We start from the raw sequence: 127,917 nt of genomic DNA, 5'->3' as shown, positions 1-127,917 counted from the left end.
GGTACCGTTCCTTCTAAGTTAGGGTTACTAGATGGTGAAACGCAGGAAAACAACTATTGTATGCAGGATTGGACTGGTTAATTTAAATAATTCTTATCCAATATCAAATAAGGGAGTTGAGTTCTACTATACAGAATGGATTTTTGTATTTTTCTATGTCTGCTAATTATGTAAGTGGCTTCCAGTGATTGATTTTAGGTATTGAGGTGATAAATAGACGTGCTAGTCCGACCGTCATCTCGCTGTAGTCACCGATAGACTAGTCAGTGGTACCGCCATCTTTCCGATAAGGTTAGCCTTGCATCATCCGCCATTGCCTGAATTGTAATCTCAGCGAGCGGTGGTACCGCGATCTTGCCGACAGGATTGGCCTTTCATCGTCCGCCATTGACGGAATCGTTTTGGAACCGCAGCAAGTCGTCATGCCAAAGGTATGTGCCAGAATATTGACTACACCACACAATCCACACCATAGTGCTATAGTGATAATTTGAAGAAATACAGTGTTTAAGTTGATCCGCTCTGTTTTAATTAATTTGAAAGCTTGAGTCCCTTTTAGTCCACGTAGCCCCTCCAGTTTGCCCAGTAGTGCTCTCTGAGACACAGTTCGAGAAGTCTCGTACTACTGAGTTGTTGTCAGGCAGAACACTAATTTCAAAGTCAACAAAATATTAGTTTGAATTAAACCCATGTAGGGTTAACTACCCCATTCCCGGCCTATTAAGCACAACCCGTACTCAGTCTTTCTTAATCTAGCGTAGTTTAGCACCAAACGGAATGTTATTATAACTGATGGCTTCCTTTCCGTACGTACCGTAAGATTTGATAAAGAGAAACAAATTGTTGAGATATTGTCAAAAGTCTATCACTGCTTCTTGACGCCAAACTTGGCCTACGGATTCTAAACTCGACCTAACGCATTGAAACGCAAATTAATTCATTTCGGCCTATCGAATGAAGATAAAAATTGATTCAGTCGGAGCGCTTCTTTTGTTTTTGAGAAAAATGGGTGTAAACATTCATATCACGCGCTCTCATTGATTTCGTTCGGTAGCTTTTGAACTGAAGTATCGTACCAAACGCATAATTGACTTGTTAACTCTGAAACAATGGATTTATGTAATATTTTCAGCTCGATAGGCCCAAAATGGGCGATTACGCCGAAGTAGCTCTCTACCATATCTCAATAGATATTTTAAAATATCTTTCGAAACTGATTTCAGGTTTCCGGATGAGGCCAGATCTACCTGTTGGTCCATGGCATGATGTCTATTTACTTGTGGATGTAAAATCATATATTTTGAGTCGTCGAACGGTACCAGTACGTGAAGTTTTTGAAGTGTCTCTTTTGGGGCTCTACACGAATCGGTTGTGGCTATCCGGAAGTGGTCAGATCCACCTGTTGGTTCTTATTTATTTACCTGTGAATGACGAATCACTAGTCTTGAGCCATCGGACGGTGCCAGTTAAAATGGCTGATTTGGAGATATCCTGGTCAGGGTGCCACTCTAAAGCACCTTCATCTTACATTTGTGGCAAATAATCAACAATCGGTTCAAAAATGGATATTTAGGAGCGAGTTGCAGTCTGGGTCTTTGATGAGAGTTAGGAAATTTCAGGTTAGGATAAGTCAGGAAATTTCAGGTCTCTTCATATTTCGTTACAAAGTTACAGCTTTTTTAAAGTGACGCCGGGTCAAAAAAGACCCCAATGCACTAGGAAGGTTGAACTATATCAAGCACGGTATTACCAACAATCAATACGAAACTAACGATTTTAAATTGGCTCACCACTTTAGTAGCCTATTGGTCCCAAGCAAACGATTAACGTACCCTATACTAGTTGAAATTCTATTACTACACTATGTTTGTTTTGATTCGCTATGAAAGTTTGACAGATAACATCAGGGGTGTGTGGATTCATGCAGAACATGCAGGGGTGAGTGAAATAGCTTGGGACTGCTTGGCACCGTTGTTCTGGTACTGAGTGAGCCAAAAATAATAATGATTTTCTTCGGGACCCAGTGGTCTTAGAGTTACCTCTATGGTATTACCAAGAATCAATACGAAACTATCCCCAAGTAACAATTTTGGTTTTATGAGGGTTCTGTAGACCATGATTTGGACTTGTAGAATGCTATAAAACCTCTATAAAGCTTGAAATGTTACTTGGGTCGATTTTAAATTGGCTCACTACTTGACTAGCCTATTGGTCCCAAGCAAACGATTAACGTACCCCATTATTTTCGAAATTCTAGTACTACACTTCGTTTATTTTGATTCGCTATGAAAGTTTGACAAATGAAATGAGGGGTTCGTGGATTTTCCTATGTTTTGAGGGGTGCATCGATTAGCTTGGGACCGAAAAGAGTACCAGAGCTGAGCCAAAAAGTTGAGCACATTTCTTCGGGACCTTCTGGTCTTAGAGTTACCTCTATGGTATGACCAACAATTAATTCGAAACTAACGATTTTAAATTGGCTCACTACTTGACTAGCCTATTGGTCCCAAGCAAATCGATTAACGTTCCCCATTCTAGTATGAATTCCAGTACTACGCTATGTTTGTTTTGATTCGCTATGAAAGTTTGACAGATAAAATGTGGGTTTAGTGGATTTTCCTTTGTTTCGAGGGGTGAATCGATAAGCTAGTTCCCGAAGATAAGAAGTTCTCGAAGAAATGTGCTCAACTTTTTGGCTCAGCTCTGGTACACTCTTCGGTCCCAAGCTAATCGATGTACCCCTAGAAACATAGGAAAATCCATGAACCCCTCATTTTATCTGTAAAATTTCATAGCGAATCAAAACAAACAAAGTGTAGTACTAGAATTTCTGCTAGAATGGAGTACGTTAATCAATGTACTTGGGACCAATAGCCTAGTCAAGTAGTGAGCCAATTTAAAATTGTTAGTTTCCACCGATTGGTATCATTGTGCTGGCCACACAATATACAAATTAGTTTATGCATTGTTTGGCATAGAAAACTCTCAATTACTAACTGTAGAAATGCATCTAGAACACTTAGTTGAGAGTCGACAAAAGGCTTGCAAAAGAGACGTAACAAGCCTAGAAGTAGAAGGATGTCGAATAACTACAAAAAACAGGGGATGCGAGAGTCTACGGTCCTTTTAATTTTATTTTTGCATGAACTACTGAGGGAGGGGTTGAAAACTCTCCGCAACTGGCACCGAACTACTCACCGTAGCAAGATAACTGTCATTAGACTGTGGACTATCCTCTTTGTTCGACTTGATCAAGCTTAATAACCTCTAATTGTACTCAACCTGGCATTGTATGAAGGGTCAAAAACGGTTAGGGTGAATCCGTGGGCAACATTTCCCACGTGCATCCACGGGATAAATGAGAATATCCTTCCAACAACAGGATTATATAATCGGTAAAAAAACACAGGCCATCAAACAGGAGGATGCCCCAATGAGATATACAATAAGGTTTTGTTGTTTTTGACATCATCCACATCCAGAGGGCCAGTCACTTTCGAATGTATGGGAATGGTAGGAAACCATTTGGAAATGCATGAAAATTTTCAGTTTTTATTGATTATCGTCTTTATGGGCAGTTTTAGGTGCACAAAAATTGCACGAGTACATTACTATGGTGATAAGGTAAATACTCGTTTATTTGTTTCCTCCTGTGAAAGCATGTTTAGTCACAAATCGTGGATTTTCTGATATTCTCCATACTGCAAAATGATTTTCCTACCACTGAAGGGGCGACATCTCTTGGATCTTCAGTATAGCTACTACTCAAGTCATATAATTAATTTCCATCTCCAATCACTCGGCATATAACAGCTTCAGTTCACCAGTACACAGTGTGGAAAACGCAGCACCAGCCCCTCACCGGCCGAATCAACTCACGACTAACGCCAAAATCAGAACCAGCAACTCTAGCGACCGAAAACCAGAGCTGCTTAGGCTGAGTGTGAAAGCACTGCACTGTTCAATCCATTGCTTATAAGAGACAACAACAAAATTCAGTCACTCACGAACAGGCGACTCACACCACTTGCCTTCGCTCACACAGCCTGTAATTGATGAATTTACGTTACAGTCGACCAGCAGATGGAAATGATGTAAAAATGATAATGACGTTTTGCTACCTGTCAAATCGTATGGGATGTTTTTGAGTACATCATCACTTTTGTGGTTTTGAATTTCAAACTTAGGCGTCGCATGCACTGGTGCAGTTTCGCGTAAATTCATCAATTGAGGCATATTTCCATAGAAAATGTACGCTCAGTCATTCAATGGGTACCATCATGGAAGAATAAACGTGTTGACTGAGCTACTGACTGAGTGCTCGACTGTCAGTGACTCTTTTACCTCTCAATCATTCAGACTCTCACAAGACAGTGAATGTTGAGGCAGATGGCAGTTCATATTCATATGAAAATGACTCATTGAACCTGACTGTTTTGCGCACTGCCGAAAACAAACGTGTCTGGCCACACAACCTCAACGCAAAAACACGACGACGACAACATTGGACAAACGCCTTTCGTTCGGGAGGCAGTGGTGTCACATATACAGATTAATCTGTAAGCATACAGATTTTTCTCAATTTTTTAATACAGATATCTGTATTTCCAGATCACAGATTTTTAGAAAATATACAGATTTTTCAAATAAGTAGAATATAATTTTTATTCTGCATTATATTTATTAATTCCGGCAACTAATTATTTCTTCCTTCGAGTTTACCAAATCCAAATAATATTTTTAACTAACAAAATATTTTTGTATAATCTTCGATAATTTTGAACAGACTTTTGACGTTCTGATTTCTGATTTCTCATTCTAAGGATTATTAGTTCCTTTCTTATTGTTTAATTCATCATCCATAATAAAAAAATACCATACCCAAATGATAACTCAAATGATAGAACTATTCCACAAATAGTTTGGATGATATAATGAACACGTCGTTAAGCAAAATAACCATACAAATTTTATTAAGGATGTTACATGGTGAAAGGTACGATGGTTAATTCAATTTTTCGTTTTGTTGAATCCGTTAAACAATTCGTTAGAAGCCCACAAACTGATTGATTCAAGTTTGTGACTCGAATACACTGGATATTCTGACATTTGAATAGCGATATTTCTGAAAAAAAAAAACTGTATAAAATTGATTGAATTTCCGAATAATTGTTTTGTGTTGTGACAAAATGCAAGAAAATTTATTAAAATTGATAAATATGAACAAATGCCTCCATCTCAAAATGTTTTACAAGTATTTACACAGCAAAAAAATAATTTTGATATCACATCAAAGTGGATGCACTACAATCATGTCGAAAATTTCATGTAATTTTTATGACCACATAAATAAACAAATGCAGTAAAAGCAGCGTAATGTCAGTTCATGCATTGTATTAATGATAATTTTGTCCTTTTTAGCAAGTAATATTACACCATATTTTCGACATGATTGTAGTGCATCCACTTTGACGTGATATCAAAATTATTTTTTTGCTGTGTACTGACAAAAAATACTGAGTACTATTATTTAGGTACAAACAAAAGCAAACGAGTCTGATATCCTATAAATCTGCCAAATGTTGAAATATAGTTGAAATTGGATTTGATTAGAAGAATTTGAAAAAATTAAATTACAAACATAGAAATTTAAGAAGAATAACGAAGTTGATCAAAACAAATGGCCAATGATTTTCGTAGTTTCGAACATGAATATATTCAAATTATTGGACGATGCCGTTACTTTATTAAAGATATTTTTAGCCGGATGCAGATTTCAATACTTTTTCAGGATTCTAATCTTTGAACAAACTTTTTCTGAGTTTTGAATAATCTTATATTTGTACTTTTTTAATAACGTATAACAAATCCACGTAACAGGATTCCCAACTGTATGTTAATTTTCCAGCATCATTCTTACAAAAAATCTAAAAGAAAAAGCTAAGGAAAGTTATATCATCGTTAATTGCTGCTGCAGCTACTGTTGCTCGTGCTACTGATTTTATCCCATCCCCATCCAAAGGTACCAATGCTACCCAAACCCATACAACCAAACACCAAGGATACCTACCCATCTACCATCACTCGCATCGCCACCGTCTGTGTTTCACGATGAACGGATGGTGAGCACGTTTCGCCATTGGCTGTCAGCGCGTCAGAATGTGTTACTTGTGGGGCGGAGTCTATCGAAAATATGGAATCCGAGCTGATGTTGGAACGGATGCTGTAAAAGTGTGGAGACAAATGTTGATGGTGAAATTTTCTACGCAGCAGCTTGCTTTAAATGTTCTGATGAAGCCTGAATGGAGGGTGAAGTTACGGCTATTATTCGCGATCTATATGCTCTAATTGTGGGCCCATCGCTACACAGCAAAAAAATAATTTTGATATCACATCAAAGTGGATGCACTACAATCATGTCGAAAATTTCATGTAATTTTTATGACCACATAAATAAACAAATGCAGTAAAAGCAGCGTAATGTCAGTTCATGCATTGTATTAATGATATTTTTGTCCTTTTTAGCAAGTAATATTACACCATATTTTCGACATGATTGTAGTGCATCCACTTTGACGTGATATCAAAATTATTTTTTTGCTGTGTAGAAAGCAGTAGTTAAGAAAATGTTGCCTCGGCATCCCCCCCCCCCTCCTTTTACAGAATGTAAAGTAGAATATTTACCTCTGTTAAGTTCTTTAGGGGTATTGAGGTAAATGCATATTCGTAATCTGCATTAAAAGTGGAACTGAAATCCAAAATTTAATCGATTTTGGTGCACTGGAGCTATTTTAAATAAGTGCAATTACAATAACAAAACTCACCGTTGTAGCGCCCTGTTTTTATAATACGTTAGAGTGGGGCTACACAGAAAAAAATTATGAATGTTAACTATCGCGTAAATTCTCCCTTCGTTTAATTTTGAGCTATAGTTGTCATAAACAGCGAAATCGTTTACAAGCTTGCATACAATATTGCTAATTTATGCGATATTTCGCTTAAATTTACACGAAATATCGCGTAAATTTATGCCAAATCTAGCGTTAATTTTATGTGCGCTATATCTCGCAGAAAATTACATGAATTTTTCAAACGGTGTAGTTGGCTAGTTTTCAGAACAAAGTTCAATAACTTTTTTCTGGTCGGAAATAAATTCGTTCAAATATTGTGATAAGTTTATATTTCTTATAAAAAAAGTAAATGATCAAACATAATTTACCATTTAATGTATATTTTGTGTTTTCCGAGAGGTTGGCATATTACCTACACACTACCAAAAAGTCATGTAAATTTCCGTGCCCTGAGACCGACACATGCAAGCGGCCCAAATGATATAAGAATCGGTTTAGGAACACTTAATTTTACATGACATGTTTGTTTACGTTCCATAATTTACGTCAAAGATGGATTACGTGTCGTGTAAAATTAGTTATTTTTGAGTGTATAGCTAGCCGCACAGGCGGGTATGCTGATAAGTCGATGCCTTGATGTGAGTTATAAATATTGAATGTTAGCATTTTAAATCTATTGCAAAGAATTGCCAAGAAATTCACAATAATGACAATGTTTACCACATTTGGTTCGTAGGTACTATATTGTTTATAGTTGTTAACAAACAATTAGAAAAAAAATAGAGCATCTGTTTTCTCTTTTAGTTTCCAGTTTACCTCAAGAAATACAGTTTTTCTGAAAATTGTACAAGTCATTTGTTTATTTGAGTTGATTGTTAGAATGTTTGCTGATCAACCAACCCCGCTATTACATCAAAGATGAATACTAAGATGAAACTGTCGGAAGAAAAACTTTCAATTTTAGTGTCCTCTTTCACGGTCCCTTTCATCCAATGAATACCCCCAGTATACAAGGTAATTTAGTGGTTTAGCTGCCCCCTCGGCAGAGATTAAAATTTTGCGCGCTTTTTTATCAAAACAATCACACCAAAATCAGAGATGTCCCATTTTTTAATTACTTGATTAACAACTAATCGAATATTTTTTGTTCGCTGTCCTGTCATTTTTCCATCAATGAGAGTGCAAAACTTGTTTGAAACGATCGGTGATGATCCTCTGAAGAACTTAATGCTTATATCGGCATGATATAACCGATTACAAATATTATACTGTTCGGTTCGTTAATCGATTAATCGATTATTCGAATGAAAATCGGCCATCACTAGATGAATGTGAAACGTCATTTCAAATATAAGGACCGTACATAAATAATGAAACAATTTGAAAGGAACCGGGGCTAATCACAAATTAGCCCCGTAACGTGGGTAGATCACCTTTTCGTGGTACGTTACGGGATGTAAGATCTACCACCGATTCCTAGTCCTAACTTCTTCAAACTAGGGGAACAGGATTTTTCAGTAATCAAAGGAACACATCTTAGTCCTTGTTACTTTTCATGCCTTGTTGATAGTGATAAGTCCTCGGGTTGCCTGGACCGAGGATGATCTTGAAACAAGGTAAAAATGAGTTAGTTAGTCTTCACCTATGTGATTCCTAATCTTCTAATCGTTGTTCCCTAGTTTGAAGTGGTTAAGACTAGGGTTCTGATGCATGGTCATTATCGGTGTCATAGCTTGTTTTTGTTGTTAAGGAATCCAATTTTGACTGACAAAGGGGCGTGCCTTTGGAGGATGTTCCAACTCCGAAGGGTATAAATAGCGGAACCTTTCAGTTAGAATCGATTCCTTGCGATGAAGGCAAGAATGACAACTGTATCAAAACCGAATACTTCATCATTTCTCAATAGTGATGGAGTAATACGACATGCACTAAACTAAGGACACGGGATATACTACAGTAGATCAAATTATTGGTCGCAGTGGTGTTATGTCCCGAACAGAGGAAAAAAAAATCACAAATTACGTCCCCACGGTAACTGAAATAAACACGAGTGTTCACCGGTTGATTACATGGCCAAAAATTAACCAAGAAACATGACAAAGAGTTCCATTCATAAAACTTAATACTTATTAAATGGACCATCGCATTGAAACTGATTTCAGGGAAAACATGTCAGATGGGTTTAAGAAATTGACATTCAAAGTCATTGTTTACATTTCAAGTTAGACCCTTCTGGCATGTTTCCCCTGATTTATTTGATTGTTGTTAGCAATTATTAGAAGAAAAATCTCAATTTGCAAACTATGGATGATTTTTGGCGAAATCTGGACTATGCCTGTTGCAACCGTTCTGTTACAAAGTTTCAATACATTATTTTAAATTTGTACTATGTGATCGAGCATTCAAGTAAATCTGTATGACACATGGCCGTGGCAAAATGGTTACACGAAGTCACGGGAGATGAACTGAAGGGCTCTGCGATGCTTAAGGAACGGTCATCGTGCACTTTATCTCAGGCGAGCGTGTAGACCAGAAGTGTCGATGAAGTATAATTTTAACAGAATACCAAGTGCAAATAGTGAATCAAGGTGAAGTGTAAATCACAAATTCCACCTATTCAGGACCTTTTTCATTCAATCAAATCGATATCTGGTTGGCGAGTCAAAAACCGTCATTGCACGCTACGTTGGCGTGGCGTTTTAGTTGCCTTGACATAAACGTAAAGGACAAGTAACGGAAAATTTCTCTTCGCGGTTCGACAGAGGGCGGCCTTGCCGTCGTCCACCGGCTCCGTCAGAAGGAAGTGACTGTGCATCGGAACCATCTCCACAAACCGCTAAGCCAGCTAAAACCAACCCCCATCGAACTACAGTCGACGTACGGTAGACGCACTAGTCCAACCGCCATCTCATTGTAGTCACCGGTATACTAGCTATCTTCCCGATAAGGTCAGCCTTGTATAATCCGCCATTGCTGAAATTGTTCCGGATTCTCAGCGACAAAATCGTGCTTTCATCATCCGCCATCGACAGAATCTTTCGGAAGCCGCAGTGAGCGCAGGCGTAGTCGTCATCGTCGTCAAAGTTATGTGACAGAAATTCGACCACACCATACAATCCACGCATAGTTAATTTTGGAGAAACACAGTGTTTAAGTTGATCCGATCGATGTTTCAGTTAATTTGAGAGCTTGAGTGCCTGATAGTGCGCCGACTCTGACACACAGTTCGTGGAGTCTCGTGCTGCTAAGTTGTTGTCAGGCAGAACTTTAGTTTCACTGTATTTGTTGTTCTTCCAAATAAAAACTCATTCAGTTGCATTATCAACCCACTACATTTCACTGATTCCGATATATCGTCACAGACCAACTTACCCCTATGACCAACTTCCCTAATAAAAATACCATACCCGAACGATAACCCAAATGGTTGGGCTATTCCATGAACGGTTTGGATGGTTCCCTGAATTGTTAATTTATAACTCGATAATTTTTTAACTAGATGGTCCCTTCAACTGTAGTTCGAGACTTATTCACATAGATGGCGTCAAAATCTTAATTTTTACTCTCATCTTCTTCTACAGTTCCATGAATAATAGCGAAAAAAGTGAATTTTTGAATCGATTGATTCATATGAAACTTTGCGTAATTGTTTGTTATGGGCAATTACTCACATTTCTGCTAAAATTCGGCCATTTTAATTTTTTTTAAAATAGCGCCCTTGAAATTTGAGCGATGCGCATGCTTCTAGACTATCCCTGCTCAAGAACATAAGAATCATTCCAGCTCAAGTGCATACAAAGATGTGGTCAACGTAACCGATCGCAACCAAAATTTGCCAAAATGTTTATTTAGATTACTTCGCAACAAAATAAACTCCATTTTGATTTATTTTTTAAGTATAGAATCAAATAGATTGATCAAAATATGATTTGGTTCATTCAAACAACAGAAAAAATTATTGGAAGGTATTCAAAGTATCAAAATCATTTTTTTAATTATACAGCGATTGATTAGTTGTTTTTCAGTACATTGACCTTAAATTCCCTCCACATGTTAGAAAAGCTATCTACTTACTATATATGTTCCGAAAAAAAATGATTATATGGCTTATGAAATATGGCAAGATGAGTAACTAGGTAACTTTGCTGGAAAATCACTACATTATATATTTTAATAGAGATTACTCCGTAATCAAACAAATTATGTTTGTTATTGGTCCACCATTTTGAAGGGAAAGGATTGATCAAAGTTTAATTTTTTTTTATTAAAAAAATACTGCCCTTTGCAGCATAGTTGTCCCATTCGTGAAAACAGCAAGCTGAGAAAAGTGCTGTTGAAATTTGTATTCTCTACGGATTCTTATGGACGGGACAACGTACCAAAGTAGGAAACTTTTCGTGTTCATTGTGAAGTTATGGTACTTGACAATCGATTCCAATGTATGTATAACTAATTTTCGCCAAAAAAAAAGCTAATGGGGCTGTTATCCCGCACAGGGCAGTAGGTATAGTGAAAAGACTGATTGATGGAAGGTATTCCAGACGTTTCTCCTAACAAAGGATGTATTCTACCACTCTAAGTGTACACAGAAAAAAATCGGATTTTTTACTATCACGTAAAATCTCCCTTCGTTTAATTATGAGCTATACTTGGCATAAACAGCGAAATCGTTTACAAACTTGCATACAATATCGCTAATTTATGCGATATTGCGCTTAAATTTACACGAAATATCGCGTAAATTTATGCCAAATCTAGCGTTAATTTTATGTGCGCTATATCTCCCAGAAATTTACACGAATTTTTCGAACGGTGTACAATATTGAGGAAGTGATAAAATATTCAGCTTTCAACTTTTCCTCAACATTTTATAAGAATCAGCATTTATTCTGCTGCAGTGATCGGTGAAATTACTTAATTTACTTAAGTTTGGGTCGCTGAATCCGAATCTGAAATCAGATTTTGTTAATAGGAACGATTTCGTTTCATAATAATGATTTTATGTGAAAAAGTTATGTTAATTGCCTATTAAGGCGCAATTTTAACTATTTTAAATCAAAATATGCAGTTTTTTTTGTAGACCGCAACTTTTGTTCAAATATTAACGCGAACACAAACCAAGTATAAAGGCTAAGTTCTGAATATTGCATTGCATAAAACCTGCATGAGCAACTTCACTCCAGAATTATAATTTACATTTTTAATCCAATTTTCTTTTTCTTGAAAATAAAACAAGCATGCAATTTCAAATCTAAATTCGTACATTAGAAAACCATTTGCAAGTACAGGTTTAAGCAGTTCCATACCAAAAAACTCGACCATCTCCGATTTGCATGAAACTTTGCATAATAGTTCGCTATGGGCAATAATTCATTATTTTTTTTTTGCAAAAAATCCACTATTATGGATAGCGTAAAATTTTCAGAATGGTGTCTTTGTAATTTTTCAAAAAAAAGTAGCACGGAAACGGTACTTCTGATCAAAATGACGTCTCAAACTGAATTGTAGAGAAACATATTTATTCTGGAAAAAAATATACAAACAAATAAATCCTGATGAATGTGGGCGTCTTAGTACCTGTATAAAGAGAGAGATTAGTAATTTTCATTTAATTCCACTACCTTATTTGCTTATCCTTGACAGATACGCGAATTTCGTCTACAATTTTCAGACTTCTTCAGTGTCTTGTTCTAATACTCGACTTTCGACACCTTACCCTTGGCCGTGAATGCCGGCACGGTTCATCATTTTTTGGACAAACCAGATGGAAACTCGACGGACGCTTGGACAGGCTCAACACCTCGCTGGCATTGACCGGGTCAGCTTTCTTCGGTTATCTACGGCAGCCTGCCCGCCGCTGGGTCGTGTGGGTCTCATTGAATGACTTCACCACCCGGGAAATCGTCAAATGATGGAATTCCAGGTGTTTCCCGATCCATCTGAAGGACGCAGTCGGATTTTCCACGACAGCACACAAGATTTTTTGGTGGATCTGCTCTTGCTCCGATGCCATCTCGATAACCACTTGACAAATTGTGATGAAATTCTGCCAGCGTAAATATTAGACTCGTAGCAATATTCCATCAACTTTTACCCACACGCCAGAAAGTTACAAACTACTCAATGTGTCTCACTTTTTCGAGTACAGTCTTTAATAGTATGAGAAATAAAGAATTAAATAAAAATTAAGCAGTGTCTGCTTTCTAAATTTTTGTTTTTATCAGTTATGATTCCGTATGGAGTTAACATATTGTTTTAGTTTATGCAGAACCATTGTAAGGTCAATGGTTTCGCAATATTGATTGTAAGAGGCCATCATGCGATTTAATAGCCCATATTTAGCATAATTTGTGCGATGATGGTTTATGTCCAATAATTTTTGATTTCGGAGTTGCCGAGTTGGTACATAGAAATTTAATGTTGATACAAGTTCTGTGAAACCATTGCATATTCACGACGCTCTTTTAATGTTTGTATGTGATTTCGTCTTCCACCATATGAAGCACGCTGCATGCTTATAGCAGCGTGCTTCATATGGTGGAAGAGGAAATGATGTTCAACCTAATTTACGAAGGGCGTATAATAGAAATTGTTTTTGATTCTAATCTTTCTTCGTGCGTGATTGAAAATGGAGACCATACAATGCTGCAATCTTCCAAGTATTGACCTCACATAGGCAATATATAGTGTTTTAATTGAGAGGGTTAGAAGGAAAGGGTGTAAGTGACTTTGATCGATTTTCTTCATCGGTTTTCTGTTTCGTTAATAATTCAGCTGCAAACACATTCCTTGATTCGTGTGCCATTCTGGATACTAGATCAGGCATAACATTTGATAACGGCACAAAAGCATTTGTAAACAAACTTTCTAAGCCCCTTTACACGCAAACCAACAACATCATCGGGTAGGAGCAACTATCACCTTTCCGAAAGTTGTATTGGTTTGCGTGGGCGTACTTTGGTTCGCGTGTAAAGGGCCTTGGAAAGTTTGTTTACAAATGGTTTTGTGCCGTTATCAAATGTTATGCCTGAGATGAGAAACTCCTCTATCAAACTATGTGGCAGAAATAGCGCAAATCCTGATTATAAAGCTGTGGCTATCAAAAGAGAAAGTCTATGAAGAGAATCGATCAAAGTCACTTACATCCCTTTCCTACTAACCCCCTCAATTGGGTTCTTTAATTTTTTAAAATATGTAGGTTTTCATACATCATCTGAAAGGGCGTCGTTTTCTGAGCACAATGATATTTTTTTCTATCCCATTTACTTTCATCTCAATTTTTAAATCAAGATTAAAAGCAAAATAATCACTTCACTGTTTGACACTAAACTAACAAACTGACAGCTCGTTCCCATACGAAGTACCATCGAGGGGCGCTAAGATGTTGATTTTTGCTTATGTAATCACACTTATTTAAATTAGTTCCAGTGCTTCAAAATTGATGAAATTTTGGATTTCGATTCCATTTGTAATGCAGATTACGAATATGCAATTACCCCAATACCCCTAAAGAACCCAATTGTATATGGGTACTGAAAGTTATAGCAAAAGCGCTTGATAAAGCCTAGCGTGTTATTTGCCCTGTGAATAATTGTATTGTAATGGTCTATGAAAGCTAGTTTGGAGTCTAAGATAATTCCTAAATCCATAACACTTTCATATTTTGCTGTATTTTGATTTCCTGATGCAATTTAAATGTTTGATGTTGCTCTTTTCCTCCTTAATGATATTAGATGGCATTTTTGTACATTCAATTCTAGTAGGCTTGTCTTACACCACATGTAGAATACGTGTATTTAATTCCGGAATATATTGTGGTCTTCTTCATTTTTTATTTCCAAAAAGAGCTTCATGTCATCGGCATAGATTAGCAATTTTAGTTTTTTTTTAGAAAAAAAAAAAGAAATGTCGCTTACGTATAGAACTGCCGCAACGCGTGTTGTTCGCGTTTGTTGAATTTCAATAAAGCGTCGAGTGATGCGTGCTTTGACATACTCAATGCGTTTTTGAAAGCGCAGCTCGCATTGTTGTCAGTCAAAATAACTGGTAATTCTAAACTACCCATTTTTTAGTAGGATCTACTCAAATTCCTTCGAAACTAGGGCTACTCAAAATTGAGTGCTAAAAGTTGGTACTAACAAGATGACAAATGAACAACATCGGTCAGATTAGGGTCGATGTTGTCCATTTGCTAATCCATTTGTCATCATGTCAGCCCCAACTTTTATTACTCAATTTTGAGTAGCCCCACTTCTGACGAAATTGGAGTGGATTCTAAACACTTAACATTTATCATTTAACATTTAAAATTGAATATTTAAAATTTAAAATTTAAGATTTAAAATTTAACATTTAAAATTAAGCATTTAAAGTGTTATATGTTACAATTTACATTTAACATCCAACATATAACATTTGACTATATGTTTTTTAGTATTACTTCTACGTGAAGTCAACGATTTACATAGTTGAAGATGCTAATTTCAAATAACAGACTGTAGTGGTAATTTTTATACGATAGATGGAGTAGATGAAAGCATAGAGTTGATAGTTCCGTTAGAGTACGGCAGTGTGAAGATTGTATATAGATATTAGAATAGCGAGCTAGGACAACTTTTAAGGAAGGTACAAATCGGTTTTTTCATCTCTCTTTACCAAACTCCCCCTTTGGAGAGGGATGGTGAGCGGTGCCACCCCCCCCCCCCGCCACCACTGGCAAAAAGAGATGAAAACCGACCTACTCAAGTACCAACTGTGTGTTTTGAAACAGTTCTACCGATTTTTTACCGCACTTCAGTTGTTATTTGAAGGAAGGCATCCAGTCGTAGGTTTGGAATTTAGGAGACTGACATATACGAGCGTCAATTTTGACATAAAATTGAGTCATAATAGATGCAAAATTCAGCTCAATCAAACTTACCTTTCGTCGAGTACTGAACTTTTCAGTCTCGGAGCACTTAATTTTACATGACATGTTTGTTTACGTCTCATCCTTTATGTCAAAGATATATTCCGTCACGTGTAAAATTAGGTATTTCTAATAGCGAATTCGTTTATTATCGGGGTTGGAACCAGTTCCAACCCAGTGCGAAACCGAACTTTTTGTCAGTGTGAACCTCAACCAGAGTTAGGTTTTAAAAACAAACGAGCAAACTGACGTTTGTCAGAAAACAAGCGGACCCAATCTTGATACCCGATCCAGGTTGGAACTGAGTAATAAACAAATTCGCTATAAGTGTGCAGGATCCTGTAATGTTGAACATACCGTTTGATTCGCTTATGGTTAACTTAAAATTCGAACCCATCACATCCGAGTTGACGAATCTACAATCAAATAGCCTTATGACGGAAGGGAATTTAATTTATACTGATTCGAATTAGTTCCTATTAACCTCATGGGTGAAATTAAAAGGGATACATTTAATAAACCAAGTGTCATCATGTATCACTGCGAATCTCCTTCCCCTTATATTAGCAACATATTCTAGGTATATTACCACTTTAATCGTATTTCAACGATGTGAAACAATGCACCTGACTTCTGACAGTGACTGTAGGTTTTCAATCGGTACTGCCTCGTCACACACTTGTGTCGTTGTTAAATCCAAAATCACGTAACCTCTGTGAAAATTGAATAAATCAAAGCAGTTACGATTGCGAAAGAGAACCCAATTAGGGTGTGAAGAAATTATGACAGTTTTATTAAAAAAAAGTGGCACCTCTCTGACAAATTGGTTTATAATTTAAGAGGGGTGACATTTCGATGCGATGGAATACGCCTGGAAGAGGGTGAATTGTTTAGGTAGATGCACTCGAGCACATGTTCATAATGCGGATAATTCCTGCTGGGAGAGCTATGTTCGGACAGGAAATTAGCAGTTTACCGAGCATACGGTTTGTAAGGATAATCTACCCGGTAAGCTCGTTTAGTTGAAAGAGTTTTATTTTTGTTACGAATGAGAACTGCGTTTAATCTTGTTGAAATATCACCAGACGAGAAGTCAATTTGGAAAGGGATGCACTCTATACAAAGTACAAATTCGACCGGAAAATTGGCGTGTGAAACTTATCACTCGCTTACAAATACGATACGTGACAGCAGGGTGACTAACCAATGTGTCGAGAGCAATTTGCAAAGAAGTACTAAACCTCATATTTTGTTGTGATATAGGGGAAATGGCTCTAATGTTGGCCTATGGATCTAAGATTGGGCCCATCGCTAAAAATCTGCTATTTATCAATTGTATCTTTATGCACGCATCATTGGGACGGTACTAATGGATATTTTTGGTTGCTATTGAAAATTTAGTCGATTGCTGAATGTATGTATGGGCCCAAATTAGGGACACTTAAAGACATTACATACATTTCCTTTAGTTTGAAAATTACGACTAAAAGTAGGCCAATTTTAAAACTTCCACATAAAATCATAATTATGTTACGAATATAATGATTACAAGAATTTAGAACCGACGGCCCAAAATTAATCCTTCACTGCTCAAGGCCGTTTTTTGTCGATTATATCGACAACTGAAAAAAATTATTCCTCAAACATTATTTTAGATTCGAAAAGCATGATAAATTTTCTATCAACAGATACCAAGAATTTATTGTTTAAGTTGCTCAGAATGATTTGGTGAGCGACTATATTGTGTGACGTTACAATCGCTTTCCACCGGACAAGGTAACGGTTGCCGGCATCTTTCGCCTCGGGGATGCAGATTATGGCGTTGGAATTGGACGTAGCCATCGGCTGTTAAAAATAACATTAAGCACAATGCACAGATTTTCTTTAACGAGCACGTCTACGAGCACATTACCTGGTCTAGATTGATTTTTCACAATCACAAAATCTAGCCTATGACGCACACTACGTTCAGATTTATCATTAACTATAACTAAACAATCAAAGAGAATTTAGAAATTAGAAATTGGAATTTAAGTATAAAAGTAAAGCCATTTTGTTTTAACTCACTGTACAGAACTATAACGCGAAAAAAACGAAACGCTTCCACTGTAATCTGCGGTTCGTTGGGAAATTGATGCGAAACCGTGACACTCAGATTAGGGAAGGTGACCTCGGCCGAACTCAACGGAAGTTCCCGATTTTCCCTCGAACTTCTTTGAACTAGATCGGGAATGCGAGAGATTATTCTGATCACTCTTCGTTCAAAGTCGGGTGTAGCCACAACAAACTAGTTGTAGCCACAATTCTATCTTTTCTCAACTTTCGCGAAGATTTCACTGGATTTGGCAAAATTGCACAAGGTAGAGTGGCGTTACTCGTGAGGTATTATATTTTTATAGTAAATGGGCCATTGTTTCGCTACTACCATAGTTTTTGGCGTATGGATTAGATCTATTTCATCCTAATTTTATTTATTCCTAATTTAATATTTCGGAGAAATGTCTCTAATGTTGGCCTATGGATCTAAGATTGGGCCCATCGCTAAAAATCTGCTGTTTATCAATTTTATCTAGATGAACACGTTTTTGGGTCGTTACTAATGGATATTTTTGGTTGTTATTGTAAATTTAGTCGATTGCTGAATTTATGTATAGTCCCAAATTAGGGAAACTTAGGCCGACATTACCTGCATTTCCCCTACATCATGGAGTAATTGTTACAAATTGAAAAACAAATATCAAAATCAAAATAGAGGCATCGTTCTGCACGTAAAGGGTGTTCCGATAAAAATTTGGATGACTTAAACTTGACGCATTTCTTCTAATCGAGCATTTCAAAAACCTGAACCACAACATAGTCTTCTCAGAGAGAAGCGCAGAAGGGTGGTGTTGTTTGCTGTACCATCATCAGCATTGTTCACGGTTACTCCAGCGTTGAATTATTACATTCAATCAAAATGTGCTGTTACTTCTTACGTGAGGTTTACGATTTTCAGAGGTGGGGGGAAATGCTATACGTATATCAACATGAAGCTTATCGCCCTAAAATTTATTAGCTAGAGAAAGTTCTGAAGAGGACCGCCACCCTACTGCGCTTTTTTCTGAGATGACTACGTTCGTCATTATGAGAGAAGCAAAACAATAATTGAGTAATACCAACCGGTGGAAACTAACGATTTTAAATTGGCTCACTACTTGACTACCCAAGTAACATTACAAGCTTTATAGAGGTTTTTTAGCATTCTACAAGTCCAAATCATGGTCTACAGAACCCTCATAAAACCAAAATTGTTACTTGGGTAGCCTATTGGTCCCAAGCAAATCGATTAACGTACCCCATTCTAGTCAAAATTCTAGCACTACACAATGTTTGTTTTGATTCGCTATGAAAGTTTGACAGATAAAATGAGGGGTTAGTGGATTTTCCTATGTTTCAAGGGGTGAATCGATTAGCTTGGGACCGAAGATAGTACCAGAGCTGAGCCAAAAAGTTGAGCTCGTTTCTTCGCGACCTTCTGGTCTTAGAGTTACCTCTATGGTACCAGAACTGAACCAAAAAGTTGAACACGTTTCTTCGAGAGCTACAAGTTTTAGAGTTACCTCTATGGTAATACCAACAATCAATACGAAACTAACGATTTTAAATTGGCTCACCACTTTAGTAGCCTATTGGTCCCAAGCAAACGATTAACGTACCCTATTCTAGTTGAAATTCTATTACTACACTATGTTTGTTTTGATTTGCTATGAAAGTTTGACAGATAACATCAGGGGTGTGTGGATTCATGCAGAACATGCAGGGGTGAGTGAAATAGCTTGGGACTGCTTGGGACCGTTGTTCTGGTACTGAGTGAGCCAAAAATAATAATGATTTTCTTCGGGACCCAGTGGTCTTAGAGTTACCTCTATGGTAATACCAACAATCAATACGAAACTAACGATTTTAAATTGGCTCACCACTTTAGTAGCCTATTGGTCCCAAGCAAACGATTAACGTACCCTATTCTAGTTGAAATTCTATTACTACACTATGTTTGTTTTGATTCGCTATGAAAGTTTGACAGATAACATCAGGGGTGTGTGGATTCATGCAGAACATGCAGGGGTGAGTGAAATACCTTGGGACTGCTTGGGACCGTTGTTCTGGTACTGAGTGAGCCAAAAATAATAATGATTTTCTTCGGGACCTACTAGTCTTAGAGTTACCTCTATGGTAATACCATAGAGGTAACTCTAAGACCACTTAGTCCCGAAGAAAATCATTATTATTTTTGGCTCACTCAGTACCAGAACAACGGTCCCAAGCAGTCCCAAGCTATTTCACTCACCCCTGCATGTTCTGCATGAATCCACACACCCCTGATGTTATCTGTCAAACTTTCATAGCGAATCAAAACAAACATAGTGTAGTAATAGAATTTCAACTAGAATAGGGTACGTTAATCGTTTGCTTGGGACCAATAGGCTACTAAAGTGGTGAGCCAATTTAAAATCGTTAGTTTCGTATTGATTGTTGGTAATACCCCGTACAGACTATGGTTTATATCATGTAATATAGGCTGTCTTGCAATGAGCACTCATACATCTAGTTTTCACTGGAAATCCTATGTATGAGAGCTCATTGCAAGACAGCCTATATTACAATGATATAGACTAGATGAGTGCGTGGCGGTGGCCCATCAGTCTACTGCAACAGTGGACGATCCGCAGAAGAGGGCTGAAATAGTGAATGGAAAATCAGTTGAGAAAAATAGCGGCTCCAAGCAGGGTGGTAAGCAGGGCGGTAAGAAGGGCGCTCCCCCGAAACCCCCGGACAAAACTGCCCCCAAGAGCAGCTCTGCTCGGAACAGGAACAAGATGAAGGGCGAGGCTCTCATCTTTAAGACGGAAGCGTCGAAATACGCGGAAGTCTTGAAGAAGATGAGAACGGACGAGCGTCTTGCGGAGATGGGCAGCAACGTGCAGAGCATCAGGCGCACTCGTACTGGCGAGATGCTCCTGGTGCCCAAGCGTGGCGCTAAAGACCAGGGACCAACCTACCAGAAACTGGCAAAGGAGGTCGTTGGTAATGGGGTGCAGGTGAAGTCGCTAGGCTCGACGATCACTATCCAGGGCAAGGACCTCGACGAAGTGACGGAGGCAACCGAGATAGTCACGGCGCTCAGGGAGCAGTGTCAAGTCGAGGTATCGCAAACAGCGATTACCTTGAGGAAGGGACTGTTTCCACCTCGGGACTGCAAGAACACCGACAGAAGCAAACTGTGCAGATGGTGCGGCTCGGAGGGTCATTAGGCACAAGGTTGCCAAAAGCCGCCGAGGTGCACTATATGCGCGGAGAAAGGGAAATCCCCTACCAACCATATGGCAGGTGGCCCACGCTGCCCATGGGCCAAGAGCAATGCTGCCCCGGCAAAGAGCAATGCTCAGCCATGTTCGAGGTAGCGCAGTTAAACCTGAAGCACTGCTCGGCTACCCAGCAACTGCTATGGCAATTGGCAGCGGAATGGGGGAGTGGATGTCGCAATCATCTCCGAGCCGTACCGCGTCCCAACCGGCAACGGGAATTAGGTCACGGACGCGTTGGGGATGGCGGCGATATGCACGATGGGGAGCTTCCCCATTCAGGAGGTACTCGTGTCCAACTCGAGCGAGGGATTCGTGATCGCCAGGGTTAATGGAGTATATTTAAGTAGCTGTTATGCTCCGCCCAGGTGGTCTATCGAGTAGTTCTCGCAGATGGTGGACAGACTCACTGCGGTACTTGTCGGCCTAAGACCGGTGGTCATTGCGGCCGACTTCAACGCATGGGCGGTGAAGTGGGGCAGCCACCACATCAACCAGAGAGGATGCATCCTACTGGAGGCAATGGCCAAACTGGACGTTGTGCTAGCCAACACCGGCTCGGTCAGTACCTACAGAAGGAATGGTGCAGAATCCGTCATCGACGTGACGCACTGCAGCCCGTGTTTGAAGGGCAACCTACACTGGAGGGTCGATGAGGGTTACACTCATAGTGACCATCAGGCGATTCGGTACAGTGTGGGGCCAGGTGAGAGGCGAGTGGCAGGAGCACCGAGGCGGGAGCGAATAACCCCGGATCTGACGGGGGAAGAACTGGTAGCAGCGCTGACAAGGGCGTGCGATACAACCATGCCTAGGAGAGCCTATCCCAGGCATGGCCATAGACCGGTGTACTGGTGGAGCGAGTCGATTGCTATCCTTAGGGCGTCTTGCCTCCAGACGAGAAGGAGGATGCAACGAGCTCGTAGGACCGAATCTCGGGAGGAACGCCGCGTTGCTCTTCGAGCGGCTAAGGCGGCCCTCAATAAAGAGATCGTCAGATGCAAGCGTGCGTGCTTTGACAGCTTATGCCAAAGCGCCAACACGAACCCATGGGGGGATGCCTACAAAGTGGTCATGGCAAAGACCCGCGGCGTGGCGGCACCCCAGGAGAGATCACCGGCGGTACTGGTTCCGATCGTTGGGTTCGTGTTTCCACGTAGGGACGTAGACTACTGGCCGCGGATCCCAGGCGCGGATCAGGGAGAAGTGTCTAGAGTGACGAACAGAGAAATTAGCGATATTGCCAAGTCGCTGGCGGTCGAGGGGGGCGATACATCTAAATCTCAATTCTAGATGCTCAAAAAATCTCACACTAGCGAATAAATCTTCGAAAAATCTTCTTTCATTTCTCGCATCTACTTGCATCGCGCATCATCTTTTTGCAGGAAATCTTCAAAATCGTGATAAATCTTCTTTCTATCTACTCAGCGTACGCGCAGTTAGCCACAGCAAAACACAATATTTCCTGCATCGTAGATGGAGTCGTCCCCCTCGCTGGCGGTGGGCAAGGCCCCGGGCCCAGATGGGATCCCGGTTGTGGCTCTGAGGGCGGCCGTTGCGGAAAATCCAGACATGTTCCGTTCTGTTTTTCAGACCTGTCTGGACGTAGGCATCTTCCTAGATCCGTGGAAGCGGCAGAGGCTGGTGCTGCCCAAGAAGCCAGAAAAACCCCCCAGGGACCCGTCAGCATACAGGCCAATTTGTTTGCTGGACACCACTGGGATACTGCTTGAGAGGGCCATCCTCAACAGGCTGTCGGCTTACACTGAAGGTGTAGACGGCCTGTCAAGCAGCCAGTACGGGTTCCGTAAGGGCAGATCCACGGTGGATGCCATCCGCGACGTCATCCAGACGGCAGAGGTGGTCCACCGGAAACGAAGGGGCATTCGTTACTGCACGGTGGTAACCTTAGATGTGAAGAACGCGTTCAACATCGCGTGCTGGGGGGCGATAGCCCGCTCGCTACACCAGCTCCAAATTCCCGGAGGGCTGTACAAAATTCTGGAAAGCTACTTCCAGAATCGTGTGTTGACGTACGACACAGAAGATGGCGAAAAATGCGTAAGAGTCACCGCAGGAGTGTCACAAGGCTCCATCCTGGGCCCGGTGTTATGGAACGTGATGTACGAGGGATTGTTGAGGATAAGATTCCCGGTAGGCGTGAAAATTTGCCGACGTTTTGCCGACGATGTCACGCTGGTAGTCTACAGGGAATCCCTCGAGGAGGTAGAGCTGACAGCGGCTCACTGCGTCAAGCTTGTGGAGGAATGGATGAGATCCAGGAAACTGGAGCTTGCCCATCACAAGACGGAAGTGGTTGTAGTCAACAATTGCATGTCAGTACAGCATGCGACGTTGAAGTCGGCGGAAGCACAATTAGGTCTGTGCGCTCTCTGAAACTCTTGGGGGTTATGCTCGATGATAAGCTCAGCTTCGGCTGCCACGTCGAGTACGACTGCAAGAGAGCGTCTACGGCTGTGGGGGCATTATCCCGCATGATGTCAAACAGCTCGGCAGTGAATGCCAGTAAGCACAGGCTCCTCGCTGAGTTCGTAGTATCTATCCTCAGATACGGTGGCCCTGCGTGGGCTGCGGTACTGGATATTGACTGCCACTGGCGGAAATTAGAGAGCACACACAGGCTAATGTGCTTGAGGGTGGTTAGTTCATACCGCACTATCTCGAGAGAGGCTGTCTGTGTCATAGCAGGGATGATGCCAATCAGCCTTATCATTAAGGAGGGGGTGGTGTGCTATGACGCGAGGACCGTTCGAGGGGTGCGCAACAACGCGCGAGCTGTGTCGACCGCGAGATGGCAATCGGAGTGGGAAAACTCCACAAAGGGGAGGTGGACTTACCGCTTGATACCTTCCGTATCAAGCTGGGTCAACAGGCGCCACGGGGAAGTAAACTTCCACCTGACACAGTTCCTGTCAGGCCATGGCTGCTTTAGGAGCTACTTGCATTGGTTCGGAAATGCAAGTACTCCCTTCTGCCCCAGGTGTGCTGGCGTCGAGGAGACCGCCGAACACGTTGTGTTCGCCTGTCCACGCTTCGAGCCAGTATCGAGCGCTATGCTAGCGATATGCGGAGCGGATACCAGTCCGGATAACATCGTTCGGTCACCCACATAGTTTCGGAATTACAACGACAGTGGCGTGCCGAGCAGCAGTTGTCTACTGCCCGGCTGGATCGATAGAGTATTGCTAGAGAAGCGCCATAGCGCTACAGCGGCCCCTCCCACGAAGTAAAGCCTTCGGGCGGTTCCGGGGAGGTCAAGGGCCAAGCGCACAGGGTAAGGTTTAGTGCGTCGGGAGTGAAATTCTCCCATCCCCACACCCTGAGTTCCTTCTCAGGTGTCTGTGAGCAGATTCCCCTATGTATAAAAAAAAAACAAAAAAAAATTGATATAGCCTGTAATGTGAACGGGTATAAAGAAGAATTGCATTATAACACACCATCACCTGATAATGCTTCCGGCAACGTGGGGCTTTGGGTAGTGATAAATGTCGCTTTAACTATTCCACAGCCGCAGACAGTAGATGAGCAAGTCAAACACGCACTCTTTTGCCTGTGGATTTGCGTTTGATTAGGTTTGTCGCATTAATGGCCCTTCGCTCAATTTCAACTTCTGTTTAATGTTCACTCTGCCGTACTATAGAGGAACTACCAATCTATCCTCTTCAAAACTTTATCTAGGTAATAAATTATTGCACTAAAGCGTCATGTCAAATATAGCATTTCCTCCCAACTCTGAAAATCGTAAACTTTACGTACGAAGTAACAACACACTTTGATTGATTCAAATTTAGTTTTCAATTTGATCTCAGACTTTGCTCGTTAGGCCCCGCGTATTAAGCTAAGCTCAATACCCTAATATGATATTATATGCTCAATAACTTTGCAAAATACCAGAATATGATCCGAGTTGATCCTAAAAAGTTATTAGCATTTTGTTGAAGCAATGTCTGACTGATAAAAAAACAAGATAAATAAAGAATAAAAATACAAATCAGGCAGACATGGCTATAATAAATGCTAATAACTTTTAAGGATCAACTCGGATAGTCTTACGGTCCTCGACAAAATTGTTGAGTATATAATTGTTTATTATGGTATTGGATTGTATGAGGTTTGGGGTGTTTGCAACGCCTAGTGACAAACCTTTGAAAATGGTGTTTCTATATACATTTTAAACATCAACTTTTTGACTTTTTGTCTTCCAAAACCGTTGAAATCTAAACAAATGGTTGAGAAATTATTGAGTTGCTCTCAGGCTTGCTTCCACTCAGTTGCTATAAAAACATGATTTTCTGAATTTTGAAATCATTAGATGTTATAATCATATACACATGAAACCTGTCCAATTCGCTTTCAGATAGTCACAATCAGCGATTTTACGACTCGCGAGCGCTCACTCTGAGTGAACGCTCACGAATTATAAAATCGCTTATTGTAACACTCTGGTAGCAAAATTGACAAGTTTTATGAGTCAAACACTTGCCTTTCATCCGCTTCTTGTATCTAACAAGTACAAAATATCATTATAACATCGAACGATTTCAAAATTCAGAAAATCGTTTTTTTATAGCAAGTGAGTGGAAGCAACCCTGGTTGCTCTTGATAGTATGCGATAACTATCGAAAATGGTTTTTTTTTACAATACTTTAAATTTCACGGTGTATGTACTTGACTAGACAAACAACCTACAAAATAGGTCACTTGAAAAGTTAATTCAATTTTTTGACATCTTTCTTTACTATACTGGAGGTCACATTATGAAATCGGAAATGAGGCATGTATCGAAAATGGAGAAGTTTGCAAAAGTATGTTTCTCAAAACCATTAATGGAAAATACCTATGTCTATGTCATGCAATATGCCATTCGATGGAGAATCAATCCAGCATTTTTTGGTATATAGTACAAATAGTGAAAACAGTTTTAAAAATTAAGAAGTTTTACGAACAAAATAAGAACATTTTGCGGACTAATCAGAAGAGCTTTACGGATGGGAAAAATCTATATTTTTACACATCACTTTCCAGCTGATTCATAAATTTGCCACCCACAGCGCTTTCTGGCAAGACGGTTGATCTGATCACTGCTCGGTGATAACGTCAGAATAGAAGAAGAGGAAGAGCAGCTGAAATCATTTCTTTATTTAAAAACGGTCTTTGTTCCGCACTCTAGTGCCAATCACCGACGGACATCGATTGCCATCCATTGACGGCAATCGAATGTGCAAATAGGCAGCTTCCACACCTGCGTAGGATATCGCACCCTTTCAACACACATGGACCGGAACCAACCAGAGTTTTTAGGCATCAGAAAAAAAAACCCACCGACCTCGGCTGGGATTGAATTCAGACCCATTGGGGTGACAAAGCAGTCACGCTTACCAGTTAATTGTTCACATAGGACACTTCAGTGCAAAACATGTCTGGTACCTCTATATATGCATTTAGATTAATTCAAAGATATTCAAAGTCCCTCCTTTTTTACACATTCTGCACACAAAATAGCTCACCCCTCACAGAATTTCCCGCCGATTTTTATAAATGGGACGGGGCAGAAAGTATCTTTTGTGCAAAATATGTAAAAAAGGAGGGACTTCTATTGTTAATCTAAATGCATATATAGAGGTACCATACATGTTTTGTAGTGTCAGGCATGCTTGGCATGCACAGTTTTGGTCACGAACTGCTCATTTGCTAATAACTTTGCAAACCGTTGACGAAACATAGCTTGTTATAGATACGTATAAAAACAGTAAACTTTAATTCTAGTATTAAACTGTATTTGTTTTTGCGTTGTAAAAATGAAGTGAGAAATGCTCACTGCACATCTCGGACTTTAAGTGTAAAAAATCATTGGTGTTTATTCAAATGTTTAGATTTACATACTTTTTGCATATCTATAGTAAACTATGATCTGATGCGAGAGAAGTAAGTTGTTATTCACATAGTCGTGATTGTGCGCTGTTAAATTTGTCGATCTTTTATCACACGGGCTATCGTTATTCGTTTTTTTCCGTTCGGTATACCTGTAATATTGTACTGGTTGTTAGTGGAAAGTGCAGTTCGTTGCGATAATCGTCTAATTAGAGCATATTTTGTGTTGTGAAAACAGTGAAAAAGTTATCCAATCAGACATATTGTAGTGTATACTGTCTAGCATTGGGCGATCTTGAGAATCCAATTCGTCTTTGCGTATTAGAGCATCTCCACCGCTGTTTCTAAATCACTTTTGGAAACTGAGTCAGCATGACTTCCGCCTGTGACCAATGCGCTGTTTAGCGCAGTTAAAGGCGATGAAGAATCCGTCTCCTGCATGGCTTTTTTGCGACAGGATGATTCACCTAAAGTGCGGGTGCAGTTTCGAATGCCTTTGGATACGGTTGTGTTTTAAGTTTGTTCTCTGTTTTGTGCGTGCGTTCGCTCTCATAGTTTTCGGCTGCAATTACCGGATTATCGCTGGCGCTCTGCCTCCCGGACGTTTATACGTGTGTGATTGGTAGTTTTCTCGCTTTCCGGGAAGTTTTAGAATAGAGAAAGAAAACATGATTCAACATGTTTGCAAGCATCAGAAGAGATGTCGCGATCTGCGTTGTTTGATTTTCTCCCGGACCAGAAATTAGTGGCATCGCGAGTGATAATTTTTAATTTCAGTTTATTTACGCGCTGCAAGGTGCGTGAAAGAGCTCGGCACAATCGGTGTTGATGTTGGCTCGCTTGTAACTTTTTTTGTTGTGTTTTCGAAAGAAATTGATCGAAATTGTACCAAAAGTGCTTCTGAACGTGTTTTGCAGTTGGGTGTGGTGAAATTCGTGAATACGTGGTTTATGTTCAGTGAAAATTCCGTGTCACAAAATTGCTCACCGAGTTTCCTTTTTTTGCCGTTCGACGACGACGGGTTTGCGAGAGAAAAATAAGCATCGGGAATTTGCTCCCGGATGTATTGATTTGGTGAGTACGTTCCAGTTGAAGATTGTTCTTATACATATCTCGATTGCATTTTCGAGGGGACGTTCGGAGAGTTTTGAGATTTAGGCGTTGTTGTATTTACGGACAGATGAGTTGGTCGCCGGTAAGGGCCAGTAAGTGCTGCCAGCAGATGAATCAAGAGGTATTCGAAACAAAATTGATAAGAAATCTCCATTAAAATCGATTTAATACAGTATTTCATACATATTTACAAAACTATATACGTGCCAGATTTGGAAATAATATTTTTTGAATCTGGAAGTGTGTTTATGATACCATTATCCATTTGATAAAGGTAGAGTGAACATGCGGGGCTTATTGTAAGTAAAAGTGACCTCGGAGTGGTCGTGAATTACCAGGCATTCTGAAATGGGTCACTGGAGCTGCAATAGAGCTAACACCTTCTAACTCCCGGACTAAACCTGCTTTAATTTAAGGGTAATAAAAAGCAGTTTTCTTCCATAATAACACTGCCGGACAGTGGGGGTTAGATTGTACACACACACACACATCTATAGTAAACTATGATCCTAATCTATCAATTACTTTAAAGAAAAACAAATTAAAAAAATAAATAAATAACAAAATTTAATTTTCCTACTCAGCATGAAGCGTGCGTATTGATCGATTTCATACTGACCTAGTGCAGTATGTGTTGAATCAATACCGCGCACGTTTGAATATTTGTAAATTAATTGCGCGCATCACAGTTTCGCGGCGCATCGCTATTGTCAACCAAGCAAATTTTGGCCCAGACGTAGTGGCGCCTAGAACCTTTTTGTATAACTTTTACGGGTTCAACGGTGCCGGTGGTGTAGTGGTAAGCGTGATTACATCTCACCCCAGCAGGCCTGGGTTCAATCCCAGTCGGCGCCGTCGGGATGTTCTGAGGCATAACATCTCTGATCACGTCTTCCTTCGGAAGGGAAGTAAAGCCGTTGGTCCCCGGTTCATGAGTTGATGGGTCGATAGGTAGGGTCCAGGTGTGGGAGCTGCCTTCCTGGCGCGTCGGTAGCATTGGTGCTCAGCACGGAAAACAAGATCGACGGTAAACAAACCAAAGAAAAAAAAAAAATTATGGGTCTAAAAGCCCTCCGAAAAACTCAATAAAGTCAGTCTCTACTCGATACTTACCAAGTAGCATACTTGATCCAGAACCGAGTCTTATTTACTATATCGTAAGTTATTCACCGAGATATCACATCCGTGTGAGATGATCGTACCCAACTAAGTAAAACATAGTGCGTGTAATTCAGTAAGACATAGTGGCAGTGCTGAGATTTGTCATTGTCACTGACAGACTTTCGCGCCATATTGACTAAATTGTTCGTCACATAGTCACTGACAGACTTGATTCTCAAAAAAACCTTCGTCAAAATCTCATTCATTTTTTCGTCAATGACAAAGATTCACCTGGTAACAAAAAGTGTAATTTAGTACATTCTGTGTCACATTATTGTTATCCAAGTAGCTCAGGACGTAGATACTTGTTCACTAAAATGGATCCATGTAATTATTTTGCTCAAGTCATTTAATTTCGTTACAAATTTAGCTAATAAACAAATCTGCACATGTTCGTCACTGACACCATTGTCATTGACAATTGACATGGTTTGCCTTGACTATGACTGTTAGCTCCAATGAGTGACCAAAGCAGAATTGTCAATATCACCGTGTACTGTCGAGATTTTGCAGCACTGCATAGTGGATCCCAATGGTTGGGATAAATCGTAATGGATCCCAATGGTTGGGACAAAACACAACTGTGCATGCCAAGCATGGTGTCGGGTACTCTATTTTGTAATCTGGGAAAGGACATTATATTAGTTCATGGAACTGGTTCGTGAAGTTCTAGTACTAGTACTAGGCATCTGAATAAACCGTGTAGAAGGCTTACAATTAGAATCTTAGTAAAGTAAATATTGCAGCATAATCATTTTTTTTCAAACTCAATACATTCCTTTCCGGAACTCCTTATCTTATGGAACAATAACAAATATAGATTAGGGACTGTTCATAAACTACGTAGACAGTTTAGAAGGGGGGGGGGGGTTGACAATTATCCACGGTCCATACAAATTTTAAAAATTTTGTATGTGCGGTTGTCTACGCAGGGGGAGGGCCCCCCCCCCCCTGAATACCAAAAAACTGTCTACGTAGTTTATGAACAGGCCCTTATTTAAAATGGTATCATCACAGACAAATAGACATAACACACACCATCACATTCTTCGCAAATAAGGGAAATGTTGGGAATGTGCTTGCATTTGTCATGGTGGCGCTACTGACGCGTTAAGCAGGCCACTACATTGCGAACTTATCAGTGATGCCAATTAATCATGTTTTGTTGTTTTTGACATCATCCATATCCAGAGGGCCAGTCACTTCGAATGTATGGGAATGGTAGGAAACCATTTGGAAATGCATGAAAATTTTCAGTTTTTATTCATTATCGTCTTTATGGGCAGTTTTAGGTGCACAAAAATTGCACGAGTACATTACTATGGTGATAAGGTTTATTTGTTTCCTTCTGTGAAAGCATGTTTAGTCACAAATCGTGGATTTTCTGATATTCTCAATACTGCAAAAATGATTTTCCTACCACTAAAGGGGCGACATCTCTCGGATCTTCAGAATAGCTACTACTCAAATCATATAGGGTAAATGTTGGCTTCGGCACCCATTGACTGTTTTCGGCAACCAAAATTTAAACGTTAATTTCACTATGTTTTCCCATCAACGCACTTCCCTGAATGTGTCCAAACGATTGTTTAGCCTTTCAGCTTCAATCTGATTATATTTGAACGATCGAGCAATCCAGTGCTTTTTCTTCAAATAAAGCATACGCACTACAAAATGGGGTTGATTTCGAGTTGCCGATAATAGAACAGCTGGTTAACACGCAGTTCTAATGGGAAGGTTGCCGAAGAAAAAGAGGCTGCCGACAATAGTCACACTCACCTGAGAAGTTTGGAGCGTTGTAAAAACGCTTTCAAAACGTTTTGAAAAATTCTGTCGATTGGAATGGATAGAGAAGCAAGCAGCAGATGAATGTAAACAAACAGACACATCATATATGTGCGTGACGCTGAAAAAATGCTAGTAGAAGTGCAGACGCTGCTTAGATTGACGAGAATACGTAAATTCCCCTAATTAATTCTTTTTCAGGACAATTTAGTATATGTCAGCTCGTGATAATGATAAGGAGACCAAGGGATCCCACTGGAGACATATACAGTAATGCCAACCCCTGTTTTGAAAATCTTTTGTAATGTTTTCTTGTTGGACAAAATTATACCTTAAACACCCATCTTGAAGATGCATGAGAATGATTTGGAATTACGATTTTATGAAATTATTTAATGATAAAAGTCTAATGCGCGGAGGGGTTGACAAAACCGAATTATTACTGTACCACATACTAATCTGACAAATACAGAAAAAAATGTTGAATATTATACCCAAACAATCTGTTGCTAATTCCGCTTGTTGTGTAATGTTACCATAGAGGTAACTCTAAGACTAGTACGTCCCGAAGAAACGTGCTCAACTTTTTGGCTCAGCTCTGGTAATATCTTCGTTCCCAAGCTAATCGATTCACCCCTCGAAACATAGGAAAATCCAATAACCCCTCATTTTATCTGTCAAACTTTCATAGCGAATCAAAACAAGCATTGTGTAGTACTAGTATTTTGACTAGAATGGAGTACGTTAATCGTTTGCTTGGGACCAACAGGCTAGTCAAGTAGTGAGCCAATTTAAAATCGTTAGTGTCGTATTGATTGTTGATATTACCAACAATCAATACGAAACCAACGATTTTAAATTGGCTCACTACTTGACTAGCCTATTGGTCCCAAGCAAATCGATTAACGAACCCCATTCTAGTCAAAATTCTAGTACTACACAATGTTTGTTTTGATTCGCTATGAAATTTTGACAGATAAAATGAGGGGTTATTGGATTTTCCTATGTTTCGAGGGGTGCCAAAAAGTTGAGCACGTTATTTCGGGACCTTCTAGTCTTAGAGTTACCTCTATGATACTACACCGTTTGGAGTTCAGTATGATAGTGACGTTCCACATTTTATTTCGCTTTCTTTGCACCTATCGAACGGTGATAGATCACCCGATCGGACTGATCAGACTCGAGTTCGCTTCGTTGTTTTCCGTTAAACGTATTTCGCCAACACGGTAATCGCGAATACAACAATCTCAACTTCTTTCGATCGCACGGTTAATGCGGATACCATAGATAGTACCAGAGCTGAGCCAAAAAGTTGAGCAAGTTTCTTCGGGACCTTCTGGTCTTAGAGTTACCTATATGGTACTACCCACCACAGTGTACTCAACAGATGGTGGTAATGTTTTAGCGACGATTTGTCACAGTGAGAAATATTCAATGTGTTATGTATGTTTGTCTGTGGTTTGGCTGTGCTCTGCAATTAAAAACCTCAAAATCTATTTCATATTTTTCGGATATTTTTTAAGCTTTGAACGTTATCAGCTAATCAGGTTTACAATTATTATAACCTGTAGAAAGCTAAGAAGTCAAAATGCATGTGATTCCAAAATCGTTAGTCGAATAGAATTGGTTTCCACCCCTGTATTTCGTTCAAAACGAAATTCTCATACAAAGAAATATTTTTTTTGTATAGGTATTTCGTTTCGAACGAAATACAGAATATGGGTGTTCATCTTTTGATGAATAGTGTATGTTGGGGTATTTGTCGATTTTTGCAAAATTTCGTATCTCTCAAAACTTTTAATCATGCTGAAACAACTAAAACTTCTTTTTGTATTCATCAGAGAACGAGTGAGTTTTCGAAAATATTTTTATTCATGTTCGAAAACCACTGTGTTATCGATCGACTAGTTTTCGTGTACGGATGTTAAAATCTACATTTTAATCTGTCAGAAATAATCACGCTCGGATATCAATTAGGGGTAATCGATAACTTTCCATCACTTTTAACGATGTGTTAAATTTAACCCAGCAATTGGGACACAGCCTCAGGGTTTCAGCTGCCATTTAGCCTGTTTTGCCCTGATTACCATGTTCTTAATATTTTTAAATGACTTTTATTTTCAATGAAGCAATCTCTCCCAATAATGTTAGCCATGAAAAACCCTCATAGATTCATAGAAAGAACCATATCAGGTTTAGTTTCATAATATGGCAATACTGTGTGTACCAATAGAAAGTACTTACTTTTATTCAATTGCTACACACTTAATCTAGCTCGGTAAAATCTCCAACAGCCGATTGCCTCGGCATTTGCTTTTGCTGATATATCTGTTTGTTAGCTGATATCTCAGCAAAATGATATTTATTAGCTGAGTCTCGGCAATTGTTTTACTGAATCTCAGCAAAATAAATTGCAGAACTACTCGGCTGTTGGAATCTCGGCGAAACAATTTAAGTGTGTACTAGAAGTAAAACATTTCGTGACGTGACAAAGTGTTTTTAGAACTTAATTCTGTTTGATAGAAATTTTCCGTTAAATAAAAATGCTTCCGTTGCTCAGAAAATTTGAAACATTTTTGTCAAGCTTTGCCTAAAGTTCAAGGTAGGGAAAACATCAAAACTGCTCTCGAACTTTATTTTTTTGTTGATCAAACTGATAGAAATGTCACTTTAAGTTTACCATCAATCTAGATGACATATTATGGTAACTTGCTCGAAACAAAAGCTTTCTTGTTTTCTAGAGATCAATATAATAATATGTAACGGGTCGGGAGATGTTTTAAGGAGAAAGGAAAATCACGGCCTTCACTTAAGCGCCAGGTAACACCAGGTTACCATGAAAGGGCAAGTTCTCAGAATCCGAATCCCGTTCCGGTTAGAGACCTTAGGGCAGGTTTATCAAAACTCCAACAATTGGCGGCAATATTTGCCCTGAACTCAACAAACGAATGGAATGCCAACAGGGTTTAGGGGACTAAAATCACCGGCAAGTAGGGTTTCCTATGATGGTTTTCCCCACGTTGCCTACAGGGAGCTACTACCGACAAAAGAATGTGTTTCAAATGTGTCTCATACCCAACCTCATACTACACAGATTCCGCGGTTTCTCAGGGCATGCAGTTTCACCAAAGTCGTTTCAACATTATTCATTGATTCCTAGCTAGGGTTAGTGGGCTTCATTTACTGTTCAATGTTGCTGGGTGATGTTTCGTTGCACGCGTTGTTGTTTACTGGTTGGTGTATGCGGCGATGGTGACGGGTAGGTATAGCGGATACCTTGTCTACTCGCTTTTGTTGTGACACAAGATGGTGATACTGATGTTGGTCGACGGACTCGCAACGTTGAGCTTTTGGACTTTGGAAGCTTGGAATATATATTGAATATATTGAATTGGTTCCGCTTTTTTATAGATCAAAATTCTATCCGCCAGACTATGAATATAGCGACTATAATCCGGCGTAGGATTATAGTCGCTATATTCATAGTCTGGCGGATAGAATTTTGATCTATAAAAAAGCGGAACCAATTCAATATATTTTAGACCAACAATTGAAAAGGTACTATCAACTTCTATAAACAAAACGTTGATTATTCTTTCCTCGCCAATCGAACGCAAATTACCGGGATCATCGGATAGGAGAAACTTTCCCCAACCCAAAGATGGTGTTAGTTTGCGTAGGCGAGCCTTGAGTCACGAGAAAAGGGTTTCCGAAGTTTTGTTCGCAATAGCTGATGTGCTCTTTTCTGTTTTTGGTCGTGATTTGCTCGATTGGTTCCGCTATTTGACAGCTCAATTGGTTCCCAAGATTCTATAGCGACTAGACGACGGATTGGTGCGGAATACTGGTGATGGCTTAGGAAAATTTGCTACAGGCCCTTATTACGGGACCCGTACAGAAGGCCGGATCATAAAAGGCCAAAAGGCAGAAAGGCCGAGAACCAAAAAGGCCGAAAATTTATCAAAAACTTATTTTGTTGAAAACCGCATCCAAACAATGTTAGCCTTTCTGCTCGCACAACTTACTCGGCTCATTAAATGGTTTGCATTCACAAAAAAAATGAAGCCAAGATGAAATTAGATATGGAGGTGTTCTCACTTGCTGACTTCTTGGGGAAAACCAGTAAGTGGTAAGCTGCGGATAAGAGAAGGGTAAGGTTTATTTACGCATAAGCAACATTCTGATTGGATTGCGAGTTGCGCAAGCAGTTGAATGTGTGTAGCTAGAACGTTCAGCAAAACGGACCAAGAGTAATATCGCTGCCAAGGACGATATTCGATTTGAGAATAACTCCCATATTGAATTTCATCTTGAACGAAGACACCATATCGCCATCATCGTCATTGAATACTCAAATATCCGAAAAATAAAGCTAACTATCACTTTCTCTCTCATTCAGCATCTGAAGTCTTTCTACTCTTATAACTGAGTCGCCTCGTTGAATGGCACGTTTTCATTACGGAAATCGAATGACTATTAAGTAGTTTCCATTATATTTTATTTCGAAGATGCAGAATAATAATTTATGAAAATTATGTTGTTTAATAATGTTATTTAATTTATTAAACACAAATTAACAAAAGCTCGGGAAAGCGACAAAGTGGACCGGTGTGAGCGCGCTTTCCCGAGCTTTTCGGTCTTTTGTGATTCGGCTTTTCGTAGTGCTCTCCTTATTACGGGTGTCACTTCACGAAGCGATTCCCGAGCAAATCACCGTGAGTGAAAAATTGTCCCTTCACTTCGTAATCACCGTGAAGTGACACCCGTAATAAGGGCCACAAGAAATATCAACTTTTCAATCAGGGCAATATCAATTTCGCATGACATAATCAATGCATAGCCCCTATTTGGTAAGGCAGATAAGAGGTTAGACGCAGGAATTTCTTTTTTTTTTCAAAAGATCTAAATGGTGCAAAATGTCTTCGTGGTTTCAAAAAATGATCCCGACCGTGGGCATTCTGTCCTAACAAGAAGCCAAGCGCCGAGCATTTTATTATGACAAGTTTTCTGATGACAGATTTTATTTTTCTGCCCTACACTTATTTAATTCTGCAGTTATTCTACAGTTTGTATTTTTTTAATTTTTTCTTTTATGTCTGATTTCGATCAAGAAACCTTACGTACTACTGGGTTATGACGATTTTTTTTGTTGTATTTTATTTCTTAGCTTTCTGCCTAATGCAAAAACACTTGCTTCAATAACCCTTGCCAACGATAAAATTTTCAGAATAAAATAAACCAAATTGACAATGAAAATTATCGGAAAACTTACTTTTTCCCTATAAAAAAATACTAACAGAAGGTTCAAATAATCGTAAATATTTATTATCATTGAGTTTGTATTCACAATTGGTTATATTTTAAATCTACAAACTCATGTTCCTGAGGAAAGCAGAGGGAAATTAAACACAGCTGGAAATTTAGGTTATGTGACAGGTTGTGGCGTTACAGTGAAGTGGAATATTTACAAATTCACAGGAAAACAGGAATTTTCCGGGTGTGTTTCTCACGCGTTCGTTTTGACTTAACTATCTGCCTTTATTCACAGATGTCTACCGTTTTTGTTTGTGTGTAAAACGTTTCAACATATGCTAATTTTGTAGTTGATGTAAGGTTATTCTCTATGTGATTATTCTTTTGTTCTTCTTATTTTAAATCTTGAGAGTAGTGTAATGCCCGGCGATCTGTGGTGAGAGATTTTTGTCAGCTTAATCAAACATTCTATTATCCATATTGAATGCTAACAAAATACCTACATTTAGTAAAGTGTAGCTGAATCTACAACGAAATTCATTGGGGTTTGTTGCATATGTGAAATAATTGTTAGACATAAGTAAATAATGGTCATATTTTTCCTCTGTGCTTTTTGTTTCCTCAATGGTACTTGTCTTAAACACGAATCATTACTATCTGTACACACAGCTACTGGAGAATGCTATCGGTTAGAGCCTACTTTGTAAAAAAAAAATTAAAACGAAAGCTGTAGCCTAAGGAAAGAAATAACAAACCGAAATTATGAAACCAAACTCCTGCGGTGATCGAGATCAGAGCCTTTCCTGATGAAGGTAGGGAAAAAGGGCATCAATTTACGTTCGACCCCGTCCTGGCCGATCGTACCATTCAGGATCGTTTGGATCGTCTTCCTCTACAAAAAGCGATTCGCCAGTGTCGGTTTCCTCGTCATCCATAGGGTCGTCATCATCCAACACTTCACGCACCCCAACGAACATTCGATTCTCGTCGCAGCTATTCAGTAACTTTTCCATGATGATTTTGTTTTCAAGTTTCTTGGCCTGCAAAAGCTCATCGTAGTCGCAGTCCAAATCGTCCGGATCATTTTCGGTCGCCGAGAGGGTCGTCGAGGTTGTGGAAAGGTTTGAACTTAAAGGATTTTCAATATGGCCACTGCTAGAGGGAACCAGATTCAGATTGTTCCGGTTGATCAGCAGTACATTGTTGTTAGGTCGATTCGGGCGCGTCAGCTTACTTATGGCATCTTCCACCAGGGCCAGGTGGTCACTCGGCATCGTACGTACCATGTCTTCGTACATATCGTCCGGCAGGGGAAACTCAAGTGGCTCGTACGGTGGAATTATCTGCGAGGAGGGTGTGATTTTATACAAATTGGCAATTACTGTTACATGATAAAACTCTTACCTCTCGGATATCCGGAGAATTGCTGCGTGGAATTTCATCCTTAGTAGTTTTGGTGGAAACGGTTCGCCTTCGCTCTTTCTTGAAGAGACTCTGGTTCAGAGCTGAAGGATTATGAACAAAGATTTGATGTTTCAACGAATGTTTGTGATTTTGTCACCACTTACCATTGATGACGTTCGTCTCAGACAGTTCTAGAGAATCCAGCGGCGTAAGTGGCGTTGAAGGGCATGCAGGTGAAGTATTGGACTGTAAAAATCAAAATCATCAGTCAAAAAATCCAATCTCTAATCACCCAATCATGTTAAACTTACCTCTTGATCCACCAGAGGAGTAGGTGGTGCAGGCGACGTTGGATCCGGAGTATTACCACCACTGGATTCCGCTCGACTATCGATTCGTCGGTTTGCCCGGGGCCTACTCCAGGGGAACTTCATGTAAGTTCGGAATTTTTTCCGTTCGTCCTGCAGGGCTCGATCATGTTTAACCAATATCGTCTCATCGGAAATATCCTCCTCCTCGATCGCTGCCAGCACAATCAATTGTCCCTCTGACAGTGATTTGGTAACATCGGAAGCAATGTTTGTAGATACTGGTAAAACTGTTTCCGAGACCGACTGGGTTGGTTTGATGGTGCCGGCTGTTGCAGGTACTTTTGGAGTAGCCAGTTGCTTACTTTCTGTTGGCCTCAGATCACTGTTTTCTGTCTTTACAGGGTGACTAGTAATAGCGATGCCCGAATCCGTCGTGCTATCGAGGGGTTTGTTTGCAGTGCTATCCAATTCGGTGGTTTCCTCGTTATCGCCGACGACGCGCCATCTAGTGGGTGGTAAAACACGAATTATTTACAACGAACAAACCAGACAGTAGCATCAAACTTACTTTGGTGTTGCGATTTCCTTATACTGAAGAATTTCTACTCTATTTGCTGCGGCTACGCTATACGGAATAACAATATTATCAATGTCGTACGAGGTTCGACTTTTCCTAAAAATGCCAATAGAAAATATCAATCATATCTGAATCAGCTTTCAAATAAACTTACCGTTCATTTCGATGATGGTTCGGCGTCGGGGATGAATTCTTGCTCCTGCTGCTACCGCTGCCAGCACCGTCGTGATGCATCCCCGTAGGATCCAGGTAATCATAACCGCCACTGTTATAGCGACTGTGACTACCACCCGCGCCGCTGGGCATCGTCGTTGACGAATGCGACGATTTCCGGTACTTGCTGCTGGAACTTTTGTAGTACTTGTTGGAGCTTCCTCCCGGAGTGGCACCGTATCCGCTGGCAGCACCGTACTGACCACTGGCACCGGGAGGATAACCGACAGAAGAGGGCTTTCGACTACCGCCGGCAGACAGTAGATTTTGCCGAGATTTCGATTTTTTGAGTTCTGAAACGCAAAAGAAGGCAGTGGGTGAGAATGTGAATAGTTTCGATCTTGTAGATATTCTGTTACGGCCTGGGAAGCTGACAGATCGCTTTAGTCAACATCTTTTGTCACAGCACACTGAGATACACAAATGATCACCGAGGAGATCAAAACAATCAAAAATAAATAAAACATAATAAAACAGTTTGGTCATGATAGTTGAACATAAATAGTACTGTGCAGACTAATGTCGTTTTCGTTTTTGCGGTGTAGCTACACCGGTGCTACACCGCCGAACACCGAACATTTTTAGGGTGTAGCTATCGATTGAACATTTGTTTACAAACAAATGATGATGAGCTGTCAATGACTCGCGCTTATTGCTGCTTACACTACACCAGTGTAGTGTAATAAAAACGAAAACGGCATAATGTTGTTTTCGTTTTTGCGGTGTAGCTACACCGGTGTTACACCGCCGTACACCGAAAAAATTAGGGTGTAACTATCGGTTGCACCTTTGTTTACAAACAAATGATGATGAGCTGTCAATGCCTCGCGCTTATTGCTGCTTACACCGGTGTAGTGTAGTAAAAACGAAAACGACATAATTAACCACTTCATTCGAGCAGATAAAATGACGTTTACTACCACTCAAACTTTGAAATGAAACATTATTTTTAGATTTTTTCTTCTAGAACCTCGAAAAAAAATAGCCAACATTTGTGCGTTGCACAAAAAAATAGAAATTAGTTGGTCCAGTTTTGTGAAATCGCTGGTAGAAAGTCACGCCAAAACTGCTTAACAAAGTGGTCAATTTATGTTAAAAGTTTTAAAAATGTAGGAAAAATTTCCGGCTTAAAATAAAATTTCGTGAAACTTTATTGCAAGATTTTGTAATTTTAATGAATCTTGAAGAAAATAACATTACCATTAGGGACTTTACTGTAGTTCAAATGTTTGACAAAAAGGCTATTTATGCCTACGATCATGCTGGTGCTCTTTTTGCCCTGTAGAATCTTATCCTATGAGTAGACTAATGTGTCTGAAAAATTGAAATTTTCTTTTGAATTTTTATTGAATTTAAACAAGTTTATGATTAGCCTCTTGAAGCTTCTATAGGGGTTTAGAAATAATTATATTCTAGTTAAACATGTGTTTAGGCAGGCTAATGATTTTTTTACACTTTATCGAGCTTTTTAGCTCATTGGCTAGTTCATCTCGTGCTCCCAATGATGTTAACCTTATTAACTAGAGTAAAAAAAAAACATTCCAGCATTGTCATAACATAAAAAACAAAAACAAAACATTTATCTTATAGTCAGTTGCTCCTGCCGGCGAAAAACGGAAGAAAAGTTTTGACGAAACGCATCACGGGTGAGATGAAAGTCGAAGACATATTCAAATCTTTGAACTTTCTCTGCAGCCCACAAATCGCACGGTATGCTCCATAATTTGTGCGACGTAGAGGCAGCCTTAGCATGAGGTTGCTTGAATCATTCACGTTAATTTGTCTCAGGATAGCCTCGCAATCTGTCCTTCTCTGCAGGATATCGGCGACGGTTAGGGCTCTGCTTATGTCCCTTCTAGTCCGGAGAGGTTCTAGGTCGATAAGTTGAAAACGGCTTTCGTAACTACGTAATCGACACGGATCATTCCAACGCAACGTACGTACCGCAAAACTAAGAAAGTGACGTTGAAGAGATTCGATTCTCTCGGCACCGTTGTTGTAGTTTGGGTTCCAAACCGCTGAACAATACTCAAGCGTCGATCGAACAAGAGAACAATAGAGAGATTTTAGACAGTAGATGTCGGTGAAGTTTTTAGCTATTCGGAAAATGAACCCGTTCTAGACGATTTATTAACGGCGCCGGTGGTGTAGTGGTAAGCGTGATTACCTCTCACCCCAGCAGGCCTGGTTCAATCCCAGTCGGCGCCGCCGGGATGTTCTGAGGCATAACATCTCTGATCACGCCTTCCTTCGGATGAGAAGTAAAGCCGGTGGTCCCCGGTTCATGAGTTGATGGGTCGATAGGTAGGGTCCAGGTGTGGGAGCTGCCTTCCTGGCACGTCGGTAGCATTGGTTCTCAGCACGGAAAACAAGATCGACAAAAAAAAACAAACCAAAGGAAAAAAAAAAAAAAAAAAATAGACGATTTATCGACAACATAATATATTAAGCAATGTGTTGCTTGGATGATAGCAGCGAATCCAAGATTACACCCGAGTCTTTCACTTGCTTCACGCGTTCGATTTTTGAGCCAAGCAAGTCATAGCTAAATATTATCTTTGCATGCAAATAAAAAAATGTATGGATAAATTTGTTACAGGGGAAGGGGGGTAATAATCCCAAAAAACTGTCTACGTAGTTAATGAACAGCCCCCAAGATGAACCAGCCGTACATCACAACGCTCAAAACTGAAGAAACAAAGACTTTACTTAGTATCAAAAGAAGTCGGCCCCACCATTGCCCAAAACCTTGTGAGTAGTGTCAAGGACAAGGTGCGGGCATTCGGTTGTGAAGGGAAGATCCAATAACACAATGACTCAGAAAATCTGACTTAAAATGAATTTTTGGCGACCATTTTTTCAAGTAGAGTCTTTAATTGGTCAATAGACTTTGCAATGGTGATATCGAACCTACTACCAATTAGTTTGTTTCGAACAATTAGAGGTTTGGGACTCATTATGCCCCACCTGTTCACTATGTCCCTCTTACCCCTACACCGCGGATAATTGAAAACAATAGAGCTGAGATGGAACTTACTGTGATTTGGCTGCTCTTGTGAACCATGCTTGTGTTTGTTGTACTTCCGTTTTCCGTCCGGACCGTATTTCTTGTTGCCTCCGGATAGGGGTGTCGTTGCTTCGTCACCGGACGAAAGGAACGAAGGAGTGGCACTGGAGGGCAGCATTCCGACGATCGGTGGAGACGAACCGGTGGAAGCGAATTCACCGGCGGAACCCTTCTGAGCGATGCTTTTGTTCAGCGATTTTGCCGTACAACGAATCATCTTGTTCTGCCACTCCGGTATTCGCATGATCGCCTCGAAGTGTATACTGTGGGACACGTCTGAAAGGTGGATTGTTGGTTTAGTGGTCCTTGGGGGTATTTCAGTGGTGTGACATTTACCTTCGGGGAAGCTTAATATCGGATGGAAGCAGGGATCCAATAGTGCCACCCTGTCCGATGCCGGCATCGTGTCGGGTAGATCCCTTGGTGCTGTAGGGTCTTGTCGGCCGGTACACAATGCACAAGGGTGTAACGGCCACGCACAACCACATTTGACGGTGCTGAAATAACCAGCGAAAGTTAATGTTAGAAAAGTGAAACCTAAGCAGATGCCATCAGAACTTACCTAGGTCGGGCAGCCTTCTTGGAAATGGTATGCAGATTTGCAGTCTGCAGTAGTTTCCGCTTTCGAAATCCATTCCGTTGAAAGGCTCGTGTCCGACAGGAGCCACCGCTTTGGTCGTACGCTCCATTATGAGCTGTACTCGTGGTGGAGTCAGAACCGTCATCCAACGGCTTGCTGTTACCGGGCAGAGTTCCCCGGTATCCGTTGACGGACTGCTGCGAGGGAGGTTGTTGGGACAACGAAGGTGCTGGATCTTCCAGCGCAACGGCACCTTTGTTGATTTTAATCTTGTTGTGCAGTTCGTTGTGCTGTCGGATGCGGTATTCGAGGTCAGAGATCTGTGCCAATAGCCAGGTCCATCGAGCCGCTACCGAAGCACGATCTTTGGCCCATCGCCACGCTGCCCGTTTAGCACTAGATGGAAGGAAGAGAGAGAGAGAGAGAGAAGAGGGAATAGTTGTTTATTCAGTGCAAATAAGAGTCACAAGATACGAAGAACTGGAAATCTCATAGGGAGAAATGCAAACAACCGACAAAGATAATGACTGGGACTGGTTATCGTTGGTTCAATTAATAATCAGCAAGTATTTTAAAGTAGCATAGGGTGAAATTAAGTACATTATCTAGGTTCTTAAAATGCAATTATTTATTTTCAACTTTGCGATTAATTTCTTAAGGGTAACAACAATGCGTAGTTTTTGTTTATCATACTTAACCTGATGAACTAGCCTAGGGCAAAAACCACGATAATAAAGAAATAATGTTTATCATCCAGAATTACTGAATCAGACATAATATAATAATTGAAGAGCGCTCAATCAAATTAGCTGAATAAAAACAAAAACATAATGGATCTGCACCAATACTTGTCGGATCGAGATACAATACGATGCCACTACCCTACACAGCGGCAATAAACTATGATGATCATCATCATCAACATCAAATCAACAACAACAATCACAATTCAACCATATGATCCCCGCTAGCTACAATGCTTCTCCGCAATCCCTTCATGCTTCACACTACGGAAAAACGAGCATCTGGAAACAGAAACTGCTTGCTCATTACACTCCAGAAGTCGACAGTCTTTGTCCAGCGGGCCATGTGTTGCCATTAGCTGGGTGTGCTTAATAAACCATGCATCCCCCTTTTGCACACACTAGCCAACGAAGAGTACTAAAATCCGTAGCTAATTCACGTTCTAATTTGGATCAACGAAAGAGAAAGCTATAGGCGGCAGCCCGTACCCCGCTATCAAATGCCTGCCCATACTCCGTGTTAAGAAGTTTCATATCAAATTCATCGGACTCACCCACAAATACTGATCCATATGAAGTGCGCTTAATAAGTATTGCTTATGCATGGAATGAGAATCACAGACATTCTGAAAGGGTGTTCATTTAGTGTTTGGCACTACTACACTGGCGACCGACCGAATGAATGGTAGTAGTGGAAAAAAAATGAATAATTATTGCGATCCACTCTGTATTCATTATTTGGCACACCATACCATCTCGATTGTGTTTGGAAGTATGTACCTACTTACCGAGATGCTAGGTAGGTATGTTCACGTTTGTTTAGTTACCTTTAGTTTATAGGTTGTTCAATTAACACCTCGATTGACCCTTTTGAATTTGTGCAATCACGAGTGCTAGGGGAAATGGCTCTAATGTTGGCCTATGGATCTAAGATTGGGCCAATCTTTAAAAGTCTGCTATTTATCAATTTTATCTAGATGAACGCGTCATAAGGACGGTACTAATGGATATTTTTGGTCGCTATTGAAAATTTAGTCGATTGCTGAATTTATGTATGGGCCCAAATTAGGGACATTTAGGCCGACATTACATACATTTCCCCTATGTGTTTAGAAAAGGCAAACAGACATAACAGAATCACTTCATTAATCGATCAGCTCTATCCCAATGAAAGTTTTCAGAGCATTTCTAAATTTGATTTGTATTATTATCACATTTTAGTTCATTCGTGACTTGGGCCATCTACATTAGATCCGTACCTCACGTGTTGTGGCAAAGTTAGTTGTGTGAAAGATTTAGCTTGAACAAAATGGTTAGTTTTGACCTGATTATAAAAAAAAGCTTTGACATACATAAAATTTAAAAACTATTTAAATTATACAAACAAGATTATTTTCCAGGGTTTTTCCCGGTTTTTCCTGGTGAAAATAAATTCCCGACTTTTCCCCGGTTTTCCTGGTTCACTTGCCACCCTGAATAATGCTATTTCCGAGTAATCCAGATGTTCAAGGTTCTTGAAATCGTCAACCGAGATTGGGACAATGACTTTAGTATCGAAATATTTCCAGACAGATGCACAGTGTCTATGTGGATCATGCATGAATTATTGCCATCTGGTATATATTATAAGTTCTTCAAATCGTTCTGGAGTTCATTATTCTTCTAGATCAACCATGACTGCACAGCAAAAAATAAGGAATATTACATGACATGTAAACCAAAACCATTTTAAAATTACATCGCTTTAAACTATGTTTTGATTTAATTTTACATTAAAAATCATGCACATAATAAAAACATGATAAACCTCATAAAATTACACGCTTATTCGATCAATTTTCTCTTGCAGTGTAATATCACCACGTGATGTAAAAACTTATCGAAGAACATCGGATTTTCAACGATAAAACCTATAAATTTACATGCTCGTGTAAACTTAAATCAACAAACATTGAGAAAGCTAATATGGCGGACGGACCGATTATTCGATAAGTTTTTTCTCTACTCAGTTTGTTTTGTTTTGTGCGCTCAGTTTTGGTTATGTGGAACGATTTATCGTGCATACACGCGTCCACAAATAGAAAATGGATGACAGACAAAATATTGATTACAGCGGTTTTATACAGTTAGCACTTTTAGTTCGTGCAGAATAGCAAAAATGGATATGGAAAAATAGAAAAACATTCAAAAATGCGCACGTGGTTCCTTTTTTCTCTTGACTGATCGTTTTGATGCAGCGGTGGAAGTGTAGGGTATGTACTGTGCCGTGAAGGCGGATTATTCCACGTGGGTGATTATTCCGGGTACTTGACAATCAGTTCGATTTTATGCAACTTCGTTCAAAAAGCCAAATGCGTGTTATTCTAAATGTCCTGTAGAATTAAAGGGTGTCCACGATGAAATTGCCACACACAAAATTGATTCGCAAAATTCGAGTTTTCATCCGATTGCCATCAAATTTTCAGGGATTGAGAAATAACTATTAAACTTCATTTTACCATTTTACTCGTATTTTATTTACAGTCCATACGCAAATGCCCGCACCTTGGCCTTAACCCCGGCCATAAGATTCTGCGCAACCTGTGAATCAACCGTTTTTTGCATGTAAACCCATACTTTCTTCAGTTCCTCGACTGTCTTCACTACCTTAGGTCGTTTAAGAAGGTGCTGCTTCATAATCGCCCAGTACTTCTCGATGGGGCGGAGCTCCGGAGTGTTGGGAGGGTTGAACATTTTCGGCACGAAATTGACCTTATTGTCCGCATACCACTTCAGCACGTCCTTGGAGTAGTGGCATGAGGCCAAATCCGGCCAGAAGATTGTTGGGACGTTGTGGGCCTTCAGGAGAGGAAGCAGCCGCTTCTGGAGGCACGCTTTTATGTACACCTGTCCGTTCATCGTGTCCTGGGTCACGAAAGGTGCACTCCGCTTCCCGCACGTGCAGATGGCTTGCCAAACCAGGAATTTCTTGGCAAATTTGGACATCTTCTGAGTGCAGACATGCTCCGGAACGCTGAACTTATCCTTGGCCGTGAAAAACAGGTTGCCGGGGATCTGTTTGAAGTCAGCCTTCACATATGTTTCGTCGTCCATGATGCAGCATTTAACTTTCGTCAGCATGTTGAGGTACAACTTCCTGGCACGGGTTTTGGCGGACTTGTTCTGCTTCTCGTCGCGATTAGGGGCCTTTTGTACCTTTAACGTTTGAAGCCCAGCCTTAGTTTTGGCCTTCTGGACAAAACTTCGGCTTAGGTGCAGCTTCTTAGCCACATCCCTAACGGAGGCGTTGGATTTCGGTTGAAGGCCCCAACTACGCGGTTGTGATTTTTGGTGTTGTACGGAATACTTTTTCCTTCACTTCTGGGCTTCCGATCGGTGGTCAACCGTTCCTCGAACCGCTTAATCACTCACGACACCGTGGAATTCGCGATTCCCAACGTTTTAACGATGGAACGATGCGAGAGATCCTTGTTCTCGTGATGAATGCGCAAGATTTTATCACGCACGAGCTGCAGGATGTAAATAATGCACTATGAACTAAATCCACCCAAATTTTCATTAAATTCTACCCAACGGTTAAAAAGTTAGAGCAATTTCATAGTGTGGCAATTTCATCATGGACACCCTTTACAAAGTGAGCCCATCTAAAGCCATCCATGTAAAATTCAAGTGGGGTTTAATTTTACATGCATGTAAATTTCAAGTCGTGTAAATTTAAAAACCAATTTAATTTTACATGAATATTCATGCTCCTTTTATGTGCATGGATTCGTGTAAAAAAACAAAATAATTTTAACTGTGTGGGATAAAGTGTTGTATCGAAATATATCCAAACAGATTCATAGTGTCTATATGGATAATGTTTAATTATTTCCACGTATACCAGACGATCTAGGTTCTCCAAATCGTCCTGCAGTTCAGATGATTTGTTTTACTAGATCAACAAAGACTGGGATAATATTGGTAGTTTCGAAATATCGATTTGGAAATCTTAGAACATACCTAGAGCATAGCCGGAAATAGATTAGCATGATCCACATACACACTGCGAATTTGTTTGGGCATATTTCGATACTACAGGTATTGAATTAGTCTTGGGTGATCTAGTAGAAAAATAATCTGATCTCCAGAATGATTTCAACACCTATAACATCTTGTATACGTAGCAATAGGTCGGACACTATCCACATAGGCACTTTGAATCTGTTTGGACATATTTCGATACTACAGACATCATTGCAGCCCTGGTTGATATAGTAGAACAAATCAACTGAACTCCAGGACGATTTAGAAAACCTAGAATATTCGGTATTCATGGCAATTACTCGCATGTATACTATTCGTTTATGATTTGATAACGAAACATGTTATGTTCATATTTCATTTTCATTTTGCACCGTTTGGTGGGGCAATGGGAACGCAAGTCAATCCAAAGCCGAGGATGAAGGAAGGGTAATGGCTGAATAGTCTATGCGGACCACTTGAACGCCATGGGAAAAGGAAGGGATTGAAGAGGTCGGTTATTGGGGGGTTTTGAGAAAATGACACATAGTACTAGATTTGTGATGCAAAATGTAAAGAAACCGAAAATTCATCTCCTACTGATTTATCCTTTCACATATATACCAAATTGATATTTTAAAGCAACCATCAAAATAAACAAATAATATATGAAAAGGCTAGTTGCCAGTTGCTTTAAAGGCTAGTTGCCTCCCTAAGCGGACCCCCCGCATCCTAACTCTTTTGTTAATCTACTTAATGTTATTAGGCTGTCTAAATTTTAATACACTCAGGTCTTTTTTTACACGGGGGATACGTACCGTGTAAAAAAAACCTACGAGATTTTGATTTTTCGCATGCTTAAATGTTTTTAAAAAATCGGATTTTAATACCATTTGTTATTAAAGCATGATATGGTCCATATAGACATATTTTAAAAATTTCTGTATTTACACCAAAAATTGTGATTTTATTTTGAGTATGCCATATGATTACCTATAGCTTGAAACGGATAATGTGATTGGACGATAGGTTGTATCGTTGTCGAGAAATCCTTAAAAACGTACCGTGTAAATCGTGGAAAACCGTGTTAAAAAAAAACCGCGTAAAAAAACCCGTGTAAAAAAAGACTTCAGTGAAAGTTTTTTTTTATGATTATGATATCTCATTAGTCTAATTTAATAAATAATTGAAATCTCTAATTTACCTAATCAATCATAACTCATGCTTTATTAAGTACCTAAACTACTATGTAATCTAAAATTTAACGTGTTTCAAGTAATTTTGACTTTGATATATATTTATTATATCTTAAATCGACCCAGGTGACACCTTCAATTGACTAAAATGCTTCAAGTTAGTTTCCTAGCTAATTCTTAAAATATACAGGGTATATGCTCCAACTACACTCACACGTTTCCACTATGTCGTCCCACAAAATTACGTATGGATATGTCACAATAGGAGCACGCCACAGTGGAATCCCCGAACCATAGTTCAAACACTTATCCCAAATCAAAATGAAGCAGATTAGTTACAATACCATGTACAAAAATGATGTTTAACATTGTTCCCTAAGTAATGCCTCAATGAAAACAACAATGAAAGCTTGTCACGCAAATTGAAGTAGCACTGTTGGACACTTTCTGGAATATTTCAATAGTATAATTCCCTTGCAAGTCCAAACAAATCTACCTGCGTAAAAATAAATAAAATAAGAGTGATTTGCGGAAAAACCCGCCAGTATCGCACCCAACGCGCCAATGCAATTGTAGGGAATCAGGATACACATGTATGTCCGCTTTCTGTTCCGAATGCTGATCCCCATATTGGTCCATCGTTTTGTCATTCACGTCTCAACGCCGTTGAATGGTTGATCAAAAATGCAGCACAAAAATCCGTTCCAGACCACCCGGCATACACGAATCCTAGTTAAAAAGAAAGCCCGTGAAATAGCTGATGAACTAGAACGGGAGTTTGGCATGAACATCAACCGTCCTAAGATTGGTGGGTCCGGAAGCTGCAATAACGGCAATATGGCCCGCCGTTTATTGGCAGAACCCGGAAAATTTACAAAAATAGTCGGCGTACACAAGGACCTGTTGGAAAATCTGCGGCGAAGAAATTCTAGAGTATTGGATCCTACCAACGTTATGGAGTTGTATAACACTCTTGAAAAGCAGATTTTCAATGAATTCCCATACCTAATGAAATTGCCGGCATCCATACATAAGTACATGCATCTAGCAAATTTCATTGAAAAATTGGTAAGCTTAGATTTAATAGTACATCAAATCACAAACCATGGAAAAGCGAATGACTTCGGTGAACTCATCGAAGAGAGTGACGAATAACATACAGTAGCACAAACATATTCATTTCAAATGCTCACTAGCACCATCTAGCGAGAGAATTCCGGATTGTTCCTTGACCTCCTTATCAACTTTGCCGTAGAAATCATCCGTCTAAAAAGTCAGGATCTTGAGATACAGCAGTACAAACACATTAACTTCAAATGCTCACTAGCGTCATCTAGCGGGGGAATTCCGAATTGTTCTGTCCATCATCCAATAGTCCCTGACCTCCTGATCAACTTTGCCGAAGAAATCATCCGTCTAAATAGTCAGGATCTTAAGATACAGCAGCACAAATATATTCACTTTCAATGCTCACTGGCGCCACCTAGTGGAGGAATTCTGGATTGTTCTATCTATCATCCAACAGTCCTTGATCTCCTGATCAACTTTGCCGAAGAAATCATCCGTCTAAATAGTCAGGATCTTGAGATACAGCAGCACAAATATATTCACTTTCAATAATCACTAGCGCCACCTAGTGGAGGAATTCCGAATTGTTCTGTCCATCATCCAACAATCCTTGACCCCTTGATCAACTTTGCCCAAGAAATCATCCGTCTATATAATCGGTATCTTGAGATACAACATTCAAATCATGCAAAATAGGAGATTTTAGGGCAAAACTGAAAAACCCCAACTTACCTTACCGTGCCCAAGATGAAACCCACTCCAATCGATTCCTGAGACTTTTTTCTATAAGTATGACTATTTTTTAGTCTCTTGTTCCAGCGAGCACCGAAGTTATTGAATTTTAACACATTGTTTCGATTTTGTCTGACGTTGCAACGTCAGTGCCTATACGTAAGCGTACTACAACGCGGCTTTTAAACAAAGGAGTAACAAGTGTGATACTATCACTTCAGGCTAGAACTTTAGTTCTCTCATGCAATGGTTCATCAGAGAGGAGAAGCTCAGTAATTCTCATCGCATGCTCATGACGCTATTCTGTCACGGCATGAGCCAACGATGCCGGACCTAAACCAACCGTCTCCAACGCTCCACTATGAAGCATAAGATTAGGCCCGCCCACCAACGTCCAGGTTAAAAACTAGCCAAGGGGAGGGAACGAAACATGTTATGTTCATATTGGAAATAAACAACCATGAAAATGTCTCACATTGGACAGACCTCAGGGAATTTTCGAATTGAGATCATTTCTCGATTATTTGCAGGGTGTTTGGTTTAAACCGGTTAAAAATTGAGAGCCAAATGAACAACAAAATGAGAACAAAATAATCCGGGCGGAAAGGTGAATTCCACAATTTTTGTGACAGCACAACAGAAAATCACGAAATCCGCGCCTGTTGTAACAACCCTGAAAGTGACAGCAAAATCTATTGTCATTTCTGAAGTTTCCTTTTATGTCTCTAAAACCTCTCTGACCTTACACGACATTGTCAGGTGTTCCCTGAACTTCAGACCTTGTACAAGGTCTATGAATCAGTAAGAAGCTCCCTGAAACGCATTTGTAGGTGTTTACTCATTTTACTGAATACAATTCCCTGAGTTTTTCAGGATTTTCCAAAACTTTGACGGACAATTTAAAGGTTTTTAAGAATGCGTTAAAAAACCTGTTATTTTTGGTAAATCAATTTAAGTGCCACAAACGATTTTAACACATTACAATCAGTTTTAAGAGAACTTTAAGTCAGTCCCATCTGTAGTTTTATCAATTTTGATTTAGCATTATTATTTAGTTTATCTTTATATGTTTTTTGAGCTTGTTCAAAAACAAAACATTGTTGGATTATCAAAATCATCCCGGATATCTATTCTTGAAGTTCTGCAGACTCAACAAGGTATACGATGATTCGACTTATTGATATAATGGGCAATATCATATCATTGGTTTGGATTATTAGGTTTTCTAAAATGCCTGCAGATATTTTTTTATATTATAGTCACTTTGACACTCTTGGATCATTCGTGACCTATCCCGGTTAGATTTGAACTCAGGATAATGATGATTTCCCCTTGGTTTGAGCTGGACGATTTATCTCTAAGATGATTAAGTACTTCGACCTTGGCGTGAGAGGTATCGATTCAGATCTTTATGTTTTACAGACTAGTCAAGGTATGCTATAATGTCCTGACTAATCTTGTGTACCTGGTTAGCACAAATGCAGACATTAGTTTTAATTTATCTTTGCATGCCAAGCTTTTTTTTTTTGACGTAGGATTACGTCTTTCGGCAACATATTGGGGGTGCAATTTCAAAAAACCAAAATCGACCGCATTACGAAAAGAGGTCAGGAGGATCCACATATCACTCTGTCAATAGCAGATGAATTGTAATTCTAAACAAGCCAATCGATTGGAAATTAATCTACCAATCTGCTAAAATGAACACTTGGTTATTTTCATTAGGTCACTATTAAAAAATACCAGTGGCGTTTTCTTAACCTCAATCTACCTGTGCACAAACTCTCAAAACAAAAACAATAATCAAAATATTGCTATTGCTAAGATAGATATCGAGTAAACTAGAAGATAAAGTTTATTTTTCAACTGATTCGAGCAGTGGCGTCGCCCAACCTCAATCTACCTGTTCAACAACTCTCAAAACGTAAACAAACAAAACAATATTGGTTCCAATGGATAAACATCAGTGAAACTAGAAGACCCGATGCCTTTTGAAACTGATTTGAATGTAAACATGACCCTAAATAACGTTTTCAAAGTTGTTGAACATGTAAAAAGTGAGGTTACGCGACGCCACTGGATTCGAGTATGAATATGGCATTAAATCTGGTTTTGAAAGTTAGTGCACAGTTAAAAAGTGAGGTTACGGAACGCCACTGAAAAATACACAAATGTCCAACTGTTGCAATGGTGATCAAAATGATCACCCATTGCCTGCAAACAGCGCATTCCCTAACACAGATTTAAAAATCGATTTCGATCCTGTCTCACTGAACGGTGCTCATTCAATCACCGTTTGTGGTGGTGTCTGGTCGTGGATGTTTATAGAGATGAACTAACCTATGGCTAAAAATCTCTCTAATAAAGAATAAAAAAAAAATGGTCGTCGATGTCAGCAGCAGCAAGTGCTTTCAGTGTGTGGCGTTAATATTGTTCTACATTACACAACGAAAGGCAGCCTGCAAGCAGCGAGCTGCAGGTACACATGAGCATCCATAGAAGGAGGAAGAAGCCACACCGCTATGGATCGAAATCAGTTTCTCCATGAGTCGCTGGGGGTCATCTATGCCAAGCGCGTCACCCTTGCTCCAAGCAACATACAGCTCGCCAGCCTCATCCGCGTTGAACGCTCTAATAGCTCAGCATTACTCAACCATCACGATAAAACGGTCCTTTTCAGGATCACTATAAATTATTGTTTTTTTTAGAGTTAATTTTCATTGACCGGTTGTAAAGTTCTGCCTGATGGTTTGTTGCAGCAGCGTGAATCAGCTTCATTGAAGACCTTTGGAAGACAAAACGACCAGATGGCCATCTGTAATCACGTGACAAGGGACTGGCAAATCCACGAACCCTCGTCCAGTCAACAATTCCTTTTATTCCCTTAGGCTTACATACCATCTGATCTTGAACTTTTATTTATTCTATATATTCTTATGTATTCCCCCTATGACCTCCACATGCCAAATTTGGTTCCATTTGCTTGATTAGTTCTCGAGTTATACAGAAATTTCTGTTTCATTTGTATGGGAGCCCCCTTTACAGACGGGGGAGGGATCTCGAACCTTCATCACCTTTCCCTGCCCCAAAAACCCCTGCATACAAATTTTCACGCCGATCGGTTCAGTAGTTTCCGAGTGTATAAGGGTCAGACAGACAGACAGAAATTCATTTTATACAGGGCTGGTAGTGAGTATGTGATTTAATAGTAGTGACTTTAGTGACTAAAATAACGAAAATAGTGACCAAATAGTGACTTTTAACAATAAATATGTGACCAATAGTGACATTCACTGATCAGAAAGATATGGTCTACCGTTGATTACGATTGCCCCTTCGAGAAATTTTATAAACTCAGAAACCCATCATGCGTTTTTTTTTCATGTTACTAAAAAATAAAACAAACGGTTTGAGGAACCTATAAATTTGTTTTCAAAAAATAAGTATGAATTGAATAAGCAATTTTGTAGACAAAATATTTACTAAGTTGATATTAGATCCAAATCACACATTGGTGATTAGATCGCAAAATTGAGGCCTAGAGAAAAATGTTCAAATTCAAAGATTTAGACAAATTTTGACAATTTTAGGATAGTCAATTTTAAATATCTAGGATATAGATGAAGCAATGCGATTAGAGATTAGTATTTAAATAAAAAAATCGTTCTCCTCTTTGTAGCCGCTATAGCGCACTGGTCGTCTCCAACACAGAGAAGCAAATTCATAACTGTGGGACCTAGACAACTTTTCTAAATCGCAGTTAAAAAAAAACATCTCATAATTATGGAACGAAGAAAATCATCCCAGATGGAAAAACACGGACAATCTAACTAAAAATCTCAATCGTGAAAAATTAGGGATTTAGGGATGCATTTTAGAGTTTTGGGCCATTTTCGTAGCTCTGAACAAACCCAAGAATTTCAAGCATCCCTACTACAGTCTACGACAGAAGCACCATCCTATGTTTATGTATGTATTCAAATACTCAGTGGGCAAAGAGCCGTCGCATCTGCCCTCACCGCTCACCACTTGTACCCACGGTAGCTTGTACAACATTGATAGGAATAAGCGACGCGACGTTGCCAAGTTGTTTTTCTCTCTCTCTCTCTCTCTCTCTCTCTCTCACTGTATACAAACACAGTGTGGATCGCGTTCTTCGCTGCTGCGGCTCTAGCTTCTTCGCACGAGCCGCGTACATACATGATGATGGTGGATAGGGCGGCGATGGGCAGCGCATATGACTGTCGTCCCCATCGAGCGAAGTGGTGATGGTGTGACTAGGTAGATAGTTGATTTTAACATGAAACTTCAGACCAGCACAGAACAGTAAAATATGACGACAGCGGCAGTGTGGCAGGCATTGAAATGATTTGCGTACAACAACCTATCCTATCCGAACTAGACGGCATGCAGAAATCTGTCAAAGCTGAAAAACTCTTGCAGATTACTTTTGGAAACCACTGAAAGTCGGAATATAATGTGTTGGTAAATTTATGGCCTGTTTGAAGGGGACGACGAGTTAACCAAAACTATATAAATTTCCTCCATAATTTTATTGAATATTGATCTTTATAGATCATTGATTTTCGGGAAATTTCCTTTTCATTTGATGATGTTTTATCACGAACAGTGTTCGGAAAAACTCAAAAACTCAAATCATGCATGAGTTATTGCGCCTATGAGTAGGTATTGTCTTGCAAAATTCAACGTCGCAAAAATCACCGATAAGTTTCCAGGTTCAAAAATTAATTTCGTTTTATTTTGGCGTTATTCATTGTTATTACTATTGTTTGTGTATCACTCTGTGTGCCACGCGATCGTCTGTTTTCTCGGCAGCAACCATTGTGTGGTCCTCCTCATTGTTCTTCATCAGCAGTTCTTTCGGTCGATGCGTCGTCGACTTTGGAAAGCAACCGTTTAGTGATGAGTGTGTAAGTACTGACCACGCTTTGCGTCCATTGCTGCAATGGAGGCGCTCTGACCCCCGTTGGTGTAACTGCCATACAAAGAAACCACTGGAAGCGGCTCCATTTCTGATGGAGGAGGCTTATTGGATAGCGGAAGATAAAGTGTTTATTGTGTTGTACCTTTTGACTATAGTTTCAAGATGAATTGTATAGTGACCAAGAATCCTCGGCTCTGTAAAGTAAATTCGTTTGAGCCTTATCAAATAAATAAATTAATAAACAACAACACTTTTACGGATATTCTGGAATATCCATTAGACGTAGCTCCCGTATTCTGAATTCATTTTGATAACAGATCTACAAATGGTTTCAAAAACCCCTAATGTATTTCAGAAACGGGATATAGTTATTTACTGCAGTTATTTACTGGTTCTGGGTATCTGGATGTGGCCATATTCACCTTTTGGTCCATGATATCATTTCTATTTACTTTTGGATGAAAAATCATAAATTTTGAGCCGTCGGACGGTACCAGTACATGAGGTTTTGGAATTGTCCTTTTTGGGGTCCTGCCGGAACCGGTTCTGGGTATCCGAATGTTGCCAGAGTCACCTTTTGGTTAATGGTATGATGTCTATTTACTTCTGGATGAAAAATCGTACATTTTGAGCCGTCGGACGGTACCAGTACATGAGGTTTTTGAATTGTCCTTTTTGAGCCCTACCGGAACTGGTTCTGGGTATCCGGATGTAGCCATATTCACCTTTTGGTCCATGACATGATGTCTATTTACTTCTGGATGAAAAATCATAAATTTTGAGCCGTCGGACGATACCAGTACATGTGATTTAGGAATTGTCCTTTTTGGGGCCCTGCCGGAACCGGTTCTGGGTATCCGAATGTTGTTAGATTCACCTTTTGGTTGATGGTATGATGTCTAGTTGCTTCTGGATGAAAAATCATAAATTTTGAGCCGACGGACGGTACCAGTACATGAGGTTTTTGGAAATGTCCTTTTGTGCCCTATCGGAACCGGTGCCAGGTAGCCTAAATGGCCAAATTGGAGAAATCCTGGGAAGGATGCCATTCTATAACCCTTTATCTTTCATTCGAGGCCAATAAATCAAGAATCGGTTCAAAAATGGGTTTTTGGGAGTGAATTTCAGGCTGGGTCTTTTTTGACCCTAATGCACAATGTGTCACTTTTTTTGTAGCGTCACTCCCAGAGGTCGCTAACAGCATCTTTTGACATCAAAATGTTTGTTTCCGAAAATTAGGGAAAGTCAGGAAATTTCAGGTCTCTATCATATTTCGTTACAAAATTACAGCTTTTTTAAAGTGACGCCGGGTCAAAAAAGACCCTAATGCACTAGGAAGGTTAAGGAATAACCTCGCATCAGTAAAACCGTTTAGAGCTAAACATCTAGATCACGTAAGATACGAAAATCGCGCAAACTGCGAACGCCGCGCGAGACAACCGCAAAGAAAAAACAGTTTATTATCACTTGAAGAATCAGTTGAACGTGAATTTAGTGCACTGAAGCTTATGTTATCTGATCGCAGGATGAACCTAACAGCAGGATCCGTCGAGAATTCTCTCCTGCTAAAACTCAATCCAGACCTTCTCCCTAAGATTTCTCTATTGATGAGTGAGGAAGATGACCTGAATTGATGTGATTTAGCTGCTTTAATTATGGTTCTGTTGAATTTAAATGAATCATTCGAACTGGCTGGAACTATTATTATTTTTAAAAGGTTGCTTCCCTAGTAAAGTAAGAAGTTTTATCAAGGCTTGCAAGCATTCTACAAGTCTAGATCATGGTCTACAAAACCCTCATAATGTAGGAAAATAATTGATGATAATAGTGAGCTCTTATTCGTGAGAAATAAGCCATTGAAAACATCGTTTGCGAAAGCATTTTCGTTCCATTTAGGGTAGGTGTACGTATAGTTGCCGTATCAAGGTAGTGTCGGAATGGTGAGGAATACACGGATAAGATTATTTTTTATCGATAGCTCTCCTAAAATAAAACATAAGGGAAATGGATGTAATGTAGGCCTATATGTCCCTAATTTGGACCCATACATAAATTCAGCAATCGCCTAGATTTTCAATAGCGACCAAAAATATGCATTAGTACCGTCCCAATGACGCGTTCATCTAGATAAAATTGATAAATTGCAGATTTTTAGCGATGGGCCCAATCTTAGAGCCATAGGGCAACACTAGAGCCATTTCCGCTATTTGCATATTTTAAACTTGGAATTAACCAAAAAATGTCGGAAATTAATTAATTTTTCGTAAGATTTTCACTCTTTCGCACTAATAGTTGTGGAAGTGTTTTTATAATAGTTGAATCCATAAAAATCTAACCCATTCTACTATTATATGAACCAAACTTAGGAACTATCACAACTACTGGAACAGTATCGAAGACAAGTTTCCAAAAAATTTTTTTTTTTTTATATTACGTAACATTATTCCAGAAGAAATCTATTTAGGAGAATACGAATGAATAACAAATGTAATAGGAAAAGTTAGGCAGTTTTTGACGCTACAGGTCCTCGAATTAGTTAATTGCCAATATTTTCATTATTTTCTAAATTTATATCGATACATGTTTGGAACAAATATGTTACCATTACCTACGCAATTGAATTCATGAAAATTTATTTCAAATTTGATTTAACTATACAACTAAACACTGAAGCTTTAGTACCATAACTAGCACACTTACCCTGTTTTGTTATCAAAACAGATTCTCAAGCATCCCTCTTGTCTTGATATCGCGTTTGTTTATAGAGCATCACTGAAATTCTCAGCATTTCCTTTCATTCCTCAGAACTTCTCCAAAGTTCCTACAATTGCTGTAAAGTTAATTGGACTGCATTGAAGATCTCTAATCTTTTATAAAGTTAATAACGAACTTGAAATAAATCATTTATTTTTTTACTTAATTATGGCACTTTGAATATTTTCAATATCTTGAACTTGTACATGAAATACGAAACTTTAAGACATTGCATATTTTTAGATCTTGGACTTAGACTTACTTGGGAAACTCAGGTAATTTTATCCAGAAAAATGAGTAGACATCCTGTATTTAAAGAAAGACGATTGAACGTCACAACGCAAAGAATAATCAATCAAGAAAAAGTGACTTTAGTGACTTGGCCTTAAAAAAGAGACTTTTTAGTGACTAACTTGAAAAAAGTGACCAAGTCACTAAAAAGAGACTCACAACCAGCCCTGCAATGGAAACAACAATGAAAGCTTGTCACGCAAATAGAAGCACTTTCTGAAATATTTCAATAGTATAATTCCCGTACAAATCCAAATAAATCTATCCGCGTAAAAATAAAAAAAAGAGTGATTTGACACAAAACCCGCCACTATCGCACCCACCGTCAGTGACTACATACGTAAGCGTACTACAACGCCGCTCTCTAACAAAGTAGTAACAAGTGTGATACTATCAACGGCGCCGGTAGTGTAGTGGTAAGCGTGATTACCTCTCACCCCAGCAGGCCTGAGTTCAATCCCAGTCGGCGCCGCCGGGATGTTCTGAGGCATAACATCTCTGATCACGCCTTCCTTCGGATGGGAAGTAAAGCCGTTGGTCCCCGGTTCATGAGTTGATGGGTCGATAGGTAGGGTCTAGGTGTGGGAGCTGCCTTCCTGGCACGTCGGTAGCATTGGTGCTCAGCACGGAAAACAAGATCGACGGAAAAAAACAAACCAAAAGAAAAAAAAGTGTGATACTATCACTGCTAGGCTAGATCTTTGGTTCTCTCATGCAGTGGTTCATCAGAGAGGGGATGCTTAGTAATCCCCATCGCCTGCCCATGGCGCCATTCTATCGCGGCATGAGCCAGCAATGCCGGCCATAAACCTACCGCCTCCAACACTCCACTATAAAGCATGAAGTTAAGCACGCTCACTAGCAACAAAACTAGCCAAGGGGAGGGAGAAAAAAAAACTGTTGTAACTATTTTCATACTGAACGTATTTTAGTAAAATTGTAGCCAAATTTAAGATCTATGTTTTTATAATAAATGAACAAAATCTCAACTCATGTGTACTCCGTGTTCTTGAAAAAAACATAAAAGATTTACTCTATTGCTCAAACTTTCGACAAACCCAAAAATATACATATACCTATAGGGGAATACAGCTATACCAGGGTGGCCAGTGAATTTTCATTTTGAAAATCCCGGTTTTTTCCCGGTTTTCCCGGTTCAAATCTAAAAAATTCCCGGTTGTTAATATGCAACAAAAAAAAAAACAAAATTTACTGAAAGGATAAAAAAAAAATGTGATTTGAGAAGATTCCCAAGATTCTGGAGCTTTGAAATTTGTGTAGAGTCTGAAACTAGAACTTTTCTTCAAAATTTGTGATTAATAACATGCTTCGTGATGCAAGATTTGGAGAAACAATAATTAAAATGTGAAATTTTGAATTTTTTTTCAAGATAACAGATTTAAAAAAAACATACTTATGAGTCGTGGAGTCATAATTGTCACGCTCTGAGACTTGGAAGCATTTTAAGGGTTATAACAAATTACATAGCAATCTGTAGAATCTAGCGGACAAACCCTGGAATTTTTGGTCAAATTTAAAAGAATCCAAAGTGTTGATTAAAAACAAATATTGAGAAGGATTCCCACACAGTTTTCGAAGGAGAAGAGCAGATTTCCAGAATTATTCTTACATGAAATCTTTAGAAATGGTTTGATGAATTTGGAAGGATTTCTTTGGAGAAGAATGCAAGTTCTAAATTAAACTGTTAGGTAATTTTAGTAGATTTAAAAAGGAGTTGTGAAAATAAAAATAAAACATTGCAGAAAATTCCTTCGTGGTTCTGATGAGATTTGTATGGGCATCGTGAGGAGCATGACAGATGAATTTTAAGAAGAATTCCAAGAGAATTATTATCAGAATTCAACAAGAAACAGAGTTCTTAGAATGTTCTGGCAATAATTTCAACCCTAGTGCGAAAGATTCATAGCATAACACAAACAAAAATGATTCCAAAAAATTTGCTGATAATTAGAAAGAAATTCTTTAAAATACTCCAAGGGGTTTATAAATTAATTTTCGAAAGATTTCTTTTGTTTTGAATAGCGTTAAAAGAAATGTTTGAAAAGATTTCCAAAGGAATCAAAGTCTCCGGATAGGCGGGAACGGGAATTATATGAAGGATTCCAATAAATTCTTAGAAGGGGTTGGAAGAAAATTCCTAAAATTCAACGGTAATTATTACGCGGAGTGTTTTCTGGTTTATTTCAGAACAATTTCAAGATAATTCAGAGCAGAATTCCAAGTTAATTCTGGAATTCATCATGAGAATTTTGAACAACGAAAAATTAAAACCCCGGAAAAGAATAATTCAGTTTCGGTTTTTACAAATATTTGTTTCCAAACTCCAGCATCTTCAATATTTTCTTTCGAGGACCATGCACTTTACATCTGAAATTGAAACGACAAAAATCAATGTGCACTATTGCTGAGTGATTAAATTCTAAAAACAATAAGAAGGTAAACTGAAGCAAATTATGCAACAAATAGAGCAAGACATTCATTTGCTAAAGGATCACTCTGTTTTAATGGTTTATTCTGAAATTCTGATGTAAAAATTTGTTCCTATGATATGGTTAATTTATTTTCCCGGTTCTCTAGCAGAATTCACGGGTTTTTCCCGATTTTCCCGGTTACTTTCCAAATTCCCGGATATTTCCCGGTATTCCCGGATTTCCCGGTTTGCTGACTACCCTGCTATACAAATCAATCATCTCTCCTCATCTAGACTTTTGCCCTTCCATTTTATTTTTGGCCAATGCAACACAAATATTGAGATTACAGCGCTTGCATTTTTTACTTTATTTTTGAGATTTTTAGCCGTAGGCTACTTTATCTCGTCCATGAAAGGTGGGACCTCAGAAGGAGGAACCCCAACGGAGTAGTTTTTACAGTGTTTACTTCAACCGAAAATTGGTTCCTGGCTCGATCGTACATTTACACAACATATTAAATACACAACATTAAAATCTGAATAAGACAGAGCTCTACACCGGGGGAACCGGGAGGGCCCCCACCAGGCAGAGATGTCCCAACAGCCGGAAGGAATTAAAAAAGACTTAACTTTGAAATACAATGTAGCATCCTTTGAAAAACGCATTACTGCTGCCCAGTGGGAAGGGCTCATCACCCACCAGCATGTCGCGTATGCTATTTGGAAGCCCGTGGAATTCCCGCAGGTTCTGATACTGAGGGCATACGCATAGAATGTGCTCGATTGAGGCTGGAGTTCTACAACCGACGCAATTGTGCGAGATCTTGGTGTGACCGGTCCTCAAACGCGACGCTAAATAGGGTAGAGAACTACTTCGGCCTAAGCGCCCATTTTGGGCCTATCAGGCAGAAAACATCAAATAAATAAATTATTTCGGCGTTAACAGGTAAATTATGCATTTGGTACGATACTTTAGTTCAGATGCTACCGAACGAAGTCAATATGAACGCGTAATATGAATGTTTGCACCCAATATACTCACTGAGGACAAAAATTAAATAGCAGTATTTTGATTTTGTCGAGACTGAACAGCCATTCACAACACACATCAATTCCCAGTCGAACCGTTCCATATAAATATACTCAAATGCAAATGTAGTGCTACGACCGATTTTTTTTTATCTTCATCCGATAGGCCGAAGTGAATTCATTGGCGTTTCAATGACGATTCACTGCGTTAGGCCGAGTTTAGAATCCGTAGACCGAGTTTGGCGTCAAGAAGCAGTGTTAGACTTTTAAACAATATCTCAACAATTTGTTTCTCTTTATCAAATCTTACGGTACGTACGGAAAGGTTAATAAATTTGGAAGCCATCAGTAATAATAACATTTTATTTGGTGCTAAGCTGCGCTAGATGAAGAAAGACTAAGTGCGGGTTGTGCTTGATAGGCCGGAAATGGGGTAGTTAACCCTACAGCGCTTGCAGAATAAAATAATGCCTTTGATTTTGAGATGTAATAGACTCACTGACTCAACTTAATGCTAGACGCTTACAATGGTTGTCGGTGAAGCAAAGAATTGTGTATTTGACTATGGTGTTCATTTTTAAAGTATTTAACGGTTTGCTGCCTCGATATCGATCGTGTGATCGAATTGAAAGAGGAAGTGACTTTCATAGAAATAATATAGAAACGCGGTTAAATTAAGAACACCACATTTCTTGACTTGTGCTTCACACAATTCATTATATTATAAAGGAATAAATGTTTTCAATTCGATGCCTAGACATATCAAACTTTCAACAACACTTACAGAATTTAAAAGACACTGCATTTCACACGTTAAAACTGTCTTTTTAACAGTTATCCAGTGATTTTTTTTATGAATTGATAAATCAAGAGCAAATTTTCATTACGTCGAATGTAACAAAGGTAAACAAAGTCGAGCTATCAGTGTCAATCGATGCTCCTGCTATTACACTATATACTGTCCGAATATAGGATCACATCCCATTTTTAAAATTATTTACCAGTCAAATTGCTTTTTGACGTAATCACCTTCCGATCAAAATAGTTTTCGATGTTACTTAAGTCACCCGATTTCTATGGATATGCCGTTGTTTGTTGTAACAGTGCAGAGAAACCAGTGAAAAGTGTACGTTCGTCGTTTCGATTTCTCATTATTAAACTGAATAAATAGAACTGTTAGTTGCTAAGATGATTTCGGTGGTCCTAAATTGATAAATGGGCTGCACGTAAGGAGACGTAATTGATAATTCTAGACTAACATTTGAAAGGGGCGTAAGAGCCAAAATGTAAACAAACCATATATTGCCACATATAGAGAGAATAGTTCACAAACTACTCGATAAACACGAAAATGTAGAAGAAAATATCACTTCAAATCATCAAAAACGTTTCTTCTTACATGGCGTATTTCCAACTTTCAACTCTATGATGCATCTGGTTGTTACGCCTTGCACCAGAACTACGAATTATATCGTTTTAATATGCCAAACATATTGAGTCTGTAGTATCTAGTCACGCCCGATTCATTTGAAATGCATCCGATTGATAGTTCACGTGTAAACAACGAACAAAAAGAAGACCGAAAAATCTCCGGGCGTAATTCCACTCTCACAAAATTTGCGAACGAAGAACCAAGGCGGAACAACAAACAAAATATCCCGAGGGTGTACTTCCACGGCGTATCACCAGTGTTGGCAGTTCAAAGGGTGGATGATCCGGGGGGTAACAACATGTATGAAATTATCAGGGCGTATGATGTTTTCTTCTCGATTTCACGACAAAGAAAACTTTTTCTAAGTTTTTAGTGATGCATGATGATAGATTACACTATTAACTATATGTCAAGCTTATAAAATCATCCAGAAAATGGAAAGTCGTGAAATAGGATTAATTTTAGGTCATCAAAATTCAGAAGCGATTTTCTCGATATGGTAATTTTGGAATTACGCCCTTTTCAAATGTTAGTCTAGAATTCTTCCGAATATCCTGGTAAAAAAAACACTTTGACTTAAGTAACAATAGGGGCCACCAAACGACGTATAATAACTTTTGACTCAAAAACCAGTATTTTTTAGCATGAAAGCTAGCGATTTGCATTTGTATGATTAAAACCCGGCTAAATATGTTAAACATTGTTATCACTATGAGATTATATGTGTTTAATTGGAAATAGGAATAACTTTTCGGTCATCAAAAAAAAAAACTTTATTTTTCTCGGATCGGTGCGAATGTTACTTACGACATAATGAAAATTTGCTCTTGAAATTATGTATCTTGACGAAGTAATCTCTAACGGATTATTTTGTATGCTGTCATAACGACATTTTAATAATTATTGTAGCACTGCAAAAACTATTTTTGTTCGCCACGATGGTGATGATGGATTTTTAATATTTGATGTAATAGTAGTAGATTAAAAAAAAGAAAGTACAAAGGTTTGAGCCTCACGCGCGTATTACGGATTTAGAGGACTGAATTTAAAATTTGAAAAAAATTTCAATTTTGAAGCTTATTTGGAAGATACTTCGAGTTAGTAATAAGTTTTCTGGCAAATGTCGGGGTAAAGGGTGATACGGTCAAAATTTGGTCAATATCAACTTGACGTATTTCTTTCAATTTTGCATTTAAAAAACCTGAACACCCCTCATTTTGAAGGTGTGTGTGTGTAGAATGTTGCTCCTATTTTGATTTTGGAATTCACTCTTCAGTTGTCAAAATGCCGTCCAAGCAAGAAGAGCAGCGTATCAAAATTTTGCTCGCGCATCGCGAAAATCCGAGCTACTCGCACGCAAAGTTGGCAAAATCGCTAAAAGTTGCCAAATCAACCGTTACAAATGTAATTAAAGTGTTTGGGGAACGTTTGTCGACAGCCAGGAAGTCTGGATCGGGGGGAAATCGAAAACCGGAAGCCGCTGAGACGACAAAGAGAGTTGCCGGTAGTTTCAAGCGAAACCCTAACCTCTCTCTCCGAGATGCCGCAAATAAGCTGGGTGTATCGTCTACAACCGTGCATCGAGCCAAAATACGAGCCGGACTATCGACTTACAAGAAGGTAGTGACTCCAAATCGCGATGATAAACAAAATACGACGGCCAAAGCGCGATCCCGGAGGCTGTACACGACGATGCTGACGAAGTTTGACTGCGTGGTAATGGACGACGAAACCTACGTCAAAGCCGACTACAAGCAGCTTCCGGGACAGGAGTTTTATACGGCAAAAGGAAGGGGAAAGGTAGCAGATGTTTTCAAGCACATGAAACTGTCAAAGTTCGCAAAGAAATATCTGGTTTGGCAAGCCATCTGTACCTGTGGCTTGAAAAGCAGCATTTTCATAGCTTCCGGGACTGTCAACCAAGAAATTTACGTGAAAGAGTGTTTGAATAAACGTCTGCTGCCTTTCCTGAAGAAACACGGTTGTTCCGTACTGTTTTGGCCGGATTTGGCATCTTGCCATTACGGTAAAAAGGCCATGGAGTGGTACGCCGCCAACAACGTGCAGGTGGTTCCCAAGGACAAGAACCCTCCCAACACGCCAGAGCTCCGCCCAATAGAGAAATACTGGGCTATTGTCAAGCGGAACCTAAAGAAGACCAAAAAAACTGCTAAGGGCGAGCAGCAGTTCAAGGCAAACTGGCTTTCTGCGGCGAAGAAGGTGGACAAGGTGGCTGTACAAAATCTGATGGCAGGGGTCAAGCGTAAGGCCCGGCAATTCGGATTTGGAAAAGCGGAAGCCTAACTGAATATTTTTCCTGAATTTTATACTAATTGAACTTGAAAAAGAAATTTAATTTGATTTTTTAAATAAACGATTTCACCGATTTACACGCGTTTTCCCTTGACCAAATTTTGACCGTATCACCCTTTATGTGAGCATTCCTGACATTTCTGAAAATTATGATAGCATCAGATTGCGGGATTGCTAGTGTAATAGGATGCTTTTTTAATTGTTCATTAATTCTTGATCGCTTGTAATACTTATGAATATTTTAGGTGGACAAAAAGGCGAACTAAGAGGTGGACGCCTGAGCTTTTCCACATTTATATAGCTGTGAAGCAACTGTAAGCTCTAGAGGGAATTATATATGTAACTGGAACCAGTTCGATTTTGTTTGCTAACCTGGTTTAATTGTCATATTTCATTATCTTTTAGATAAATCGTCCAGCTCAAACCTTTATAAGGGTAAGAGGTGGGATCGTCATCATCATCGTTACATCATGTGAACTTTATATTTTATTTTAGTACGAATTGATTCCATGTTTGGTTTCATCGACCTTATAAAGCGTTAAATTTTCATACTAATTCCCGGTTACATGGTGACCACTGAATTTAAGAATTTAAATTCCCATTTTTCCATGATATTTCCAGTTTGATAAAAACAGCTAGTTTTGTCAAAAAATAGTATTAATTTAATTTTAAATTAAACTGAATTTAAAAAGATCTATATCGGAAGACTCTGAATTTTCATGATAAGAATAAAAATTGTAAAAAATTAGCTTATTTGACCTAAATCAAGATATAACGACACAACCAAATTGTCGGGTTATCAAGGATTGATCGTTATTAAAGACTATGGACTTGGAACATTTTAAATATGCTAGAACATGGAAATTTTTTCTCGATTTTTTTTTTTCAAAATTTTGGGACCATGGATTTTTTTCCCTAAAGATATCAGATATCATGGGATAAAACGAAGGTCCCCAATGTAGAGAAGGTAGGTATATGTTCCAGTTGGACGTGATAATCGAAAAATAAGTAATATATTTTAGTGGGGAAATCTAATATTTGTGAAATAGATCAGACCAATTTGGCGGTTTCGTTTCGTACGACAAAGTAGTCTGATCAGACTGGTTGTTGATTTTTCAACCATCGGAAAATCATGCTCCACCGCGTTTGAACAAGACAACGTACACCACGCCGAAGTAGTCGAATCGTATTTGCACGTTTTACCAAAATCGCCGGTTTTTCGCGAAGCATATGTTGTCTTCCTTTTGACTTGTTTGCTTTTGCCTAGTGCGATAGCAAGCTCAGTTCAAGGTCTGTTGTGTTTGGCAAAATTGAATGGAATAGAAGAAAGGAAAACTTGACAGTAACACCAATACTATCGAGCAGTCAGCACATGCACCCTCTTTCAAGCTGCACACAGACACAGGCAGACTAAAGTCGCTTTCGTTCGATTGATAAAGGGGAGAAAACGTACAGCAAACGATTTCCACCATGCGATGCTGCGATGTGTGATGATTTTGTTTGCGGTTTTACGTGAGAAAGTGAAGGAGGTAAGATTTTTCTATTATTTTTTTCTTCACACACACGTAAATGAGAAACATCGTTGGAGTAAAGATAGCCTCCCGGCTCAGGGACAGTCGACAACGCCAATTCGGAAGCTATTTCGCAACGTCAAGTGCGAGTTACGAGTCTGTTCCTGCTACCGTTTGGAGGCAGCTGTGAGCTCTAAGCAGCGCCAAAGCATGTCTTTCAGTATGATTGCATCATAATGGGAACATTTACGAGTTTGGACCGTGTGAGCCAGTGAGCAGAGTGTGAGATATGTATGCTGAAGAGGCTACGGTTTTCCTCGTGAGGATGATAGATGCCAACACCCATCGGAATAAGTGAGATATTGTTTGCCTGCCACCATGAAAACAAGGAACAATGTGACTTCTTAGCTTCAAGCGTGTAAAAGTTCTTCAAAACTAAAAACGGGAGCATACTATCTATGTATCTGATTGAAAGAAATTTAATCAGATGAGTTGAACGGACGAGTGCGTCTACAATGATTATGAATTGTTGGATCATCGCGGACACCATCGCCAGTCGATCCGAGCTCCAGACGAAATCGAACTTCAAACTTCATTACCGTTAACATGATGACGACATCTCTCTGATGAGTCTACGAAACCCCATTCCCAAACTCCTTCATCTCTACAAGACTGATTTAAGCAGTGGCGTTTCCTTAACCTCAATCTGCCTGTGCACCAACTCTCAAGACAAACAATTATCAAAATATTGCTTGCAATGGATAGATATCGAGTAAACTAGAAGATTAAGTGTATTTTCAACCGATTTGAGTATGAATATGACATTAAATCTGGTTTTCAAAGTTGGTGCACAGGTAAAAAAGTGAGGTTACGGGACGCTACTGGATTTGTAAAATCTGTAAAATTCCAGTAACTCCCAGAACTCTTCTAGTTTATGCATGTCCTTGTAGGTCTTGAAACTCAAGTATTAATTCTACAACTTTTTTACTAGGTACTAGCAACCACCAAAACATTCGAAGATCCAGAACTATAGGAATTTTGAGAGATCAGAAAATTATGGATTGCCATAGTGGTGTCGCCCTTAACCGCATTCTACATGTGCACCAACTCTCAAAACGTATGCAAACTCAAAATATTGATTAAAGTTTATAGATACCAGTAAAGCTAAACCATTATGTGCATTTTGCAATCTATTTGAGTATAACAATAGCAATCAGGTTTCCAAAGTTGGTGTACAGGTAAAAAAAAAAAAGATTCTGCAGCACACAAAAGAAATTGCTAGAACTGCTCCACAATCTATCAAAGCTCCGAAAACTTTCCTAACTTTGTTAAATGTCGGAGCATCATGATTCTCTAAAACTCTCCTTTTTGGAGCTTATGCGGCTTACGAAACAACATAAACCATAAACAACATAATAGGAGATCTGAGAGCTCCAGGAACTCAACTAACTCACCAAAAACTTCCGTAAGTTCGAAATCGAAAACTTTCGATGATCATACAACTCTTCAGGAACATGGAGAGCTTGTGGAACTTTAGAAACTCTCGTCATCATAATTCTTGTGATATTATGGTGCTCTGGCAAATATCAGAGCTCTCAAAACTAAACAAATTAGGGGCTGTTCATAAACTACGTAGACAGTTTTTTGGGATTCTTGACCCCCCCCCCCTCCCCCTGCGTAGACAATTGTCCATACAAAAATTTTAAAATTTGTATGGGCCGTGGAAAATTGTCAACCCCCCCCCCCCCTAAACTGTCTACGTAGTTTATGAACAGCCCCTTAGAGCTTCTGGCAATGCCATAAAATCCTTCAGCTCTTTGACTTGGAGGTTTTAGGTGTTGCAAAAGAGTGTAAAAAGTCCAAAGAGTTCCACCAAGACAGTAAAAATAATCTGGACATTTCTAGAGCTCCGAGAATATCAGGAAATACTTGCTACCAGACGAATTAGAGTACCTGGAATCAGTGGCATCCCGTAACCTCACTTTTTTACCTTTGCACCATACGTATTCTTGAGGATTCAACTGAGTAACTATTGAAAAACAATTAGCATACTATTGAATTTAATCATAAACATTGTTTGATTGATTCGATAAATTTAAGCTGCATGGAACATTTTTTGTTTAAGAGCTTTTTGCTAGAATACATTTTTGCATCTCAAAACAACCAAAAACCTCCTGGGAAGTTAAGGGTTAACATAGCATAACGGTAATTCACATTCCAGTCAAAATCATAAAGAAAAATTAACGAATACTCACATTCCCATCGGTTGCTGGATCATATTGTTGTACATGACCATCTCGTCGGCCGATTCGCCCCCGGAACTGCTGGCCGTTGCCTCGGAGTCGATCGTACACTGCACCTGTTTCAGTTCCGAGTGCAGCAGTCCGGCCGTCTGCTCCAGCTGATCGATCGTCAAATCTTCGAACTTGGGAATCGTCGTAGACAGCGTGGTGTAGGTGGTAGTCGCCATCGCATCCGGTGGACTGCTGGCCGTTCCTTGAAAGTACCGATTGCCATAAATCCGTTTGGTTTGCGTTGAGCACTGGGTTGTGGCGATTCCCTCCAACCGTTTGACAAACGTTTTCATCGCGTTCGTCGAAATGGGTTTCAATTTTTCGGCCGACGACGGCGGAGGCGGTTGGTAGGGAATGATGTCCGGGATCAAAGACGTTGGAGACGCGGAGCTGGATCCCGTGTTGAGGCCTTTGGTATGTTCCTTGTCTTTCTTCTTCCAATAGCGTTGGGAGTATTCAAAGAGGCCAGCTATTTCTTCGCTTACGTGTTGTCCCATGTAGCGCGCTTGAAGCTTATTGAGACGCCGAATCAGGAAGTCGTATTTTCGCTGCATTTGCGCTTGGCGCTTGACGATATCGGCGTGCAATTCCAGTCGCTCGTGGTCTTTATTAGGAGGCGTTTGTTGGGCGACTTCCTCGTATATGTTAACCACGTCTACGTCATTGAAGAGCGATAGGCCACCTGCAAGTTCGGCACACAGACCATCGCTACTCGGATTACCTTCCAAGCTTTTGAACACCTGCAGGAGTTCCATATCCGACGTGGATGCCAACTCGCCCAACATTTGCTCCATATCTGGATTATCTTTTAGGTAATCTTTCTGCAGACCCATCGCTGTACTGGAACTGGACACAATTGACGACTGGGAGTCCAGTTGCTGTAAATCAGATTGATGGTCACCGGATACAATTTGGTCACTGGTAACGATGTCAGCGTGCGCCATCTGTTCTATCACAGCCTGAGAAATAAATTCGGCAGCGTTTTCAGTACTACCCCCTGCAGTAGCACCATCGGCTGCTGTTGTTTCGCTATCATCTCGATGGAGCTGCTCTAGAGCCAGCTCAATGAGATCTTTTCCACTATCCGGATCAATCTTCAACAGTTGTCCTCCACTACTGTTGTTGTTCTGGATATCGTCTACTGTTTGCTCGATTCCGGATGATGATGTGTTGTCTCTCAGCGTAACGTCCGTTTCACTGGGATTTGTCGACACCGTGCCGGCACCGGAATCCGTAGTGGCGCTACTTGGCGCTTCCTGTTGAGTGGTGATTTCCACCTCCGTACGGGGGGATGCACCTGATGCTGCCGATGACGAGAGTTTGCTTTGACTCAGCGGCTCGGTGAGCGCTGGAGCCATCTCCTCATTGGGACTTTTAATCAACGCGTTCGTCGCAGCGCCAGCCAATCCCATTCACGCATACGTCCACCCCCCAAAATGAGAAAACTCGACTCACATAACACAGCACCAGCCGGCTTAATCTTCTTTTTTCTTTCCTTTCACCCCGCAATACACCTCTCATAAACAACAATGTGTGACAATGCTTGTACTTTACTATTTCACTTTTTTCTTTCGCTTTATGCCAACCGGCTCGAAACGACGATCATGTACTCGTATTTTCTACGGCTGTGAAATTTCCTCACTTATTCCTCAGTTGCACCTTAATCACACAAACACATATGCAGCGCGGTGGCGGTCTCCGCTGACTCTCACTCATATACAACTTTGGACTGCCCTGCCGGTTTCCAAATGAGAAAAAGCCGGCTCAGCTCGATGCACAGCTCCGAGCTCCGCGCGCGCACTTACCGACTGACTTCGTCTCGAATCTAATCTAGCACGAATTCACTTCACTTGTACCTGCATTGAGCAAATTGCTACCGTCGGCCAAGTATCATATTGCCCACTCTGATCGAGAGGTCGCCCCATGTGATTATGGGATCCGATGGGGTTGATCCGGTGATCTGAAAGTTGAAGAAAAAGAAGAATGAGGGGATTAGTTTCAAATCGAGAGCAGCGTAAATAGAAGGTATGAATAGATAATTGGACAGTTAACGTAAAGGGAGAACTGGTTTGCAGGTACCAAAAATACTTAGAAGGCCAACAGAGGAACGTTGATGATGCTGGTAAGTTTAAGATTTTTTACCTGTGTTATGCATTGTGAATATTCTAAAAAAAAAAGTAGACTCATATCTAATCTAATCTAGCACACGCAGCCAGTACGGGAAAGCATCCTGGAAAATTATAAGGTTATGTCATTTTCGTTTTTGCTACACTACACCGGTGTAGTGTAAGCAGCAATAAGCGCGAGTCATTGACAGTTCTTCATCATTCCTAGACTAGCATTTGAAAAGGGCGTAACTCCAAAATGACCGTAACAAGAAAATCGCTTCCGAATTCAAGACCAACAATTGAAATGGCCTTAACTCCATTTTGCAAACAAACCTTGTAAGGCCATTTTCTCGTGAACCGAAACCTTCATTCGCAAACCTCACACTAAGATTATTTTACCGAAATCTGTGAAATTTTACCGAAATCAAAACAGCTGAACGTTCGGTAAACAGTTCGGTGATTTTTCACAGATTTCCTGTAATTTTTCACAGATATTCGGTGAAAAATTACAGGAAATCTGTGAAAAATCACCGAACTTTTTTACCGAACGTTCAGCTGTTGAGATTTCGGTAAAATTTCACAGATTTCGGTAAAATAATCTAAGTGTGTTAACCACAATCAGACACACACTAAGATTTTGTTTTCGTGTTCGGTAAATTTTACCGAAATCAGAACAGCTGAACGTTCGGTAAAATTTTGACCTTCATTTTAAAGGCTATTGAACTTGAAAATAATTTCAAAACATGTTCAACCTTGCTTAAATGATCAAATCTTGTCATTTTAGTGGAGATTTAGTTTCAAAGTAGCTAAAAAGCAATTTAATTGAATTGCATAAATTTTACCGAACAGTTCAGCTGTTCAGATTTCGGTAAAAATTACCGAAGTCGGCGATAATTTCTAAGTGTGCAGAGGAGAATTTCCCTACCTGTGCATTATGTTGGTTTGCCTCAATTAATAACTGTGGAAGTGCATCAAGAACACTAAGTTGAGAGCACGCAATAAGCTAATAGCGATATGCAATAAGCTTGAAATGCGAAGAAGAAGAAGAATGTAAAATTGACAGGTTTTATGTGTCCTACACAAACTTTACCTCCTCTTCTTGCATCTTGCATAAAAAATATTATTATAATATCTCATAGTAGTATAATTTTGAAAGTAGCGGTTTAGCTGTAATAAGATTTTTCAGGCATGCTCACAATTCCATTTTGTTTCTTTTTTAAATCAACAACTGGGCTGAAAACTCAAAATTGAGATCCACCTTTATTTATTTATTTAAATATTGTTGCGTCAATGTTACTTATATTCAAAAATCCCAACTACTCATGCTTTGACGTTAAAAAAGAGGTTATGAAAATGAATACGTCTGACTCATGTTTGAGTAACCTCTAACAAGCCTGTATGAGGCAGCGATTTAGCGTCATTTAGTTTTTTGACGTTTGTTCGCATTTCCTCTATCTAGCACACAGGGATGAATCCAAGGGGTAAGTCTCGGATATGAGGAAAACTGAATATGGTTTTAGTCTTTCCACTAGTGAACTTCTAATCTGTGTACAATTTTCTTAAATTTTCCCCATATTCAAGAAGTTTTCCGCGGGAAAGTGTCGCAAAATTTATTCACACTATGAGTGACCTACGTTTTAACGATTTTGAGATATCTGAAATTTTTTTGTTCATATGCGATTGGCTTGAAAAGTTTTTTTTTTTCTAAATCATTAAAAATAAACTCACGCCGACCCACGCCGCCACGCCGCCGCCGCCGAAAGCAAACGGCGTGACGCCGCCACGCCACCGCCGCCGACAGAAAATAACATATCACGCCGCCGCCGATTTTTTTTTGATCGGCGCACAGGTCTAGTTTATAGTACATTTAAAAAAAACTTTCTGTAACTTGGAAATCTATCTATCTATCTATATATATAAAAATGAATTTCTGTCTGTCTGTCTGACCCTTATAGACTCGGAAACTACTGAACCGATTGGCGTGAAAATTTGTATACAGGGGTTTTTGGGGCCGTGGAAGGTTCTTATGATGGTTCGAGACCCCTCCCCCTTCTGTAAGGGGGGGGGGCTCCCATACAAATGAAACAGAAATTTCTGCATAACTCGAGAACTAATCAAGCAAATGGAACCAAATTAGGCATGTGGGGGCGAGTGTGGGGGTATAAGGAGATAATCATAGGGGGTAGCCCCTTAGATAATAGGGGGGGGGGGGGCTACGTGCAATATAGCATGCTTTTTTTTAAATCGGCGCATAAACTCAAGCTAATATTGAATCCCGAGCAAGACCGGGCACACTCAGCTAGTTATCATATAAAGATCTGAAAAAACCTGGAAACTTAGGGAATTATATTTAGCCAAATGAGTAGACACTCTGTAGAAAGAGAAGGACGGTTAATCGTCAAAAAGCTGTATAAAAGCACAACACGTTTAAATTGTTCGATAATTAGGGAATTATGTCACGCAAATTTGGCCCATTTTCAACCCCCCCTCCCCCCTTTGTCACATTTTTTGTGTGGACCTTATTTTTTTTTGTATGACTCGTCACAGTTTTCAAACCCAAAAATGTGTGACATAATTAATAGACGACCCCTTACATCAAAATGTAGGCATCGATTGGACTATCCGATTCTACACACTGCAATAATAATAATCAATCTTGAAATAAATTCAAGCTAAAAAAGTTGGAAATAGTGATTGATTACAAGAAAACTGACTTTAGTGACCTGGGCCTCAAAAAAGGAGACTTTTTAGTGACTGGCTTGAAAAAAATAACCAAGTCACTAAAAAGTGACTCGCTACCACTGCTCTGTTCCTGCGATTTTTAACAATTTTAATTCCATTCTGTTATGAATTTCAGGAAATCACGCAATTTGAAAGCATTTGTTGTTTTGGCCTTACATCATCTGTATTCAATATTGGTGGGTCGCGAGCTAACGGAGTTCTTTCAAATTTGGTCGCAAACGTCAAAAGTTTGAGAACCGATGATATACGACATAGTCATCTTTTCCATTATCTAGTTCATAATCAGGACAGGTTGATGCTCTGTAAATTTAACTTAACCTGTGCTTAGTAGAATAGCAATTAGATCAAAAACCAAATCCCCGCACAACTATACCACGACTTGGAAGTGTACAGTACCATCAAAACCCTAAAAATGCATGCATAACCTCACGGTTGGTAAAAAGCCCATCGCATGCACCACCAAACAACCGACATAAGCCGGGCCTCTCAATGAGATATTAGCTGCTGTCAATCTCAGCAGCAGCGTTGCGGTACGGTAACAGAGAACCAGTCGCATCGGAGCAACAACTTCGCAATCCAATTGGATTCCATCAAAAAAGTTTACCTCAAAAACCCGGCAGTCATGAACGCATGTAGGTTCCGTTCCAGTCTCAGTTCGCAGTTCAGACAAACAGCAGCAGATATCTACCGAGCAGCACAAGCTTATTGGACAAACACAATCACGTTGCGCTTGGCTGTGTGTGTGTGTATACAAACATTGACTGCGTGACAAGAGGATGGGATGGTAAAATTCACTCCCAGCGCCTGCCTGCAGTCAACTCGAGGGGTTCTCGCGTGTTATTTCGTTTTTATCTGTCCACACTCCCAATATCGGGTTAGTATGGTGTGCTGATTGACGAGGTGGTAGTGAACCCATGGCATGGTATTTCGAGCGGAGGTAGAGTGAGAAACAACACTAGCAAAAACAAGAAGCGAAAAGTGAAGCCTCACCGTCACCGTCATTCTTCTTCCTGAAGCGCGACGGACGACGAAGAGAAATTTAATTCATCACATCGATAAGGGAGTTATCACTTGTCTGTCCAGCCCTAGTTTTTTTTTTAAATAAAAAAATGTTATTTTGTAGTACACAAACTGCCATCGATGAGCAACGCGAGCATAACGCAACTGTAATTTAGCGAGAATCTCATGTAACTGTAGGATAATTATATAATGAAACCGCTCATTTGCCGTTGGGACTACAGCCGTCGTTACTCTGCGAAATTACTGTCGGTCACTACTTGCCATGGCAGAGCAGAGTTTTCTAGGGTTCATAGGAAATAGAATGCGATTGTCGTTGTTTCAAGTCGTCGCTCGACGACGGGAATCAGAAACCCATCAAGGCACAGTGGTTCAAAGGTGGTAATTCATGAGCTTACTGTGATATCTGATGACCGTTTTGCGTCGAGGTATGTACACTGGAGTCGCTTTTTACGCGGGTGATACGTCCCGCGTAAAAAAAACCCCGTAAATTCCGAAATCCGCGTAAAAAGCGACTCTAGTGTGTAACGATAAACCTCTTAGATTCTGAAATCCACGTAAAAACAAACAAACCAAAATCCGCGTAAAAAAAAAACCGTGTGAATTCCGAAATCCGCGTAAAAAAACCGCGTAAAAAGCGACTCCAGTGTATTCTGAAGAGTTTCATAGTCTTTCATTCTGCATCTTTTGGAACTTACATCGGGGTGGCAACTGAATTTTCATTTTGAAATTCCAGGTTTTTTCCCGGTTTTCCTGATTAATGATTCGAGATTTTCCGGTTTTATAAATCATATTTTTAGCTAATAGGGTACATAACTACTTCGGCCTAAGCGCTCATTTTGAGCCTATCAAGCAGAAAACATCAAATAAATCCATGATTTCGGCGTTAACAGGTAAATTATGCGCTTGGTACGATACTTTAGTTCAAATGCTATCGAACGAAGTCAATAAGAACGCGTGATATGAATGATTGCACCCAATATTCTCAAATACAAATGAAGCGCTCCGACCTCTCGCTCTATCTTCATCCGATAGGCCGAAGTGAATTATTTGGCGTTACAATGTGTTAGGCCGAGTTTGGCGTTAAGAAGCAGTGTTAGACTTTTAACAATATCTCAACAATTTGTTTCTTTTTATCAAATCTTAAGTGCGGGTTAAGCTACATATGCCGGATATGGGGTAGTTAACCCTAATTGGAATTGTTAAAAGATTAATTAAATGCTTCTATCACTTTGATTGGAAATTTGTTTAAATTTTCCCAATAAAATATCCTGTTATTCTGAGAATAATTCCAAGGTAGTTGTTACGAGAACTTCAAGGAAAATCTGTTGAGATATTTATAGGGATCCTGTGGCGAACAGAATAAGATTCCACGACTTCAAATACTAATCTGAAAAAATTGTTTTCATTACTTAAAAACACCATTTGTATTACTACTACATGGCATTTCAAGCTTATTGCGTATAGCATATCCGGAGTAAATTGTGATTAGGGTGAAACTAGCTAATTGTAAACAAACGAAGATTTTACATCAATCATACGGAGCAGGCAAAGATCTACAAACAAATACGCACAAACATTTTTTTTAAATATTCCACTATCGAAAAATCCGTGCGAAACGAAACAAAATTTATTTCTAAACAAGCTTTAAAATGGACTACGCCCTTTTCTTTGTTTACGATAGTACAGTACATTTTACAGCATAATACATTTCAATGAACGGATGAAATCAATGTTGTTTACCAACAAAAGCGAAAATAGTAAAAGGCTCATCTTTAGCTGGAACATAAACACGGCGAAAAGTGAAGGGAGACACTTTTAAGGAAATCAAAACAAGGCGCATAGTTATGGGCAAATTGTTGTTGTCATACATGTTCGGGGCGATTTAATGAGGGCGTATTGTTGACATTCCGCATTTACGGGCGAAATTATAAAAGTGTCGAGTTTTCAAGAGAAAATTAATAAAAAAGGGGATTTTAAACATACACAAATACGAATGGATTAATTTTATATTCATACATTTAATTCAATTGGAAAAAAAAATTGAAGGTTAAATTAAAAATTAAATAAATAAGTGCAAACTTGCTAGGTTTTTCTCAATTTGTTTACATTTTGCTAGTTTCCCCTTATCACAATTTGCTCCAGATATTAGCTGTTTGCTTGCTCTCAACTTAGTGTTTATGAAGCGCTTCCACATTTTAATTATTGAGAGCTTCCTATGCCTATACAACCCTATAACCCAAGGAGGTCGAGAAATTTTCCATCCCGAAAAGTCAATAGACCGGACGGGAATCGAACCCAGCTTCCAGCGTAGACTTGCTTCGTAGCAGCACCTTTACCGACTGAGCAACGGGAGTATCGTTTGTACCCTTTGAAAAAAGAATAAAAATAATAATGTATAATCTTCTGTTATTTATTTTCTTGGTAGAATAAATTCTGACTATTTAGTTAACATTATAAAACACATTATGAAATTCTGAAACATTATTTTAAAACATTTATGCATTTTCGAAATCAACTTGAAATCGATTAACATCCAACGAACGAATTACCATGCAATACATTTAATTTTTTTTCATTTTTAAGAAAAAAATACTGAAAATAATTAATCTTAGGTGTATTTTAAAAGAGTTTTTTTATGGTAATTCCAACGAAAATTCCAAGAAAATTTAATTCTGAATCCAAAGAATAGTTCTAACAAAATTTAGATGCAAATTTTGTAAGGAATTCTGAAGAGTATTACAAGGATATTCCGGTGATAATTTTTAGAAAAATTTAAAGAGATTTCCAAGGAAATTAAGAGGAACATTTATATGGGAATTCTGAGCAGAACGAATGATACATTCTTATGGTAATTCCGTGGGGATTTCAGGTGAATACTAACTGCATTGCTGAGGAGAACTTCAAGTGATTTTTTCAGGAGTATTTTTCAGGGAGTTGCTAGAATTATTAATAATATAAGGAAAACTGCAGAGTGAATCCAGAGTGTTCTGCAGAAAATTTTCAAGCATGTTATGGAGGAAATTATAAAAGAATTCTATTTTTCCGCAATTGAACACAAAAAAAAAATCAAGTTTTGGGAAAAAATGGAAATCCTAAGGCTTAGATTTTTAAAGGTTTCATGCTTAGAAAATTATATGATCCTGGATTTAGAAAAAAAAATATTCATGGTTTGAAATAAAATATTCCAAACGTAGGGGGATTATGAAGAAGATTTCAAGTTCCAAAACTATCAACAATATTGGAAACGCCGAACTTTGAAATTTAAGGTTGCGAACTTGAAATTAATGGGGGCGACCCCGGCGTTGAGGTTAACATCCATACCTCTCACGCCTTCGAAATCTCAACCCCGAACAAGTCTCAAATGACCCAACTTGAAATTAATCAAATGGCTGAGACTTCATTCTTCTAATTCTGGGATTATGGTACTGTCAAAAGTTTCTTGATCTTATGGTGAACAATTATTAATTCGGATTCGGATATTAATCGGATTAATTATTTCCGATTAGCAATTTTCCCTTTTTCACGATGTTTGCCCGTAATGTTGAAAAAAATTCCGTTTGTGCGATACACATTAAAATTAAGCATAAAACTGAAAGCCAAAAGAATCACTAGGGTAAAAGGGTCATTACTAAGCCAGCAGCATTTTTCCTGGGATGAACTTCCCGGAAAATTTAATTGATAATCTTTACAGAATTTTATTAGAATATTCTCAAACATTTCCTTTTCCATGTTTTCCCAGTGTTTATTCAGAAGTCTTCTAAAATAAAATTCTCTCTGAGATTCCATAAACAAATTATTTATAACAATCTAGAAATTTTCTGCAGATCCATAAAAAAACATGAAATTTATCTTCAGATTTTCTTCGAATTTTTAAGATTTTTCTGGGAATTCGCTGAAAATTGCTGCTATATAGTAATTCTATTAAAATTCGTTGTAATTCTCTCTTGAATTGTATGATGCATGCATGATGATGATAGTGTTTTACGACCTATTGTAGCCGGAAACTAAGTCCGAGAGCAGTGGGCTCTCTTCTCTGTTTGTCTTGATCAAGCTTAATAACCTCTGATTGTCCTCAACATGTCGCTGTATGAAAGGCCAAAAACGGATTGGGTGGATCGATAGGCATATACGCATCTACGGGACAATACAGAATCTCCTTCCAGCAACAGGATCGCACAATTGGTCAAAAAGACGAGCCCCCAAACAGGAAGATGGCCAATGAGTGGGTAGAAGATCCCGCCCTTTATCCACGAAATATTTTCAACAGAGAGTTGGCATTCCCACTCTCCCCGTCCAAATTGCTTCAATTGGGTGCCCTGATGGTCCCTCCCAATCCCAGCATTGTTTGTTAAGTGGTGCATAATGAAATATGAATGTTGTATGAGAAATAATGGTTTTAAATGTCTTTTGAATTCCCGAAAAAAAAAATCACCTCAGAATTGTCTTGGACTTCTCCTCTACATTCTTATGTAATTTTGAGTAGAAGTTTCCTTAAAATTTTCTAGAAATTCATTTCGTGATGCCTTTGGAATTGTCCTCGGAATTTTCGTTAAATAATCATTAGAATTTCTTTGGAATTGTATTCTAAAAATTCGATTTACTTGGTATTTAAAACGGATCCTGGGATCATCTTCACAATTGATTTCAGGATGGCCAGTAAATTTTCATTTTGAAATTCCCGGTTTTCCCGGTTCAAATCGTTAAAAAATCCCGGTTGTTAATATTAAACAACAACAAAACGAAATTGAACGCAATTTTAGGAACTTGTAATTTACTGAAAGGATAAAAAATGTGATTTCATTTTCATTTTCATTTTGCAGCGCAGGGTGGGGCAGTAAGAGCGCAAGTCAATCCAAGGCCGATAGTAAAGGAGGGATAATGGCTGACTCGCCACATGCAGGCTACATGATCGCCATGGGAAGGGATAATGATTAGATTGAGGTAGGTAGTTTGAAATTTGAATGAGTTATTTAGAATTCGTTACTGAGAGTTCTAGACTAACATTTGAAAAGGGCGTAATTCCAAAATGACCATATCGAGAAAATCGCTTCTGAATTTTGATGACCTAAAAATTAATCCTATTTCACGACTTTCCATTTTCTGGATGATTTTATAAGCTTAACATATAAATAGTTAATAGTGTAACATTTGGCATATTAAAACCATATAATTCGTAGTTCTGGGGCAAGGCGTAACAACCAGATTTATCATAGATTTGAAAGTTGGAAATACGCCATGTAAGAAGAAACGTTTTTGATAATTTGAATGATATTTTCTTCTACTTTTTCGTATTTATCGAGTAGTTTGTGAACTATTCTCTCTATATGTGGCAAAATATGGTTTGTTTACATTTTGGCTCTTCCGCCCCTTTCAAATGTTAGTCTAGACACCTTCAAGTGACTAAAATGCTTCATTTTGAAGTTAGTTTCCTAGCTGATTTTAAATTATATAGGGTATATGCTCCAGTTACGCTCAAACGTTTCCACTATGTCGTCCCACAAAATTACGTATGGATATATCACAATAGAAGCACGCCACAGTGGAAATCCCGAGCCATAGTTCAAACATTTATCCCAAATCAAAATGAAGCACATATAAGATTAGTTACAATACCATGTACAAAAATGATGTTTAACATTGTTCCCTGAGTAATACTTCAATGAAAACAACAATGAAAGCTTGTCACGCAAGTAGAAGGAGCACCGTTGTGCACTTTCTGATATATTTCAATAGTATAATTCCCTTGCAAACCCAAATAAATCTATCTGCGTAAAAATAAATAAAATAAGAGTGATTTGCGGAAAAACCCGCCAGTATCACACCCAACGTCAGTACCTATACGTAAGCGTACTACGGCTCTCAATCAAAGGAGTAACAAGTGTGATACTTAATGTGGCTCGAACGCATCTGATTGGACATTTTTCGATACTACAGACATTATTGCAGTCCTGGTTGATATAGTAGAACAAATCAACTGAACTCCAGGACGATCTAGAGAACCTAGAATATCCGGTATACATGGTAATTACTCGCATATATACGATTCATTTATGATTTGATAACAAAAAATGTTTTGTTCATATTCGAAATAAAAAAAAATGATGTCTCACATTGTACAGATCCCAGGGAATTTCCGTGTAAATCCGGTGTGACTTATGGAATTGAGATCATTATTCACGATTATTTGCAGGGTGTTTTGTTTGAACCGGGAAAAAATTGAGAACCAAATGAACAACAAAATTGATGACAGCATAATAATCCGGGACGGAAAGGTTACAATGAATTCTACAATTTCCTGACCGAAAGTTCAAATCCGCGAAGATCGCGAAATCCGCACCGCACCTGTTGTAACAGTCCTGGACTTGGTTCCATATTGTAGCCCCTGGACTTAATAATTTACTTTGACAGCATCGAAGCGCCCCTCGTGCGCAAACCGAAGCGCGAAAGAGAAAAACACGAAGAACAAGACAAGAGACGCAAATAAAATCTACATCATGATGGTGGCCTACTAAAAAATATGTGATGAACTTCATTGCTGAAAGTTAATGCAAAATCAATATCAAGCAACTAGCTTACTAAAGAAATCAAATTTAAATTTCATTTTGTGTAAATTATTCAGCAACAGGAGTGTAGGAAACATGAAAAATCCTTCCAGTAATTGTCTGCTGTCCTCCGTGATGAGAATCGAAAAAAGAAAAAAACACCCAGTCACTTCTCACTTGCACCAATACCACCGCAACAAGAATGGTGAGCTTTGACACCCGGAGAAAAAAGTTTTGGCGTTTTTTTTTTGTACTTACCACACACGCACACCCAACGAAAACAGCCGAATGAACCGCTGCTGCTCACACCAATACAACTTCAACAACGGCTGTGATCTGATGGTCTTTTTTTCCTTCAATGCCTGCTGCTAACACGTCTCCTTTCACACACGGCGAAAATCGTTTTCCCGTCGCTTCTTTACGGTTGAAAATTTCGATTTTTCTACTCCGTCAACTCAAGCACCTTCCCAAGAAAACCGCATCAAACCACTCACACTGGGATTTCACGGCAAATTATGCAAGGAAATGCGTTTTTCACTGTACTCCACGAAAAGGGCTTTTCACTTCCGTAGCTTCAAAACTTCCAAACGAAGAGGTTCTTCTGGTGGCTGCTTTCGTCAGAAATTTCCTTCCCTCCGCACAACACCTCCTTGAAGGCTCCGAAAAGCGATAGATTACAACTTCTTTCCCTTTTTTCACTACATCGAGCGACGGACGGACCGAAAAAAAAAATCAACCGTGAGCTGACGACGTTCACTGCTCATCGGTCATGAGAAACTCACTCCTCCGCTGCCGTCGCTCACTACTCACACATGTATCAAGAGAGGCAGTGAAAAAAGACCGAGCCAAGCAGGAAGCGCATTTCGCATTCGAAATAGATTTTTCACCAGCGCACACTTTGATTTTACGCAGTACCACTTCCGATCGACGGGTTTTCCACTCCGAAATTAACACCTTCGCGGTCTAATCCGCGGATTTATCCACGTGAAACGGTCGAAATCCTGTCGCAGAACAGGAAAATTTTCCGAACTCGAGACCAAACGAAAAAATGCGCTGCTTCTGCCTCCTATCCAATAGACTGATCTCACACGAGTATGACGATTTTGCTTCTTGGCTCACCGTGTGGGTCAGTCAGCCAACCAGCAGCCAGGCAGGAGTTGAGTTTCGATTTCGTCAGCCGCACTCGGATTGCTGCCTTCTCCCTCGCGCGACGCCGTTCGAAAACCGTTTACGCGACCGAGACAACACGAGCGCGTCCGTTCGAGAGATCGAGCTTTCTGTATGAGAGAGCTTTTTTTATCGGCTACACCAAGCGGCGCTGCGAAGTGACGTGTGTGACGAAGCGCTGCGTCGCCAAAACGGAAGCGTCGCTGGTGCGCGTTACAATTGGCCGTTTTGGCGTTACGGAATGCAATGATTGATTACATCATTACCGTTCTAGGAGGAGAATCTGGAAATAAGTAGAAAGAAAACAATCAGAATCAAAATAACGTTTTTAATTAACCAGTAACCAACTATTCCATTATACAGAATCAGTGATTATTAGAGCATTGAGCAGCAACAAAGGCAAAGCGATCAACATTAACATCATCCAGGGAAACAGGGAATATAATTAATAATAGGTTTGATACATATGATACTTACTAAAAAAAACTGTTTTATCTTAATTGGATTTTTTATGGGTATTGAAGTAAATACATATTCGTTATCGCATTAAAAATGGAACCGGAATCCTAAATTTTATCAATTTTGGTACACTGGAACTATTTTAAATAAGTACGATAACATCACCAAAAATCACCATCTTTGCGTCCCTTGGTGGGACTTTGTATGGGAGTGAGCTGTCAACGAACAGATTAAGTGCCAATGATCAAAAATTTAAATCTTGACATTAAAATCGAGATGAATGTCTAAAGGGTGTCCACGATGAAATTGCCACACTATGAAATTGCTCTAACTTTTTAACCGTTGGGTAGAATTTAATGAAAATTTGGGTGGATTTAGTTCATAGTGCATTATTTACATCCTGCAAGTTTTAAAGTCCTGTGATCAAAACTCGCGGAAATGGAGTCGAAAGAGCAGCTCGTGCGTGATAAAATCTTGCGCATTCATCACGAGAACAAGGATCTCTCGCATCGTTCCATCGCTAAAACGTTGGGAATCGCGAATTCCACGGTGTCGCGAGTGATTAAGCGGTTCGAGGAACGGTTGACCACCGATCGGAAGCCCAGAAGTGAAGGAAAAAGTATTCCAAAAATCACAACCGCGTAGTTGGGGCCTTCAACCGAAATCCGAACGCCTCCGTTAGGGATGTGGCTAAGAAGCTGCACCTAAGCCGAAGTTTTGTCCAGAAGGCCAAAACTAAGGCTGGGTTTCGAACGTTCAAGGTACAAAAGACCCCTAATCGCGACGAGAAGCAGAACAAGTCCGCCAAAACCCGTGCCAGGAAGTTGTACCTCAACATGCTGACGAAAGTTGAATGCTGCATCATGGACGACGAAACATATGTGAAGGCCGACTTCAAACAGATCCCCGGCAACCTGTTTTTCACGGCCAAGGATAAGTTCAGCGTTCCGGACCATGTTCGCACTCAGAAGATGTCCAAATTTGCGAAGAAATTCCTGGTTTGGCAAGCCATCTGCACGTGCGGGAAGCGGAGTGCACCTTTCGTGACCCAGGACACGATGAACGGACAGGTATACATAAAAGAGTGCCTCCAGAAGCGGCTGCTTCCTTTCCTGAAGGCCCACAACGTCCCAACAATCTTCTGGCCGGATTCGGCCTCATGCCACTACTCCAAGGACGTGCTGAAGTGGTATGCGGACAATAAGGTCAATTTCGTGCCGAAAATGTTCAACCCTCCCAACACTCCGGAGCTCCGCCCCATCGAGAAGTACTGGGCGATTATGAAGCAGCACCTTCTTAAACGACCTAAGGTAGTGAAGACAGTCGAGGAACTGAAGAAAGTATGGGTTTACATGCAAAAAACGGTTGATTCACAGGTTGTGCAGAATCTTATGGCCGGGGTTAAGGCCAAGGTGCGGGCATTTGCGTATGGACTGTAAATAAAATACGAGTAAAATGGTAAAATGAATTTTAATAGTTATTTCTCAATCCCTGAAAATTTGATGGCAATCGGATGAAAACTCGAATTTTGCGAATCAATTTTGTGTGTGGCAATTTCATCGTGGACACCCTTTAGGATCGATAAAAATATCGTTGTGCTCAGAAAATGAAGATCTATTAGATAGATGATGTTTAAAAATCTACATATTTTTCGAAGTTTAACAACCCAATTATAATAAAATAAAAATTCAACAAATTAAGTTAAATCGTATTTAAAAGAATCCGGACGAAAAAATGCATTGTAATAAAACACATGAAACCTACCAAAAATTAACTTAAAGATCACTACAAAATCCAGTGACCATTACTCAATAATTCGCGTAATTTTTAAGAGAAGGCAAGTTGGCGAGCATGCGTGAAAATCCCTAGATTTTATCATTCATATGCCAAATAAAGGATAATATTTATTTTAAAATTGTCTCTAAAACATACAGCGCTCAGAGGCAAATACAATTCAAGAATAAGATGACTAGCAAATGCTTTAAATTAGCCTGTTTACATTTCCATATTGAATAGCCATGAACAGTCACTCCCGAGGACATTCCATCATGGATACAAAAATCGTTTCTTGGTAGAGAAAACTTCCTACAGCAGGCATCCATCGTCTATATCAGGCCTGTCCAACGTACGGCCCGTGGCTACGCTGCCCCCTTTTTGACGTAGAACTACGTCTTTGTTGACTATACTGGGGTGCAAATCAAAAAATATGTGTGGTGAAGGAGTGTTAGGTTTTGAACGCTTGTAACTTTGTCATTTATAGATGAAATTAAAATCCAAATACGCCAATCGATAGGATATTACATTACAAACCTGTTGAAATAAATATTTTTCCAATTTTTCTGTAATTAAACTTTTGAAAATGTACAAATGATAATTTTATCACTGATTTCATGAAATAAGCCTTTTTCCCAAACCCAGTCATCATAAACGAATACCACTTGGTTGCACATCATTCTGCTTGAACCTGAAAAGATATAAATCAGCGCTGCTCTCATACCACTGCTCATTACCGCTTCGGACGGCGTGGCGCTAGGTCCTGCATCAAGCAGGACTAGGTTAGCGGTTAAAGGTGGATCACGGCGTGTCCACCACAATGATGAATGATACTTGTAAAAACGTGCATGAAGAACTCCCTCCCGCTTAACAACCCCCTCCCCTCCCCCTTAACAATAACCCGAAAAAGACATGGACTATGTATGACGATCATTTTTTTCGAGAAATAAATTTTAAGCAAAACCCCAATAATGTATAAACAATTAATTTTTTACATGCAGAGCCAACATTTTCAAAAAAAAAATATTGCTTAATAGGAGACATACACTCGATGAATTACCAACAACTGACTGTAAAACATATCTGGTACCTCTATATATGCAATTATATTAACATACAAAGTCCATCCTTTATTACATATTCTGCACAAAAAAATTTTTTGCTCCGCCCCATTCATAAAAAACTGCGGGAAATCCTATCAGGTTCTGAACCTGAAAAGATATAAAACAGCGCTGCTGTCATGCTTTTGCTCATTGTCGCTTCGGACGGCGTGGCACTTGGTCCTAGTAGCAGTAAGCTGGTCTAAATCAGCGGCTTAAGGTGGATCACGACGTGACCACAATAAGGAAAAGCAATACATGTACCCCCTCCTCCCTTCATAACAATCCCTCGCCCCCCCCCCCCTCAAAAACCTCTCGCCCCTCCCTCAACAATCTCTCACCCCCCCCCACCATCAACCTCTCCTACCACCCCACCACTCATATACCACTCCTACCCCTCCCCCCCACCCCTCAAATACCTCTCCTAACCCCCACCCCTCAAATACCTCTCCTAACCCCCCCCCCCCCTCAACAATAACCCGAAAACGAGACAGACTTTGACGATCCCTATTTTCCGGGAAATAAATTTTAAACAAACCACTATCATTAGTAAAACCAAGTTTTTCCCTTAATTTCTTCCCTCACCGAAACTTTCAAATTTGAACATTGCTTGAAAGACATGTTTGATGAATTCAGTTGGTGAATTACACACAACTGACGGTAAAACATATCTGGTGCCTCTATATATGCAATTATAATAACATCCAAAGTCCATCCTATTTCACATATTTTGCACAAAAGAAACTCCTACCCCCCCACCATCAAATGTGTAAATTGTTTTGAGTCAACTATAACCGAAACATTGAAATACTTGAAAATTTTATAATAAAGTATAATAGTCAAAAATGCATGAAAAACATCAATTTTGTGTGGTTCTACGTCATACTGCGGTCGTGTCTAGGACACAACCCTTTAATTTTTTGTTGCCCGCAACGAGTTTAAAAAGACTTGCATCCGACCAGCGGGTTGTTCTATTCTCTTTCATCATTGTCAGACGAGAACTTAAAATCATGTTTGCCGATTTCGGTAACAGTTTCTGAGATCAATATGCAACGAGTGTTGGAGAGCAGTCAACAATATTAAGTTTCTTATTTAATAACGGAGAGGAAGCAAGCGCTGCTGAGAAACAGCAGCAGCCTGTTTTCAAGTGCAAAACCGATGCGTATATTACTACTACAAATTCGGGATAGTGGACTATACCGAAAACGAGCAAATGAAAGACGAAAAGGAGGCTAAGCGGTGGACACTGCTGAAGGAAAAACAATTGAAAAAAGCAAGGGAGTTGAGGGCACAGATGAAAGCGGAAGCTAAACTCAAGTCACCTTAAAAGCTCAAGAACTCATAACAATGTTCCTCTTAACTAATATTTGAGTTAACTACTTAAAAAATTCAATTATTATCGGCTCCATATGGAGTACTTTTGCACATTTGAGCCTAACAAATTGAAAAAAAAGTAGATTTTAACTGAAACTTAGCAAACGTCTAGTGACAAAACTCGAAACTCGTGATAAGCGACAAAACTCCGGAAAATCACCTCAGTTAAACAAAACAGAATTTAAGATTGAAAATTTAGATAATTTTTGAAGATCAAAATTTGAAATATTTTCAAAAGCCTCAATTATGTGCACATTATCTGAAATTTGGGGGTGAAATCCATGGAAATTTTTAAAGAAAACTTTTTAAATTCTGAAGCGCATACTAAAATATTTCTAAGGAATATTTCAAGACAATTTTAAGAAAAACTATGGAGAGAAATTAAAGCAAATTATCGCGAGAAATTATAAAGAAAACGATGATAACTGTTGACTAAATGTTTAGAGTAGTCTAGAGTTCTGGATCTGTTATAAATAAACTTTATAGAAAATACCTGAGAGAATCATAAAATTATTTAGGAGAATCCTGAAAGTAAATATCACACTAAAGATCACAAGTTCAAATCTCATCCCCGGACAAGTCACGAATGGCTTAACATATATTAACGTGTATTAAATGATGATGATGATGGTCCCACCTCTTAGCCCTACAAAGGTTTGAGCTGGACAATTTATCTTTTAGATAAGTAAGTAGGGTTTTTGATCTAATTTCCGTCCTACTAAGCACAACGCGCACTTTACCTCTCATTTCTGAACGAATTTTAATTAAAAATGGAATATTTCTGTCAAAGATGACTTCTAAATTTATTCACCTTTCCATACGTACCGTTAGATTTGATAAAGAGTCACACATTGTTGAGATATTGTTTTTTTTATCTAGTTCGTTTATTTGTAAGGCTCAATCGCGTTAGCTTTACGGAGCCGATAATTCATTGTTCTTTGTTTGTAACAAAATTCACTTAATTCTATGTCTAGTAGGAGTTGGGCCGGATACTCGCGGCTTACTCGAGGTTAGAGGGGTACATTGTCGAAGGATAGGAAAAGGGGAGGAGCTTGGGAGTAGGGTATCGTTGCCTCATCAGAGCGTTGTCGCCAGTGTGAACGGTAGTGTGGTTCTAGATTCGTCTGGAGTTCGACCGGCTATGGTGACCAGTGGGCGACGATGAGGCTCATCGAGACGGGGGACAAGACAAACAAAAACTAATAAAGAGATACAAAAGACAAACGAATTAAATTCTTATACCAGACATTTGCAGAAACACATAAATCGACTGCATATAACAGAGATCGCGGGTACCCAACACGTCTCTGATAGGGATATAGGGTTGTCTTCCTTGGGCCTCGAGTGTATTCAAAAGTCGCTCTCTGGCGGCGTCATTATCCGTACATTGCCAAACTGCGTGATCGATGTCGTCGTAACCGTTTCCACACCGACATATGTTGCTGTCCACGAGGTTTATTCTATTGAGATGCGCATCTAGCGAGTAGTGGTTGGACATAAGTCTACTCATCACGCGAATAAAGTCACGACTTAAGCCCAAGACTTTAAACCACGCTCTCGAAGAAACATTAGGAATAATTGAATGTAACCACCGTCCAAGATTTCCGTTGTCCCAATCGGTTTGCCAACTCGAAAGGGTACTCTGACGCACTAAATGGTAAAATTCATCGTGTGAAATTTGCCTGTCATAAAATTCGCCTTCCTGCGCGCCCACCTTTGCGAGAGAGTTCGCCTTCTCATTGCCTGGGATTGAGCAATGTGAGGGGACCCATACAAAGGTAATCATATATGATCTTTCGACCAGCACACTCATCTGCTCCCTTACCTTTGAAAGGAAATAAGATGAGTGCCTACACAGCAAAAAAATAATTTTGATATCACGTCAAAGTGGATGCACTACAATCATGTCGAAAATATGGTGTAATATTACTTGCTAAAAAGGACAAAATTATCATTAATACAATGCATGAACTGACATTACGCTGCTTTTACTGCATTTGTTTATTTATGTGGTCATAAAAATTACATGAAATTTTCGACATGATTGTAGTGCATCCACTTTGATGTGATATCAAAATTATTTTTTTGCTGTGTACCTTGTTTCATCGACCGAATAGCCTCAATCGAACTGAGACTATCTGAGAAGATGAAGTAATGGTCTGCGGGCATGTTGGAAATCATCCCCAATGCGAAGTTGATTGCTGCCAGCTCAGCAACAAAAATGGAACAAGGTTACTGCAGTTTGCGGAAGGCGCTAGAGTTTTCATTGAAGACACCGAAGCCAGTGGATCCACTGAGACGAGACCCGTCTGTAAAATATCTGTTCACGCAATTGATGTGTTGGTACTTTTCAGTAAAAATACGCGGGATAATAATAGGTCGAAGTTGATCGGGAATCCCATGAGTTGCTTGTTTCATGGTCAGATCATATTCAATTGAGGAACTGCGATTGGTGAAGTGAGCACGGTCTGGAGTGTAACAAGGAAGACACATATCTGACGATATGTAGTGGTGGTAGATTCTCATAAATCGAGATTGTGACCCAGTGATCGAGTCTCCGAAGGATCATTTTCTCCAACAATTTCCTAATGCACGAAAGCATCGCAATCGGACGGTATGAGTTATGGTCAGACGCTGGTCAGGTTTTCGAATGGCTATTACTTTGACCTGTCTCCATTCAGGCGGTATGATGTTGTTTTCTAGTAAGGAATTGAATAAGTCTAGCAAGCGTCTTTTAGCGATAGCTGGGAGATTTTTTAGAAGATTGAATTTAATCATATCGCTTCCCGGTGAGGAGTTGTTTGATGAAAGAAGAGCCATAGAGAATTCCAGCATTGTGAATGGTCTATCCAGTGAGCTGCCGCTCGGAGACGCTTCTCGAAGAATGTGTTGTGCTGGAACTGAGTCCGGACAGACCTTTTTAGCGAAATCGAATATCCATCGGTTGGAGTATTCTTCACTCTCATTAGAAGATGAGCGGTTACGCATGTTCCGAGCCACCCTCCATAAAGTGTTCATTGAGGTTTCTCGTGAGAGTCCCTCGACGAAATTGCACCAATAACCGCGTTTCTTTTCTTTGACTAATTGTTTCAGCTTTGTCTCAAGCTTTGAATATTCCTCGAAATATGTGGAAGTTTTGTGTCTACGAAAAGCTTTGAAAGCATCAGATTTTTCTACATACAATTTTGTGCATTCTTCGTCCCATCCAGGTGTGGCTGGTCTCCTTTTGAAGGGCGCACTTGGAACTTTTCTTTTTTGTGCTTCCAGTGAGCTTTTGTAAATCAAATCGGCGAGGAATCGATATTCTTCCAATGGTGGAAGCGTATCTATTGATTCGGCACCGATTGTCACCGCCGTTGCATATTTATGCCAATCTATGTTCCTTGTAAGATCAAATGGAACTCAAGATGGTTCTACAGAGTGAGGGGCACACTTAATTGAAATGATGATTGGCAAATGATCACTACCATGGGGATCATTGATAACCTTCCACAGACAATCCAATGATAGCGATCTTGGGCACAAAGATAGGTCGAGTCGGCTTTCTCTAGCCGGAGGTTTTGCTATACGTGTCGCTTCACCAGTGTTTAAAATAGTCAAGTTGAAATCATCGCATAAATCGTAAAAAATAGCCGCTCTATTGTCGTTATATAGATCGCCCCACCCAGTACCATGGGAGTTCATATCACCCAGAATTAATACTGGAGATGGAAGAATCGAAACAAGATTCCAGAGTTGACTACGGCTAATGGAGGTTCTTGGTGGAACATAAACTGAAGCTATGCAAAGGTATTTGTTCTTCACATTTATTTGGCAAGCGACGATTTCGACGCCTGATAGAGCAGGAAGGAAAATTTTGTAGAAAGGGTAGCACTTTTTGACCCCTAAAAGTACTCCTCCATAACAATCGTTTCTATCCAGGCGTATAATGTTAAAATCGTGGAAGTTGAGTTCTTTATCGGAAGAAAGCCATGTTTCACAGAGAGCAAATATATCACAATCAGAATTCTGAAGTAAAAATTTGAACGAGTCTAGTTTAGGCACTAGACTACGGCAGTTCCACTGTAGCACAGTGATCATATCTTCAACCTCGTTCGACGAATTATCCATCGAAAGATATGATTGATGCAAGGAGGGGCCATGAAACAGTCAATTGCTTAAGATATGATTCTAGTGTTGGAAGCAAGGCAGAAACTAAGCTTCCAAGAGGGTCTTGTATGTTGAACATATTTAATATGAATTCCACAATGTCCGAAAAAGCTAGCAAACCTCTTTCGGACTTGGATTTCTTTTGAGAAGTTTGAGGAGCAACTTTTTTTATTTTTCTTATCTTTGTTGGGTAATGGCGGAAAATCCTTTCTGCAGCCAGGAAGTGGAGCAGTAGGAGCCTTCGATTTAATTTTTTCATCCCCATTACCCTGGGAATTTCGCAATCCTCTGGGAGTGACTTAAGTTTTCTTACGGCGCACTTTCGGGGAGGAGCATTTTCGTTTTGAGGATCCGTTCGTTTTCAAAGGTGCGTGTATCACCGTAGAGTCACCCTCATCGGATGAGTCAGAGTCAGATTCTTCAGCTGACAAAATCGCAAATTGATTTTCATCTAGGACGGCTGATGCAGCCTTCACCATTTGTGCATATGACTGCTTGGAGCGTCCAGAGATTGAACGCTGCACTTTATCGGAGTGCTGTTTGTACATCGGGCACTCCTGCAAGGGGTGAGGATTCTCGCCACAATATGCGCATTTTACTGATTCTTTGTGGCAAGAATCCTCTTTGTGGTTTTCACCACATTTGCCACAACGAGTTTTGTTGCCGCAATGGCTGGCCGAGTGTCCCAGCCTTTTGCAGTTGGTACAATTATATACCCTCTGTACAAACAACCGCACCGGAAAAAAAGCACCATCAACTTTAACAAAGTTTGGGAGAACTGAACCAGCGAAAGTCACCCGAAACGAGTCTGAATGCTGATAAACTTTCTTGCCATCTTGCAAAGATACTGAATGCAGTTGCCTGACATCCAGAATCTGTACCTGCTCTCCGATTTTCGAGTTTTTGAAGCAACCCGATGCTCGTTTTAAGTCCTCGACACTCAGACTCGCGTCGGAGACCACACCTTCTATCTCCACATCTCGAGAAGGGATGTAGATGTTTTACTCAACACTAAACAGCTCGTGTTCAGCAATTTTATTTGCCACATCATAAGTCGGTGCTTCTACACGCAGTTTATTAAATCTCTCTTTATGTACCAAGATTCCCGGATACTTACGCAGCAAATCTCTCGAAATGTCGAGAGTTTTCAAGGGTTTATTTTTAGGCCGAAAAAAGACAACCCATGGTCCTTTCGAAGACGGTTGATAGTATCTAGTTCGCGCAACGTAGGTATCCGAAGACGCCATAAGTGTTGCGCAAAAGCGGTGCACAACCGCTTAAAAAGGAAAAAAAAACTTAAAAAAACCTTCACCAATTAATCTACTTAACTACTAGTTGTTAATATTTTGTTGCCCAGTGTATGAACAACCAAATAAAACAATAAAAAAATTATCAAAAAAAAAAAAAAAAAAAACTTTTTATTAGTTGCAAGAAGTTGCACCACTATAGCCCTCACAACCCTAACAGAAGAGAGGGCAAAGCCACGCGCAAAATTGAATAACAAAAGCGCGGCAATGGGCTAGAGAAGACTATTGTATACTTAACATTAACACCGGCCGGTGCCGGCTGTGTGAGCTGGTGCAGCCACTCCGTTTGCTCCTTTGTTTTTGTTGCTTGCTGCTTTGGAGTGGTGATGAGATGATGACGGTGAGATGATAGTCCACCTATAGCGTCGCTAAAGGTGGCTACTTCCTCTGCTGACTGCGGTTGCCTTGGGCACTGAACTTCGTCCACGGTAGGAAAAACGCGCGATATAAAAAATCACTATGGTGGGAAAAAAACTCCACCGGCTACGAAACCAATACCCGCAACGGAGACACGAACAAACTACGTCCGGCTACTTCAAGCTATCGGCGAGGAATGGAGATATTGTTTAAAATCTAATACTGCTTCTTGATTCTAAATTCGTTCTACGAGTTTCAATTCCGTCCAAACGCATTGAAACGCCATTAGATTTTCTTCGTCCTACGGATAAACGTAGAAAAACGGGATTCGCTAGGAGCGCTTCTTTTGTTTTGAGAACAATGAGCGTAAATATTCATACAATGCGCTCTAATAGGATTCATGTTGTAGCTAATGAGCTAACGCATCGGAACAAACCTATTATTGATTTGTGCACGGTGAAATCATTGATATTATTGATCTTTTCTGATCGATAGAACGGAAATGGGCGATTACAACGAAGTAGCGCTCTACCCTATGACACCTTAACCAGATTAGATTTAGATTTCTCAAAATTATGATAATTTATCCGGCAGCCCTAAGTATGCACCTTTAGAATTGATAAAACGATCCATAAAATATTGAAAAACGTTCATTAAAAAACATCCAAATGATCCATAAAACACCGCAGGAAATCTCTTGAACAGTGTGAATGATCCTTAAAAAATATCAATATGATCCATATTTTATGTAAAAATGTACCACTAAATACAAAGAATGAGCATTGAAATTGCAAAAATTTTACACATTGCACATTACAACAGTAATTGTAATTGTAATTGTAATTACTGTCATTGGTCGAAAGGTATTGTCATTGTTTACAGAAGCTGTTACGCCCTAATTCCAGCTCTATCTAGAAGTATTGGCTTCACGTGCAAACCATCGTTCATTTGGTGAGTTAGTTCCTGTTTATTTTTTCACTTGTTTCGATACCATCTATCAGTTTTCTACAATTTTGTCTTGGCCATCTTTTCGAAGAGCCCCGTTCATGCTGTTATTTTTTCCTTTTGGTTTGTTTTTTCCGTCGATCTTGTTTTCCGTGCTGAGCACCAATGCTACCGACGTGCCAGGAAGACAGCTCCCACACCTGGACCCTACCTATCGAGCCATCAACTCATGAACCGGGGACCAACGGCTTTACTTCCCATCCGAAGGAAGGCGTGATCAGAGATGTTATGCCTCAGAACATCCCAGCGGCGCCGACTGGGATTGAACCCAGGCCTGCTGGGGTGAGAGGTAATCACGCTTACCACTACACCACCGGCGCCGTTCGTTCATGCTGTTATTTGTCGAGCGCACAATTTTCACATGTTGAGATCGAGTGGGAACGTCAAGATAGTCATCCAAGTGCTTTTGTTTCTGGTTTTAGACGTTTGATGTCTTCAGTGATTTTTTTGTAGTTTAAAGTTCCCTTTATCTGTGATCATGGTGGGTCTGAAGAGTTTTTGTTGAGCACGCTGAGGCTGACATGGACATGGAGGTTGACGGTACTGAAGCAAAGGGTTATGTTTAATTTCTTTATATTTGCAACGATGATGATTTCCTATAGTAACACATATCACCTTCTTAATGCTTCAGTATGCCTCAAACGATTAATTCTTGGTTGTTAATAGAACTTCCTTGATGAAATCGGCTGCTTCATGCAGACTGAGCAATTCTGATTATAGTATCAGATTTGTTCTGTATACAGAGGAATTGGGAGGGCTTATTAAAAACATCTCACCAATAAAGTAATGATCTTCTAGTAAATTTTGCATATCATTTTATTAATATTTTATTTTATTTAAGCATATTATTTGTGTTACAGTCAATTAGCATTAGCATATGATACAAGAGATTTAATATTACTTGCTCGTTTTTGCGTTAAATAATCAATATTTATTTTACTTGTAATTATCTTTGAAAGTTTTTTTTTCCAAGTTTTTTTTTTGTGATCTGAAAATTTTCCCATTTTGGTTAGAAGTTTCGAAGCTAACGCATGTCCGCAGGCCCAATAGAAAGATAGGCAGAAAAAGTGTATCATGAAGAATGATTGCATGCAGGGTTGCTTCCACTCACTTGCTATAGATGAGTGATTTTCGGAGTTTTGAATTCGTTAGATGTTGTAATGGAGATTTGTGATGTTGGATGCGGGAGGAGGTTGGAGGGCGGGTGTTTGACGCATAGAGCCTGTCAATTTCGATTTCAGAGTGCCGCAGTCGGCGGTTTTATGATTCGTGAGCGCTCGCGATTCGTAGAATCGTTGATTGTGACTGCAAGTGGATTTGGCGGGTTTTGTGTCGGACGCTTGCTTTTTGGCCTCTTCTTTTGTCTAACATGTGCAGAGTATCATTATAGCGTCTAATGGTTTTAAAATTCCTGGTTGCGTTAAATATATTTGTGAGAATATCTTTTTGAGATTTTAGTAGTCACGTTTTGTTTGTAGTTTATATTTTATTTCTTTCATGTAATTATCGTAAATAATAGTTATTCAATAATATAATCCATATATTCGTACTTTGACGCGAAGCGCTGTGGATTATGAGGTGCTCGATGACCCTGGAGGGATCGATTTTGCTTACTGAGCAGAAAATCATGGGTTTAGTCCCAAGCTCTCCGTCATGACTCTTAAAATTCATGATCACTAAACAAAATGAATATGTTCTTTCGATAGCCGGCTATCGAGAGATTAAATAAACAACAAATAAACAATACATACTTTTGGTTGCATCGCCAACTTGAGGTGAATCCTAACCGAATACCCTACCCAACCCTCCAACTCCGTAGCACTTATGAGAGTGTCGCTAAGTCGGTGGCCTCTCGTTAAGTAAGTACTACATCAACATTTCCTTCCCTATCCCTAGTTATGGTAAAGATGGGCGTGGCCGGGAATAGCGACAGTCATGCTTCTGTTACTCTTGTTTAGATTGGAACCAATGTTTACTCCCCAGCATTATTCCTGAAAGTAGTCTAACTGAGAATTTCAGAAGAAACGTGAGTGTCGCTAGTATCCAATCTACGAAGTATATCATAACAACGCTAACGCTAAGGGCTATTTTAACATTCAATTCCAGCAAGGTAAGGGTGTTTGCAGATCGTTTTGCTAGTTTTAAATTATTTTAGCGGTTTATAAGCTTTTTATTTGCATTTCTAGGTTGCTTTGCCGATTTTGGTGTATTTAAACAATTTTAGATAGTATAAAGACCATGTTTAAAAAACGATTTTCAAGTATCTCTAGGCCATTTGTGCGGTTTAGAGCAGTTGTTTGCGTTTCTATGGTCGGTTGAGACATTTAAATTGTCATTTTAAAGGTAATTTTGTCGTTTTTAAATCATTTTAGTACTGCAAGGTAACTCATATTTAAGATTTTAATAGCATTTAATCGTTTTGAGATGCAAACTATACATTATTTGTGATACTATTTTATCATTTTGTGATCATTCAAGCTTTTTATGGTAAGTTTTGGACTGAATTGGCATTTTGGCACAATTCTGTCGATGCTATTACAGCTTTTTAAAGCAATTTTGAAGTTTTAAAAGCTGTTTTGTGGAATTCAGTCAATTAGTCAGACAGTTGATGAATTTTTGTGGGTCGCAATCGACGAAAGTTTGAAAACCGCTAATCTACATAGATAATTCAAACATCGTAAAAATGTTAAGGCCTCAGGAACAGAATTTCAAGATTCAGGATTTGGAAAATAGCTTTCAAAATTTTGAAACTTCCACAGTTGTTAAAATGTCATGTTTGCAAAAAAAAATTAATATCAGGGCCTACGCAGGTGTGGAAGCTGCCTTCCTGCACATTCGATTGCCGTCAATGGATGGCAATCGATGTCCACCGGTGATTGGCAATAGATTGCGGAACAAAGACCGACGTTAAATAAAGGAAAGAAGAAAGAAGAAGATCAGGGCCTACGAAAACTCTTCAAAACAGAAAGCCTTCGAAAAAAAGATGAGGCGCCGAAGTTAACAGAATTCGGTCAAAATATATTCAAAAATATATTGAAAAAGCGGTTATTTTCCGGCTTTTCCCAGTTCTTTTCGATTCCCGGTTAATTCCGAGGGGGCGAGTCTATCTACGATGCAGGAAAAATTGTATTTTGTTGTGGTTAGCTGCGCGCACGCTGAATAGATAGAAAGAAGATTGATGACGATTCTGAAGATTTCATGTAAAAAGATGATGTGCGATGCAAGTAGATGCGAGAAATGAAAGAAGATTTTTCGAAGATGGATTCGTTAGTGTGAGATTTGTTGAGCATCTAGAATCGAGATTTTCCCGGTTGAGTGGCCCCCCTGCGACATAGTTTGACGAAAGAAGTCATTATCAAGCGCCCAAAACGCCATACAATCAGGGAATCACAAGCAGGGATTGAAACGGTTGACGTTTTTTACTACACTGGCTTCGTTGTCATGCGCGACAAACTGTGTTTGTATTAGTAAACTCATGCTCTACCGTCGTTTCTCTCACACAACAGAAACGGTAGAATAACATTCGAGCAAAAAGAAAATTATCAAATAACTTTCATATCACATGTTTGATTACATTCTAAATTTTCAATTTGATGTAAATTAAACCATTTCTGATCAGAAAAGTTATAACTAGGACATCATTGCCTGCTATTTTCAGAATTCACACAAGCACAACATCAGCAGGTCTTCTTATAAGAAAAACTAAAATACATACATTCATGACGGTCTTCGGCGACAGTGTCGTATGACAGAGCCTGTCATATGACATTTTAGTTTGGTACTACACGGATATAAATCTCCTTATACCTTTTGGCAAATTTCCATTGCTGATTATTCATAAAACGCATAAGTCAACTAATAAGCAGACGCTTTGCAAAAATTTAATGAAGATTATGTGTCAAATAAAATGTATAAATGGTCACACATACCGTCTATGCGTTCTTATAGAACGTATGTGGTTTGTCATATGTAATGTATAAAGCTGATGTTTTGGCAGAAATGTATAAGTGTAACACATGAATAAAGTAATTAATTTTCGTTTCGTGTATGATACAAGTGTCGGAGGCAAAGACAGTCGATTATCACAGAAAATGTTTCGACTACCGTGACCGGCTGATCCCAAGCCCACTAATGCGAAAAGTGTAATATAAGGCTGATTTATTGCTTTAAACTCGGCCTTATATCAGCATTATATAGCACTTTTCGCATTATTGGGCTTGATGGTTACTTGGGTAGTTTAAAAATCTTTTTTTTTTGTTTGGTACACAAAACTTATACTTTCTTGCCACCATGGCAACACTTCCTTTGTTTTGATTCTTCACCATCGTTCAGTATCACCCTGAAAGTAATTACGCCGCACCACACCGGTCTAGCTGCACAGCTGATCGACTGAATGCGGTGAATCAACAGACCAAATGAACTCCCAATGGCCATAGGGAGCAAAATGCATCAAACACAAGTGGCAACAAAAACAAAATCTACTGGCAGTTTTGCTACTGACAGTTTGATTCTGGTGATAGCTGATTTCAACAAATTGAGAAAATGCAATTCAATTTCAAATACATGCTTCTAAATCTAAACATTTTGTAACTTTCTGCGTTGGATAGAACTGTTTCGGGGAATTTTTGACAGATAACGTCACCACATGAACGATTGGCCAACCGAACCTGTCAAAATGAGGTCAATATCAAAGCTGATCTTGAATGGGAGATAATGATCGATCCCATTATTAAATTAACAAATTGAAGTTTTTTTTATGTAAAAGCTAAATTTACATTGTTTTATTTCGAGTGTTATTCTGTTTCCAGTGGTAAAATGAGTTAGCATTGTACAAAAAAAAGTATGAAAATATCGATACCAATGTAGGATTAATGATCCAAATTTGCATGCTTCCGTATGCGTTTTGATTCATATTTCTGTTTAAAGTCAACTCAATATTGAGGCAGTATACAATCTAAGTGCCAAAAACCAATCTAAATGCAGTTAAGAACAGATTTACATAAAATATGAAAATATCATGAATGTATGAGGAACAAAAATAAAATGGTAACTAATCAACAATATCTTACTGTTTAATAAACTTACCATCAACTAGACGACTCTTGAATCAAATTTCCACCTGGATTTGCTCTTTTGAACAAAATTCGAATGTGCATATAGCTGGAAAAAGGTCATGGTACGTCGAGCCATCGCGTCACGTTTATCTGGAAAAAAGATAATCTTTTTAATGATAAAGTGTGTCTTCGGATTTGCAACAAAGAAAATAACAATTACAATACACTTTCGCGTACATTTGATGTCAAATTATGGGATTAATTCGTTAATAAACCAAGCACTACTTAAACACTACCAAAACATTGACCTGTCAAACTGCCCATCAGTCACTTGGTCACAAATAACTACAAAGCCATTTGGGTATCTTATTTCTCTACAATAACAATTGAACGATTATTCAATCACGGCTAGACCAACAAAATAGCTTTCGATTTCCAATTTTGAAACCACCAAACTGACCGACGACTTATCACACAAGAGGGAAAAGCAGGTGAAAGTTATTTGGTTCCCTTCGTTCAAGGATCGACAGACGACGACGTACGCGGATGGAAACTGTTTCGTGACTGATTGGATGAACTTCACCGATGAATGTCACTTTTGCTGGCTCTTTGCGATAAATATATCGGTGCGAGAGTGAAGTTCAGTGTTTTCAAAAATGATTACACCGTCTGCGTGGGGTCTGATTGCATATGGTTTGACTTTGACTCTCTCGAGATTGAGTCTTTTTTTCCGCCTGCCGGCAGTGATGCCTGTTTGTTGCAATTTTAGGCAGTTCTTTAAATATGCCGGTGGTGTAGTGGTAAGCGTGGCTACTTTCTTCTCACCCCAGTGTGTCTGGTTCAATATCAGCCTAGGTCGTTGAGATTTTTCTGAGTCGAAAAAATCTCCGGCCCATGTGCTGTTGATGGGTGCGATATCTATCAAGTATGGAAACCGCCTTGGATCCCCTGGCCATTCGATTACCGCCAATTGATGGCAATCGATGTCCACCGGGTCCGCCGGTGATTGGCACTCGATTGCGGAACAGAGACCGATGTTAATGGGGTGTTTACATCTGTGCGGATTTACTCGCGCTAGTGTACTCGCCAACTAGCACGAATTTCAGTTACTCCTAAAATTTCATGCTGGTAGACGCTGATGCCCTGTTTACATTATACTAGTGAGCTTTTTTGCTAGTTGCTAGCTCATTAGCGCTAGTGAAATAGCATATGTGTAAACACCCCATAAATAAAGAAATCAATAAAAAGAATATAATTAGTTGGGTTTTACTCGCTTCATACTCTTGAAAGACAGATGTTCTTTTCCGGTCGAGCTGGGTTGGTTCTTTTGTTGTGCCATCTAGGGGACTTGACTTGACACTTTGCATAATTGTTTGTTATGGTCAACAATTCACATTTGAGCTAAATTTCAGCCATTTTGAATCATGCAAAAAATTCAAAATAACGTGTTTGATTTTTTCATTACTCGAAAACGTTACTTCCAATAGAAATGACGTCTGAGACAAAGTTGTAGGAAAAAATAATTCCTTGTCAGGAAAAGAATACATGTTAAAAACATTCCAATAAGTTTAGGTAAAAAATCAAAAAGAGTGATTATTAACAAAAAAAAAAATTACCTTCTTGTTGAACATTTTTAATTAAAAAGCTTAAAACGGTGTACCATCTGGAGAGTTATAACATGTTGTAACGGTTGTCAAATAATTGCAACACAGAAACCACAATCAAGATAGCGCTATAACATGTTATAACTCTTTAGTCTGAACGTACTATAAGATGCTAGCTTCTGTGTATTTTCAAGTTGGACACTTATAACATTTTTTAACTTTTCGTGCAAAATTCCACAATAACATTGTACAAACAAAAAGTTCCTGAATTTTACTAAAAGCTGTTGTCCATGTTCGCTATTCTAAATTCTAAATACGCCTGTAAGTGTGATTGGCGATTAATCAGAATGCTTGACTGGTTTGGTTCGGAAAGCCAAAAGACTGGTTCGCAGAAATTGTGCAAGATTCAGCACGGAGAAAAATCCAGGATGATTGGAAAGTGCAGTTAATGGTCGTGAATTCGTGATGCTTTCCGTCTGAGCGAGGACCATGTAAAGATCATCTAAGTGGTAGGGCGATAATCCATTGATCCTGACGAGATGAATGGATTATGATGGTCAGCAGGCAACCGAATCGGAAAGCGACTGGTCAAAGTGCCTCGTGATAGCGCTAGCCAGCTACCAAGAGTGTGGCCCTCTTGGAGTCTAGCTCAGTTGCTCTAGAAAAAAGCCCAGTGAACAAACTTGTTGGCGCTACTACCCAACCTAAGTAGCCACCAAGTCCACTAATGCAGAAAGAGCAAATAATGCTGATATATAGACTGATATCAGGCTAATATAAAAATGTATTGCCGTATATCAGCTTCATATTGCAAAAAGAGCCCTTATAGGACTATTAACAGGTTTGGTGGTTACGTGGGTAAACAGATAAAGTCTAAATGGAGGAAAAGTAGTTTAATCTATGACAGAACAATGAGCTTGAGATTGCGGTTTTGGAAGATTAGGAAATTTGAATTCAAAATCATCGTTTTTTGGATACCATAATAGGTCAAGTGTGTTGATGATGAGGAGCGATCGATTTCTAGTGACGGTTGATCTTCCTCATATGGAATATGTTACAGGGTACTGGGTTGATTCGCACTTCCATAGCAAAGATTCACCTCTCTTTAAGTAGTAGTTCGTCCAGCGAGTTTCAACTAGAAATCTCCTTCTTCTTCTTTTCTTTATTGAACGTCGGTCTCTGTTCCGCAATCTAGTATCAATCACCGACGGACATCGATTGCCATCCATTGACGGCAATCGAATGTGCAGGAAGGCAGCTTCCACACCTGTGTAGGATATAGCACCCATTCAACACACATGGGTCAGGACCAACGGCTTTACTTCCCTTCCGAAGGAAGACGTGACCAGAAATTGGTATACCACAGAAAAATCCCACCGACCTCGGCTGGGATTTAACCCAGACCCATTGGGGTGAAAATGCAGTCACGCTTACTAGTAAACCACCGGCGCCGGCTAGAAATCCTCAGGGGAAGATATGAGCGGAGAGTGTTGTGAGCCAAATGAACTGTCAAAATCATTCTCATTCGATTTTTGCCGATGATTTCTTATTCTTACTAGATCATATTTGAGAGCATTGTAATCAACTAGAAATTCAATCACCTTTATTTTCGTATGCTTCTCAAGCTGGTTGCTGATTTGGCAGAAATGTTGATCACGACTCTTGACTTGGTTGTATTGTACTCTGTTGTGGATACTAATATGTTTAAATATAAAAAATCTGTTTACATCGGTAAATCTCAAAAGATTAATGAAATCATTAGATAATGATAATTAGTGCTTGTGCGGTACAAGAAGCGGTTGTAAATTATGTATTTGACACATAAAACCTGTAAATATTGCTTTCAAATAAAAAAAATAGCTGATTGTGACACACTGAAAGCAAAATTAACAGGTTTATGAGTCAAACTTACTCTTTACAACACCTTCTTTTAACTTACAAGTACAAAATATCATTATATCATCTAACGGTTTCATCATTCCGAAAATGATTTTCTAACATACTTTACTAAAAAGTGTCACTTTTCGACACTGTTTTGAATGACATAGTGGCATACTTTTCATAACTAAAATAACAGTGTCGAAAAGTACTACTTTTCAGCATCAAGTGCAACTCGATGCAAAATTCGATATTGACACACTGGTCGTGATTATCCGGCTTGGCAAGCCTTGTTGGATAAACTACGACTCGTGTTGAAAAAATCTTCTTTTTGCAACTTGTTGCATAAATAGCTATTTTATACCATGTGAGTGGATGCAGCCCAGATTATATGTTCCTAATGGGAATATTTTAAATTTAAATTTCAGAAAGACACTATCTGCGAGTTGTTTTGAACATGCGTGACTATTTGTCACACGTCAAAAACTGTTATCACCTGTTGGTTATATGTTGTTACGAATTGATAGATGATATTTTAATTTATTAGTAGGCACTAATGGTAGTTTTATTGTTTTTCCATACATTTGAAGCGAAATAACATTAACCAAGGAAAATAAATCTAAAGTTTTCAAGCATCTATGTTCTACTACCTAGATAACGATAATTTCAGGCATAACATTTGATAACAGCACAAAAGCATTTGTAAACAAACTTTCTGAAGCCCTTTACACGCGAACCAAAGTACGCCCACGCAAAGTAACTGCATCATCGGATAGGGGCAACTATCACCTTTCCGAAAGTGATATTGGTTTGTGTGGGCGTACTTTGGTTCGCGTGTAAAGGGCATTAGAAAGTTTGTTTACAAATGCTTTTGTGCCGTTATCAAATGTTATGCCTGATTTGATTCAGAATGCACGATATTAAACTTTTAGTTACCACCACCAACCAACAATTTCCAATTATACAGCCTCATGCTGTAGTCAAATGTTTTACGATATGAGGCAACCTTTACTCAACCTTTATACAACCAAATCTGGCGAACTTAGTCAGCTACTTATGGCTGTTGGGACGGTTGTGACAAGCTCTTATTGCATATCCTTTTACGCTTCTATACATACAGCTGTCATTCTGCGATTTAGTTGTGTGTGAACTTGAAAGGCGCTTATTCAACCTTTTCTCGATTTTCAAATAATCACGACACAGCTTTATCTTGAAGCCGGGTTAAATATTGATTAAATATTTTGTTGAAGGAATTTATTAATTTGATTTTGCTGCGAATTAAATTAATCTAAATTAGTTATAAAGCACACCACCAAATTATTACCCTGAACCGGAACCTGGACTCGAACTTGAGACGATCGCATTGGCATACCTCGACACTACCAACTTAGCTACGCCAACACATTGAGCTGACGTAAAATAATCTATATGCCCTTCTACAACAAGATTGCCGAGTAAAGGGTTTATAATAGTGCACATGAATCTCTTTTCTCGACTTGTTAATTCAGCTTTGTAAAAGAGCGGAGTAAAAGCTGTAAAACTGAAAACGTCTAAAAATAAACCTAGTTGACTGTAAACATGCTTTCAAAGAAGCGCTAACAAAGTTTATTAGCTTAGTAAGAACAGGTTGTTTAAATGTTGTGTAGAAGCAATCAAATGAGTAATATATTCACTTTATTAACTTTGTTTTGCAGCTACAAGTTGAAAGTTGATTAATATGTGCATAGAAGTAACATTAGCGTTTAGTGATGGCTGTTATTCAATGCGACTGACAAATTGAATAATGGTTGTGAAAAAGCTGGGTAAACGCTCTCCAAAACTATTTAGCTAACTTTTGATTGTAGCTGTATCTGCAGCTTTTCTCAGTTACTTTACAGCACAACGCTTGGCCCATAAAGCTGAAAATGTTAGTTGGGCAGGTGAATCTTTGTCATTGACAAAAAAACGAATCAGATTTGGACTAAGGTTTATATGAGAGTCAATTGGGTTCTTTAATTTTGAAAAATATATCGGTTTTTATATATCATCTGAAAGAACTCCGTTTTCTGAGCACAGCGATATTTTTTTCCCACACACTTTCATCTCGATTTTTAAATCAAGATTTAAAGCAAAATAATAACTTCACTGTTTGACACTAAACTGACAAACTGACAGCTCGTTCCCATACAAAGTGACACCGAGGGGCGCTAATGAGGTGATTTTTGCTAATGTAATCGTTCATATTTAAAATAGTTCCAGTGTACCAAAATTAATGAAATTTTGGGTTTGGGTTCCATTTTTAATGCAGATTACAAATATGCATTTACCTCAATACCCTTAAAGAATTCTCACGAGTCACGATGTCAAACATAATTTTCCAATATCGCAGGAAATCTTTCAATTACAAATGTAAAATTATATAACGTTGAATAAAACAATTACCAATATTGTTGTTTGATCAAGATCAATTTATAAGCAGTTTATCTTAGTTTCACATAAACAAAATTATTTGCTTGAAAACGAAACTTATTTTGATTGCTTCTTGTCACAAAAAAAGCAAATACAAGACCAACAATTGAAATGGCCTTAACTCTATTTTGTAAACAAACCTTGTAAGGCCATTTTCTCGCGAACCGAAACCTTCATTCGCAAACCTAAACCACAATCAGGTAGAGGAGAATTTCCCCTACCTGTTCATTATGTTGGTTTGCCTTTGCGGATTTCGGTTCGGGAGAAAATGGCCTTACAAGGTTTGTTTACAAAATGGAGTTAAGGCCATTTCAATTGTTGGTCTTGAATATTTAGAAAGCAATATTGCTACGGAGCTTGCTTAGATCAGCTGAAATTTTAATTGCTTAAACACTGCAAACACAATTTGAACCAGTGATTGCTAGTTCTTCTTCTTATTTTTTTTATAACGTCGGTCTGTGTTCCGCAATCTAGTGCCAATCACCGACGGACAACGACGGTAGGAAGGCAGCTTCCACACACCTACACCTGCGTAGGATATCGCACCCATTCAACACACATGGACCGGGAGCAATGGATTTACTTCCCTTCCGAAGGAAGACATCACCAGACACTATTGTTCACTAGGCTAATGTCAATAAACGCAAGAATTGAATGTTGATATTTGATTAATTACTTTTAATTTTAATGGAATGGAAACTAGTTTGACTATGCAAGTTAAAAATCAAAGTGCATCCACTTGAAACGTATCATTGAATACTCCAGATCATCATCCCGCTTAATTAGATGATTGCAAATATTTTAGATTCTACACATGTAGTAACTCTTTTTGTGAATTATGTTAACAGTTTATCTTTTAAAAGAAGAGATAAATTCAAAGTAGCCACAAGGTAAATTCGATTGACGATATACTGAACTAAGCTGGTTGTACCTCAACTTATAAAATAGATTAGTTCTATGAATACCTGCACTTTTGATTTCCTCAAAATCGGTCCTCAGCTGGTCGACTCGTTCTGTTGATTGAAAACACGAAACTAAAGCGTGACAGTTTCACCTTCCGTAGCTACATTGCTTGCTGGTGGTGTTTATGATCCTTTCAAAACAGAGGTGGTGTTCATGAGTTGTAAAATGAGCTACGACGGTGTAATCAATGAAGAAAGGCAGGTCACTGTCGAAGTGTTTGAATAATGAATCGCACAGTGATGCTAGAAATGATAGGCGATTTTTTTAAAATCTTAATCGGAATTTCAACATTTTAAGAATATCCTTGCAGAACATTAAATCCATTAATTACATTAAATAGAACGCTTCATCTGAAAATAACAATTAATTTTATATTATATTATATGTAACGTGCATATTTATTGCCTGCATTTATGCATGTCAACTACAGACAACATGAGATTTGATATTGCCTGTTTTTTTTTGGAAATCGTCGTTATAGGAATTTGTATGGCGACGATTTCTGCGTCGTTTTCGGTGCGTTTTGTTACCAAAAACAAGATAATAGGGGAAATGGATGTAATGTCGGCCTAAATGCCCCTAACTTGGGCCCATGCATAAATTCAGAAATCGACTAAATTTTAAATAACGACCAAAAATATCCATTAGTACAGTCCCAATCTAGATAAAATTGATAAATAGCTTATTTTCAACGATGGGCCCAACGTTAGATCCATAGGCCAACATTAGAGCCATTTCCACTAATAGAGCTAATTTGGATACTGTGGACACACTATTATCACTACACGGAGATAAAAAGCTAACCAAAATTAAGTACTTTTCCCTCAATTCCGGGGTTTAGCCAAATAACCCAAATTTGAGTAAATCGCATATGGTAGTTTCGATTTAACACCAGCAGAATAAATGACTTACTCTTAAGTATATTCTACCCAACATTAAGTTTAATTCACGTAAATTTGAGAATATGTAATTTACTCAAAAGTAACTCATTGGGCTAAACTATATCGTTGGGTCGAATCTTTCGTTCCTTTTTTGACAACAATAAAAAGTGCAAGTGAGAGGCTGAGTTCTTTTTACTTAATAGTAAAAAGAACTCAAATTTTGGGTAGTATTTTTTTCCGTGTAGGGAGCCAGTGTCAACTGTCAAACGGGAGCCAAACATTTGAAGTAACAAATATAGTTACTGTTCTTATCCATAATCCCCAGACAACCAGAATTCACGTATATCCAAAGTTGTTTCTGTGATATACAAACATATTTACAATCAAACAAATCGTATAGAATGCAAAAAAGGGCCTATACCTACAAAAGTGGAGGCCATATACGTGCAAATTTTAATTTCTTTTTTATCGAGTTGATTTGTCATTATATACGATTTAATCTGTAATAACAAATTCAATTTGAAAAGCCGTACGATGTAATCTGATTTAATTTTGGATACAGTACGATGGAAAAATGATTCATCGCATATAAGTCGGAAATTTGCATTCTATACGATTTAACTTAAACATAATGCGATGAATGGCATACTTATATGCGATGTTGACTTAAACTTTAGTTATTTACGATACTGCCTGTACATTGTTATACGACTTCTGGTTGTCTGGGTCAAGCATTGTAATTTCATAAAAATGATCCATACTTTTTCATAATATATTCCTAATTTTAAGCTCAAACACAAAAACTAGCAGGATCAGTGATGAAAGTATACAAACCAGCAAAGTTTTTATGACTCATCTGAGTTTTTAATTGCAGTAAAACGTACTCTGGTGAAACATGTAAAATTGGCGGGAATCAACTGAGATCGAGCCAAACAGTTTTAAACTTGAGAAAAATTTCAAGCAGTTTTCCATTGGCTTGCAAAATAATTGAACGGCTCCGCATCAAACAGGTAGAACTAATCGGTCTTTATTCTTTACCGATGCTATGCACAATAACTCCACCTAAACCATATTCAGAGTCATCTGAAACAACGACAATTGGTTTGTCAGGATCGTAAAATTCTAAAAAGTTTGGCTATAGCAACCTTGTTGAAATCATCATTCCAGACGAATTTTGTATTTCTTAGCAAAGTAGTAAAGTAAAAGCAAAGTAAGTTTAGCAAAGTAGTAAAGCGGACTAAGGCGGGAGGATAAGTTGGGAATTAATCGACTGTAATAGTTGATCGAACCCAAAAATGCCTTCAAATCTGTGACATTATTCGGGGACTTGGCTCTACGAATCGTCTCAACTTTTTCAGGACTAGGTAGTAAACCTTGAATTGTTGACACATGGCAAACTGGAATAAAATACTTTGCATTTTTTTAAAATGAACTTTAACATTGAACTAGGCCAAACGCTCCAAGACCAAATAAAGTTTACTCTCGCAATCCTAAAATTCTCACCGGCTATTTGCACGTCGTCTAAATAGCTAAATACACCATCCAAACCTTTCAAAACTTGATCCATCACCTTTTGGAAAATAGAAGCATTTCTAGATGCTCCCTGAGGCAAACAGTTGCACGAATACAAACCTTTGATCGTGTTTGGTACTATGAGCTTATTGAACTTGCAGTCAACTACCATCCTGATTTCCTTATATTTCTTGACTACGAAGACGTGAAACCCACTCACTTGCTTCAATTGGAGTGATTACTCCAACGCTTTGCAAAGATTCAATATACTTAACAAGCTGGTCACATAAACTATAGGGAACGTCATAAGTTTGTTTAAATATTGGTTCATCGTACTTGAGTACCAAATCTGCTTCAAAATCTGATATGGAACGGAAAAATCATTTTCGAAAACACCCGAATACTAACTCTTAATATCTTCAAACCCTGTCCTCCTTTGAAACGCTTGTATGGTTCATCAACATCGGTCCTCGGAATGCATCTCACCAACCTGGGAAGATAATGTCGCGCCAATTCCTTGCTAACAAAGGTATGACCTCCTTTGAACTCTCCAACCTTCTCACGCCGTCACCTTGACCAAAACCATGATCTGACCTGCAACTGTTTGTGCTTGAAATATTCACCGTATGTCTGCTTGCTGACCACGGAAACAGCAGATCCACTGTCTGCTGTTGCCTCGCGGATATCATCAAAATGTCTATGTCTTCTTCCGGGCCCGACGACTCAGCTGCTATTCTTAACCGCTCCGACAAATCCGGTTTCTTTGTTACCACGGCAACTGACTTAACCGATAGCTTCTAGTGCTTCCAGATAGAACAATATTTGCGCGTGTGTCTCTTTCTGCGGTAGTAGCTGCAGAAGTAAACCTTCTTCCCACCTTTCATCGGAGTAGAAAGGCTTCTACTGCGGCTGCGGCTGCCAGTGTTGCGACGATAGTAGTTATCACGACTCCTACGACGACCTCGCGACGAGACATAGAAAACCAACCAACGCTCAACCACGTTAACCCTGGCTGGTAACTTTAAGCACTCAGCAGCCTGCTTCCTGGGTCAACATAGTAAATAAATAATAAGGAGGTCATAAACAGTCCGCATCGTGCTCTCCGCATCTGTGCGGTTCTATTCGCTTTTTGCTGAAGGAAGTGTTACCATAGAGGTAACTCTAAGACTAGTAGGTCCCGAAGAATAGTGCTCAAGTTTTTGGCTCAGCTCTGGTACTATCTTCGGTCCTAATCGATGCATCCCTCGAAACATAGGAAAATCCACGAACCCCTCATTTTATCTGTCAAACTTTCATTGAAAATCAAAACAAACATTGTGTAGTTCTAGAATTTCGACTAGAATCGGGTATGTTAATCGATTTGCTTGGGACCAATAGGCTAGTCAAGTAGTGAGCCAATTTAAAATCGATAGTTTCGTATTGATTGTTGGTGTTACTACTACCTAAAGCTGCAACAAATTTAAACAGCACTTTTCAGTGCTCAACCTGTAAAATTTCTACCTTGTTCAACTCAACTTATTCCAGCTGGGTGGCATGCCGCCATGTTATTGAAACCAACATCTGAAACGTCACAATTCCAGTGTGAACTGCAAAAATGGCGTGACTGAATTGTCTTATTTTTATCAAATGAAATTATTTTCCCTTTTATGCCATATAAATGGTTGACTTCGTGGTAGAAAATCAGAAAATAATATTTTATGAGTCCTAAGTTTATTTTTCACAAAATGTAAGCAAAAATATTAAGAATATCCATAATATCAGTCACGCCTTTTTTGAAATTCTGGCTTGAATCTTCTATTTGTTTACAAATTATGAGCTGTCAGTGGGGCCCGCAATTCGCGGATCCGCAGCGATGTTAGCTCTTTTCAAGGCAAGGCAAACAAGATAGGGATGCCATCTAGCTGACTTATTCCTCTTCGATCCTTGTTTGGACCCTACTCGAGGTAATCCTTGGAACAAACTGGAGTAAAATTTGCAAACAATATTGTCATGACTTTGAAATTCAGTGATGGATTTTAAAGCATTATATATTTTAAATTGGAATGCTCGATCTCTTAAAGATAATGAAGACGAGCGATTTAACTTTTTGAGAGTTCATAACGTGCATATTGCCGTTATTACTGAAACGTTCCTTAAACCTGACCATAAGGTTAAGAGGGGTCACACACCACCGCGTCCTAGCAAGAAGTACGGTCGACTTGTTTCGCGCTCCGTTAATTTGGAAGTTTTCTCGCTATTATCTGACGTAAATAATCAGTTTTTCTCGCTTAGTTATTCCTGGCATAATTCCGGATAAATTTATCAAAAAGTGAGTTTTTTTTCTGAGAAGAAAGTGTGTTTTCGGGATCATCGAAAATTGTTTTTGCGATTGGCAATTCGCCAATCATTTTGCGCACCATCGGTGCGTGGTCACGCATACCTGTGCACACGGATCATCGTCATCGAGTGTCAGCATCTGTCTCCACATTCAAACCGCTCATCCATCATCGTGTGTTCAGCTGAGTGCCGAGCTTCATACAAGCACACACCAACGAAGACCGCCCGCACACGCGGATCGAAGATCATCAAAGCTGCGCGTCGCTCCGCTGCTGCTGTGTAAACGCTCGGTGGTAGTAGTATAGGATTATCAGATAAGTTTTTGTTCTTGTTTCTTTCTTTCTCCCATCTGTTAAATTTTAAGTTTGTGTTTCTGTGTTAGTATTTTTTTTTCTTCGTGTATTGTGTCCGAGTAATTTTGATTATCGTTGCAGTGGTAGAGCGTTTTTCGCTCCCACTAGTACGGCAAAATGGACATTTTGTCGGAAGACGAAATGGACGTTTTGTCGGAAGACGACACCACTTTGCCACGCGATAACAAGAAGGGTCGAAAACGTCTGTCATCCCAGAAATCAGATGATGCCATCCCTGCTTCGTCATCTCAGTCTGGTAATGGACAGGGACAGATAAGCCCCCGATCGCGAGCCTACCCAGAAGACTCGACTGGCCCATGGGTTGTTTACTTTCAGCCCAAAAAGAAACCTTTGAATGTAATGCAAATTACTAATGATCTGACGAAGCGGTTCTCGGCCGTGACCGAAATCTCGAAGGTGAGGTACAATAAACTTCGCGTTGTCGTCTCTAACCTGAAACAAGCTAACGAGATTGCTGCCTCCCAGCTCTTTACACTCGAGTATAGAGTGTACATCCCAGCTCGTAATGTGGAGATCGAAGGTGTGGTCACCGAAGCGAGTCTGACCCCCGAGATCTTGGCGAAGCAAGCGGTTGGCCGTTTCAAGAACCCCTTGCTTCCCACGGTTGAGATACTGGAAGTCCAGAAGTTGAACGCAGTATCTTTCAGCGAGGGTAAAAAGAGCTTTACCCCCACAGACTCGTTTCGGGTGACCTTTTCTGGTTCAGCCCTTCCTCACTACATCGAGTTGGGAAAACTTCGGCTACCTGTGCGTTTGTTTGTTCCTCGGGTCATGAACTGCCAAAACTGCAAACAGTTGGGACATACGGCCTCTCACTGTGGCAGCAAGGCACGCTGTTCCAAATGCGGGGAGAAGCACGAGGATGGCGCCTGCACAGTCACTGCACCAAAATGCGTGTACTGTAAGGGAACTCCTCATGGTCTCTCATCGTGCCCGGCGTACAAACAACGCGGGGAGAAACTAGAACGCTCTCTTAAGGAGCGTTCCAGGCAGTCTTTTGCAGCAATGCTAAAAACAGCCACACCATCAACCAACGACAAAAATCCCTTTGCTGTTTTGTCTGATGACGAGTCTGACTCTGACTTGGCTGAGGAGGGAGTTTCTTTCAGTTTTCCGGAAGGTTCTGCACGGAAACGAAAACGCATCCGTTCGCGGAAAGTTGCAGATAAGGAACCCCAAATCAGCTTGCCCAAATCAAGGAGTGATGGAAAAAAGGAAGTTTCAACTCCTCCTGGTTTCCGCAGAACTGATTATAACCAGAATTTTCCATCTCTCCCGAGGACATCAAAAACCCCTGATGGCCCATTTTTAAGAACAGAAGCCCCTTCTTCATCCGGGTTGTTCTCATTTGATAAAATTGTGGACGATATTCTCAAGTACCTCAATATTTCTGATCCTCTCAAAAGCATTGTTCTGGCAATGCTTCCTTCTGTGAAGACCCTCTTGAAGCAATTGACATTGAAGTGGCCCCTCATTGCAGCAATCATTTCCTTCGATGGATAATTTTCCAAACGAGGTCGGGGATTTGATCACTGTTCTACAGTGGAATTGTCGAAGTCTCATTCCTAAATTAGATTCTTTTAAGTTTTTAATTCACAATAATGATTGTGATGCATTTGCTGTTTGTGAAACTTGGCTCTCTTCAGATATCGATCTTCCTTTTTATGATTTTAACATTATTCGACTGGATCGTGAGGATTCGCGTGGAGGAGGGGTACTTTTGGGGATCAAAAAGTGCCATTCCTTCTATAGAGTGAATCTTCCACAATTTCCAGGTATTGAAGTTGTTGCATGTCAGGCTATTATTAAAGGTAAGAGCCTTTGTATTGCTTCTGTTTATATTCCTCCTAGAGCCGTTGTTAATCGAAAACAACTTTCAGATATCTGTTCGGTACTTCCTGCTCCACGGTTGATTATGGGAGATTTTAATTCCCACGGTACAGGCTGGGGGGAACTGTATGATGACAACCGTTCTACTTTGATATATGACCTCTGCGACAACTTTAATATGACAATTCTTAACAATGGAGAAGTAACACGTTTGGCTGGCCCATCCTCGAATGGAAGTAGATTAGACCTCACACTTTGCTCTAACTCATTATCGTTGGATTGCACGTGGAATGTGATCCAAGATCCCTACGGTAGTGATCACTTGCCGATCAAAGTTTCAGTTGCCAGTGGGTTCAATCCGTCGGAACCCGTTAACGTCGCGTACGATCTTACCCGTTATATCGATTGGACAAAGTTCAAGAATGTGATAGAAGATGCCCTAACGTCGGTAGAAGGGCTTCCACCGTTGGAGGAATATAACTTCCTCTCCAATCTGATCTTGGACAGCGCGCTTCAAGCTCAAACTCGGCCGGTTCCAGGAACGTCTTTCCGTAGGAAACCTCCTTCCCCTTGGTGGGACCAGCAATGCACTGAGGTTTATCGTAAAAAGTCCGACGCGTTTAAGCTTTTCCGGAAACGTGGCACACCCGTACATTTCGAAGCGTACTCGGCTCTTGAACGCGAACTCAAGAGCCTCATCAAAGCCAAGAAACGCGGATACTGGCGGCAATTCGTGGACGGATTATCGCGCGAAACGTCGATGAATACGCTTTGGAATGCGGCGCGAAGGATGCGTAACCGGTCTTCAAACAACGAGAGCGAGGAGTACTCCGATAGTTGGATTCTCAAGTTCGCGCGAAAAGTATGTCCTGATTCTGTGCCGGCACAGATGATTCCTCGCGAAACGACGAATTCGGTAGACGAGATCAGCCAGCCTTTTTCACTGCTGGAGCTCTCACTCGCGCTCCTTTCGTGTGGCAATTCGGCTCCGGGGGCTGATAGAATCAAGTTCAACTTGTTGAAGAGCCTCCCAGACGTCGCTAAGAGGCGCATGTTGAACTTGTTTGGTCAGTTCCTGGAGCTTAATATTGTTCCGGATGATTGGAGGCGGGTGAGAGTTATAGCCATTAAAAAGCCTGGAAAACTCGCGTCAGATCACAATTCATATCGTCCCATTGCGATGTTATCGTGTATTCGAAAATTGTTGGAGAAAATGATCCTTTTTCGCCTGGACAAATGGGTTGAGTTGAACCACCTACTCTCAGATACTCAATTTTGTTTTTCGTAGGGGCAAGGGAACGAACGACTGTCTCGCGTTGCTTTCCACTGAAATTCAGTTGGCTTTTGCTAATAAAGAGCAAATGGCTTCTGTCTTCTTGGATATTAAGGGGGCTTTTGATTCAGTATCGGTTGAAGTCCTTTCAGACAAACTCCACGCTTGTGGCCTTTCTCCTTTAATTAATAACTTTTTGTACAATTTGCTGTCAGAGAAACATATGAGCTTTTCTCATGGAAACTCTACAGCTTCACGATTTAGCTACATGGGTCTCCCCCAGGGCTCATGTTTAAGCCCCCTTCTGTATAATTTCTACGTCAGAGAAATTGACAATTGTCTAAGGGACAACTGCACGTTGAGACAACTTGCAGATGACGGAGTAGTGTCTATGACAGGACCCAGAGAGGCCGACCTGCAAGGACCCTTACAGGATACCTTAGACAATTTGTCTACTTGGGCTATCCAGCTAGGTATCGAATTCTCCACGGAGAAAACTGAGTTGGTCGTTTTTTCTAGGAAGCATAGCCCAGCACAACCAAAGCTTCAACTTTTGGGTAAACCGATCACTCATTCTATGTCCTTCAAATATCTTGGGGTCTGGTTCGATTCAAAATGCACCTGGAGATCCCACATTGAGTATCTGAAGCGGAAATGCCAACAAAGGATCAATTTTCTCCGAACAATTACCGGAACGTGGTGGGGAGCCCATCCGCAAGATCTTCTAACGTTGTACCGGACAACGATTTTATCGGTTTTAGAGTACGGTAGTTTTTGTTTCCAGTCGGCGGCTAAAACGCACATCATCAAACTGGAACGGATCCAGTATCGCTGTCTTCGTATCGCGTTAGGATGCATGCACTCGACTCATACGATGAGTCTCGAAGTGTTAGCGGGCATGTTGCCACTCTCTGATCGATTTTCGGAATTATCCCTCAGGCTCCTCACCCGTTGTGAAATTATGAACCCACTGGTGATTGCAAACTTTGAGAAGCTTCTTGAGCTAAACCCTCAAACTCGTTTTATGTCATTGTACTACGTGTACATAACACAGGATGTCAGCCCTTCGCAGCATAATCCCTATCGTGTTTGCTTCTCCGACTTCGACAGTTCTGTTCATTTTGATTTATCAATGACGCAAGAGATTCGCGGAATCCCAGAGCATCATCGTTCCATGATTGCTCCGTCAATTTTCGCTGCAAAGTTTGGCCAAGTTGATTCCGCAAGATCGTTCTTCACAGATGGATCACTAATAGAGGCGTCCGCTGGTTTTGGTATTTATAACGAATTTCATAGCGCCTCTCGAATGCTTCATGCTCCTTGTTCCGTATATGTTGCGGAGCTGGCGGCAATACATTATACGCTAGAAACGATCGCCTCACTTGCACCAGAGCATTATTTTATTTTTACGGATAGTCTCAGTTCTATCGAGGCTATTCGCTCCATGAGGCCGGTAAAGCACTCCTCGTATTTTCTCATGAAAATACGAGAGATTCTAAGTGCTTTATCTTTAAGATCTTTTGTCATCACCTTTGCATGGGTCCCATCTCATTGCTCGATTCCGGGCAATGAGAAGGCGGACTCGCTTGCAAAGGTGGGCGCTATGGAAGGCGATATTTACGATCGAAAAATCGCCTACGACGAATTTTTCTTCATTTATCGTCAACAGTCACTCGCCAGCTGGCAAAATAAATGGAGTGAAGGGAGTTTGGGACGATGGTTATATTCAATCATCCCTAAGGTGTCGAAGTGTCCTTGGTTCAAGGGGTTGGATGTGGGTCGAGACTTCATTCGTATGATGTCTCGCCTCATGTCCAATCACTACTCGTTAAACGCTCACTTGTTCCGTGTTGGGCTGGGAGACAGCAATCTCTGTGAATGTGGACAAGGTTACCAGGACGCAGATCACATTATTTGGTCATGTGCTGAGCACCGTGGAGTCAGATCCGAGTTGTACGATTCCCTTCGGGCTCGAGGTAGACAACCTAATGTTCCAGTTCGGGATATTTTGGCTAGACGCGATCTGGAGTTTATGCAACTCATATATGTTTTCTTGAAGAATATTAACCATAGATTGTAAGTTTGATTAACCTTGTGTTTAGTTTGTGTTTTGTATGTGTGTGTGTTTTTTTTTGTAGATTTGTTTCTGTAATAATTGTATAATTACAGAGTTGATATAACGTCGATAGGATTAAGTATATGTTTTAGAAATAGTGAAATTTTTGAATCATAAATCATATTCCAAATCTCCTTTTCCCTCTCCCGATCCAAATAATTGTCATCCACTAACCTCGAGAAGACCGCGAGCAATCGGTTCCAATCCTTTAATTTTAGATTTAAGACATTTATAATGTATAAACAAAATGATAACTTGGCTCTGTAAAGTTTATTCGATTGAGCCTGTACAAATAAAGTAATTAACAAAAAAAAAAAAAAAGGTTAAGAGGGACGCAAATTGTTTCATTTATAGAAATGATCGTCTTGATGAAGCCTGTGGTGGTGTTGCCATCATTGTTCATACGATGAATCAAACATAAAATTATTTCTTCATTTGAAACTATGGGAGTTTCTGTTGAAACAAAATTTGGACAACTTACGTTTATAGCTGTCTATTTGCCATTCCAATGCGTAGGCCAGCAAAAGAATTTTCTCAAAGGTGTAGTAGTAGTCACATAGTCACTATGAACGGAGTTCCAATTTCCTGGTCAAACCAAGTTAAATATCTTGGATTAGTACTAGACCAAAAATTAACTTTTAAAGATCACATTGAGGGCATTCAAGCCAAACGTAACAAATATATAAAATGTTTGTATCCGCTTATAAACAGGAAATCCAAACTCTGACGAATAAACTTCTAATATTTAAACAAGTTCTTAGACCGGCCATGCTTTACGCTGTGCCAATATGGTCTAGTTGTTGCACTACCAGGAAAAGAGCACTTCAAAGGATTCAGAACAAAGCTATAAAGATGATTTTGAAGTTGCCTACCTGGTACAGCACAACCGAGGTACATAGAATCTCGAATGTTGAGACTTTAGAACAAATGTCCAACAAAATAATTAATAATTTCAGGCAAAAATCGTTGCAATCTTCAATTGCAATGATTAATTACCTTTATACTTAGAGCATGAGCATGAGCATGATTGACCGCCCACGGTTGCTGCTCTGTTATTACCAGATCAGCTGCAAATACACAGAGAACCAACAGATGATGTTTGGGACTAACATTCATCCTCAATGTGTAAGAACTGGAGATCTAATATTTAGCAATACCAGCGCCGGCCGTGTCCGAATGCAGGTCAACTAGGGAATGGGAAGGAATGTGTTGACGTGGTACTCGCTGTGAAGGAAACCGATAAATCCTCTGCGCTTCCACGAGAAATCACTGGGATGTTGGATGTGGGGAAAGGTTGCACGCACACGCAGGGATCGTTTTTGGTAGAGCGATTATAATACACAAACACACACACACACGCGCGTACTCATCGAATTTCTATTTTTAGATCAGGACCCCACACTGTGGTAAGTGATGCGGTGGATTGGGAACACAAAAGACTCTTTCCAGCAAGCTGGGAAAACCCCAGACATCAAGGAGAGATTAAAAACGTTGGCTAGAGGTGTTACGAGAGCAGTCAGGCAGCGTTTGAGGACTAACGACGGTACGACATCTGGACCGGAACTCGTTGAAGTTTTTACCCAACAAACAATTGAGTGCTCTTATAAAACACCTGAGTTGATCAAACGTTGAATAATAGCTTCCAGAGTTGAACAAGAATGTAGTTGTATTGCCATTTGATTAAAAGTTTTAAAAGCTGTTGGAGCACTCTAAAATGATTGTTTACGTTCGGTTTAACTATATGCTTTATAAGACCTACGATAACTTTTATAGCACCTTAGTTAAACTGTTTCACAAGAGCTATATAGAACGTGGAATAAATGCATCAAAACAAACAATTGGGAGCTCTTATACAACACCTGAGTTGATCAAACGTTGAATAATAGCTTCCAGAGTTGTACAAGAATGTAGTTGTATTTCCTTTTTGGTTAAACGCTTCAAAAGCTGCTTGGAGCACTCTTAAATGATTGTTTACGTTCGGTTAAACTGTTTGACAGGAGCCATATAGAACGTGGAATAAATGCATCAAAACAAACCATTGGGAGCTCTTATACAACACCTGAGTTGATCAAACGTTGAATAATAGCTTCCAGAGTTGTACAAGAATGTAGTTGTATTGCCATTTGGTTAAAAGCTTCAAAAACTGCTTGGAGCACTCTTAAATGATTGTTAACGTTCGGTTAAACTGTTTGACAGGAGCCATATAGGATGTGGAATAAACGGATCAAAACAAACCATTGGGAGCTCTTATAAAACACCTGAGTTGATCAAACGTTGAATAATAGCTTCCAGAGTTGTACAAGAATGTAGTTGTATTGGCATTTGGTTAAAAGCTTCAAAAACTGCTTGGAGCACCCTTAAATGATTGTTTACCTTCGGTTAAACTGTTTGACAGGAGCCATATAGGATGTGGAATAAACGCATCAAAACAAACCATTGGGAGCTTGTAATTTAAATATGTATGCTTGAGTTTAAATATGTATCTATAATCGTTGTATAAAAGTTGCTTTTATCCGGTTGTTAAGGAGTCATTGAAAAGTGCTATAAACGCCTTTCACCGCTTGCTGTATAATGATTATTTAGGAGTCATAAAATAGTGCAACAAACGCCTCTCAGGTTTACTCTCTACTAAATTTCAAAGCAGCTGTCAAGAAGTGTCTACAAACGTTGTATAAGAGCTTTCACCAAAATAATAAAGCTTGAGTTTAAATATGTATCTATAAACGTTGTATAAAAGTTGCTTCTATCCGGTTGTTAAGGAGTCATTGAAAAGTGCTATAAACGCCTTTCACCGCTTGCTGTATAATGATTATTTAGGAGTCATAAAAGAGTGCAACAAACGCCTCTCAGGTTTACTCTCTACTAAATTTCAAAGCAGCTGTCAATAAGTGTCTACAAACGTTGTATAAGAGCTTTCACCAAAATAATAAAGCTTGAGTTTAAATATGTATCTATAAACGTTGTATAAAAGTTGCTTCTATCCGGTTGTTAAGGAGTCATTTAAAAGTGCTATAAACGCTTTTCACCGCTTGCTGTACAATGATTATTTAAGAGTCATAAAAGAGTGCAACAAACGCCTCTCAGGTTCACTCTCTACTAAATTTCAAAGCAGCTGTCAAGAAGTGTCCACAAACGTTGTATACGAGCTTTCACCAAAATAATAAAGCTTGATTTTAAATATGTATCTATAAACGTTGTATAAAAGTTGCTTCTATCCGGTTGTTAAGGAGTCATTGAAAAGTGCTATAAACGCCTTTCACCGCTTGCTGTATAATGATTATTTAGGAGTCATAAAAGAGTGCAACAAACGCCTCTCAGGTTTACTCTCTACTAAATTTCAAAGCAGCTGTCAATAAGTGTCTACAAACGTTGTATAAGAGCTTTCACCAAAATAATAAAGCTTGAGTTTAAATATGTATCTATAAACGTTGTATAAAAGTTGCTTCTATCCGGTTGTTAAGGAGTCATTTAAAAGTGCTATAAACGCTTTTCACCGCTTGCTATACAATGATTATTTAGGAGTCATAAAAGAGTGCAACAAACGCCTCTCAGGTTCACTCTCTACTAAATTTCAAAGCAGCTGTCAAGAAGTGTCTACAAACGTTGTATACGAGCTTTCACCAAAATAATAAAGCTTGAGTTTAAATATGTATCTATAGACGTTGTATAAAAGTTGCTTCTATCCGGTTGTTAAGGAGTCATTTAAAAGTGCTATAAACGCTTTTCACCGCTTGCTGTACAATGATTATTTAGGAGTCATAAAAGAGTGGAACAAACGCCTCTCAGGTTCACTCTCTACTAAATTTCAAAGCAGCTGTCAAGAAGTGTCTACAAACGTTGTATACGAGCTTTCACCTATATTATAAAGCTTGATTTTAAATATGTATCTATAAACGTTGTATAAAAGTTGCTTCTATCCGGTTGTTAAGGAGTCATTGAAAAGTGCTATAAACGCTTTTCACCGCTTGCTGTACAATGATTATTTAGGAGTCATAAAAGAGTGCAACAAACGCCTCTCAGGTTTACTCTCTACTAAATTTCAAAGCAGCTGTCAAGAAGTGTCTACAAACGTTGTATAAGAGCTTTCACCAAAATAATAAAGCTTGAGTTTAAATATGTATCTATAAACGTTGTATAAAAATTGCTTCTATCCGGTTGTTAAGGAGTCATTGAAAAGTGCTATAAACGCTTTTCACCGCTTACTGTACAATGATTATTTAGGAGTCATAAAAGAGTGCAACAAACGCCTCTCAGGTTTACTCTCTACTAAATTTCAAAGCAGCTGTCAAGAAGTGTCTACAAACGTTGTATAAGAGCTTTCACCAAAATAATAAAGCTTGAGTTTAAATATGTATCTATAAACGTTGTATAAAAGTTGCTTCTACTCCTATACCGCGTATACATATAATGCTGTAGTTGAACAGGTTCTCCAAATCAGTGTAAACAAGAGTTTTACAGAAGTTGTAATAAACAAATTGTACAGTTATTATTCAGCATGCAGTTGAATAAAATCACAATGCAAGCGTTTCTTCAACAAGAAATTGATTTTGGGTAAACGTTTTACTGAATACGTTAGACAACACCTTTGTGTTGCAGTTGTATAGGTTCTCCAAATAAGTAAACAAGGGTTTTATAAAAGTTGTGGTGAACACATTGTGCAATTATTATTCAACATGCAGCTGAACAAAATCAAAACGAAAGCGTTTCTTCAACTGGAAATTTTTACTTGGGTAGCTGCTTCCCGGATGAAAAAACCATTTCGCTGGTGATAGAAAATGGATGGCTGGAGAAGGTTGAGGGAGAGACGTTACTAGACGCAGCAATTACATCGTGAGTGCTTAGTCGTTCGTCGTTGAAAACACTGCTGAATTGTGTGCGGAACAAGTCGGCAATACCCACGATGGAGTCCACTTCCACCACGTTCGTCATACTTGAGGGTAGTCCGCTTTCCTTTCTTTGGGCATGGCGCCTAAAGTTCTTAGGATTTGATTTCAGACGACGCTGAAGCTGGTCTTGCTGAGCATGGTACAGTTGGTTGTTGAGTTGCTTGTAATCCGTGTTCGCTTTAGAATAACATGCTTTCGTGGAATCGGTTCGGTATTTGCTGTCGTAAGCACGTAGAGCAGCCCTTTTAATTTTTTTCAATCGCTTAAGCTCTGAATTCGACTGGCAGGTGTAACAGGTTCGTGACTGATTCGCTTAGGTACGAATTGATCGATTGCGTACGAAAGAATGTTGGATGTCGTCGATGCCGCGAGGTTAGAATCACAGTCACGCAGTGCCTCTTCCCAGTCGACATCCCAAGTAACAATTTCCAGTTGAAGAAACGCTTTCGTTTTGATTTTGTTCAGCTGCATGTTGAATAATAATTGCACAATGTGTTCACTACAACTTTTATACAACCCTTGTTTACACTGGTTTGGAGAACCTATACAACTGCAACACAAAGGTGTTGTCTAACGTATTCAGTAAAACGTTTATCCAAAATCAATTTCTTGTTGAAGAAACGCTTCCATTGTGATTTTATTCAACTGCATGCTGAATAATAACTGTACAATTTGTTTATTACAACTTCTGTAAAACTCTTGTTTACACTGGTTTGGAGAACCTGTTCAACTACAGCATTATATGTATACGCGGTATAGGAGTAGAAGCAACTTTTATACAACGTTTATAGATACATATTTAAACTCAAGCTTTATTATTTTGGTGAAAGCTCTTATACAACGTTTGTAGACACTTCTTGCCAGCTGCTTTGAAATTTAGTAGATAGTAAACCTGAGAGGCGTTTGTTGCACTCTTTTATGACTCCTAAATAATCATTGTACAGCAAGCGGTGAAAAGCGTTTATAACACTTTTCAATGACTCCTTAACAACCGGATAGAAGCAACTTTTATACAACGTTTATAGATACATATTTAAACTCAAGCTTTATTATTTTGGTGAAAGCTCTTATACAACGTTTGTAGACACTTCTTGCCAGCTGCTTTGAAATTTAGTAGATAGTAAACCTGAGAGGCGTTTGTTGCACTCTTTTATGACTCCTAAATAATCATTGTACAGCAAGCGGTGAAAAGCGTTTATAACACTTTTCAATGACTCCTTAACAACCGGATAGAAGCAACTTTTATACAACGTTTATAGATACATATTTAAACTCAAGCTTTATTATTTTGGTGAAAGCTCTTATACAACGTTTGTAGACACTTCTTGCCAGCTGCTTTGAAATTTAGTAGATAGTAAACCTGAGAGGCGTTTGTTGCACTCTTTTATGACTCCTAAATAATCATTGTACAGCAAGCGGTGAAAAGCGTTTATAACACTTTTCAATGACTCCTTAACAACCGGATAGAAGCAACTTTTATACAACGTTTATAGATACATATTTAAACTCAAGCTTTATTATTTTGGTGAAAGCTCTTATACAACGTTTGTAGACACTTCTTGCCAGCTGCTTTGAAATTTAGTAGATAGTAAACCTGAGAGGCGTTTGTTGCACTCTTTTATGACTCCTAAATAATCATTGTACAGCAAGCGGTGAAAAGCGTTTTATAACACTTTTCAATGACTCCTTAACAACCGGATAGAAGCAACTTTTATACAACGTTTATAGATACATATTTAAACTCAAGCTTTATTATTTTGGTGAAAGCTCTTATACAACGTTTGTAGACACTTCTTGACAGCTGCTTTGAAATTTAGTAGAGATTGAACCTGAGAGGCGTTTGTTACACTCTTTTATGACTCCTAAATAATCACTATACAGCAAGCGGTGAAAAGCGTTTATAGCACTTTTTAATGACTCCTTAATAACCGTTGTGTAAGTACTCACAATATTCACAGATTAAAATTAGTTTAACAATTGTCGCGGTACGCCAAAATAATTGCTTGTACAGTTTTTATTAATTTAATTTATTTGTGCACATTGAAAAAATATGTAATTATGCCATAATTCACATTCTGTGTTCATGGAGGAAGTGGTAACAAGCATCTGTTTAATCTTTGATTGATATTCTTTCAATTAATCTCTCTAATCATTAATTGAGAGAATTTATCTAGAAATGTTATCGTTGATTATATGATATATGTATTAAATTAATGTTTGCATTTATTAATAACACCTATATATAATTTACCTCTCCTCCACCGAGGGTTTCTCGAAGCAAGATTCGAACTCATGATCCCGGATTGCCAGCCGCTTCTGTTTCCATCTGCTCTGTTCTTGAATACATAATATGATCATATGAAAGAAGTATATCAAGCTCATCTTGAGTGACTTCTCTTGCAGTCAAATAATCATTGCCTTATGGTTATATAAACATGCCTATCACTTGTGCTATTTTTAGCAACAAAATTGTGGTTGGTCGAACGTAAACAATCATTTAAGAGTGCTCCAAGCAGCTTTTGAAGCTTCTAACCAAAAAGGCAATACAACTACATTCTTGTTCAACTCTGGGAAGCTATTATTCAACGTTTGGTCAACTCAGGTGTTTTATAAGAGCTCCCAATGGTTTGTTTTGATGCGTTTATTCCACATCCTATATGGCTCCTGTCAATCAGTTTAACCGAACGTAAACAATCATTTAAGAGTGCTCCAAGCAGTTTTTGAAGCTTTTAACCAAATGGCAATACAACTACATTCTTGTACAACTCTGGAAGCTATTATTCAACGTTTGATCAACTCAGTGTGTTGTATAAGAGCTCCCAATGGTTTGTTTTGATGCGTTTATGTCACGTTCTATATAGCTCCTGTCAATTAGTTTAACAAAGGTGCTATAAAAGTTATCGTAGGTCTTATAAAGCATATAGTTAAACCGAAAGTAAACAATCATTTAAGAGGTGCTCCAAGCAGCTTTTGAAGGCGTTTAACCAAAAAGGCAATACAACTACATCTTGTACAACTCTGGAAGCTATTATTCAACGTTTGATCAACTCAGGTGTTTTATAAGAGCTCCCAATGGTTTGTTTTGATGCGTTTATTCCACATCCTATATGGCTCCTGTCAAACAGTTTGACTGAACGTAAACAATCATTTAAGAGTGCTCCAAGCAGTTTTTGAAGCTTTTAACCAAATGGCAATACAACTACATTCTTGTACAACTCTGGAAGCTATTATTCAACGTTTGATCAACTCAGGTGTTGTATAAGAGCTCCCAATGTTTGTTTTGATGCGTTTATGTCACCGTTCTATATAGCTCCTGTCAATCAGTTTAACAAAGGTGCTATAAAAGTTATTGTAGGTCTTATAAAGCATATAGTTAAACCGAAAGTAAACAATCATTTAAGAGTGCTCCAAGCAGTTTTTGAAGCTTCTAACCAAAAAGGCAATACAACTATGTAGAATGTTCTTGTTCAACTCTGGAAGCTAATTATTCAACGTTTGATCAACTCAGGTGTTTTATAAGAGCTCTCAATGGTTTGTTTTGATGCGTTTATTCCACATCCTATGTGTTTGATCAACTCAGGTGTTGTATAAGAGCTCCCAATGGTTTGTTTTGATGCGTTTATTCCACATCCTATATGGCTCCTGTCAAACAGTTTAACCGAACGTAAACAATCATTTAAGAGTGCTCCAAGCAGTTTTTGAAGCTTTTAACCAAATGGCAATACAACTACATTCTTGTACAACTCTGGAAGCTATTATTCAACGTTTGATCAACTCAGGTGTTGTATAAGAGCTCCCAATGGTTTGTTTTGATGCGTTTATTGCACATCCTATATGGCTCCTGTCAAACAGTTTAACCGAACGTAAACAATCGTTTAAGAGTGCTCCAAACAGTTTTTGAAGCTTTTAACCAAATGGCAATACAACTACGTTCTTGTTCAACTCTGGAAGCTATTATTCAACGTTTGATCAACTCAGGTGTTGTATAAGAGCTCCCAATGGTTTGTTTTGATGCGTTTATTTCACGTTCTATATAGCTCTTGTCAATCAGTTTAACAAAGGTGCTATAAAAGTTATCGTAGGTCTTATAAAGCATATAGTTAAACCGAACGTAAACAATCATTTAAGAGTGCTCCAACAGCTCTTAAAACTTTTAATCAAATGGCAATACAACTACATTCTTGTTCAACTCTGGAAGCTATTATTCAACGTTTGATCAACTCAGGTGTTTTATAAGAGCTCTCAATTGTTTGTTGGGATTTGAGAGAAAATCATTCATTTCGCTGAAGTTGGCTTCGCCAAAGCTATAGAGGACGCTCTCTACAGTGTCTTTGAAATTACGATGAACTTTGAGCTTTATGCTCACTAGCAGAGGAGGATGATGTCTACAGTTTTTAACAAGCGCGGAGGGGGCTGATATGATGGAACAATCAGTGCACATCTCTTCACTTACGAAACAGAGATCGAGCATGCGGTTGTTATGGTTTGGATTTCCATTCATCTGTCCGAGTCTTGCACTGCAATAGGCATCCAGCAAATTACATGTTGCTTGACCAATCGACGAGCGGGATGCACAAGGAAAGTGAAATCCACGAGCATTGCGCTTCCAACAGACGTCGCGTAGGTTGAAGTCTCCCAGATGATTAAGTTGTCATCGGCGCCCATGTGCAAAAAAAAATCCAATCGAGTGACAGCATGTGCTTTTCGATGAGAGTACCATCGTTTACACAATTCGGAGGAATGTACACCACGCAAATGTAGAGGGTAGGGTCACGAGAAGTAATTGAGACCCACAATTGCTCAACGGACGAATTTTCAGGAGGTGATAGTAACCGTGAGTTGTAGCAGGAACGAACGGCTAAAAGAACACCACTGCCAGTGTTTTTACTGCTGTTAGATGGCGAACGGTCTTGGCGGAAAACGTTGTATGTATGGTCGAACAACTGACATGATAATGTATTGCCATTGAGCCAAGTTTCGGTAAAAGCGTAGATATCGTAGCAGGCATCACTGCATGCAAGCTGGTACTCTGCAGGGAGCTGTAGATTCCACCCAGGTTTTGAAAATACAGCAATACATCAGATGACACTTGCTTATCGTTCCTACGGACTGCTGCTTGAACTTGGCGAGACGATTGCTGTGTCGTACAGGTGGTGGGGGGTTCAGGAGCTTCCATAAAGTTAACGGCGGTGCTCTCATTATCCGGTTGCCTGACGCGTAGCGATAGGAGAGATAGACAACTGGCCATGCAGCGATGATCGATTATGAAATGACGAGCTAGAAACAAGCGATGGATCAACGGATGAATTGTCAAGAGCGTGATCATACTTGCCAGAAACGACGGGTTGGAAGACCCCGTCACCAGGCTCGCACACAGGACCGGGACGGCTGAAGATCGCTGGCTGGAATGGCTCGACTGTGGCGGGTGGATCGGGGCTTCCGGAATGCCAGCGGCGGTGCGTCCGAGTGGACAATCAGAAATTGATAATGAAAGTGTTGAAAAAGACGGAATGCTGGAAGTGATTGACGCATCAAGAATCGAAGTACTTAAATGAAAATTGTACTTGCCTGGATAAGCGGCTTGGAAGACCCTTCACCAGTCTCAGACACAGGACCGGAACGGCTGTTGGCCGCTGGCTGGAAAAGCTCGACTGTGCTGGGGTGATCAGAGCCTTCCGTGATACCAGAAGTGTTGCGTCCCTGGGTTGAAGAGTAGGTGTAGTTATTGCTTCGTCGTAGTGTACCATAATTTACTCCATCATGTCGGTTTCCTCCGGATCTGGTCCTTTTGGAATCGACGTCCGATGAAGGAGTGGCTTTAGGCGTACGTTAAGGCTTCCAAAAATTTACTTTGGTGTTGTCCTTAAATTCGCGGAATAGGACACCCTTGGACCAGGTTGACGTTGAGAGGGCTCTTGACTTGAAGTCCGGGCTAAGTCCGTTTTTGAAGGAAATGAACGTCATTGTATTTACATTCTTTCCTTTTGCCACCAGAGCTCGGCCTCGACATCTTCTGTAGCTAAGCTTTCATTGCGAAATCTCGTACTTGACCGGTGGTGACATCACAAGAGATTTCGTGACAAGTACAGCCAGATCTTTGGTTCCGGTGTGGCGCGGTAAATTGACCGAGCGATAGCGATAAGGATCCACCTGTACCGCACATTAGATCCTTTTGGTTCTTCACCTTAGGGTGGCTCGGTTCAGGCATACCAAAAAGCCTACGACGTCGAGCAGTTCGTGTTGAAGACCTAGGCGTTAATGATCTTGAGTTGACCAAAGCGGAGAAGTTTGAACGGATCTCCTGTTTGAGCGCAGACATAATTTCTGATTTTAATTTCTTGACGATCTCCTTGTGGCCCCTGAGAGCAATTTCCTTCTCAGCTTCGTAAGCGCGTCGAACAGAGCTACGGAATCGGATGTCGTCCATAAGCTTGGTGCACGATTTGCACATCCAAAACAATTGCTTGTTATTGGACGTTTC

The 127,917-nt window shown here is 39.4% G+C and overlaps 1 protein-coding gene across 2 annotated transcripts; it reads right to left on the bottom strand.

The window, feature by feature from the left end:
- Window positions 1-35,975: 35,975 nt before the first annotated feature.
- nsl1 (non-specific lethal 1) lies at window positions 35,976-106,316 on the bottom strand. Of its 2 annotated transcripts, none has more exons than XM_065230800.1 (13): window positions 106,251-106,316; window positions 99,387-99,505; window positions 81,869-83,060; window positions 69,160-71,158; window positions 42,440-42,853; window positions 42,214-42,374; window positions 41,848-42,153; window positions 38,752-39,103; window positions 38,589-38,693; window positions 38,021-38,525; window positions 37,874-37,955; window positions 37,710-37,810; window positions 35,976-37,648 (listed from the first exon to the last, which is right to left on the bottom strand). In XM_065230800.1, exons 4-13 carry the CDS (start codon window positions 70,608-70,610, stop codon window positions 37,139-37,141), a joined length of 3,987 nt encoding a protein of 1,328 aa, XP_065086872.1. In that variant the 5' UTR covers window positions 70,611-71,158; window positions 81,869-83,060; window positions 99,387-99,505; window positions 106,251-106,316; the 3' UTR covers window positions 35,976-37,138. The 2 variants fall into 2 exon arrangements, with proteins under 2 accessions (XP_065086872.1, XP_065086871.1); XM_065230799.1 differs by lacking the exon at window positions 106,251-106,316 and adding an exon at window positions 99,576-99,894.
- Window positions 106,317-127,917: the final 21,601 nt, after the last annotated feature.

The sequence above is a fragment of the Ochlerotatus camptorhynchus genome, unplaced genomic scaffold (assembly GCF_037179485.1).
Source record: "Ochlerotatus camptorhynchus isolate MF236.1 unplaced genomic scaffold, CSIRO-AGI_Acam_v1.1 ptg000332l, whole genome shotgun sequence".
In the NCBI taxonomy this organism is placed as follows: Eukaryota; Metazoa; Arthropoda; class Insecta; order Diptera; family Culicidae; genus Ochlerotatus; species Ochlerotatus camptorhynchus.
The sequence above is the reverse complement of the archived record's forward strand: the minus strand, read 5'-3'. Positions and strand labels throughout refer to the sequence as shown.

Excerpts from the sequence above, each read along its gene's own strand:
- nsl1 (XM_065230800.1), bottom strand. The coding sequence starts at position 70,610 with ATGGGATTGGCTGGCGCTGCGACGAACGCGTTGATTAAAAGTCCCAAT. Across the intron at positions 39,104-41,847 it reads ACAAGAGCAGCCAAATCACA|AACTCAAAAAATCGAAATCT; the intron begins GTAAGTTCCATC and ends TTTGCGTTTCAG. Across the intron at positions 37,649-37,709 it reads ATTCTCCGGATATCCGAGAG|ATAATTCCACCGTACGAGCC; the intron begins GTAAGAGTTTTA and ends CCCTCCTCGCAG.